At 41.0% G+C, this 144,179-nt stretch overlaps 1 protein-coding gene and 1 long non-coding RNA gene across 8 annotated transcripts; both read left to right on the top strand.

Annotated features, from left to right (window-relative positions):
* Nucleotides 1-24,361: 24,361 nt before the first annotated feature.
* LOC148101206 (uncharacterized) lies at nucleotides 24,362-33,309 on the top strand. Its single transcript, XR_015719602.1, has 3 exons — nucleotides 24,362-24,517; nucleotides 32,435-32,512; nucleotides 32,945-33,309. It is a non-coding gene; the product is annotated as an uncharacterized LOC148101206 (long non-coding RNA).
* A 2,764-nt stretch (nucleotides 33,310-36,073) lies between these two features.
* LOC102798904 (solute carrier family 12 member 7-like) lies at nucleotides 36,074-115,839 on the top strand. 7 transcript variants are annotated; one of them, XM_006809821.3, is made up of 26 exons: nucleotides 36,074-36,413; nucleotides 81,936-82,027; nucleotides 83,077-83,208; nucleotides 84,240-84,386; nucleotides 87,045-87,099; nucleotides 87,241-87,371; nucleotides 88,081-88,322; nucleotides 88,405-88,616; nucleotides 102,413-102,580; nucleotides 102,719-102,817; nucleotides 103,116-103,173; nucleotides 104,200-104,374; nucleotides 104,460-104,578; nucleotides 104,745-104,843; nucleotides 105,231-105,350; nucleotides 105,592-105,696; nucleotides 106,213-106,381; nucleotides 106,970-107,165; nucleotides 107,359-107,528; nucleotides 107,703-107,834; nucleotides 108,045-108,152; nucleotides 108,519-108,635; nucleotides 111,510-111,685; nucleotides 112,472-112,486; nucleotides 113,190-113,323; nucleotides 114,086-115,839. In XM_006809821.3, the coding sequence occupies exons 1-26, from the start codon at nucleotides 36,182-36,184 to the stop codon at nucleotides 114,175-114,177; spliced, it is 3,495 nt and encodes a 1,164-aa protein (XP_006809884.2). In that variant the 5' UTR covers nucleotides 36,074-36,181; the 3' UTR covers nucleotides 114,178-115,839. The 7 variants fall into 7 exon arrangements, with proteins under 7 accessions (XP_006809884.2, XP_006809886.2, XP_006809885.2 ...); XM_006809824.3 differs by lacking the exon at nucleotides 36,074-36,413 and adding an exon at nucleotides 59,665-60,009; XM_006809826.3 differs by lacking the exon at nucleotides 36,074-36,413 and adding an exon at nucleotides 74,341-74,564.
* The last annotated feature ends 28,340 nt before the right edge of the window (nucleotides 115,840-144,179 follow it).

The following is a 144,179-nucleotide window of genomic DNA, read 5'->3' as shown; positions in this document are numbered from 1 at the left end:
CCCTTCATCCTAACGATAAAGAATTTACTTTTTTTTCCGGTGTTCATAGAACAAGTAGTAGAATCGACCTCGTCTTCACCCCCAAACAATCGTTGGGAAACATTTTGAGATGTACAATAGGCGATATTATTATATCAGATCATGCGCCGGTTTTTGTTCAGCTAAGTGATCTAAATCCTGTCCCTCGGTCTCATACCTGGAGATTTAACAATTTTTTGATTCACGACCCAAAATTCGAAATATTTTTAAATGATCAGCTTGAACATTTTTTAAAGGTTAATGCAACCCCTGAAGTTTCTCCAGGCCTGCTTTGGGACACCCTGAAGGCTTACACCCGTGGGCTGATTATATCATATTCAGCAGGCCAGAAGCGGAAAAATCAGATGGAACAACGGAAATTAGAACTGGAATTGCACAAACTGCAAGCTGAACATAATGAATCACCTTCAGAGCAATTAAGGAATGAAATTCAGGTGGTTAAAACAGCTTTGGAGGCACTATTGACAAGAAAGGCTGAGAAATCTCTTTTCTTCATGAGGCAGAGGTTATATGAGTTTGCTAATAAACCTAACCGCTATCTGGCCAATCTTCTTCATAATAAGGGTGCTGGTTGTAATATCCCATGTGTTAGAGACTCATCTGGTTTACCTAAATATGACAATTTAATTATTAATGATACTTTTAAAACTTTTTATAAGCAGTTATATACCTCCCAGTTTAAATCAACATTGGAACAAGGTATGCATCACTTCTTCTTAGGACTAAATTTACCTAAAGTTACTGAAATCCAAAGGGATGATTTATGTAAACCTATAACGCAAAGTGAAATTCTGAAAGTTATTCAGATGCTTCCAAATAACAAAGCCCCGGGTCCAGACGGGTTCACGGGGGAATTTTTTAAGAAATTTAGTAAGATTCTGACTTCCCCACTGTATAAGATGCTTCTGTCCTCTTTTGAGGCAGGCACTCTCCCCCCCTCCTTAATGGAGGCTAATATTTCGCTAATTTTGAAGAAGGGGAAACCTCCTGAAGAATGCGCTTCTTATAGGCCTATATCTGTTTTAAATCTTGATTTGAAGATACTTGCTAAGGTCCTAGCTATACGTCTTGAGCCAATACTACCTTCGATCGTTAAGAATGATCAAACTGGTTTTATACGGGGGCGGTATTCCGCACATAGCGTGAGGCGCCTACTTAACATTATTCAGCACTCATCTTTGTTTAACCCTGAGGCTCTAGTCATCTCACTTGATGCTGAAAAGGCCTTTGACCGTCTGGAATGGCCGTTTCTTCTTTTCACACTTCAAGAATTTGGTTTAGGTGACAACTTTGTTAAATGGATCCAGATCCTTTATACTTCTCCTCTTTCGGCAGTGATTACCAATGGTTATAGGTCGGACAATTTCAGTATTGAACGTGGCAGTCGGCAGGGCTGTCCGCTGAGCCCTTTGTTATTCGCCCTGGCTATGGAACCCCTTGCCACAGCCATTAGGAAGGATGCTGCTATTGAAGGACTCTGTTTGAACAATTCTCAACATAAGATTTCACTTTATGCAGATGACGTCTTAATTTTTCTAAATTCTCCTGCTCACTCAATTCCTAGATTAGTTGCGTTAATTTCCCAATACGGCTCCTTCTCAGGCTACAAGATCAATTTTTCTAAAAGTGAGGCTATGCCCCTCTCTGTTCTGAATGAGGTTGATCCAAACATTTCTCAGCCTTTTCGTTGGTCTCCCTCCGGTTTCACTTATTTAGGAGTAAAGATTTCACCGAATCTAAAAGAAATGTATAGTCTGAACTACACCCCTTTAATTCAGACCATCAATCGCGATTTGGATAGGTGGTGCAGCCTCCCTCTGTCTCTCTTAGGTCGTATTCATCTGGTCAAGATGAATATCCTCCCTCGCCTCTTGTATTTATTCCAGATGTTACCGCTTGCTCTGTCCAAAAAGGTTTTGTCGAAATTAAATGGTTCAATTATTTCTTTTATATGGCGTAAGAAAAGACCTAGGCTGAGATACAGTTTTCTGTGTTTGCCTGTTCAGAGAGGCGGTCTTGCCGCTCCCTCCTTCCTACAATACCTCTTCCGTTGCGGAACCTGCTATATATTTCCTCAGGTAAAGCCACAGTTCTAACACGAGACAATATGGTGCTAAAGAATATGCTCATTATTTGGCGCAAAGTCAGGCGCCTGGAAGGATATTATAATTGTTTCTCCCTTCTTACTCCTATTCATGAAAACCCTGACTTCTTACCTGGTCTTCGGGCTGGTTTTGCGGACTGGTCTCAAAAAGGGATTAATACAGTGGGTGATCTTGTTCATGAGAACTCTCTTCTTACTTTTACTCAACTGAAAAGCAAGTTTGGTCTGACCAATAAGGATTTTTTGAAGTACTTTCAGGTAAAGCACTATATTACTTCTAAATTGAAGGATTTTAATGGAGGGTTTGGTCTTTCTCCTATAGAATCACTCATGGTAAAAACTACCCAACTAAAATGTATCACTAAAAAGATTTATAACATTCTGTCTGATCTTAGAATGGATAACTCTAACAAAATCAAGGGGCCAATGGGAATCAGACGTAGGCGCTATAGATGCTGAAGCTTGGGATGAGTTGTGCTGTCGTCCTTTTAAAGCCTTGGCATCTAAATCTATTTGGGAAAGGCAGTTTAAACTTATAAATAGGCTTTATATTACACCTGAGAAGAGACACAGAATGTTTCCAGCTTTGCCTAATCTCTGTAACAAATGTCAGTCTGCTGTTGGTTCCTTTTTTCATTGTCTGTGGAGCTGCCCTGTTATTCTACAGTTTTGGAGATCACTCATAGATAAGCTATGTACTATATTTAATTGCCGACTGCATCTGGGTCCAAGGACTTGCCTGTTAGGACTAAATGATGAGCTACCTGCCGGCTTTCGCAGCAAAGATCTCCTTCACATACTGCTACACTATGCTCGAAAGTGCATTATGGTACTGTGGATTTCTGATAAGGCTCCATCTGTCAACCAGTGGCTACAGTCTGTGATATGTATTGTGCCAATGGAAGCCTTCTCTACAGCACTTAAGGACAAACCTTTCCTTTTCTATCGCATATGGGACCCTTTTTTGGCCCATCTGGACACTCCCTCTGCTCAGAGGTTGAAATCGGGCTTACGGGATTTAGCCTGGCAACAAAGGGACGATTGTTAACCTTTTTCATTGTTTATTGCTATTGCTGTTGGCTTTTTCTTTCTGCCTCCCACGTCCTGCTATACATGTGGATGCATCTTTGTCCTGTGTATGTATATGCTGGTAACTGCTGTTTTCCTGCTTTGCAATTAAAAGTTCAATTAAAAAAAAAAAAAAAAAAAAAAACCCATATTCCTGCAAAGCCTTCACATCATCAGATTTTATAGGTGGCCATTTACTGACCCTTTCAATGTAGGCAGCAGCAATTTTCAGCGAATTGCCAAAATTCTCTTGGAGCAAAGATTTAGCTTTAGCATAGCCATACTCAGCAGGCATATACTGACAGCTTCTGACCATTTCTTTTGGATGGCCTCTAGTGTATTGCTCGAGAAAATATAAACAATCCTTAGCACTGTGAGCTTGACTCTCCACCATGTGCTCAAAAGCTCTCATAAATGTTTGATATTGCAAAGGATCACCTTCAAATAACTGAATGTCACACCTTGGTAGCAAAAACAGACTGCTGCTCAGCCAATAAAGTTGTAATTAGGGCCCGAGCACTGACAGTGCGAAGGCCCTATTGTATCTGCTCCGTTTATTATTATTATTATTAGGGCCCGAGCACTGAGAGTGCGAAGGCCCTATTGTATCTGCTCTGTTTATTATTATTATTATTATTAGGGCCCGAGCACTGACAGTGCGAAGGCCCTATTGTATCTGCTCCGTTTCTTATTATTAGGGCCCGAGCACTAAAAGTGCGAAGGCCCTATTGTATCTGCTCCGTTTATTATTATTATTATTATTAGGGCCCGAGCACTGACAGTGCGAAGGCCCTATTGTATCTGCTCCGTTTCTTCTTCTTCTTATTATTATTATTATTCAGGCAAAACAAGGGCCTTTTTGAGGGCCTAAACATGGTCAAAAACTCATGAAATTTTGCACACATGCCAGGTCTGGTGAAAAATTTTGTATTTTAATGGTTTTACATATGAGCACTGGGAAATGGCTCTAGAGCGCCACCTATGCCTTGTTAAATGCAGCCCTACGACCACATAGTTTGAGCTACATGTATGAAATTTGGCACACATTTGTACCATGCCAAGACGAACAAAAAAGTCTGTGGGCCCATTGACGCAAACCCAACAGGAAGTCCGCCATTTGGAGGTGAAGGTGACATTTTGGCTCTAATTTTGCCATTTCCATGCCTCGAACTTTTTCGAACTCCTCCTTGGGATTTGGTCGTATAAGCTTCATCTTTGGTCAGTGTCAACTACACACCTGGGCCATGTTAAATTGCGGAGCTTTTGAGTTTTCATAATACAGTGAGGCCGTGGCGCCACGGCGAATTTCGATGACTCGCCATGAAAATCTTATTGCCTCTCATTCTGTCATACATTGTCCGATCTGGACCAAAGAGCACACATATGATAACACTCCACCCCTGAACCTATTTCAACTGCCATATTTGACATCAACGACAGCGCCAACTAGTGGGAACAGGAAATGTCATGTTTTACACTTTGGGGTACAGTATTGTGATGGGTGACATCTGCAGCCTCAAATTTCTCCAGGAAAGCCTTAAGGAGTTGGTCTTGGATTATAGTGAAAACTGTGAGTTTTCGCGAAAGGGTGTGACCCCAGCAGCATGGCGAACATTGATATCTCGCCATGAAGAAAAAAATTAGTGTAACTCAATGAAATCCAATCTGGTCAGTACCAGACTTTACAGGCATGATGTTAGACCCGCCCTGAACAGATTGATGTGCCCATTGTCAGGAATACCCAGAGCGCCACCTAGTGGGAACAGGAAATGTCATGTCTTACACTTTGTTGTACTGATTTTCACAGCTTCATCGTGGACACCTCAAAAGCGGTGAATATCACTGTCAGTCCGTCATGATGCTTCAGTGAGAAAATTGTGACTTTAAACTGAACGGCGCACCCTGGTGGCAACGCGGTTCACCATGTAAAATGAAGTGGCTTTTAAGGGGCTTGGAAAGTTTATAGAGGCTTGAAAATTGGCGCACACCTCCAATGTGATGAAGGCTTTGTTGTTATGTGATCATTTTCCTTGAAGAGCGCAAATTGGCTCAACAGCGCCCCCTACAAAATTTCAAAACATCAGCCCCTGCTCTGTGTTTTATTTATCAGTCTGAAACCTAGTAAGCTTATAAGAGATATCATGATGTACAAAAAAGTCTCTTGGAGCAATATCCCAAATCCAACAGGAAGTCAGCCATTTTAAAATTAATGTGTAATTTTGGCGACATTTTCCCCTCTTTTAAGGTACCGTTCTTTGACGAACTCCTCCAAGGGATTTCGTCACATTGCCACGATCTCCAGTGCATGTAATCTAAATACCTTTGTGATGTTAAATTGCGAAGCTTTTTACATTGAGGGAAACCGGGTGGTCATGGCGGCACGTGGAGTTTGAATCACTCGCCAAAAAGCAGTAATCTGCTGTCACTCAAAAACACAATGTCCAATCTCTTCCAAAGGTCGCAGGTATGATGAGACTCAAGCTCGGAAATGTTTGTTATGCCATTTGTCATTAATGGTTAGAGCGCCACCTAGTGGGACGACTATAATCATGGTTGAATGAGATGAAATGTTAGCTGGTGGTTAAATGCATGAATTGCATCAATGTGATATCAGATCGGACGTGCTGGTTGTAGGTGTTGGGCGTGGCTCGACGTGCCAGGGTGCGAGGGCCCTCATATCGCTGCTTGCAGCTTTAATTATTATTATTATTATTTCGGCAAATGAATCGGCCTTTTGAGGGCCTAAACATGCTCAAAAACTCATGAAATTTTGCACACGCGTCAGGTCTGGTGAAAATTATCGTATTTTAATTTTCTCAGACATAGCCAGGGAAAATTGCCTCAGTAGCGCCACCTAGAAAAATGAAAAACGCGAGCCCCCGGTATGGGTATGACCTACACGTTTGAAAGTCGGTACACATATCTAACGTTCAGAGTCGAACAAAAAAGTCTATTATGGCAATGTCCTAAACCCAACAGGAAGTCCGCCATTTTGGATTGAATGTCACATTTTGGCTCTGATTTTGCCATTTCCATGCCTTGTACTTTCGCGAACTCCTCCTTGGGATTTGGTTGTATAAACTTCATCTTTGGTCAGTTTCAACTACACACCTGGGCCATGTTAAATTGCGGAGCTTTTGAGTTTTCACAATACAGTGAGGCCGTGGCGCCACGGCGAATTTCCATGACTCGCCATGAAAATCTTATTGCCTCTCATTCTGTCATACATTGTCCGATCTGGACCAAAGAGCACACATATGATAAGACTCCACCCCTGAACCTATTTCAACTGCCATATTTGACATAAGGGTGAGCGCCACCTAGTGGGAACAAGAAATGTCATGTTTTACACTTTGGGGTACAGTATTGTGATGGGTGACATCTGCAGCCTCAAATTTCTCCAGGAAAGCTTTAAGGAGTTGGTCTTGGGTTATAGTGAAAACTGTGAGTTTTCGCGAAAGGGTGTGACCCCGAAAGCATGGCGAACTTTGATGTCTCGCCATGAAGAAACAAATTAGTATAACTCAATGAAATCCAGTCTGATCAGTACCAGACTTTACAGGCATGATGTCAGACCCGCCCTGAACAGATTGATGTCCCCATTGTCAGGAATACGAAGAGCGCCACCTAGTGGCAACAGGAAATGTCATATCTTACACTTTGTTGTACTGATTTTCACAAGTTCATCGTGGACACCTCAAAAGCGGTGAATATCACCGTCAGTCCGTCATGATGCTTCAGTGAGAAAATTGTGACTTTAAACTGAACGGCGCACCCTAGTGGCAATGCGGTTCACCATGAAAAATGAAGTCGCTTTTAAGGGGCTTGAAAAGTTTATAAAGTCTTGAAATTTGGCCCACACCTCCAACGTGATCAACGCTTTGTTGTTATCTGATCAATTTCATTGAATAGCGCAAAACGGCTCCACAGCGCCCCCTACAAAATTTCAAAACATCAGCCCCTGCTCTGTGTTTTATCTATGAGTCTGAAACCTGGTAAGTTTATGGAAGTTATCAAGATGTACAAAAAAGTCTCTTGGAGCAATATCCCAAATCCAACAGAAAGTAAGCCATTTTAAAATTAATGTGTACTTTTGGCAACATTTTACCGTCTTTTCAGGCACCGTACTTTGACGAACTCCTCCAAGGGATTTCATCAGATTGACCCGATCTCTAGTGCGTGGCATCTAAAGACCTTTGTGATGTTAAATTGCGAAGCTTTTTACGTTCAATGAAACGGGGTGGTCATGGCGACACGTGGAGTTTCAATCACTCGCCAAAATGCAGTAATCTGCTGTCACTCATAAACACAATGTCCAATCTCTCCCAAACGTCGTAGGTGTGATGAGACTCAAGCTCGGAAATGTTTGTTATGCCATTTGTCAGTAATGGTTAGAGCGCCACCTAGTGGGACGACTATAATCGTGCTAGAATAAGATGAAATGTTAGCTGGTGGTTAAATGCAAGAATTCCATCAACGTGACTTCAGATCGGATGTGCTGGTTGTAGGTGTTGGGCGTGGCTCGAGGCGCCGGGGTGCGAGGGCCCTCATATCGCTGCTTGCAGCTTTAATTAGGGCCCGAGCACTGACAGTGCGAAGGCCCTATTGTATCTGCTCCGTTTCTTATTATTATTATTATTATTATTATTCAGGCAAAACAAGGGCCTTTTTGAGGGCCTAAACATGGTCAAAAACTCATGAAATTTTGCACACATGCCAGGTCTGGTGAAAAATTTTGTATTTTAATGGTTTTACATATGAGCACTGGGAAATGGCTCTAGAGCGCCACCTATGCCTTGTTAAATGCAGCCCTACGACCACATAGTTTGAGCTACATGTATGAAATTTGGCACACATTTGTACCATGCCAAGACGAACAAAAAAGTCTGTGGGCCCATTGACGCAAACCCAACAGGAAGTCCGCCATTTGGAGGTGAAGGTGACATTTTGGCTCTAATTTTGCCATTTCCATGCCTCGAACTTTTTCGAACTCCTCCTTGGGATTTGGTCGTATAAGCTTCATCTTTGGTCAGTGTCAACTACACACCTGGGCCATGTTAAATTGCGGAGCTTTTGAGTTTTCATAATACAGTGAGGTTGTGGCGCCACGGCGAATTTCGATGACTCGCCATGAAAATCTTATTGCCTCTCATTCTGTCATACATTGTCCGATCTGGACCAAAGAGCACACATATGATAAGACTCCACCCCTGAACCTATTTCAACTGCCATATTTGACATCAAGGACAGCGCCACCTAGTGGGAACAGGAAATGTCATGTTTTACACTTTGGGGTACAGTATTGTGATGGGTGACATCTGCAGCCTCAAATTTCTCCAGGAAAGCCTTAAGGAGTTGGTCTTGGATTATAGTGAAAACTGTGAGTTTTCGCGAAAGGGTGTGACCCCAGCAGCATGGCGAACATTGATATCTCGCCATGAAGAAAAAAATTAGTGTAACTCAATGAAATCCAATCTGGTCAGTACCAGACTTTACAGGCATGATGTTAGACCCGCCCTGAACAGATTGATGTGCCCATTGTCAGGAATACCCAGAGCGCCACCTAGTGGGAACAGGAAATGTCATGTCTTACACTTTGTTGTACTGATTTTCACAGCTTCATCGTGGACACCTCAAAAGCGGTGAATATCACCGTCAGTCCATCATGATGCTTCAGTGAGAAAATTGTGACTTTAAACTGAACGGCGCACCCTGGTGGCAACGCGGTTCACCATGAAAAATGAAGTGGCTTTTAAGGGGCTTGGAAAGTTTATAGAGGCTTGAAAATTGGCGCACACCTCCAATGTGATGAAGGCTTTGTTGTTATGTGATCATTTTCCTTGAAGAGCGCAAATTGGCTCAACAGCGCCCCCTACAAAATTTCAAAACATCAGCCCCTGCTCTGTGTTTTATTTATCAGTCTGAAACCTAGTAAGCTTATAAGAGATATCACGATGTACAAAAAAGTCTCTTGGAGCAATATCCCAAATCCAACAGGAAGTCAGCCATTTTAAAATTAATGTGTAATTTTGGCGACATTTTCCCCTCTTTTAAGGCACCGTTCTTTGACGAACTCCTCCAAGGGATTTCGTCACATTGCCACGATCTCCAGTGCATGTAATCTAAATACCTTTGTGATGTTAAATTGCGAAGCTTTTTACATTGAGGGAAACCGGGTGGTCATGGCGGCACGTGGAGTTTGAATCACTCGCCAAAAAGCAGTAATCTGCTGTCACTCAAAAACACAATGTCCAATCTCTTCCAAAGGTCGCAGGTATGATGAGACTCAAGCTCGGAAATGTTTGTTATGCCATTTGTCATTAATGGTTAGAGCGCCACCTAGTGGGACGACTATAATCATGGTTGAATGAGATGAAATGTTAGCTGGTGGTTAAATGCATGAATTGCATCAATGTGATATCAGATCGGACGTGCTGGTTGTAGGTGTTGGGCGTGGCTCGACGTGCCAGGGTGCGAGGGCCCTCATATCGCTGCTTGCAGCTTTAATTATTATTATTATTATTATTCAGGCAAAACAAGGGCCTTTTTGAGGGCCTAAACATGGTCAAAAACTCATGAAATTTTGCACACATGCCAGGTCTGGTGAAAAATTTTGTATTTTAATGGTTTTACATATGAGCACTGGGAAATGGCTCTAGAGCACCACCTATGCCTTGTGAAATGCAGCCCTACGACCACATCGTTTGAGCTACATGTATGAAATCTGGCACACATATGTATCATGCCACGACAAACAAAAAAGTCTGTTGGCCCATTGACGCAAACCCAACAGGAAGTCCGCAATTTAGACGTAAAGGTGACATTTTGGCTCTAATTTTGCCATTTCCATGCCTTGAACTTTTTCGAACTCCTCCTTGGGATTTGGTCGTATAAGCTTCATCTTTGGTCAGTGTCAACTACACACCTGGGCCATGTTAAATTGCGGAGCTTTTGAGTTTTCGTGATACGGTGAGCCCGTGGCGCCACGGCGAATTTCGATGACTCGCCATGAAAATCTTATTGCCTCTCATTCTGTCATACATTGTCCGATCTGGACCAAAGAGCACACATATGATAACACTCCACCCCTGAACCTATTTCAACTGCCATATTTGACATCAAGGACAGCGCCAACTAGTGGGAACAGGAAATGTCATGTTTTACACTTTGGGGTACAGTATTGTGATGGGTGACATCTGCAGCCTCAAATTTCTCCAGGAAAGCCTTAAAGAGTTGGTCTTGGGTTACAGTGAAAACTGTGAGTTTTCGCGAAAGGGTGTAACCCCAGCAGCATGGCGAACATTGATATCTCGCCATGAAGAAACAAATTAGTGTAACTCAATGAAATCCAATCTGGTCAGTACCAGACTTTACAGGCATGATGTCAGACCCGCCCTGAACAGATTGATGTGCCCATTGTCAGGAATACCCAGAGCACCACCTAGTGGGAACAGGAAATGTCATGTCTTACACTTTGTTGTACTGATTTTCACAGCTTCATCGTGGACACCTCAAAAGCGGTGAATATCACCGACAGTCCCTCATGATGCTTCAGTGAGAAAATTGTGACTTTAAACTGAACGGCGCACCCTAGTGGCAACGCGGTTCACCATGAAAAATTAAGTTGCTTTTGAGGGGTTTGGAAAGTTTAGAAAGTCTTGAAATTTGGCGCACACCTCCAATGTGATGAAGGCTTTGTTGTTATGTGATCACTGTCATTAAATAGCGCGAAATGGCTCCACAGCGCCCCCTACAAAATTTCAAAACAACAGCCCCTGTTCTGTGTTTCATCTATGAGTCTGAAACCTGGTAAGCTTTTGGAAGATATCAAGATGTACAAAAAAGTCTCTTGGAGCAACATCCCAAATCCAACAGGAAGTCAGCCATTTTTAAGTTAATGTTTAATTTTGGCAACATTTTCCCCTCCTTTCAGGCCTCATACTTTGACGAACTCCTCCAAGGGATTTCATCATATTGAACCATTCTCCAGTGTGTGGAATCTAAAGACCTTTGTGATGTTAAATTGCGAAGCTTTTTACGTTCAGGGAAACGGGGTGGTCATGGCGGCACATGAATGTCAATCACTCGCCAAAAAGTAGTAATCTGCTGTCACTCAAAAACACAATGTCCAATCTCTCCCAAAGGTCGCAGGCGTGAAGAGACTCGAGCTCGGAAATGTTTGTTATGCCCTTTGTCAATAATGGTCATGGCGCCACCTAGTGGGACGACTATATTCATAATTTAATGAGATGAAATGTTAGCTGGTGGTTAAATGCATGAATTCCATCAATGTGACATCAGATCGGACGTGCTGGTTTTAGGTGTTGAGCGGGGCTCGACACGCTGGGGTGCGAGGGCCCTCATAACGCTGCTTGCAGCTTTAATTAGGGCCCGAGCACTGACAGTGCGAAGGCCCTATTGTATCTGCTCCGTTTCTTCTTATTATTATTAGGGCCCGAGCACTGACAGTGCGAAGGCCCTATTGTATCTGCTCTGTTTCTTATTATTAGGGCCCGAGCACTGACAGTGCGAAGGCCCTATTGTATCTGCTCTGTTTATTATTATTATTATTATTATTATTATTATTATTATTATTATTATTATTTCGGCAAATGAATCGGCCTTTTGAGGGCCTAAACATGCTCAAAAACTCATAAAATTTTACACACGCATCAGGTCTGGTGAAAATTTACGTATTTTAATGTTCTCAGACATGGCCAGGGAAAATTGCCTCAGTAGCGCTACCTAGAAAAATGAAAAACGCGAGCCCCCAGTATGGGTATGATCTACATGTTTGAAAGTCGGTACACATATCTAATGTTCAGAGTCGAACAAAAAAGTCTATTATGGCAATGTCCTAAACCTTACAGGAAGTCCGCCATTTTGGATTGAATGTCACATTTTGGCTCTGATTTTGCCATTTCCATGCCTTGTACTTTCGCGAACTCCTCCTTGGGATTTGGTTGTATAAACTTCATCTTTGGACAGTGCCAACTACACACCTGGGCCATGTTAAATTGCGGAGCTTTTGAGTTTTCACGATACGGTGAGGCCGTGGCGCCGCGGCGAATTTCGATGACTCGCCATGAAAATCTTATTGCCTCTCATTCTGTCATACATTGTCCGATCTGGACCAAAGAGTACACATATGATAAGACTCCACCCCTGAACATATTTCAACTGCCATATTTGATATCAGGGACAGCACCACCTAGTGGGAACAGGAAATGTCATGTTTTACTCTTTGGGGTACAGTATAGTGATGGGTGACATCTGAAACCTCAAATTTCTCCAGGAAAGCCTTAAGGAGTTGGTCTTGGGTTACAGTGAAAACTGTGACTCTTCGCAAAAGGGTGTGACCCCAGCAGAATGGCAAACTTTGATGTCTCGCCATGAAGAAACAAATTAGTATAACTCAATGAAATCCAGTTTGATCAGAACCAAACTTTACAGGTATGATGTCAGACCCGCCCTGAACAGATTGATGTGCCCATTGTCAGGAATATGCAGAGCGCCACCTAGTGGCAACAGGGAATGTCATATCTTCCACTTTGTTGTACTGATTTTCACAGGTTCATTGTGGACACCTCAAAAGCGGTGAATATTGCCATCTGTCCCTCATGATGCTTCAGTGAGAAAATTGTGACTTTAACCTGAACAGCGCACCCTAGTGGCAACGGGGTTAACCATGAAAAATGAAGTGGCTTTTGAGGGGCTTGGAAAGTTTAAAAAGTCTTGAAATTTGGCCCAAAGCTTCAATGTGATGAAGGCTTTTTTGTTATGTGATCACCTTCCTTGAATAGCACAAAATGGCTCCGCAGCGCCCCCTAAAACATTTCAAAACATCAGCCCCTGCTCTGTGTTTTATCTATGAGTCTGAAACCTGGTAAGCTTATGGAGGATATTGAGATGTACAAAAAAGTCTCTTGGAGCAATATCCCAAATCCAACAGGAAGTCAGCCATTTTAAAATTAATGTGTAATTTTGGTGCCATTTCCCCCTCTTTTCAGGCCTCGTACTTTGACGAACTCCTCCTAATGTATTCATCAGATAGACACGATCTCCAGTGCATAGAACCTAAAGACCTTTGTGATGTTAAATTGCGAAACTTTTTACATTCAGGGAAACGGGGTGGTCATGGCGGCATGCGGAGTTTCAATCACTCGCCAAAAAGCAGTAATCTGCTGTCACTCAAAAACACAATGTCCAGTCTCTCCCAAACGTTGCAGGCATGATGAGACTAGAGCTCGGAAATGTTTGTTATGCCATTTGTCAGTAATGGGTTGTGCGCCACCTAGTGGGACGACTATAATCATGATTGAATGAGATGAAATGTTAGCTGATGGTTAAATGCATAAATTCCATCAATGTGACATAAGATCGGACGTGCTGGTTTTAGGTGTTGGGTGTGGCTCGACGCGATGGGGTGTGAGGGCCCTCATAACGCTGCTTGCAGCTTTAATTATTATTATTATTATTATTCAGGCAAAACAAGGGCCTTTTTGAGGGCCTAAACATGGTCAAAAACTCATGAAATTTTGCACACATGCCAGGTCTGGTGAAAAATTTTGTATTTTAATGGTTTTACATATGAGCACTGGGAAATGGCTCTAGAGCGCCACCTATGCCTTGTTAAATGCAGCCCTACGACCACATAGTTTGAGCTACATGTATGAAATTTGGCACACATGTGTACCATGCCAAGACGAACAAAAAAGTCTTTGGGCCCATTGACGCAAACCCAACAGGAAGTCCGCCATTTGGAGGTGAAGGTGACATTTTGGCTCTAATTTTGCCATTTCCATGCCTCGAACTTTTTCGAACTCCTCCTTGGGATTTGGTCGTATAAGCTTCATCTTTGGTCAGTGTCAACTACACACCTGGGCCATGTTAAATTGCGGAGCTTTTGAGTTTTCACAATACGGTGAGGCCGTGGCGCCATGGCGAATTTCGATGACTCGCCATGAAAATCTTATTGCCTCTCATTCTGTCATACATTGTCCGATCTGGACCAAAGAGCACACATATGATAAGACTCCAACCCTGAACATATTTCAACTGTCATATTTGACATCAGGGAGAGCGCCACTTAGTGGGAACAGGAAATGTCATGTGTTACACTTTGGGGTACAGTATTGTGATGGGTGACATCTGAAACCTCAAATTTCTCCAGGAAAGCCTTAAGGAGTTGGTCTTGGGTTACAGTGAAAACTGTAAGTTTTCGCGAAAGGGTGTGACCCCAGCAGCATGGCGAACATTGATGTCTCGCCATGAAGAAACAAATTAGTATAACTCAATGAAATCCAGTCTGATCAGTACCAGACTTTTCAGGCATGATGCCACCCCACCCTGAACAGATTGATGTGCCCATTGTCAGGAATACGCAGAGCGCCACCTAGTGGGAACAGGAAATGTCATGTCTTACACTTTGTTGTACTAATTTTCACAGGTTCATCGTGGCCACCTCAAAAGCGGTGAATATTGCCATCTGTCCCTCATGATGCTTCAGTGCGAAAATTGTGACTTTAACCTGAACGGCGCACCCTGGTGGCAACGGGGTTAACCATGAAAAATGAAGTGGCTTTTGAGGGGCTTGGAAAGTATAAAAAGTCTTGAAATTTGGCGCACACCTCCAATATGATGAAGGCTTTGGTGTTATGTGATCATTTTCATTGAATAGCGCGAAATGGATCCACAGCGCCCCCTACAAAATTTCAAGACAACAGCCCCTGCTCTGTGTTTCATATATGAATCTGAAACCTGGTAAGCTTATGGAAGATATTAAGATGTACAAAAAAGTCTCTTGGAGCAATATCCCAAATCCAACAGGAAGTCAGCCATTTTAAAATTAATGTGTAATTTTGGCAACATTTTCCCCTCCCTTCAGGCCTCATACTTTGACGAACTCCTCCAAGGGATTTCATCACATTGAACCATTCTCCAGTGTGTGGAATCTAAAGACCTTTGTGATGTGAAATTGCGAAGCTTTTTACGTTCAGGGAAACGGAGTGGGCATGGCGGCACGTGGAGTTTCAATCACTCGCCAAAAAGCAGTAATCTGCTGTCACTCAAAAACACAATGTCCAATCTCTCCCAAAGGTCGCAGGCGTGAAGAGACTCGAGCTCGGAAATGTTTGTTATGCCATTTGTCAGTAAAGGTTAGAGCGCCACCTAGTGGGACGACTATAATCATGATTGAATGAGATGAAATGTTAGCTGGTGGTTAAATGCATGAATTCCATCAATGTGACATCAGATTGGACGTGCTGGTTTCAGGTGTTGGGCGTGGCTCGACGCGATGGGGTGCGAGGGCCCTCATAACGCTGCTTGCAGCTTTAATTTCATTTTGTTTTTTCAAAACTGTGACTAGATGATCATGACCCTCACTACCTTGCGCTGTATGTGTAAGAGGTTTTGATTGTGCGTGAGACTGCGACATCATCCGAGTAGTTGAAACTGCACCTGGAAATACTTGATGTAACTTCGCCTCTGACTGTTCCAACGAAACGACCTTAGGCTGAGAAATATTTTTAACCTTGGGCCTCACATCCAATACATGCGCTTGGAGACAAATGCACAGACTGCACAAACAAATAATTGCAACTCACCAATAACTGCACTAACTACTATGCCAAATTACAACTTGGTCCATGGCATCAAATTAGTGCACAAATATACAAAAACCATCAAGTTCCAGTTAAAATACATCAAAATAATTCAAGCTGCGGTCAACAGAAAGTTTTGCCTCATGCTCACCCTACCTTTCTGCTCATCAACATCAGGTGCTATGAACAGGTGAGTGCAACCACATTTATCATCTACCACACCCATGAGACACGCCCCACACCCGTGCACCAATACAGTGAGCCAATTTAAACCAACCCACTTAGTCCAAAAAGGAACAACTCATATGGCTCCTACAATGACTTTAGTCTCATGAACAACATTAGCTAATTGTTATTTACTAGCTAATCTTAAATGACTGTTCAGTACAGAAATGAAGCCCAACAATCATGTTTTACAGTCCTGTGGTCTCAGCCTCAGATACTCATCAAATCACACAAAGCTCATGTAGAAACAAATGTACAAAATATGTTCTCCTTCATTTCTGACAAACAAAGCTGTATGAAACGTTTCCAGCTGTTAGTATCATGATTGCTAGGCAACCTGGGCAGCGCGAAGGAGGCTAGACCGTCCCATCTCACAAGCCTACAAGCCCCGCACTTCCGGCCGCAGCGATCTTTGAGTACGCAGCCCTTGAGGTCCATTAAGGCTGCATACTTTAAGGCTGCAGACCCTGAATTGGGAAACAGTCCCTGAATTGGGATACAGCCATACATACATGTTTTGGTTCGTGCAACTGGTCCGTCCGGTTATTGTCTCCCCAGAAACATTTCCGTTGTCTTTTTTCCTATTTCCTTTGTGTTGTGTGTGCTTTTGCTGCATTTTTCTTTTTGCAGCATTTTTCTTTTTGCAGCATTTTTCTTTTTGCAAGTGTTTTTCTTTTTGCAGCATTTTTCTTTTTGCAAGTGTTTTCTGAAGTTGCTGTTCGTTTGGCCTCTCAGGGCCACCGTACCCTCAACAATAATATTTAACTATTAATCACAGTTTTGCTAAATAAAACGATCTGGCTTGCATCAGTCACATGATCACATTTAACCAATGATCGCCCTTGACGGCAGAACGCGCTGGTTACGAGCCGGGAACGAGCTCACAGAGAGCACGCGCATTTTTTGCGGTCCGGAGCTGTAGAAGTTACAATTTACAAATGTACAAATTAACTCAGAGACACAGACTGATGCGACAAAACCAGGTGTACAGCGTACACTGTATTGTATAGCACACAGGAGTATTGGCTTATTATGTACACGTTGGTAAGCTGTCTTGTTGCAACTGACGAACTGAAACAAACGAGCGTGCTGCGTGTGTAACAGCGCTTACAAACATTACCTGTCCTTTTATTAACTGCACAAGTAGTGCTGGTCATAGCTGCTGGCTACCTGTGTAAGGCTGTCATGGGTCTGTAGCTCTGTCCACCGTTTTAGGGAAAATATTTAGTTTTAAAGTATTTAGAACATATTTAGTTTTAAAGTAAGTTTCCGGGCTTTTCCTGCCTTTCTGGAGGGATTATATTTCACTAAAAAACGATCTAATATGCATGTCCACATAATTATGCATTATTATAATATTTTAAAAAACACACGCTGTATTTTAAAGAAAATACATTAAGAAGCAGATTATATTAGATTTATATTTTAAATAAGACAAAATTTGGATTTTACAGCAGTAAAATGATTGTATCTCTACAGTTTAAAAAATGTAATAAGCTTTCCCCCTGCACAGAGTGGATAGTGAAACAAATGGAATTATCATAATGACATTATTTCATATTTATTACTTCCCCCTCCTCATTGCTTTATTATTGTAGCTCTAGTAATAAATAATAATGTAAGGATTCTGGATCAGCACCATGATGTCCATAGTATACACAGTATTCTGAAGAAGGTCTAAAATGTCACTGTGTGTGCGTGCATGTGTGTGTTTTATGTATATGGATTTTTTAAAATTTTTACTTATGATATAACACTGTCCAGACATGCCTGGTAAGGACATGAGGAAACAGTAGGAGCTGTGTGAGGCTACTAAAGGCAGTGCTATAACATTTTTCTGTCATCATTTTATTATAGATTAAGTGCAAGAGTTGTTAGGTGTGGATAATTAGATTATAGTTTATTGCAATAGCATGTTGTGCCTTGTTGTCAGATAGACAGCAAGTGGAGAGTGATATATGAAAAGATGGGATGGAAGGAAGAAGAGAAGCAAAGAGTGATTCACAGGCAGAGCCTAAATTATTTCTCACAGTTTTTTGTTGCCTTATGGTTCCAAGCGCTGTCACCAATCTTTGCATTTTGTTATTATCTCATGACACTTGTTTAATCAGCTACCAACTCTCCTATGGACTTTTTAATGTCTACAGTCTCAGATCAGCACAGCCCTGTCCTCCAGCACTATCCACAGCAACCCCTCAACAGCAACATTGTACCCATCAGGTAAAACATCGACTACGTTTGCTTTGCCTTGTTGCCCATATTAGATTCTTGATGAATGTGTGTTGTTGTTATTCAGCCTGGTTCAATGTGCCCCTTTTTAACTTTGAGCACCCGCCCCTTTAAACGTCTCTGCACGGCCCTGCTTTGCCTCATAGAATTCAGCTTCTCCGTGCTGGGGAAATAGGTTTTGCAACTGTTTGAGCTAAGATTTTCAAGTTATTCACAAAATGAAAACCTATACTTTGTGTCGGGCGAGAACTCCATTCAAATGCATGTAATAGCGAGAAACGCACTAACGTGGTGAAATAAAGTGTTTTTTGTGCAACTTTGTACAACAAGATAGATGTAACTATTCAAAAAAGACGTCTTGGTGCATGCTTAATCATCCAGATCAGTAAATCTCCAAAAGTTGCTTCTGTTCTTCAGTCTCAGCTGACTTCAGGTTTCCCCAATCTTATAAACAGTACATTTGTATAATCACTGAAACCAGCCAACTGAAGGAACAGTGGGATGGAGGTCAGTTCCTTCATCATAATTATGCCAATTCTCATGACCACTGATCAACAACCACTGATCAAATATCACTGATCAATGGCCATGAGTACCATTCAGAGAGAGTTGGGGAATGGCTGCAATCACAGCATTGTAAGATGGTGAAAGATGTACCCTTAGGCCCCCTCCCTGATTCAGAGATGGTATTTCCCTTTTCACATAAATGGCCTCCTTGACTACACGCTCAAATCAGCATTCCTTCCTGTCCTGAATGTGTACATCCTCGTCATTGAAAGAGCATCCCCTGGCCTGTAGGTGTAAATAGACTGTGCATTTTCCTTTTTTGCATACTGGATTGGTGTAAAGTTAATTTGACACATGGAAAATAACCAGTTAATTTTGTAAGTGTAAGGTAAGGGCAGAGGTCACTTCCTGTTTTTGGAAGTAAGGTCAGAGAAGCTGCTCGTGGTGATGGTCTAGCCGTGTGAATGTCAAAGAAGAAATAAGTCCTAAGTTCCAAATACACCGGTTTGTCTACTTGGAGAACAAAGTGGTATGTCTGTTTATATTTTGTGGATTTTATATTGCAATATGTTTTAATGCTGAAATATAATTTTCTTGTACATTTATATTCACCAGTTCTACGGTGTACCTGTGTACGTTAAGAGAAGCACAGTAAACATCAGCAAAGAAGAACTCTCATGTCTCTCATTTATGTGTACAAGCCGGCATAGACTGCAGAGTCGTAGCCTGAAGAGGTGGCTCTTCTGTGTTGTGCCATCCTCTTCGCCAGAGTTTGTTTGGTGGCCCGATGTATAAATCCTGGCAACCCTCCTGGCGCTTAACAGCGAACACTATGTTACTCTATTTGTGGCAGCAGTTGTCCTTCTCTCCTGGATCGGCTGGAGCTTTCTTCTGGCGCCTTCCCAGCTTTACAAAGGTCAAGCTGGGATAACCACATTTACTCAGGGGCTTCTTGATGTGATGTTCTTCTGCTTCCCTGGCCGCTGTGTCTGTGGGGATGGCGCTCGCTCTGTGTTGTAGCATCCTGATGACACCCAGTTTATGCTCCAGTGAATGATAAGAGTCAAACCTTAAATACTGATCTACTGAACACTACTGAACACTAAAGTAAGAGGGGTGGGGTGCACACAACAGTAGGGAGCAGCCCTTTTGTTTTCTTGAATTAGTGATTGTAAATCAGTGTCACATTTTAAAGAAATATAATCTACTTAGTTTTAAGAGTTTTAATCATTTGTGATTTCTTAAATTTGACTTTGAATGTATAAATAGGATGGCCCCAGAGTGTCTTAATAGATACATCCAGAGATAAGATAGTAATCGTATTACTAGGAGCATGGTGAATGGCAACTGCAAGATATCATATCGCAGATCTACATTTGGTCAGTCAGCTTTTTCCATAAAGGCTTGCCATCTGTGGAACACACTTCCAACCGAAATCAAATTGATTACAGACATCAGATCCTTTACATTGAAGGTTAATGTTTGGTTAAAGGGAAATCAGAGATGTAGTCATTTTAACTGATGATTTTTAATTTAATTTTAATTTATTTTCTATTAATTGTAATTGTATTTATGATGTATTTTGGGTTTTATGAAAATGTATGTTTTATTGTAAAATTTATCTATTTTGATTGCAAGCCCAACAAGGGACAATTGTTGAAAATTAGCAATAGCTATAAACTTATGTGCGCTACATCAGTTTCATGTTTTGTATTTGGACTATGTTAAACTGCACTGTCCCTTTTAAATAAATACATTCAAATTAAATCTCAAAATTTATTATTTTTTTTAGTTTACCTAATTTAATTTTAGCTCATTAGTTTTTATTGCTTATTGTTACTGTTCAAAGAGACTGTACGGTTATCGGTTTTTCCTGTTTTATAGTTTTCACGGTGCTCAACAATGTCCAGAGAATGAGCAGGTGAGGAAATAAAAGGCAGCATCTGTTAGAAACTCTTCTGTCATTCTTGATGCCAAGGGCTGGTACATAATGCATATTACAGAATGTAACACCTGCATATGTGTAAAAAATGGGCTTTGATTTGCCACCCCATTTGATTGCCATGCTGCCCTCATACCACCCTAAGAAAATTTCCCTCAATCTGCCCCTGGTGAATATTATGCTCTGTGCTGCAGGCACAGATAAGTCCACAAGAGGGAGATATGATATCACAGATGATCACGGGAGTTCACTCCAGCTTTCATGTGATTTGCATGAAATATGGCATGCTAAATCTGAAGCCAGTGGTGAAGATCCCTGACATATATACTGGGGAGCTTAACAAATGCACTGGTGAGTGAGTAGACAAAAAAACAACACAAGACAGCAATTACCACACTCAATCTTTAGCTTTAGCAATACATTGCCACAAAATTTATTTTTATTTGTCATAAGGTTCAATAAACACTTCAGTTATACAAAGCAGAATTTTTCTTACTTACTTATTTACTTTGGTGTCAAGGTTTTGTGTGAAAAACCTTGACACCAAACTGTGAAACTAAGGCAACACAATTCCAACAGAGGCTGGTTTTGAAACATTCCCAATAAGAATATTTTCCAGCACTGTCAATCACAAAGCTAAAGAATGTATTTAAAAGTCCCGAAGGTCTCAACTTAACCACTGATGAAGCCAGGTTTCGTCTCAGTGCTGTCATGATACATACGGAGGATCTGACATCTGTCTGGCTGCCAGCTGTGCTTCACATTCACATGCACACTGTGGTATTTTCCACAAGTATAGATGTGATCTGTACTGATGCTCTCTCTGTCTCGCTCAGATGCAGGCACACATACATGCACACATGTGTCCCTTTACATGCAGCCCATGGGATCTCATTACAAACAGTGTGCCATATGCACACACACAAAAACAAGCACTGTTAATGTTTCCTATCTCTCCTTAAAATCATTGTCTTGGGAGCCCTGTTGCCTTCCTTAAGCCATACCCTAAAAGTTGGGACTGTGGTACCCACTGTCCTGCTGGAGGCTGGCTATCTGGGAGTGCCAGCGCAGGAGATGCAGTTACGATCAAAAGTTTAAGACCAGTTAAAAACAAGGTTCCAAGTAGAGCTTCAACATAAAGAAATGGGAGTGACACAAAGCATTTTTTGAGCATGCAATTTATTGAATTGAATTTATTTTAACAACTGAGCTATAGAAAACCTCCATTATTTTGCTTTACATGCAGAAGTATGTCATTTTTTTTTAGGAAACAGCACTCGTTCATCCCTTTTTGTATATTCAGCCTCAGTGGTGGTCTTCTAGTTCAACCTCTTGTTGATAGTGATGCCCAAGTACTTGCACTCTTCAATTCAATTTCAATTCAATTTTATTTGTATAGCGCCAAATCACAACAACAGTCTCCTCAAAGCGCTTTATATTGTACAGTAGATCCTACAATAATAGATATAGAGAAAAACCCAACAATCATATGACCCCCTATGAACAAGCACTTTGGTGATAGTGGGAAACAAAAACTCCCTTTTAACAGAAAGGGGCGGGGCGGCCATCTGCAACCGGTTTGGGTGAGAGAAGGAAAACAGGATAAGGACATGCTGTGGAAGAGAGACAGAGATTAATAACAGGTATGATTCAATGCAGAGAGGTCTATTAACACATAGTGAGTGAGAAAGGTGACTGGAAAGGAAAAACTCAATGAATCATGGGAATCCCCCGGCAGCCTACGTCTATTGCAGCACAACTAAGGGAGGATTCAGGGTCACCTGGTCCAGTCCTAATTATATGCTTTTGTGTTTTATGTTATGGTAAATGGACTGATTCTTATATAGTGTTTTTCTACTCTCCCAGAGTACTCAAAGCGCTGTATACAACATGCCTCATTCACCAATTCACATATGCACTTCTAAACTCAAGTGCAAACTAATAAACATTCACACAGATTCACACTCCGATGAACACATTGGAGAGAAACTTGAGGTTAGTATTGTGCCCAAGGATATTTGGCATGTAGACTGGGGAAGCCAAGGATCGAATCACCAACCTTCCAATCCAGTAGCTGATCTGCTCTACCACCTGAGCCACAGCCACCCCAGTGTTAATATGGTGATTTCTTCACCACATCAACATTCGTGTCTCAGGATACACTGACAGAAGCTGTTCTCCTCCTTCTGGATTCAGTTATTATCTCTCTGATCTTATTCACATTCAGAAACTGATAATTCCTCAAAGACGCCTTCAAAAAATCATCCATTAGCAAGCTATATCCCTCATTCTAGAGTATTTTTGCAGGTGAAACAGTGTTGTACAACAACAACAAGTCTGTACAAGGTAACCAGGGATGACGATCTGAGCCATTTGGCTCTCTGGACATATTCCGCATCAGTCCCTGTGGGGTTGGTTCGAATCTTCCAATTGCTTCTTAAGAAGAGAAGTTTTTTGGGGAGAAATTTGTCAGAGTATTTTTGCTCCAAACAGCACAAACCTGAACAGAAAGAGAAGTGGAGGGAATAGGATCTGAGTGAGAGGACAAACAGAAACAGACACTTCACAGAGCCAACTGAAAGCTTCATTAAGAGCCAGATTTAATGCATGTGTGAAGGGAGTGGTAAATAAAGTATAATAAAGTTAATTTTGAATTTTAAAAAAACAAAGCAATTTGACACTAAACTTTATTCTTTTAAACTTTAAGCACATCTTTTAGGCCATTTTTGGATTGCTATTTTTGTATTCATTTTGTGATTTTTTTCTGTGTCAGTGTCTACACCTTAGCACAGTAAACATAAAATTTAAAAAATCAATTTACTGGGAGTCCGGTGACATAGGCGGTCAAGATGGCAGCTTGAATGGGGAAGCTCCGTCGCAGCGGCAGCTAATATGCATTAGACTTAGAGCATTACGCTACACAACACTTACGAAATATAACCTCAGGACAGTGGGAAGCTTGAAGACTCTTTGTGAAAGCTCAGAAATGCCTAGTCACCAACAAAAACTTACGCTTCGATGGCAAGAAGGCGCTAGCAAGGAAACCTCGGCGAAAGCTAATGATGTGCACCCGCCCACACCTCCAATGTCGGATACTATTCAGACTGCTACAACTGAACAAATGGCCAAAGACATTGCAAGTATTTACGTGCTACTTAAGGAAACCTCCGAGACACAAGTGCGCAAGCTGAATGCTATCCAAACTGCTACGAGGGCAGTGGAGGCTAAGCTAGCGGATATGGTTACTCGAATAAGCAACGCTTAGAGAGTCTCGTCTAGATTTCCTTGAGGATGCTAGCAGAGCGCTAAAGGAAAATCCTCCTGCGACTAGTGACGAGGTGAACGCTCTACGACAGAAATTAGACGACCTCGAGAACAGAGGACGGAGAAACAACCTGCGCTTCGCCGCCTTTCCAGAGGGCTGCGAGGGTTCGGACGCTCTAGCATTCGTGCGCAACACAATCCCACAACTCCTGAAGGTCGACTTCCCGGGCGGGCTGGAGATTGACCCCGCACACCGCAGCCTGGTGAGACGCAAACCTGACGGTCATCCCCCGAGGGTCATCATCGCCCGATTTCTGCGGTTCCAGGACAGGGAACGGATCATGGAAGCTGCGCGGAGGCTGGGACAGCTGAACTGGAACGGCCACCGCATTATGATCTTCCCTGACTACTCCAAACTTGTCACGGACAAACGAGCGGCTTTTAATCCCTGCAAACGGCTGCTGCACGAAAGGAAGATAAAGTTCTCCCTACTGTTCCGAGCGGTGCTGGTGCTGAAAATGACGGAGGGCAGACGTGAGTTTACCGACCCAAAAAAAGCCCAGGACTACATTCTGTCTTTACCTTGAGTTATTTACAGTCAGGGCTTGGATTTAAACACTACCCTTTTTTTCTTTTCGCCCTAGCGTTAATTAACACGCTATACACGATATACTTTGCACCTCTTAACTGTTTAGTTTCAATATTATAGGGCTTCGCAGTTTTATTTGATTTATTCAGTTGTGCTTCTTTTGAAAATACAACACAATCTGCTTGGTAGAGAAGCTCACTAAGACTGTTAAACTCCTCTTTTAGTAATTCAGTTGTCATGAAGCCCTTTTCAGTTTGTCAGGGAACAGTTCTAACCAACCTGCATAGAGGTCTGTTCAGTTAGCTAAGTCCCAGAATGACTGTTTTCCTCATATTACATCGACTTAATGTGCTGCTGCTGCTGGCGACGGGTCCTGTTTATGACTGTTCGACTGGTTAGAGTCACGGACCATAAAGTTTATGTTTTGCTTTCTGGGGCTCATAGCCCACCTGAGGGTAACTAGTGTTCTCGGTTGCCCCAGACGTATCTGTTTAACTGTTTATCAGTTGTTATTTTTATTTACTTCCAAACCCCCCCATTATTATTAGAACTCCTGGTTCTAATAATAAGTTACCCCACTGCTATACGTCTGATACGTATTGCATGATGGCGAATAAGCAACAAAGGGCCCTTACTTTGATGACCTGGAATGTAAAGGGCCTTAACCATCCAATCAAAAAAAAGAAAATCATGACATTTATCAAATCAAAAAACGTTGACATTGTCTTTCTTCAAGAGACTCACTTGTCTCCCCAAGAGTCAGGTAAACTTTTCCGTGATTGGGTGGGTCAGGTATTTTTTTTCATGTGGCAGCAGTCAGAGTAGGGGTGTCGCAATTTTAATTCATAAGCGGTTACAGTTTAAATGCTCCCGGATGGTTAAAGATGATGATGGGCGGACATTGATACTCTTGGCTGAGATTCAAGGCCATAGGATGATTTTAAGCAATATCTATGCACCAAACATCGACGACCCCACCTTTTTTGGAAACTTGGAATGCAAAATTGGTGATATGGGCGACTACCCAATCCTGATAGCAGGGGACTTCAATTTGGTTATGGATGATATACTGGATCGAAGCACTCCCTCACAGCGACACTCTAGATCAGCTTCGGTCGCTATAAAAATGTGTAGGACCTTGGGTTTGGTGGACGTATGGAGAGTATTCAACCTATCCACAAGAGATTACACCTTTTATTCTGCCCCCCACAACACTCTGTCAAGAATAGATTATTTTCTTGTGTCGAATTCTATCATGCCCTCAGCAATGTCTTGCTCTATTGGTAGTATACACGTTTCTGACCACGCCTCGGTGCTCCTGCATCTGAGCTCATTTGGTAGCCTCCTCAAGTCTCCCAGATGGAGGCTAAACTCAAGCCTTTTACATGATCCCAACTTTTTACACTCCTTGAGAGAGCAGATCAATTCTTATATAGAAATTAACCTCTCTACAGCTCCCAGTGCGGGTGTAGCATGGGAAGCTTTGAAAGCTTTTATTAGAGGGTTCATCATCCAGCATGCCTCATATAAGAAAAGAACTGCTCTGACCAAGCAGATAGACCTGGAGAGGAAGATTGCCATAGCTGAAGCCGCTTTTAAGGCAGACATGAGCTCAGCAAATCTGACCCACCTAACTAGACTTAAATATGAGTTTAACTCAATTTTGACTCAGAAAATGGAGTTTTCTCTATTTCGGGCTAGGCAGAAATACTTCGAAGATGGAGATAAACCTGGCAAACTGCTTGCAAGATATATTAAACAAAAAGAAGCTCAGACTATCATAGCAGCAATTAGAGCACAGGATGGCACTATGGTGTCAAAACCCTCTGAAGTGAATGAAGCCTTTAGAGATTTCTTTATGCAACTCTACTCCTCAGAAATACAAGCAAACTCTCAGGAAATTAACAGTTTTCTCTCCCCCCTCAACCTCCCAACTCTCTCTAAGACACAGGTGGACTCCCTGGACGCCCCAATTTCAAAGGAAGAGATCTTAAGGGTAATCAAAAATCTCCCAATTGACAAGGCCCCTGGGTTGGATGGGTTTACAGCAGAGTTTTACAGAAACTTTGCAGAGGAGCTTTCCCCTTTACTCCTGCAAATGTTTGAGGAGTCCCTGGATAAGGGCAGCCTGCCACCAACACTGTCAGAGGTGCTTATTTCCCTTGTCTTAAAGAAAAACAAAGACCCGCTTGACTGTAAGAGTTACAGACCAATAAGCTTGATCAATTGCGATTGCAAAATTTTAGCCAAGGTACTAGCAACCAGATTAGATAAGGTCATGACTTACTTAATACACCCCGACCAAGTTGGTTTTATTCGGGCTCTCAGCTCTGCCGATAATATTAGACGCCTAATTGATATTATGTGGGCAACCCAGAATAAGTCCCCTATGGGGGACTTTTCTCCAGCTATAGCCCTCTCCCTAGATGCAGAGAAAGCATTCGACAGGGTAGAGTGGCGTTTTCTATTTTGTGTAATGGAAGCATTTGGCTTTGGCCCAAAATTCATAAGGTGGGTCAAACTTCTCTACAGCAATCCAAGAGCATCAATACTAACGAACCGTATTATATCACAGTCCTTCGACCTCCACAGAGGTACAAGACAGGGCTGCCCACTGAGTCCTCTGCTTTTTGCTTTAGCTTTAGAGCCTCTGGCAGTGACAATACGTAGAGACCCTGATTTTCCAGGTATCCTGGTCCACAATAATAATCATAAATTGATGCTCTATGCTGATGACGCCCTGGTCCTAATATCGCAGCCAGAACGCTCTCTACCTGCTCTCTTAAGAATTATTAACCGGTTCTCTAATATATCAGGATATAGAGTAAATTGGTCGAAGTCTGAAGCGCTCCCTCTGACAGCCTTCTGCCCCAAAACCCTGTTCCAGCCAGGGGATTTCAGCTGGCCTCAGACTGGTATTAAATACTTGGGCATTACATTCCCCCGTTTGTTATACAACATAGTTCAGGCTAATTTTGAACCTCTATTGGACAAGTTCAGAACCGACATAATTAGATGGTCCCCTTTGTTTCTCACCCTTTGGGGTAAAGTTAACATCATCAAAATGAACTGTGCTCCAAAATTTAATTACCTACTACAAACACTCCCGCTAAAAATCCCATCAAAATATTTTCATCAATTTGACAGATTATGCATCCAATTCATATGGAATAACAGACGCCCGAGAATAAAGCTTAAAAAGCTACAGCAACCAGTGGAGTCGGGTGGCCTGGGGGTCCCAAATCTACTATTTTACTTTGCTTTTGCTTTCAGTCTGAGACACATGGTTCACTGGGCTCTCCCTCCAGAACGAGCCCCCCATGGCTTAGTCTGGAGGGGGGGGGGGGGGGGGGGGGTCGTGGAGTCTCTAAATATTACTCAATGCTTGTTAAGGGCACGAGTAATTTCACCTCCTCACTACGTACGACTCTGGATACTGTAGCTCCAGTGAAAACTAAGGTCTCTAATCAGAAGTACCTGACCCCGTGGTATAATTCTCAAACACGTACCCTAAAGCAGATGACTCGTAATCTGGAGAGGAAATGGCGTGTCACAAATTTAGAGGATCATCATTTAGCCTGGAGAAATAGTTTGTTGCTTTATAAGAAAGCCCTCCGCAAAGCCAGAACAGCTTACTACTCATCACTGATTGAAGAAAATAAGAACAACCCCAAGTTTCTCTTCAGCACTGTAGCCAGGCTGACAAAAAGTCAGAGCTCTTTTGAGCCAACCATCCCTTTAACGTTAACTAGTGATGACTTCATGAACTTCTTCACAAATAAAATTTTTATCATTAGAGAAAAAATTACCAATAATCATCCCACAGATGTAATATTATCTACAGCTACTCTTAGTTCCATTGATGTTAAGTTAGACTCTTTTTCTCCAATCGATCTTTCTGAGTTAACTTCAATAATTACTTCCTCCAAACCATCAACGTGTCTTTTAGACCCCATTCCTACAAAACTGCTCAAAGAGGTCCTGCCATTGATTAATTCTTCGATCTTATATATGATCAACCTATCTCTAATAATCGGCTATGTACCACAGGCCTTCAAGGTGGCTGCAGTTAAACCTTTACTCAAAAAGCCATCTCTAGACCCAGCAGTCTTAGCTAATTATAGGCCAATCTCCAACCTTCCTTTCATATCAAAAACCCTTGAAAGAGTAGTTGTCAAACAGCTAACAGATCATCTGCAGAGGAATGGTTTATTTGAAGAGTTTCAGTCAGGTTTCAGAGTTCATCACAGCACAGAAACAGCTTTAGTGAAGGTTACAAATGATCTTCTTATGGCCTCTGACAGTGGACTCATCTCTGTGCTTGTCCTTCTTGACCTTAGTGCAGCATTTGATACTGTTGACCATAATATCCTGTTAGAGCGATTAGAACATGCTGTAGGTATTACAGGTATTGCACTGCAGTGGTTTGTATCATATCTATCTAATAGACTCCAATTTGTGCATGTAAATGGAGAGTCCTCTTCACACACTGAGGTTAATTATGGAGTTCCACAGGGTTCAGTGCTAGGACCAATTCTGTTTACATTATACATGCTTCCCCTAGGCAGCATCATTAGAAGACATAGCATACATTTTCACTGCTATGCAGATGACACCCAGCTCTATCTGTCCATAAAGCCAGATAACACACACCAATTAGTTAAACTGCAGGAATGTCTTAAAGACATAAAGACTTGGATGGCCACTAACTTTCTGCTTCTTAACTCAGATAAAACTGAGGTCATTGTTCTCGGCGCTGAAAAGCTTAGAAATATGGTATCTAACCAGATTCTTACTCTGGATGGCATTACCTTGGCCTCCAGTAACACTGTGAGGAACCTTGGAGTCATTTTTGACCAGGATATGTCCTTCAACGCACATATTAAACAAATATGTAAGACTGCGTTCTTCCATTTGCGCAACATCTCTAAAATTAGAAATATCCTGTCTCAGAGTGACGCTGAAAAACTAGTTCATGCATTTATTACTTCCAGGCTGGACTACTGCAATTCATTATTATCAGGATGTCCAAAAAACTCACTGAAAAGCCTTCAGCTAATCCAAAATGCTGCAGCAAGAGTACTGACAGGGACTAGAAAGAGAGAGCATATTTCTCCTGTTTTGGCTTCCCTTCATTGGCTTCCTGTTAAATCCAGAATTGAATTCAAAATCCTGCTCCTCACATACAAGGTCTTAAATAATCAGGCCCCATCCTATCTTAATGACCTTGTAGTACCATATTACCCTATTAGAGCACTTCGCTCCCACTCTGCAGGCCTACTTGTTGTTCCTAGAGTATTTAAAAGTAGAATGGGAGGGAGAGCCTTCAGTTTTCAGGCCCCTCTTCTGTGGAACCAGCTTCCAGTTTGGATTCGGGAGACAGACACTATCTCTACTTTTAAGATTAGGCTTAAAACTTTCCTTTTTGCTAAAGCATATAGTTAGGGCTGGACCAGGTGACCCTGAATCCTCCCTTAGTTATGCTGCAATAGATGTAGGCTGCCGGGGGATTCCCATGATGCATTGAGTTTTTCCTTTCCAGTCACCTTTCTCACTCACTATGTGTTAATAGACCTCTCTGTATTGAATCATATCTGTTATTAATCTCTGTCTCTCTTCCACAGCATGTCTTTTATCCTGTCTTCCTTCTCTCACCCCAACCGGTTGCAGCAGATGGCCGCCCCTCCCTGAGCTTGGTTCTGTCGGAGGTTTCTTCCTGTTAAAAGGGAGTTTTTCCTTCCCACTGTCGCCAAAGTGCTTGCTCATAGGGGGTCATATGATTGTTGGGCTTTTCTCTGTATCTATGAAGCGCCTTGAGGCGACATTTGTTGTGATTTGGCGCTATATAAATAAAATTGAATTGAATTGAATTGAGTAAAGGGCTACCCGCCCTCTGGTTAGCTTGGGAATCTGACCTTGGTGTGGCTTTTACAGATCAGGAATGGTCTACAATTATGCAGAATAGTAAAAAGGTGTCCAGGGAACTTAGAACGAGACTAATCCAATTCAAATTACTACACCGAATTTACTGGTCGCCACACAGACTGTATAGGGCGAACCGCATACAGTCCCCTGAATGCTGGAGATGTCAGACTGGGGTAGGCACATTGACCCATATGATTTGGAGCTGTCCTAAAACCCAAATCTTTTGGACTGAGATACATGACTTTATCAAATCAACCATACGATGGGATATTCCTTTTTCACCAAGACTATTTGTTTTGGGGGACCCATCACTCCTTAAATATGCTCCGCCTAAGGCTGCTGAGTGGGTACAAACTGCATTGATGCTGGGGCGTAAACTCATTATCTCCCAATGGAAGGCCCCTTCCGCCCCACTTGTCTCCGTATGGCATATTCAACTAGGGAGACTCGCTGCACTAGAACAACTCATACAGGCTCCTGAATAGGGATGGGTACCGGTATCCGGTTCTGACATAAACGGTAGTAACCAGATCGAAAAGCAGCGCACATTTCGGTGCTTTTTTTTCCTGAGCTGTCATACACTTTAGATTCTAGCCAATCATTTTACGTTTCCGAGGATAGTAGGCGGGTCCAGGTACGTACGTTCTTTTAGAGCAGAGCTACAGATTAAAAATGCCCAAAGCAAAGCGGTCAAAGTCTGGCTGTACTCCACAGCAAAATATGCAAACTCAGCAGCCTGCAACAAGTGCTTTAAGGTGATGCTGTGATACTGTCAAAGAAGGTAACACCTCAAATCCGATGAAACACCTGGCGACGCATAGCGTTTTTTTTAAAGCCGAGAAATGCGCCGTATTTGATAGCTTGCTGCGAGACCTCACACCGAGCACATCTACTGCGGGTGTGGTGCCTGTTATCGGAGTTTGCAACATCCCGCAAAAACCCGAAGAGTACAGTCCTGGCCCCAACCCCATCCAGTGTAGCAGAAATGATGACGGATGATGATAGCAGCAGCAGCCGTTCTTCTCTGCGTGAGTAGCTTAATGTTGTTCGTGTGTAATTTACGTTGAGTAGGCTAACCACGTTATTACATTAATGCGTGTAAGGTAAACTAGCAAACATCATCATAGCTACATGCTGCTGTCTTCTTGTTTGATGGCAGATACTTCCTTCACCCTGGCCAAAAAGGCTAAAATGACCAAAGAAAAAGAGGAAAACAGTTAAACATGAGAGGTTTTTGGACAAAGTTTGTTTTTTCCATTGTTTAAGCGCTGCTTCCAGCCAAGAGTGATGCCATATATGCCCCATAGCTGCAGAAAAGGTTAACATTGTTATCTTTTTACAAAAAACCCCCAAACAGCTGACCATGAGAGGTTTTTGGACCAATTTTGTGTTCTCCATTCTTTAAGCACTGGTTTGAGCACCGTTTAAGCACCGGCACCGTTTCAAAAGTACCGGTTTGGCACCGGTATCGGATAAAACCTAAACGATACCCATCCCTACTCCTGAATAAAGTGGAGAGTTTTCATCTGAAGTGGGATCCATATCTGTCCAGAATAAAATGAACAGACTAGAACTTAGAGTGGAATAGACATTGGAATTCTGACGAAGCACTCTTAGGGATGTCAGAGTGTGGCATGCAGTAAGACCCACATAGTCAAAGGCTGGCTGTTTTTGTTTCTTTTTTGTTTTTTGTTTTTTTTCTTGTTTTTGTTTATCTCTTGCTTTGTTTGCCGCCCCCCCCCCCCCTCATTTTGGTTTGGTATTCTCTACTGTTCTGCTGCTATGCTGATGTTTTTTTTTATGTGATGTTATCTGTCTCTGCAGTGGACTGTAGTGTTCTAAAAGTACAATAAAATATTAATTACAAAAAAAAAAAATCTATTTACTGGTATCTTATCACAACAAAAAAACACTGCTGATTGAAACTGTAATTTCAGGAGGGGCTGTTTCATTCCTGGATGACGAAACACTCTTTGAAACATGCCTAGGCGTGGCAGCTGGGCCTCTGTCCCCCGGTGAGATCTGTTCAGCCTACACAGCCGATGATGCCACATCTATATAACCCACCCACCCCTGTCTGTTGTGATGGTCGACCCATTTCAGAAAAAAACTTATTTTCATGCTATGGCACTGACCCACATACGCACTGTTGGCTCCATCATTGCTAGAGGTTTCTTTAGAGAACTACCGAGCCATACTACCTAACACTTAATGACTGTAATTGTCACTGTGATGAATGAAAGAGGACTCGGTATAAAACTGGGCACTGAGAAAACTACAGCAAATAGCTGAAATATTATTTGCTTTCACTGAAAGTTAAGAGTTTGACACATTAAATCTAAATAGCATTGGTTCCAAATACTGACTTAGAGTTATGAAAGACACAAAAAGGAGACGAATTTGACATTTTTGAGTATTTTTTGTATGCTTTGTTAATTTTTTTCTAGTTTGGGATTACATGGCAGTGACGGTGAGCAGAAATACACTTCTGTGTCATGACCTGAAACCCAGGTCAAGAGGGCTGAATGTATGAGGCACCCTGACAACAGCAGCTTCACCTCAGCAGCCAGTTTGCTCAGCTCCTTCCCTGAGGATAATCTCTATGACAACATGTTTGTGGACTGCTGATCCATATTTCTAATGAGACTATTCATGTGTATAACACTCAGCAGCTCAGACCTGCTCTTTTCACTCAGTTATCTAGAGACAAATTCAAATGTCAAACCAAAATTAAATACTTTTTAAAAAAAATTAAATGTACTCTATGAGTAAAATATCTTTGCTCAGGCACAAAAAAAAGATTTTATCTTGTTTTCCCCAAGAAAGACTGACGAACAGTTTTACAAATAAAACTATCAGCTTGTGTATGACTCAGTAAAATAATCTTCAAAGTAGATTTCCACATTATTATCATTATTATCTTTTTAACTATATTGTATATAGTTACTGTAATATATATTAACTATACTATATATTAACATTATTATCCATTAATTTACATTATTTTTTTAGTTAATTGATCAAAACAGACAAAGTTTTTCATTTCCTGCATAATTTAAGTGTGTTTGTTGTGCCGTGTTTTTTGCACATTGATGACAGAGCAAACATCAGATGTGTGACTTCCCATAGACAACGGGGGACATGTATCACCATGAACACTTGCAGCTGTGATTGTGCTCTAAAAGCCACATCTGTTATCACCCAGCTTTAAAAAGTAATCTGCATTTCATTTGGTTCTGCCTGTAAATCATTCTGAACTGAGCCGATGAGTTTAGCTGCGGATGACTCAAACAACACAGACATGGAGGATTACAAGTTTCTTTGTCAGCCCTGTATTTTAGTCTCACACCCAGTGTGTGTCTGTGTGTGTGCATGTGCTGTATCAAAGCTTCATGCATTCATACAGTCAGCGTCTTTACAAACAAGCATGAACTATACATTGCACATCATTAGTGTGGTTCCTTCCTTTCGTTTCAAGCACACAGTGGCCCGACGTACTTCTGCAAACTCAACACACCCCCACCCCCAACCCAGTCATCCAACTGTTCTGCCAGCTGTCTATTTTAGTCCACGTAACACCCTTCAAGCAATTACTGTCTGAGTGGTCTCCTGGAGTTCATCCAGAATATTCTCTCCTGAGAATCTGTGGATAACCAAAAAGTATATGACAGACTACGAGGCATACGAGAAGCTTGAAGAGGCCATTAGAAAAGGAAACAATCAGGTTTGCAAGTTCAGAAGCCTTTTGTAATGAAGTTAGTACATTAGTCAGGCGACTAATAAGATTCAAGTTTTCTGCTTTAATAAAATTGACTTGATCTGTAGTTATACTCTTAGTGAAGTCAAAATAACTGCTTTAAATAATACCTATGGAGACATAATAATAGACCAGTAGACTCAGACATATAAAAAGCCCTCAACCATGCTACAAAAGAGGAAGACACCCACAGATATAAAATGACAACAATGTCATGTTGTTTGGACTCGGGTCATTTTACATTATCACAGACTTTGCATCTCTTTTTGGCCATTTGGTGTCCCTTTGTATTTTTGTTATACCTCTCCTCTGGTTTTTCTTTCTTTCTCAGCTTCTTTTTTCCAGTTTGTTTTATTTTATTTTTATTTTATTTTTATGCATCCCTTTGATCATTATTTGTTTCGTTACAGTGTGTGTTGTTGTTCTTTTTTGTTGTTCTTTTTAAACACTTTCAGTTTTTGTGTTTTTATAGCTGACTTGCATCTACTTTTGGAGAAAAAAAATCAATTCTATTGGATCTTTTCTATTGTGACCCTCTTTGTTGTTTTGTGCCCATTTATAGTTTTCCTGCATCTTGTTTCTTTCCTCTTCTTCGTTTTTTCTTTTGTTTTGTATTCAGTTGCAGTCATTTTATTACTTGTATTTATTAGAGCTATTTTATTATATTTGGTAACTTTGTAATAAATGTTATCATTTAATTTAGTTTAGTTATTTCAGCACCGTATGAACAGCAACTAACTGACCACATTATTTCCTCTGGGATTAATAAAGTATTCTGATTAGGATTTTTTTAGTCTTCACCTATTTTCATGCCCATCCATTGTAGGGTACATGTCTTTTTGGTCATTTTGCCTCACTTTGTTATCAACTTATAATTCTGTGTGTGTGTGTGTGTGTGTGTGTGTGTGTGTGTGGGGGGGGGGGGGGGGGGGGGTCATCAATTTGCTTGGCATCTTTAATTTTTTTTAAGAATTTGCTGCAGATTTTGTGTTTTTGTCTCAAAAGCCAAACATACTAGAAATGTTAAGGATGCTAGGTGTGAGCTATGCTTAAGCCTGTGGAATTGAGAATACCAAAGCTGAGTCCAAGGGTGTGTTGTTTCCATTCTGATTATGTATCAAAACTGCTGGGAAATATGAGAGTTGATTTTCTCCTGCAGTATTAAGGAACCATTTATTCTAAGCTGGAACATACCAAAGTTATTATGGCAAGGTGTTAACAAATGACTAACCCATCCTTACTTTTTAAATTAGAATGATCTATTGAGTCTCTGTGAAAGGCTATTGATGGGGAGGATGTAAAGAGTGGGTGTTAATTACCCCATCACTTCGAGCTCACTAAAAAAGCCTGTAATGAGTCCAGTGTGATGCCAGTACATGTGGCCCACTGTGACAGCAGGGTTCTAACATGCACTATTTTAAGGATCCTGTTTGCGCCTGCGTTTTTAAATTATATTTTTTGCTGCCTAATGGTCCCTCAGTTTTAAATAAAAACGAATATCTTTTTAGAATATATTTAAAATTAAATATAAGAACTTTTGAAGATTGAAAATGTATTCACTATTGTCATTTTGATTTTATTTGGGGGCTTTGAACAACTAAATCATAATGTAATAACTACAGAACTTCGAGTTTTTGAGGAGAATATCGTTAATTTGATAGAAATATTAGTAACTAACCCTGTTCACAATTAACAGATTTCGACAACTCTGATTTGCTTCTGGGAACGATTGACAGCGCTCCTTGGCATTCTAAACCAATGACCGAGCAGAGAGGGCGGGCACAGCCATACTGTAATCAATCCTCTGATCGAAGGCGTGAGCGGGAACTGCTGGCTGTACTGTGTGCTTGCACGCGCAGAGTGAGGAGCACAAACTAACCGTTGTGCGGTCCTCCACTGAAAAGTTCCACAGGTGAAGAAAAAGGACATGGGGGACAGATTTGTGGTAGTCCCTGTTGGCGGTGGAGGGACGGTCCCCGTACAAGGGGCTCACTTGGACGCGGTTGCCGCTGACCCGGGACTCGACACCGGCTGCGGTAGCAGCAGCAGCGCCGACACGGGGCAGGAAAAAGAACCGCTTGAAGACTCCGTGTTCGAACCCCTGGACCCCGGCGCTGCGGTGCCTATCCTGGAGTACAACAGGGAGCCTAACAAGTACGGTAAGTGTGCTACAGACAGGGGCAGACTCCGTGTCCCACTTCTTATCTCACCTATCCACCTTTTAGAGGATTAGCTGTCGTGTTTCTCCCGGGCAGTGATTTAATAAAACCGAAGCAGACCTGCGGAACCTGTTCACATTAACCACAACAGTCAAAACGTTATTGGGTTGTATCCTGGTACCTCATATAGAGATTTTACCGGCATTAAAAGTTCCGTCAGACAGTTTGGAAGATTAAAACGACATCTCTGCTCACCTAATTGAAGCGCACATGAAGCAGACTGTGTTTGTTTAGGTCCATGCGAATTTCCTCTCAGTCTTTTATCTGGAATTGAGTTTTTGTTAATAAATGTAAAGCAAAATAATATGACAAGGTTTTGGCGCCATTTGTTTTTGAAAATAATGGGCAGAAAATAAAAGGCAGGCTAGTGTACCTTGTTTTGTTCTGTTCTCAACATATGTAGAATATGTAGCAAGGTGCTCCTGTGGTAACCTTTGTCTTTCAAGGTCCAAATATATTTTTAATTTCACATAGTGCCAGCGATTTCCCAAATGTTCTTGGTTCACAGTATGTGTCTCTGAGCTGAACCACAATTTGGCTGCAGGCTTTATTCTCAAGCTTTGTTCATGCAAACAAGGTGCATCTATAGCAACAGGTGGGTGCTTAGAAGGTGCTAGAAGAATTGCCTGGCACTTAATGTACTCTGAGTTTATTTGTGTGCATAAGGGTCATCCTGCTTATGGCTATTTCATATGTAACTGTAAACAATGTTTAGACACCACGAAGGAAAGGTAAATTTTAGTCTTATTAATTAAATATGGATGAAAAAATAAGATAAATCTCACAGTGCTAGTGGTGGTTACTGGGTGTGTACTCATGATGAATCATGGTGACAGAGGAGACTTTTACGATTGACGAAATAAGTTTAAGTTGTGTTAGGTCCAACAAAAGTATCCCACAGGCTCAGAGCCAGTATAAGATGCTGGACAGGTGACAAGTGTCTGGTCCTGTTAAAGCCTCTGTTGATTTAGAGCAGTGATTGACATGAAGCTACAAGTACTCAAGTGATTCATTGTATAGTAACCATAGGATATGTGGAAAGATGGGTTCAACTAGTGTGAAAAAAATAACCTATAAAACAAAACAGATTTTACAAGCAAAAAGTTGCTTGGCTTGATTCCAACCGGAGACACAAATTTGCTTTAGGGTAGTGTCAGAAGGAGCATCTGACATAAAACTGCCAAATCAAACACGCAGAGCAACCTGCTGTGCAGCAAAAAGCAGTGAAAAGTAGCATTCATATGTTTTGAAAAGAAAATCTAATCTTGTAGAAAAAGATGCATAAATTTTGAAACTAAACAAGCAGGGGGCAAAACGGAAAGAACTTGTTGAAATAACTCACTGAAAATATGAAAAATGGTTAAAGTAAGCACAAGCATGTGCATGTGGAAGTAGAGATGTGCCGATTCTCATTTTCAATTGTTTTATTGTATTTATTTATTTATATTTTTTCATTAGTATCAGTTTTTGCTGATTCCAGATTTATTTCTAAGACCTATAACTGACAATGTATACCAGCAAAAACCAGTGCTTCTTCAATGCACTATACTATTTTTGTAATAAAATCAATTTATAAATTATCAATTACAGTTATTAATTACAATTTTACAATTTTCTCCAAACTGTAGGAAGTTAGAGGAGCTGCTTTTCCTTACGTTTTACCTCTCATCCGGTGAAAGAAGCTTCTCAGATGAGAGGTGAAACGTCTTCAAGCAACCTAAAGAAGTCCAGACGCTTTTCTTTCCAAGCTCCTTAGACTGCTTTTGCTTAAACAGCTCAAAATAAAGTGCTCTGCTAGGGAGGTATAACTAATAACTGAATCTGAGTTGGCGTACACCTCACTTTAAGGCTTCTTTTGACTGCTCCCTTATTACCAAGGGTTCACCACCGTGTTTGATTTGGTCCTTCCCGACATAGCCTCAAAGGGATCTCCTTCCCAGGATCCAACAGGGGTCTTAACATGTACGTTTACCTGACATGCAGTGCTGATAAGAAGTATTTTCCCTCTTCCTACGGTCACAGTTAAATGTTTCAGATCATCAAGCTAATTTTAATATTAGACAAAGATAACGCAAGTAAATACAAAATGCAGTTTTTAAATGATGATTTCATTTATCGAGGGGAAAAACGTCCCAAGCCTATGTGCTCCTGTGTAAAAAAGAAATTGACCCATGAACTTAATAACTTGTTGTGCCACTCTTGGCATCAAGAGCTGCAGAAAAGCATTCGTGATAGCTGATGATGAGTCTTTCACATCACTGTGGAGGAATTTTGGCCCACTCGTCTTTGCAGAATTGTTTGAATTCAACTATGTCGTAGGTTGATTCTTTAAGGTCATGCCAAAGAATCTCAATCAAACTGAGTCAGAACTCTGACTAGCCCACTCCAAAACCTTTATATTGATTTATTTTTCATAAGCCATTTAGAGGTGGAACTTTGTCTTCACTCACAATGAGGAGCCTACATGTTAGGCTCACAGCCATGTTTGTGCACGGCTGTGAGTGTGCACATGTTTTTTGTGGGTTTTTTTCTCATGCCTGCAGTCACAGAACCTGCTGAGTCTTTAGCAATGTTGGTAGAAACACTAAAATACTCATTTGTAGCTTGATTTTGAGCATAGAAATATTTTTTTAAATCAAACAGGTTGTAGTTTTGTAGGAAAAAACCTCACCTCACTGGAGCAGTAGGTGTTTTTAACTGATAGCCAGCACTGAGCTGCAAAGCCATGAAAATGTGTTCAACCCGATTACCTCTTCTATAATACGATGACAAGTTGGGACTTGGCTATTCTGCTTTAATGCATAGATGGTATTTCATTCAAATTCAGATTGTGTTGCTAAGTAGAAGATGATGGGTGTGTTTGTGCATGTGAGATATCATGCGAGGGTGCATTATTGGGGCTTGTTGCGCTTTGTGTGTTCTCTCAGCCAAACAGTGATGATGGTAGATTGGGAGCAAGTTTTCAACGGCAAAAATTTTAATCTCCCAAAAATTTGTAACATGACTCCAGAGAACAACCAAAGCATTTGCCGCCTCTGTGGGCACATGCAACTGGGCGGGCAAAGAATGTGGCTGTCAAATGATATCATATGTTACATGTCGCTCCAATGAATATGCTGCTGTAAAATCTGAGGATGTTTTTTGTATGTTTTTTCTTTTTTTGCGGTGGGGGTTGTAAAAATACCTACTTCATTAATATCACTGGCTTGAAATTGTGATGGGAATAGTAATGAAAAAGTCTTGAACTTACATTTTAATTGATTTGAACGCCTTTAGCCCTTCGTTGAAAAAGATCCACACTGGCCGAACAGATTTATTTTGTAATTTTGGCTGCGAAATTCTCTCCAGCCAAATATAGTTGAGGAGTTATGCTAATGTGAAGCGCACATGGAAAAATCTAGGCCCTGTAAATTCTTTGTGCTTGTTTTGTCTCTATCACAAATACTTACGGGGTTGCAGCCATGTGAAGAGTGCTTGCACAATGGGCCCAGTGATGGTTTTAAAAAGAGAAAAAGTGGACAAACCTATGCCAGAAACTTGCTGAGATGGATTATAGATATTAACGACCCTCTGTATAATGAAGTCTCTACTTCAGGAGTTATTTATCACTAAAGCATCTTATTAGGTACTGACTTCAGTTCGATTTCAATTTCCGCACTTCATTCATCTGTGACTCTCGGTTTACTGCAATCAGTGGAAAGTTGTTTGTTTTGGTATAATCTGTTTACAGATCTATAGGGGCCTCTGTTTAATTGAATTCCCTATGATGAAGTTAGCGGTAGCAGATAATAGATTTAATTATGTTTACACGATCAGTGGTTAGCCATTTTCCACTACAGAGGCACTGCACAGATAAACTTGTATCTATCAGCATGCTCAATGGGAAGGTTCCTCTTTTAGTTACATACCACACAGTCAAACAGAGACCAGATGCAGGCTCTGAATAAAGCTGACTGCATATTACAAGTTGTGACTTTTAATTTGTTAATAAAGGAGGCTTTATTTGACGGTGGAATGTACTTTTCCAAAGGTCAAACGCAATTTGAATACATTTGACAGTTTAGTGGAACTGGAGCACTGTGTTTTCCACGACTCAAGGTTGCAAAACAATGTTAAGTAAAGTCTCTCGTAAAGAGGAAGCAGCGGTTATGAAGAAATATAAATGATGGAAAAAAACGTTTTGTTGTGTGAATGATAGTGTCTATGTGTTACACTGCCTTGGGCTCCTCTTAAAACACTTTAGTCTAAAAATGCTCTTGTGACTTGGTCCTTGTTCAGATTTTAGGCCGTGCAAAGAGTGGGAAAAGGCCATAGTGACTGCTAATGACATTAAGCAGTTTGTGGGTGTGACCTCGCGGCTTGCCTCAGATGCTGAGGATGATTAAGATTGTGTTTGGATTTATGAGAGATTAACCAGGCATTGAAATATAAATGAGGTTCTAGAGTCTTCAGAAGGTGTCAGATTCACATCAGGCTGCGAGACTGTTAAGCTCTCATCTCTGTGATTGTTTCTGCTGCCTGAGATTGTTTATGGAGAATCAGCAAAAGTAATCTGCATGAATTTGTTAGCTGGTTATGATTTTTTTTTAAGGTCCAATTTCAGAAGCTACCCCTATAATATCAGATATAAGTAAGTTAATGTCTCATTAAGTGCACCAAATGTTAAATTGAAAAAATAACATTATTTATATAACACTAATAATATTCCTGTTGTGATTTGCTTTTATATTTATTCACCTTTGTAACATTTACCCACTCTGCACTTTACTTTGAGCCAAGTTACACGACACAATATCAAAGTTGGGAAAAAATAAACAGTGAAAGCATTTAAAGGGAAACAAATTATTAAATTTAAAACGAATGACGTTTAAAAAATAAAAAATATCTAGATGTGAGATAGAAATTAAATAGCACTCTAGACACACTTTACATTTGTTTTTAAATCTTTTGTGGTGTATTTAAAAGATGTGAAAATATTTACTACTCAGTTATTTATTTCATTTTTGACAGTTTCAGTCTTACTCATTTTACATGCTGTTTGGATCTCTGCGACACAGCTATCTCCACAGTGTTCATCCAGACTCTTTGCTCACGTTGCCTTTTATCCCGTCGGTGAGTGGACTACATGACTTTCATGGATCAAACCCACAGTTTCTCCATCCCCTGAAATGAGCCGCGTCTGTGGCTGCTCTGTTCTCCACCTCACTAAGCATGACTTTATACAATCCAGAAATCTGGATTTTTTTTTTTATTCCTGACTGAGTCTTGGCAGCAGTCCGCATACCACACATCTCTTATTGAACTTTGTCCGAGGGGGTACTCTTTTATCAGCCAGCCTCGGATGCTGGGTTGTAGAGGTCTTGCTGTTGTGTTTTCAAATCGGTTTTCATGTCGTTTGTCTAAAATTGGATAGTTTTTATCGCTTGAGCTGCGGGGGAAAGGATCCTTTTTATTGTGCTGTAGTGTACCGTCCACCTGGTCCAAACAGCACATTCTTAATGCAATTTAGTAACTGTTTATCATCCACTCTGAAACTGTCTAGACTGGTCGTATTTGGGGATTTTAACGTGCATATTGATGATGACTCTGAGCTCTTTGCTAGGAGCTTTATGAGTGTCATAGAATTTTTAATTTATCCAGCATGTGTCTGGCCCTACTCCCGCCAAAGGGCACACTTTGGACCTCGGTTTTACTTTGGGTCTGAATGTTGATTCTGTTTGTTCTGAGGACATTTTTATTTCTAACCACCACTGTGTTATTTTTCATTGATCTGTAACTGTGACACAGTTTTCAGCCCCCATGAGGTCTGCCTCCTCTGCAGGCATGCTTTCTGAGGCTTTTAATTTTTTTTTCTCCACTTATAATGATGTAGATATCTTAACAGATCCTTTTAATTAACATTACCTTTCTATATTAGACTATATCTGTTGTTTTAAATAGAGATGGGTGCCAGTTTTACAGTCATCACCATAGATAAATTATGATATATGCCATTTTTCTGCATGATAAAACGTTCCTGCAGAAAAATGGAACATCTGTGGAGGAAAACCCATTTAAAAAGGCACTTATTACACCTAAAGGATCTTTTAGTTCCTTTAATAACTCAGTTAAGTAAGCGAGGGGTGAATATTTTTCTAACCTGGTGTTAAATAGCAGTTGTTATTCAACATTGTTAGTGGCATCATTACTCCTGCTCCACCTACTATGTCCTGAAATGAGGACTGTCAGCGTTTTCTTTCCTTTTTTTTGTTAATAAGGTCAGAAATGTAAGAAATAATATCTCTTCTTCAGCATCTGTGTTGATGTTCCCACACCAGCTCGGCCTGTTATCTTACAATAGACAGCTTTGCACCAGTAACTTTACCTGAGCTGGCGAAGCTTATTGGTACAATGAAAGCCTGTTTGTGCTCTTTGGACATTTTTGTACCTTGTACCTTTAAGGACATCTATTATCCCTGCTATGCAGATGATATTCAGCTGTACACCTCGTTTCACGTTTCAGACGCTTGGACATCTTGGTTCTTTGGCAAAATCCTCTGTTAGGAACTCTGGCATAACCTTTGATTCTGGTTTTACTTTGGATGCACATGTCAAGTTTCTCGTTCATCATTTGAGAAGTACTGCCAAACTAAGCTCCGTTGTGTCACGTGCTGAACTGGAAATGATTATTCATGCTTTTGTTTCTTCATGATTGGATTACTGCAATGCACTATAAATTTGTCTTGGAAAAACATCCCAGAACACTTCCAAGTTCTTCAAAATGCTACTTCCAGGCTTCTGACAAAATCCCCCAACTTCTTGCATGTGACTCATATCTTAATGCAGCTACACTGGCTTTCGGTTCATTTCAAAGTACAATTTGAGAGTATTTTGCTGACTTGGACAGCTTTTCAATGACAGGCAACATGCATTATCATCAAGATAAGGAACTTCTTCGATTACGCTGTTAAGTGCCAGGAGGATTGGCGTGATTTATAAATTGAGGAAACCAAACAACCTCTACCTAAGCAGATAGCACTACACAGAAGAGCTACCTCGTCAGGGCAGGACTCCGCAGTCTGTTTACACCTACAGGCCAGTCGACACTCTTTCAATGATGATGATGTACACATCCAGCACAGGGAGGAATGCTGGTTTGAGCGCGGAGTCAAGGAGGCCATTTACGTGAAATCGAGGAGGGGGCCTCAGGCTACATCTTTCACCATCTTACAGTGCTGTGATTGCAGCCATTCCCCAACTCTCTGTGAATGGTACTCATGACTATTGATCAATGGTCCCTTATTAGTGGTCAAGACAATTTGCTTATTAATGATCCAGAAAATTTTTCACCAGTGGTGCTAGTTTCAGTCATTATGCAAATGTACTGTTCATAAGGCTGGAAACCTGCAGTCAGCTGAGACTGAAGAAGTCACTTGCAGATTAGTGACAAAACATTTCTCCCGCTGAAAATGCTACTTCCAGATGATTTAACTTTTTGGGAAAAACATTTATGTATTTTTTTAGGTGGAGGGTTTGTATATTACAGCTACAGCTAATAATTACATTGTGTGTAGAGAATGAGTGGGACAGAACTGGTAAATGAACGTCCTCAGAATGTCATTCCAGAGGCTCACTTGCTCTCTCTCTCTCTCTCTCTCTCTCTGTGTACATGTGTGTGTGTTCATGTTCAAGAAGGCATGCACCTTTGGTATCATGTGCTGCCCTCATCTTTATTTGGAACCCAGCAGTCAGCACCAACTGGGCCCTGGCATCCACTATATCTGCTCCTGCTCTTGTGTGGCCTTGTTCAGTCTCACATATTTGTTCCACTTGCTCCCTATTTACACTGCTGTTTACACGCAACACTCACAGGGCGATGTATGTGTCTGAGGTGGGGGTGGGGGTTACATCGGTCAGACAGAGGGTGTTTCAGAAGACTCTCTCCTTTGGGTCACAGTTTAGCTCAATCTTTACATTTTCATCAGGTAATTTTATTTTGAATTGGGCATTTGTCCTCAGGTCATTATCTACATTATCATAACACTTTACAGTACAGTTACCACCAAAGCAATAATGGAATCTTACTTGTGCAGTTAGTAAATGTGGATGAGTGGTCAATGGGGGTCTATCGGTGTCAGTTTCAGGTGCGAATCTATTTCAAACTACAAGGCACAAAGGGTCTTAGAAACAAAAAAAATGTGACAAACTTAAAAAAATACTATAAATTCCTGCTTTGACATCACTGCAAGTTTGACCGTTTTTACTAACTAGGGTTTCTCTTTTGTTTTTGTTTTTCATCTGTTACAAAATTGAAGTTAAAGATAACTTGACAAAGGTGTTTCTTTTCTATGTCAGTAGGTTGTAGCAATAGTTGTTTTAGCATGGGATGGTATGATATACTATCACACTTTTTTACATGCACAGCTGTGGTTAAAAATTTACATACAGTCATCATAGGCATGAAGAAAACAGTGTATATCTACAGGTTCAGTATATTTTCACCTGTTATTTCAGAGTTTTGATAGACAAAGTATTTACTGTACTTGTATGTAGACACACATAACCACATAAAAAAAAGTCCACCCTGTCCCTTTTTAGAAGCACCCTGTTAAGCAGCAGTGCCAGAAGTGGCGGTAGTGGGGTCATTACCCTTGCCCTGGCAAACCCACACCATAGGACAATGAGTGACGTTACATGTTGCAGTGTCCCTTCAACTTGTGATTTCTTGATTTTTGTAATTCAATTCAATTCAATTTTATTTTTTTAATAGCGCCAAATCACAACAAAAGTCAATCATATGACCCCCTATGAGCAAGCACTTTGGCGACAGTGGGAAGGAAAAACTCCCTTTTAACAGGAAGAAACCTCCGGCAGAACCAGGCTCAGGGAGGGGCGGCCATCTGCTGCGACCGGTTGGGGTGAGAGAAGGAAGACAGGATAAAAGACATGCTGTTTAAAGAGAGACAGAGGTTAATAACAGATATGATTCAATGCAGAGAAGTCTATTAATACATAGTGAGTGAGAAAGATGACTGGAAAGGAAAAACTCAATGCATCATGGGAATCCCCCGGCAGCCTACATCTACTGCAGCATAACTAAGGGAGGATTCAGGGTCACCTGGTCCAGCCCTAACTATATGCTTTAGCAAAAAGGAAAGTTTTAAGCCTAATCTTAAAAGTAGAGATAGTGTCTGTCTCCCGAATCCAAACTGGAAGCTGGTTCCACAGAAGAGGGGCCTGAAAACTGAAGGCTCTCCCTCACATTCTACTTTTAAATACTCTAGGAACAACAAGTAGGCCTGCAGAGCGAGAGCGAAGTGCTCTAATAGGGTGATATGGTACTACAAGGTCATTAAGATAAGATGGGGCCTGATTATTTAAGACCTTGTATGTGAGGAGCAGGATTTTGAATTCAATTCTGGATTTAACAGGAAGCCAATGAAGGGAAGCCAAAACAGGAGAAATATGCTCTCTCTTTCTAGTCCCTGTCAGTACTCTTGCTGCAGCATTTTGGATTAGCTGAAGGCTTTTCAGTGAGTTTTTTGGACATCCTGATAATAATGAATTGCAGTAGTCCAGCCTGGAAGTAATAAATGCATGAACTAGTTTTTCAGCGTCACTCTGAGACAGGATATTTCTAATTTTAGAGATGTTGCGCAAATGGAAGAACGCAGTCTTACATATTTGTTTAATATGTGCGTTGAAGGACATATCCTGGTCAAAAATGACTCCAAGGTTCCTCACAGTGTTACTGGAGGCCAAGGTAATGCCATCCAGTGTAAGAATCTGGTTAGATACCATATTTCTAAGCTTTTCAGCGCCGAGTACAATAACCTCAGTTTTATCTGAATTAAGAAGCAGAAAGTTAGCGGCCATCCAGGTCTTTATGTCTTTAAGACATTCCTGCAGTTTAACTAATTGGTGTGTGTTATCTGGCTTCATGGACAGATAGAGCTGGGTGTCATCTGCATAGCAGTGAAAATGTATGCTATGTCTTCTAATGATGCTGCCTAAGGGAAGCATGTATAATGTAAACAGAATTGGTCCTAGCACTGAACCCTGTGGAACTCCATAATTAACCTCAGTGTGTGAAGAGGACTCTCCATTTACATGCACAAATTGGAGTCTATTAGATAGATATGATACAAACCACTGCAGTGCAGTACCTGTAATACCTACAGCATGTTCTAATCGCTCTAATAGGATATTATGGTCAACAGTATCGAATGCTGCACTAAGGTCTAGCAGGACAAGCACAGAGATGAGTCCACTGTCAGAGGCCTTAAGAAGATCATTTGTAACCTTCACTAAAGCTGTTTCTGTGCTGTGATGAGCTCTGAAACCTGACTGAAACTGTTCAAATAAACCATTCCTCTGCAGATGATCTGTTAGCTGTTTGACAACTACTCTTTCAAGGATTTTTGATATGAAAGGAAGGTTGGAGATTGGCCTATAATTAGCTAAGACTGTTGGGTCTAGAGATGGCTTTTTGAGTAAAGGTTTAACTACAGCCACCTTGAAGGCCTGTGGTACATAGCCGATTATTAGAGATAGGTTGATCATATTTAAGATCGAAGAATTAATTAATGGCAGGACTTCTTTGAGCAGTTTTGTAGGAATGGGGTCTAAAAGACACGTTGATGGTTTGGAGGAAGTAATTATTGAAGTTAACTCAGAAAGATCAATTGGAGAAAAAGAGTCTAACTTAACATCAATGGTACTAAGAGTAGCTGTAGATAATATTACATCTGTGGGATGATTATTGGTAATTTTTTCTCTAATGATAAAAATTTTATTTGTGAAGAAGTTCATGAAGTTAACGTTAAAGGGATGTTTGGCTCAAAAGAGCTCTGACTTTTTGTCAGCCTGGCTACAGTGCTGAAGAGAAACCTGGGGTTGTTCTTATTTTCTTCAATCAGTGACGAATAGTAAGATGTTCTGGCTTTGCGGAGGGCTTTCTTATAAAGCAAAAAACTATTTCTCCAGGCAAAATGATGATCCTCTAAATTTGTGACACGCCATTTCCTCTCCAGATTACGAGTCATCTGCTTTAGGGTACGTGTTTGAGAATTATACCACGGAGTCAGGTACTTCTGATTAGAGACCTTAGTTTTCACTGGAGCTACAGTATCCAGAGTCGTACGTAGTGAGGAGGTGAAATTATTAACAAGATAATCGACCTCTGTTGGGGTAGTGTTCAGATAGCTGCTCTGCTCTGTGTTGGTACAGGGCATTGACGATGATAACAGTGGGTGGATTATATTCTTAAACTTAGTTACAGCGCTTTCAGAAAGACATCTACTTCGATAAAGTCTACTCTCCACTGCTGTGTAATCAATTATTGTAAATGTAAATGTTATCAGGAAATGATCAGACAGGAGAGGGTTTTCAGGAAACACTGTTAAATGTTCAGTTTCTATGCCATATGTTAAAACAAGATCTAGAGTGTGATTAAAGTGGTGGGTGGGTTCTTTTACATTTTTAGAGAAACCAATTGAGTCTAATAACAGATTAAATGCCATATTGAGGCTGTCATTTTTAGCATCTACATGGATGTTAAAATCACCCACAATAATTATTTTATCTGAGTTCAGAACTAAATTAGATATAAAGTCTGAGAAATCAGACAGAAACTCTGTGTAAGGCCCAGGTGGACGATAGATGATAACAAGTAAGACTGGTTTCTGAGTTTCACAGCTGGGGTGGACAATGTTAAGCATCAGGCTTTCAAATGAATTAAAAGTCTGTCTTGGTCTTTCATTAATTAATAGACTGGTGTGAAAAATTGCTGCCACACCGCCCCCTCGGCCTGTGCTTCGAGATTTCTGGTAGTTAGAATGACTCGGGGGTGTTGATTCATTTAAACTAACATAATCATCCTGCTGCAACCAGGTTTCTGTAAGGCAGAGTAAATCGATTTGTTGATCAATTATTAAGTCATGTACTAACAGAGACTTGGAGGAGAGAGACCTAATATTTAATAATCCACATTTCACTGTTTTACTCTTTGGTTCAGATGTGGATACTGTATTGTTTTTTTCTTTGTAATTGTTTATGTTTAAGTTGTTTGTTGCTGGTTTTTAGTTTGTTTTTTTGTCTTTTTGGAAGCTGACACAGTCTCTATGGAGATCGGTTTTTGGGGGGGTAGCAGGAGGAGAGAAGCTGCAGAGAGGCGTGTAAGACTGCAACTCTGCTTCCTGGTCCCAACTCTGGATAGTCATATTTTGAGGGGTTTAATAAATTTGTCCATATTTCTAGAATAGAGAGCTGCTCCATCCAAAGTGGGATGGATGCCATCTCTCCTAACAAGACCAGGTTTCCTCCAGAAGGTTTGCCAATTATCTATGAAGCCCACATCGTTTCTGGGACACCACTCAGACAGCCAGCAATTTAAGGAGAACATGCGGCTAAACATGTCACTCCTGGTCTGATTGGGGAGGGGACCAGATAAAACTACAGAGTCCGACATTGTTTTGGCAAAGTTGCACACCGATTCAATATTGATTTTAGTGACCTCCGATTGGCGTAACCGGGTGTCATTACTGCCGACGTGAATTATGATTTTACTGAATTTACGTTTACCCTTAGCCAGCAGTTTTAAATTTCCTTCAATGTCGCCTGCTCTGGCCCCTGGAAGACAATTGACTATGGTTGCCGGTGTCTCTAGCTTCACATGTCTGAGAACAGAATCACCAATTACCAGAGTTTGACCCCCGGTGGGTGTGTCGCCGAGTGGGGAAAAACGGTTAGACACATGAACGGGTTGGTGGTGTACCTGGGGCTTCTGTTTAGGACTATGCTTCCTCCTCACCGTTACCCAGCCGCCCTCTTTCCCCAGCTGCTTGGGGTCTGCCGGGGAACAGCTAGCGGGGCCTACGCTATCTTCAGCTGCACCAGCTACAGGGGCCTGGCTAGCTACAGGTGAATGAAGGGTGCGAAGCCGAGTCTCCAATTCAGTAATCCTGGCCTCCAGAGCTGCAAATATGCTGCATTTGTTACAGATATCATTACTGCTAAAGGAGGCCGAGGAGTAACTAAACATCTGACACAATGAGCAAGAAAGTGCAGGAGGGACAGGTGAAGTAGCCATGGTGCTAACGAGTCGGCTACGGGCTAAGCTAAGCTAGCGAAACAGTACAGAGACAGTGAGTGAATACTTTGGCTATAAATTAGGTAGTGAGTACACAGAAAGTGTGCTTCGGATGAAGCACGTGAAGATTATACTCTGAAAAAAGAATGTTTTTAAAAGTTGTTAATTAAATTGCTAAGCAAAATAAGCTACTCAGAAACACCACTGTGTTTGAGCAGGAACAGGAAGTGATACTCTACCGCAGAGCGAGCGAACACCAAGTGATAGCGCCAGCACATAGCGTAGCCGAGTCTAAGACACAAGTTAACTATTGTGAAAAAGAAAGTAAGAAACTCAGCAATTTCTTTGCTTCCAGTTTTGACTCCTTCTCCTCCTGTACCAGTGCTGGTGTGGAGGTTCTGTCTGAGTGGGGACACCTATCATTCAGGAGAATATTGCAGGGGCTATCCAAGGCCTAGACACGGGCAGAAATGGTACGGAGCAAAAATGACCAATGTGGGGTCCTAACCAGAGTCCCAATCACTGTAGTATGGAATTCTGACTCATGAGCATTATGTTTGATGTGGTATATGTTTAATGCTGGATGCCCTTCATCAAGCAATCCTCCTTGTTTTAATTTTTTTAATTTATTTTTTGGAGGGGGGGCTTGGGGCCAGCACTAACACTGCATAAATATGAGATACTAGAGGAAAGATAGCTCCTCATATTTTGTGACTTACACCAAAATCTAGATTAAGAAGTCACTAAATGTGCATAGTATCTCTTAGTCAATGCACCAAACTGAAAATGGAAGTAAGCAAGTGAAACTTTACCAGTCACCTCCAAAGCACTGCTCATACCAGTGAAGTTTGTTTTATTTTAACACACGATGAAAGTGGTCTGGTTAATAATGCTAACAGTCTTTCAGCACCAGAAAACCACTGCTGCTGAACAGATGTGATGGGAAAAACTACATCATGTGTTTTCCCATAGACATTCTCTACATTTGGGGTTGATAGTCAGGGGTTTTTCCACCTCTTGTATGTGTAAAACTAAGTAAGGCATTTACTGTGAGTCATTTTGGCCTTTTTGCCTTTCCTATCACGGTAAATATTGTTGTAGAGCAACATAAAGCCAAATGAGGCCCCTAGAAAGCAAAATACATGTTTAAAATTATGTCCGGAGAGAGTGAAGACATAAGGTGATGACACTTAAACATATTAGCATTATCCCATCCAGTGAAATCATCCAAAATAAAGAAAATAACAACTTTTAAAATGACCAAATATGTTTATTCAACAATAATATTAAAACAAACCCAATACAAATACTGCTTTATTTACTGAATAGAGCAGTTGATAAAACTTCAAAACAGAAGAGCTTTGTTTCCATAAGAAGCTGTGTTAAATTTCTGTTTGTGCTGTTGTGTCTACCTTGGGTATATGTAAGGAGAAAATGCAGCTGGGCACAGTCAGTACAGTTACTTGGTTATGGCATCAGTGGATATCAGATGTCAGAAATGTGTAGAGAGAGACATTGTGTGAGTATCATGTTCCGCCTGTCTCTGAATTAGGTGTCCTATTATAACCTCCTTAACCGTCAAAAGAGCTTGCAAAGAAAAGCGTCTGGACTTCTTTAAGTTGCTTGAAGACGTTTCACCTCTCATCCGAGAAGCTTCTTCAGTTCTAAGGTCAAATGGTGGGGTGAGCTCATTGTGAGCAGTCCATCTGCATCTAAAGGATAAAGGACACTCTTTCGAGGATGCCAATGTTCACATTTTGGACAGAGAGGACAGATGGTTTGAAAGAGGAGTGAAAGAAGCCATCTATGTCCACTGTGAGCGACCATCTTTGAACAGAGGCGGTGGTTTAAGACACCAACTGTCTGCCATCTATAATGCAGTTTTGAGTTCCCTCCCCAGACGCCTTAACGCCCACTCACACCCTGGGCCATCTGACCTCAGGAAATCGCATGATAAAGTGGGGCCAGGTTTCACAATGAGCTCACCCGAAACCCTGGCTGATTGGGACCCACACCCGTTTTCACACCTTGGCTCAGGTGATTAGAAGATCATCAGGGGGTCCTTTTGTCCCTCTTTGGGGGGATATTCCCACTGGGTTTAAATCTGGGACTCTCCACCATTTGACCTTAGAACTGAAGAAGCTTCTCAGATGAGAGGTGAAACGTCTTCAAGCAACTTAAAGAAGTCCAGACGCTTTTCTTTGCAAGCTCCTTTGACTACGATGACCTGGATGACTGAGAACCCTCACAGACAACCTCCTTAACCCCACCCCAGCCTAAATGACTACAGTCCTGTAAAACTCCAGGGATGAGACTGATGCAGGGCAAGCTTCAATCCTTCCAAACTCTCTCATGACATGGGCTGAGCTGTCTGCTGAAAAAAGGAACTGAGATAGCAAAAAACTTGAGTCAACTTCTGTTTTTGCTGATCTTACTCATTGCCCCAAGACAGTTTTTTTTTTTCTTTCTTCTTTTTTTTTTTTTGTTATGTTTTCTGTTCTTATTATGTAATGTTGGGGTGGTTGTAGCTCAGGTGGCAGAGCAGGTCAGCTACTAACCAGAAGATTGGTGGTTTGATCCCAGGCTGCTCCAGTCTGCATGCAAAATATCCTTGGGCAAGATACTAACCCCATATTGCTCTCCGATGCACCCATCGAAGTGTGAATGTGCATGAATTTTAGATAGAGTGCTTAGAATAAGTGCTTGTGTGAATGCGTGTGATTGGGTGAATGAATTAGATATATAAAGTACTTTAAGTGCTCAGACAGAGTAGAAAAGCGCTATATAAAAACCTGTCCATGTTGTTTGAATTTTTGTCAGACTCACAAATGCAGACACATACAATCTGATTATTAACACACTTGTATGGAGATGCTTTTGTTGTAAACATGTAAAGTACAGAATTGGATAAAATTAAGCAAAATTTCTCAAAATAAAAACAGTTTTCAGATCACACAGTTACAAAGTCCTTCACAGTTTGAAACGATACATACACATACAATAATATAACCAGGGCTTCACATAAGTGGTCAGCAGGTGCGCATTCGCTGTCAAAATAAAAGACGCGCACTGGATAAGAAGTTGGAACGCGCGTTTGCGTACATAAAATGTTCCTGGAAATTCTGAAAATACGCACTTCTTTTGCACGTAATTGCTTACGGAGCTTGCTTCTTGCTTCTTCGACATCTTTAAGAGTTTTGAACAAATGTCTGTACTCCTCCAGAACACTTATGTGCAGCCCTGAATATAATAGTATCCCTTGAGTTAATAAGTTCATTCAAAACTTTTACAAGTGTAAATTGTTTGCTATTCTGTCCCTTGAAATAAGATTTAAACACTTTTGGTCTGGAGCTGCTGGGAAAAACAGCTTTTTTCCCCCTGCACCTTTGCATTTTAGAAATCAGTCTGGGTTTAAAGCACTGTTGGAGTGAGGTTAGGCTTTTTAATAAAAGGCTGCACTACAGTGTGTTTATGAGAAAGTGTGGATCATTATATATCTGGGATGTCTTGATTGAGTATTCATTTTGAGGTCATGACACCATTTCAGTTGCAGTCCTGTCCAGCGTTAGTGTTGACTATCATTCCCCAAAGCAGTCAAATGAATGGACTGTTAGTGAATGTGGTGAAGGCGAGATACTGACTGCTGCACTGTCATTCTCCTAGCTGCAGTTTTAAATTCAGTGTTTTCTCAACTATTGTAAGGCATTCCTGTCCTGAAGTAGCAAAGCAGCCCCGAACCACGATGCTCCCTCCACTGTGCTTCACAATTGGGATGAGATTTTGACTCTTTCAAGTGTAATGTACATTTAGATATTCACTGACTGCAGTTTTCTTGTGCAATATTTGGCCCATACAAGCACATACAAACAAATATCATCTGTTTTTTAAAAATGCAAAATATTAGTTTAATAATTAAAAGAAATTATTAATTTCCCCCAAATTTGAAGTACATTTCAGGATTTCTTTGCAATTTTTCAATTCAAGTGTTCATTGTGTTATAATATCACCAGATAACAGGATCTTAATCATTTTCACTTTTTTTTTTCTTTTTTCACCCATTTCCATAATCTTCCTTGTAACTGCTTTGATCATTTTTGCTGTTCCATATCTCATACTGATGATGCTGGCTTATGTTTACTATTAGCTTTAGCCCTGTTCTTTTTGTTAGCTTCTTTGAAATCTCATATGTTCAGCTTGATGAAGATGAACATTAGCTTTGTGTGGTGGTCCCTCCATGCTTTACTTTGGGAACTTTGTGTCTTCAATAACAGTGAGAAATTTCACACTAACGACATGTTTGCATGTGGCTATGAGTGTGCGAGTCAGTATTTGCCTGCATCTCTGTGCGCATGTTGTGTGCACATGAAACAGACCGGCCTGTAATCAGATATTTGGGAGAATGACCAGTCACTGGTCCTGGCTGAAAACGCTGGAAATTGGCTGTTCTGTTCCCTGGCTACTGGATCAGTTCATGTCTACTAGTAGAGATGTAGAGGAGACTGTCATTTAGAGGAAAGGTCCGATTCCCAACACATGCTTTAGTGTCATTTAAGTGGAACACTTGACTCCAAGAAACTTTTGGAGAGGCCTACAGGTTCACATCCTGTACACCCTGGACTTTGAGTGATTGCTCAAGGTTCAATAAAGACAGTAAAACAAAACGACTGATTGTGCGACTGTGTGATTGTGTACCGTAACCTTCAACAGTTTATGATGAAGTTAAATAATGCAGAGTGGTCTTTTATTTTTCCTGTAAGGCAGATATTATGTGTCTTTAACTTCTTGTATTATCATTTTATGCAAGTAGACTGAAGTGAAGTAAATTTTTCAGTATTGTTTCCTTGCCACAGATGTGAGTTCACATACAGTACCAGACAAATGTCACTAAAATGTTTCAGAAGGGAACCCAAGTGGTACACTCGCACTTTCATAATTACATTTAGGAACGTAAGACTTTGTATGTTTGGAATTCTCACATTTCTTTTCTCCACCTGCCAGTGTGGACCTGATTGTGCAACTAATACTGCTTCTTGGGTTTTTGGACATGAACACATATTCTTTTCCTTTTTTGTGTCTGTTGGAGGCGATGTTTTCATCAGTAATCATCTGGGGAAACTAGTGAAAATGAACTAGTGAAAACAGAAGGAACTAAAAAACTGGTTTTCCGCTTAACTGGAGGTTAAAAAGTAAATTCCATTTGGCTCTCTGCCATTTTGTCAGGATTTTGTTTTATTAGTATGAATTTACGTACATTAGCAGGTTTTGTCTGTAACCTCTGGACTCTGTAGGTCAAAAGTGATGCACGTTTGAGAGAAGGAAGTAATGGAAGGGGAGATCACATGTGTAAAAGCATGTGATCTGAACTCACATGATATGATAAAGAGATTCCATCTGAGCCTGCAAGACACCACAGTTTCCTTTATTGACTTTATTGAACATCCCTGTATCCGTACAACACTACAAAGTTTTTGCATCTCTGTGTATGGAGTGAAGCTGTTGAACAGATTAAGTGAAGAACTGCAGCAATATCTCAGCATGACTTGGTTTAAAAAGAGGTACAAAAATATGTACAGGGAGGAGGTAGGGCTTTGACCAGGTCTTGTCACACACTATTTTCACACCAGGGATGTGTATATAACTGTGTGTGGGTGCACAAGTATGTTTATGTTTATATATCTGTAAATTTGTATGTCTTTTGACGTGTTACAGTACTAGGGTTATTAAAGCAAATACATGTAACAAATTTCTGAAGTGATAGGGCATAAACAGGAAGAAAAAGTGTTGACTGTTAGTTACCAAATAGTGGAAGGGGTGGGATTATGTATATAGCTTATGCTTCTTCCTACTCTTTTTTTGAACATGTAAGTTAATTATGATTTTTATTATTGTTTTGTTCTCCTGTTGTTTTGATTTGTTTGTTTGTGTCTCTTTATTCTCGGTTGTTGTTCTTATTCTATACACTTATACATGTTCAAAATAAAGATACAATACACAGTTTTACACTGAACTCACTTTTGTCCTTTGCCCACCAGAGGGCAGTGTAATATATTGGTTGGGCAGACGTGAGATAATGTGAGGTGTGTTAGTGTTATTTTTTCATTGTAGCTGAAATAATAACATTTATTCATTTCAAAATACTCTATTTGAATTTAATTGCAGTAAAATTAAATGCAATTTTAATGAAATTGCAGAACCTGAGCTTAACCAAGTTTTAGCAAAGTAAATAATAGTTCAGATTTGTTCTTTGTTGCTTTTGTATCAAATCTATTAAATACATTTCTCTGTATTTTCCATTATATAATGATTTTATAACTTCAGGCTACCAAACATCTCTAGATTCTAATATAAAACAGAGGCCTAAAACTTGACAAAGAAAGAGTGAACTGTTAGATATAATAGCCATGAAAAAGATAAAAACCAGGGAGTCTCAAGTCTGCACAACAGCAGGAATGATCTACACTGCTGAGAAGTTTGTCCTTGTGTCATTGGCCTGCACTTGGTGTATGTGTTGCAAATCCCGCGTCTTCCCATCTTCCCCTGCAGGTTCAATCAATACATCTATTTTGGTAGTGGAAATGCGAGCCGCCAGAGAGAGTTCTGAACTCAGTTTAAGTGCTGTTGTTCTCGGGGCAGAAAAATTCCCCACTGTCTGCAAAACCAGGAGCCTAGGCTGTGTGTATGCTCATGTAAAATGTGGATTACCACACTTTTCAATGTAACAGTAAATCATAAATGGTTTCTCCTGTCATGTTTGGGTTTTGTTTTGGGGTTTTTTGTTTGTTTTTTGTTTTTTGGGTCAAGTGGTTCAGGGGGCCTCACCACTGTACCCTCTGAGCCACAGAAGCAACAAAATCTGACATCACACAGACTTTGTACTGGGGTGCTGACAGGGTAGAGACCAGTCAGTGTACCATCTGACTGCATTTGTGTTGTCAGGGACACCTTTACTAGGCGATGTTTAAAGTTCAGGGTTTGTACAAAAACAGCTGGAGAAATGACTGAATAGGCAAACCCACATGTTGGCCTGGGAAGGCCACACCCAATTAAAAAGTTAATAATCAAGATATAACACGTGGAATTTAATACTTTGATCGTTTAAATAATGCCACTGGGATTAGGGGTGTTTATTTCTCAAACGTCTGTGTAACTATTTAGCCACTAGCCTCCTCCTCAGAAACTTACATACTCAAACCAGTCATGTGTGACAGGTATCTGACTTTGCACACACCCACAACCCCATCTTGTTTTAAAACACGTTCTGAAGTTGGTCTGTATTTCCACTAAAAATCAAACCTTTTCAAAAAAACATGTTCAAAACATTAAAATCAACCCGATTTTACACACACACACAACCCTTGGTTTCGAATATTTTGTGCAGTTGAGTATAAAAGGCACTTAAAAAAAGAGTTAATGCATATAAATGGGTAGATTAAATCCAGTTATTTTGTACACACTGAAGTGACTATCCTCATACTACTTTATTAGTATATTGTGGAGGTCAAATTTAGGTTCAGACTCCCAGTTTCTTATCAACACATTCCAGTAAGGTGATAGATATTTGTGCCTTTGTATGTGTTAATTGAGGGAATGAATCATGAGTTTGTGGCACTCACTGTATACCTATGCGGGAATTACAGTAAAACAAATTCAGTAATAATTCCTGTAAGTGTAAGACTAATAAGTACTGGAAAGTTGTGATGACCAGTAAACAGCTAATGTCTGCTCTTGTTTCTTTTTTCACCACAATTGATCATTTCCCTCCTATGGGAATTTTTTAGCCCTTTTGCTGGAGAAGTTATGTAAGACATTTCCTCCTTCATATTGTGTGTCAAATCAACCGTGAGACAGCCTGAGAACTGCTTATGTCACAGCATTTTAGCCTACTTTCCAACCTCCCTTATTTATTGGTGTAAATGCTCTCACAAAAAGGGACATTGTCTCCCAGGCCTGGATGCATGGACTGTCCCTGAGAAAGCAGTCTGAGTGTCTGGCCACTTAATCAGCAGATGCCGGTTACATCATTGCTCATCCACTGAGCAGCAAGTAAGAGCTGCCTTTGTTACCTTAGAAGCACCATAATACTTACTGCGCATTTAGGAATCAGTTATTGATCCAAGCTTTCCTTTCTTGATGCAGGGAAACAGTAGTAGGAATGCTGGCTGCTTTAGTTTAGCAACCACACCCCCTGACAGAAGTTATTTAATTGAAAAAGGTCTAGTTTCTGAAGACGAGAGTAATAAATGTTTGATAATAAGGATGTTGTGGGGTTTTTTTTTAATGTGACTAACAAATATTTCACTGAAGATGTTTGAGGAGTGAAGGTTTCCCAAGCTTTAAGAATGCTGTAGAAAGTCCTAGAAGGTGCTACGTCCTTCCTCTGGTTCAGTATTGAGAAATGAGCTGTGAGCGAGTCGCATTGCTAACTGGGCATCTCTCTTTCTCTTTGATTCTCTCGCACCGTGCACGCTCCGCCTCCCCCTTCCTGCTTTTGCACACCACACCCTTCCCTTGACTCTATTGATCTCATGTGTCGTCACACTGGGGAAGTTACCGGAGGGGGCGGGTTCTCATTCTGGTTTCCATGTGTTCACAGTCACACTCAGCTAGTGTTATAAAAACTCTGGCCATCTGCACTCAATTCTGTGGACTTCACTGTTTCTATCACATTTCCAATCACATAAGATGTTTGAGACCTGATAGCTAGTGCCATTTTCAGTGTAGTATATATTCAGAGGAAATGAATCATTAGAATTAAGGTCAAATGGATTTGAACATGAGGCACCTAAAGCCATTTTCTCCTCCCTTTTACTATTTTTCAGAAACGCTATGATACTTTATTAGTCTTAGAATACCAGTCGAAAGTTTTAGATCCTATCCATCCTTTATATTCTCGTCACCCCAATAGCACAAATGGAACAGATTAGGGGGAAAATTAAGAGAACAATGGTATTTTAAATGGGTAGAATGGTTCCTTATTAGCTCTGGTGCTTGACAACAAGACTTCTGTTGCTTCACACCTGCTGGTTTAACAGGTTCGACTGTTTGTTTTTGGGTTTTTTTGTACCTCCAAAAATCTTTGATTGCCACAATCACATCTACAATTACTGTCTGTAATTGTGATGTGAGCATGTCTTTCCTGCCCCTTGACTTGTGTTAGCTTGGATAGAGTCTAGCCGCTGTGACTCTATACAAATGAAGCAATGTGCAGAAACTCTCCAATCCTGTACAAGTGCACACAAATGCGCTGCTTTGTTTTTCCATTCACTCGTCTGTCCACTTGATCCCAAACCAGCTGGATGGGGTTTTACATCTAGAGACTTCTGTGCTGATTCTTTTCTTAAAAAAGGCCTGTAATATGAACCTATGACCAAGATGACGGTCTGTGTAAAGATAGTTTAAAGTACTCAGCAAAAGTTGGACAGGTTAGGATCAACTGTGGAGACTGCACAAAGGCTCGATGTTCTCCTGTTTCTTAATCCCTGAAAGAAGTTTCTCTATTATGTCTCAATGACCATTCAGTTTTGGTTAAACCTTGGATGATGTACAGCTCACTCTATACAGATATGAGCATCTTTCAGAAATCTGTGTGTTTCCACACATAAACATATGTGCTAACGCTCTTTAGGGTTATATGTTCACACAGTCTATATACATCTTCAGAACAGCATTACTGCACATTTGCTGCACATGGGGTTTACATTATTGCATAGCAAGTGAGGAAAAATACATGTGTGTCCGTGTGTGTGTGTGTGTGTGTGTGGGGGGGGGGCAGCTTTGCACTTCCTCTTTGAACAAAGGTGATTGTTTCTGGTGGTTGTTGTGCCTGTGTGTGAGAAAAAGGCTGCATTCCTGGTCAGGGGATCTGCCCTCAGGCATAGAAAGAGCTGCTATATGTGCTCTCACTCACAGATGAGCACTAATGCATGTAGTTTTTTTGTGTGTGTGTATATGTGTGTGTGTGTGTGTGTGTGTGTGTGTGTGTGTGTGTGTGTGTGTGTTCGTGTTCATGTTCATGTGCACTGCCCCCCATTGGGCGGGGCAGCAGCACTCTTCCTTATTTGGGTAGTTGGTGCGGTGGGGGTCGGGGTCACATGGGTGGACAGCAGAATCCTAGCGATAGGAACAAAAACTCAGAAGCAAGACACAGCGTCCTGCCCATGAGGGTAAAGTACACCAGGGAAGTTGGTCTGAACAACAGAAAGCAAACAACGGAGAACAGTAGGAAGAAAGAGAACAAGAGTGACAGTTGCTGGACAGAGAAAGGAAAAGATTCAGCAGAACAGAGGGGGAGGAGGAGGGCTGCGGGAGATAAGAGTGTGACAAACAGGAGACACTGAGAGGAAGCACAGGGTATAAAAATGCCCACCAACTTCACCGTGGTGCCGGTGAAGGACGGCACCAGAAAGGCAGAAGAGGGGAACGACCAAAATGATGTGCTGAAAGAGGAGGAGGAGGACGCCACCACAGGTGAGATCACGTTTTATTTCTCTGTGCCAGGTGGGCAACTGGTGCAAATGAGATCAAATTTACAAGCGAGGCTCAGGCGTCGGAATACATCTTTATCCTTCTGTCGAGACGGTACAGAGCAAGCAGCTCTGTAAAATTCCAGTCTTTGTTTACAGTGTCCAGTGGAAGCTGATAATTTTGCTTTATTGCAAGGTTTTTTTTTCTGAAAACCCGTTTACAGCTGTGTGTGGGCAGATAATGTGAAGGGATGATTGGGTTTTGAGCAAATGCATGCTTGTAGCTGTGTGAGACGCCAACTTCCCTCACACGATATTGCCACTCATGGGAGTTTGACATGAATGTGGTTTTTCCTTCTGTCAGAGTCCCTCCTTTTTTCTTTGTTTTTTCATTTTGTTTCACTCCTCAGCTGATGGCTTTTAAGCAGAAGCCCTAAACACAATGAGTTAAATGTTCTTTGATTTAGTTTAACTTTAATTTTTCTGTGTTATGTGATGTAATCCTAGTGTTGGTAACAAATGCAGGAATAGCAGAGCTTCAGTGACTTCAGCATCTGCTGACTTCTCTGTTGGTTACCATTGATGTGCAAACTCCTGCATGAGTCATGACTGAAGACCTCACAGTGAACTCCTTGGTGTTAGAAACAACAGGATAAAAGAACTTTTACACAATGCCCTGACGCCCAGGCATGACACACATTTCCTTGTGGGGCCTGCAGGACCAAGACAGAATAGTCATGAACTTAAATAACACTTTATAATAAATATTTAGTGAAAGCCAATAAATATGTGCCATTTACAGTTGCACATAAAAAAAACAGGAACATACTGTAATATTATAGATCTGGTGTCAGAACAACACAACCTGCCTGTGTGCAACACCTCAGAACAATATGTAGAGGTCATGAAGTGCATATTTAACAAACTCCTCTCTGACACTCCATGGTTTTGTTTTTGGGAGTTTTTTTTTCCAGGCTCTCATTGCCAGTTAAGTTGTTGCTTTTACAGCGCTTCACATGGTGCTGAGCAAATCTGTTCCTGGTGTTTAATTTCTGTTGTGGAGCTACAATTACGGCTGCATGGGGTGAGATTTTACAGACTGTGGGAGAGAGAATGGTGTTTCATTGTGATGCTTATACAGGCTCTTGTATCACTTTAGTTTCTCCTGTGCTGGTCTATGTGTATGCAGATCAGCTGTTACTGACAATGGCTGCAGAGTGACAGAGTCGCTTGGTGAGCAGGGCATAGCATGTCAGAGAGATCTCACGCTTGATCTAAAACCACAAAATTATAACTTGACTTGGGGATGCTTCCACAAGGCCACGCATGTTCCTTTGTTTGCATTGTTTTGAAGTCCAGCCTGCTCAAAGCCACAGGTCCTTTTAAAATAGGCTGAATCATTCCATGAGTCGAACTGTAGACACTTTCTTAGCCGTGAGATTTGTTGAGAACATGATGGTGACGGTATGGTTAAATAACAGCAGCAGGCTCCAGACTTTAAAAGCGAGACATATTGGAGGTGTTTTCTTTCCGTGATTTGTTAGGGATGGGTCTCAATAGTGTAGCTCATGTCAGCTCATAAACATATAATGTGTAAGGAGGACAGAGTGAAATAGCAGTCACTGTTATTGATTATGTTGCTGGCCCGCTTTCCGCTGACTTAGTCAGGGGAGATGAGACCCCACCCCCATGCTGCAATGTCCTGGGCTCAAGTTTTTCTCATTCACTCTGAATTCTCTCTTTGTTCTACTCTCCCTCTCTGTTTCTTGATGTTCGAATCTCCTGTTCCCTCCTGGAATTAAAGTTTTACTCATAAACAAACAAATAAGAGGCATGCTTCTTATACACGCACTGGGCACTGAAAACGTAAAGGAAATACTTACAGACGTGGGTTTAGTCTTGTGTCAGAGTGAAATGGAAACGTTTCATTCCTCCCAGGTAAAGCTAACTAATGTAGCCAAAGTGAACCAGCTCAGCCCCTTAGGCCTTAGTAAGGTGGTACATCCTTTCCATCTTGTATTTGCAATTAAGCTTTCCTTAGAAGACACAAGATTTATTTATTTTTAAAACCGCTTTAGTAGGTCTGGTGTTGATGTGGAGTAAAACTGTCTTGTCTTTTTTTTCAAGAACAGAGCAATGTTATTAAAAAAAAGTAATGACACGACTTGACGTAGCTGTACTACAATAATATTCTGACCTATTCCGTATTAACCGAGTCTCTCATGTGCTTCCACGTGTTGAAGCACAATTGTTATAAGGGCAATTGAGTCTTGCCCTTATAAGATTCTTCCGTTCATTTAATTGTTTTTGCGCAGGAGATGTCAGCATGTGTGATTGGGTTTAACTATAGTCTCTGTTTGGCCCAAGCACCAACCCCTGGACCTGAATAATGAAGCCACTGTGGAGGTGCCAAAAAGTGCATTCACCCTTGTGGCCAGTTAGCCTCCCCAGATTCCCATATTAAAATGTCTGTGGGGGAAAGTTTGCCCCTCCTCCAGCTGCACGGGAGATGAACTTTTTTTGTAAGTCGTGCTTTTGGATACAGGTAATGATTAAAGTTGAGGGCTTGGCTGCTTCAGCTCCAGAATCAAACCATGAAATTCTCCTAGCTGCTGCCCTCTCACGAGAGTATGATAAACCTGAAGTCCATCAGATAAACCTAAGGTCTGTTTGAAGAAGATTTTTCGGAAAAATGTAGCATGTTCGGTGTGTGTATATACAAGTTAAATGACAGAATTTTCCAATAGTTTTTTGTTTGGTGTGTAAATGCCTTTATTCAGATCGCAGACTCCAAAAGTAATTGGTGATGTGATTGTGGCTATATACCGATTCCTGTAGCCAGTTTGTCATAGTTTTCGAAAACAACTGTCTTACTGTAGTCTTTATTTTTCAGTGACAGTATTTTTTTTAATTAAAATGTCATCTGCAACAAGCAAATTAGGTAGATTTTAGGATCTGTTATGAGCTTCAGTTTACAGTGTATCATGCTGAAAAGGTCTTTTAACTTAGATGAATAAATCACAGGTACATGTATGTAACTTTCCCTGCTGAACAGGTTATACAGTATTGAACAGAACACAGCGTTCCAGAAGGAATGAGCTCAGGCTCTGTGGGAGTGGGTGGAGTGGGACTCTGAGTGAGTGTATGTAATAGTCAAGTATTCTGTGGGAGTTGACCGGTGTGGCTTTGTAGTGAAATGCAAACCTCAGTTTTCGTTATGTTAAGTTCGGTTATCAGATTTGGGACAAAGCCCCACCTTGTAATTAAATAACAGGGTGGATGTGGGGTGTAGCTCATGGCTTCAGTAGTAATAGTAGTAGAAGTGCAAGTGGTGGGTGTTTGGACCCAGTCTTAAATCACTTGCTTTCAAAGCTGCTATGGTAAAATCCAGCCTTACTTCTGTTTTGTTCAAGCTAAACAGGTGATTATACCAAATGCCTGGGGTTGCTGCCTCTGTCTGTTGGTCTGCTTGCCCATCTGTCCCAGACATGTGTTTCCTGTTTATTTCCAAGCAGGTCTGGTTCTTTTTAAAGCTGTACGTGGCAGTCTGTATTTTTGTCTCTAATTATATTGTTAACTCTTTAATTTGCCATACTTGCATACTACCTATATTGCTAGCCGCACTGGAAGCAGCACATACAATATGCTTTAAAGAGACTCTCAAACAAGTACATTGTAATAACTGAGTGATGCGGTTGGAATAGTTGTATCTTAAGCTGCTAAGACATGTACCATAGCCGTAAAATCTTTTAGATATTATGTGACACAATATATGAGGACAAAATGTCCAGTGCATGTAATGTCCATTTGCAGTGATTTTGGCACAGCACAAGCAAAATAGTGAGATTTTACTAACAGTTTTACTGTTAGTAAAATTTTACTGTTTTTTACTAACAGAACACATCTGTTGATGTGCTCTAAATTTTTCATCACAGCCTGTTAAATGCAAAGTTGATCTCTGAATATTACAGGGCTGTAGTAAACTCTGCTTCTTGTCAAGTTGTTCTAGATTTATACAAGTTTGATAAATCAAGAATATGATTGAGGTATGTTTAAAGATGTCTGTTGTCGTATTGCCAGCCTTTAGACTTTTCATAAATTAATTTGAGAATAATTGAGATAAATGATTGATGGAGGGAATTTTATTTTGGTCATAGAAATCCTAAATAATGAATTGGATAAGCGGTGCACGTACTGTATAAAGATGGTAAGATTTTTTCATTTTATTGGCTATGGGGCAAGTTAGCATGATGCTGCAATCACAGTGTGATATGCTCTAATTTATACAGCAGGATGCAACCAGTTCATTTCAACAATAATCTGCATTCTACCAGGAGCAGCACAGATTAGCGGCTCAAAACCAGCAAACACGATAAAGGAGCACTAAACAAAATATTACAGTGTAAGCACATGTCTTAAATGTGCTGTTGCTCACAAGTAAAATGTGAAATAATCAGCAGCTTGTTTTGATTTAAATATTTATTTCCCATAATAATTTCAACAGGGCAGATGTACTTAAAATGAGGCTTCAGTTTAGGCAAAATAAAGGCAAATATTACAAACTACACAAAAGGTAGCCGCTAAAGCTAAAAATAAGGCTACGTCCACACGTACACGGGTATTTTTGAAAACGGAGATTTTCCGTTTTCGTTTTAAAAAATAATCCCGTCCACACGTAAAGGCAGAAATGAAGGAAAACGCTGCTAGGAACATGCCAAAGCAGCAGGTGGCGATATATTCCTAACCGTGCAGAAATGTTGGCCAATCAGAAGTCTAGAAGCCTCGGTGGGAAAAAGTAAACAAAGCTGGGGCATAGAAGCAGAACCGAGTCATATGTGTGGAGGGACAGTAACTGTGTGTGTAAGCATTTAAACACTGCAGAGAGTACAATTAACAGTAATAGTATTGTAGAAATTCATTTCACCGAAACAATAACGTGGCGCACAGTGTGACGTCAAAAAATGCGCACACCTTTGATGCTGCGCTTTCTCCGTTTTTCTCGTCTACACGTAAATGCAATTAGCTGCTTGAATCCTTCATTTTCAACCATGTTTATTGGTAGCATGTCTTTAGCAAGACAGTAAGCTATGGCATTCGTTATGTTTCTATGTCTCTTAGCTTTTTTGTCATATGGTAAGATGCTGGAGAAAGCCGACTCAATTGACTGTTGCTGCTTCACAGGGATTCCCCTGGTTGTTTTCGATGACGAATTAGCGCTTTCAGTCAGAGATTGAGCGTGGGTGGCACTGCTTCAGGTGATAAAAAATGTTTGTTGTATTTCCAGACTTTGTGGGAACATGCTTTCGGGACAATTTACAGTGCGCGTTACTGTTTTTTGTCAGACTTCAAATAGCCGAAATACCTCCACACTATGGAACTTCTCTGGCCTTTCCTTTCGACAATCTCTCCGGCATTGGAACCGTCATCTGTGTTCTCTTCGGTAACTTGGTCACCCAAGCTCTCGGTTGATTTTTCTTTAGTTGGCACAGTCATTTCCTCCATTACCCGGCCGGTGTTCCAGATCTACTGGCGTTTAGATCTACTGGCGTTGGTCGAACAGATGTGTGGCAGAATTGCGTTTCAGGAGCTGCTACCGACAAACCAGCAAAAAAACGCCAAATGTGTCATCTGTGACACTTGTGAGGTTATCTCAAACACACTCCGTCAGTCTTGATGCTGTTGAACAACAAAATGTTTAAAAATGTGGCAAGTTTACCTGGTGATTGTCTCATGTGCGACGCAATCGCAAAAACAGCAAACAAGTAACACCACGCCGATGTTGTTCACAGGACAGCAAAAGTAAACGATCGGGAGACTCTTGCTGTCGTTATCGTTCCCCTTGCACGTTTTATTTCTCCGGTTTCAGCGTTTTTCCTTCACAACTAAAGTGAGCAGTTTACTTTGTGCACTAACATGGACTTGAGTCAACCAGCGCCACCTCTGGCCAAGTGCCACAGCCTACAGCCAGATCAACTTGTGACACACATCTGCAGCACGTTTGAATTCGTTTCATGCACAACACATTTGTACCTTTCAATTGTCTCTGTTTGTGCGTCATGCAAATAAACCTTTGAAATGAATGAAATGATATCATATATTTCTTATTGGCCTACATTTGTACAACATTCCAAATTATATACACAAAGTCATAGAAATCACCACCCCTGTTCATCATGATTTTAATATTCTCTTTTTCCATAACAATGAAATACGCTTTGGACAAATATGACACATCAATAGTTCATTAGTGTTGTCACATCACATCCTGTAAGCAGAGTCTGTCTGTGTCTTTTCTCAGGAAATGAATATTTCCAGCCAATATAGACAATCCGTCAACATGGCTGGAGAGTTGGTAGTTATATACAGTCTGTATAAGTGTGGTTAATCTAATGAACATTTGTAAGGAGATGGCAGTTACTGTGAATTCACAGCAGTTACACAGTGATTAGTAATAAACAGCCAGTGAGAGTGAGTGGATTTAAGAAAGTCAGTGACTCAGGTGTGTCGAATGGTTTGTCATCTGTTTTTGAGTCTGGAGGAGACGTAATCTTTTGTTTTAAATCTAAGTTAGGAAGATTCATGTTTTAAAACAAGCATTTTGTGTGAGAAATGCAAGAAGTACATCTGCAGAAAGCACACAGTTACATTCTGTCCATCATGTGGACAAAACTGAAAATGTTGAACATTGAAAAACTGAGAACGTTGGGCAAGTTCAAAAGAAATGTGTTTGTAAGAACAAAAAACCTTTTCCAAATTGTTCCTAAAAATAGTTATGGAAAGTCTAACTGTGTATGTCTGTGTTCTACATGTTGATCTGATGGAAAATAAAGTTGCTATTGTTTTATTGCAGTTTTTTTGACAATTCTGAGTGGATTTACACAGTACGGGTCAAAATGACCCGCAACAAAATCAATGTCACTTTTATGTTTTTCAACATAATACAAGGGTTAATTTCCAAAACTTGCTTATGATCTTCAATTTGTAGCAGATCCACTATCACATAGCAGCTGGAGCAGTCTCCAATGGAGGTCAGTCCACTGCTGCCACCTGTGGCCAAATACCATAGCCTACTACTAGATTAATTTGTGACACATCTACACCTGCTGCTATGATCACATTGAGTAGAGGCTAAGTGGCTGCACTTACCCCTGGTACATTCAGATCTACCCACAAACATGTTGAAAGATGCAATGGCAGCAATGTGGATTGTCAACACTAAAAACAATCAGTAAGTAAAGACAACAGGGATCAATTTTTTCTGTTTATTTAGCAACCACAACATTTGTAGTCGCCTTCTGCACAGGGGAAGTCCACACACACTGTGTGGTACCACTTTCCACAGAAGGTGCAGATTGAATGAGATTGTCAGGGTCATTGTCTGACTGTTTATTACTAATCACCAGCTGTAACTGCCATCTCCTTACAAATGTTTATTAGATTGACCACACTTATACAGACTGTATATAACAACCAAGTCTAAAATGTTTGTTCGCAGAGAAAAGACACAGACAGACTACGCTAACAACATGTGATGTTACAACACTAGTGAATTATTAGTGTCATTTCATTCATTTCAAAGGTTTATTTGCATGACGCACAAACAGAGACAATTGAAAGGTACAAATGTGTTGTGCATGAAACGAATTCAAACGTGCTGCAGATGTGTGTCACAAGTTGATCTGGCTGTAGGTTGTGGCACTTGGCCAGAGGTGGTGCTGGTTGACTCAAGTCCATGTTAGTGCACAAAGTAAACTGCTCGCTTTAGTTGTGAAGGAAAAACGCTGAGACCGGAGAAATAAAACGTGCAAGGGGAACGATAACGACGGCAAGAGTCTCCCGATCTTTTACTTTTGCTGTCCTGTGAACAACATCGGCGTGGTGTTACTTGTTTGCTGTTTTTGCGATTGCGTCGCGCATGAGACAATCACCAGGTAAACTTGCCACATTTTTAAACATTTTGTTGTTCAACAGCATCAAGACTGACGGAGTGTGTTTGAGATAACCTCACAAGTGTCACAGATGACACATTTGGCGTTTTTTTGCTGGTTTGTCGGTAGCAGCTCCTGAAACGCAATTCTGCCACACATCTGTTCGACCAACGCCAGTAGATCTGAAACACCGGCACGGCGGCTGGCTGCTTCCCAAACAAATACACATGTGCGGCTTGGCACTTGTGCTGTACGTAACAAGTTACGTGACTTGACGCTGCGGGTGTGATTGGTTCGGCTCTGCGCTACTTGATTTGTATTGGCTATTCATTTTTTATGAGAGAGGAAGAGAGAGAGATGAGGTCTATCGCAATAGTTTCATTTTTCTATCGAGAAAGTTATTTCGCAATACATATCGTTATCGTTCTATCGCCCAGCTCTAGTGCAAAGTATGTGTACAGCTAAACTACACAATGTTGCTCAACTCCAGCAGTATGTTTGTCTTAGCCCCATGACTTTGTCCTGATGTCCCCATCAAAACAACCAGTCACTGTTTACACACTGTATGCATTTCCACCCTAAATTCGGATGATGAAAAAAAATCGTAAAAACAAATCTCTTGACAATAGAAACTCTTATGATTGTTTTCTTGGAATTATCTCCACCTTAAAGGCGGTTTGGGAATACTTTCTGGAGCATCCATAGACGATCACTCACGAGCAGGTGTTTAATATAAACAACTTTATCCTCAAATTCCCCTTTAATTCCTGGATACAGTCTTTTTTTTCCAGAGTGGACTGTGTTGTGTGCTGAACTCTGTGGTGTGATATTGTAATGGGCGTGTGATGAATTAGAGGAAAAATGGAAGAATTGACATTTATAGATGAAAATGTAAAAACTATATAAAGTTTACTGATTTTTGTACAAATGTGTGGAAGTGAAGGAAACAATAGAATGTTTTCTGTGCGTATACTAAAGACAATGTTGAGATTATCAAACATAACAACTTAAAAGAATCCATTTGGGCCATATATATATATGAAGAAAAATATCCTACATAAAACACACATGCAACATTATGACCAGAGGATCACATTGTCTGTAATAGGAGAGCTTCCATAGCTCTTTTGGGTGTATGAAAGAGTGAACCACTAATATATGTTCATTCTTTTATGTATGTTGAGCACTCGAGCCAAATGGAAAATTTCATTCTGCTGATTGATTATCCAGATAGTCCTACTCTCCGACTACTGCCCTCCATTTCCGTCTCAGATATCTTGTCCTCACCAGTTCTCTACTCTAAATATGGTACCTCAGATAAGTCCTTTACTAATAAGCACGCACAAGTTAGATGCCTATTTTCTCCTCTATCTACTGTTGCTATCAGCTATAGTAGCTTTTATTTGCATAAGCCTGGGTAGGGGAACTCCAGGCCACAAGGGCCAGTGTCCTCCAGTTTTTAGATATCACCCTGGATCAATACACCTGATTCAAACGATTAGTTCATTACCAGGCTTCTGGAGAACTTCAAGATATGTTGAGGACGTAATTTAGCCTTTTAAATCAGCTGTGTTGGATCAAGGACACATCTAAAATCTTCAGGACACCGGCCCTTGATGCCTTGAGTTCCCCATCCCTGGCATAAGCGCTTAGCCTTCACAAACATGGTACATTTTAGAGAATGGAATCACCAGACACCCTACAATAGGATATTATCACAGTACTTAACTCAAATTATGTCCTCAAAGTTGAACTTAATCAGTATCTGTTTTATCCAGAAAGATAAAGCTATCTCACTTCAGTTATGTCAGTTATGAGATTGTCAAGCACACCAATACTGTCACTAAAGCCTGTCATCAATGTTGCCATAAGACAGAGTCAGTCTCCTGTCAGGTTGGGATTGAATAGGGTCAGGTTGGCAATTGCATGCAATCCGTTTCTTATAATACAGCAATTAACTGTAAGAAAAGCACATATCTGTTGTTGTCTACATAAACAGTTTTGCTGGAATATAACCAGAGTACATCCAGTTGAGTTGTGCTCATTAACAATGTCATCACACCGCATGAGTGTATCTGTCTGCATTTATAACATTTATTTGCAAATCTTCAATGTCTTTGAGAGCGACGGCAGTTGGTGCAAGTCGGACTGCAACTGTTTGCAGAACGGTTGCACTAATTTTTTTTCCCATCTTGTTTTCAGTTAGGAGGTAGATTTATCAAGCATAGTGTTGGGTTTTATTTATTTTTGGTTGAGATGATTTAATGTAAGTTTATTCAGCTACTATGACCTCTGCTGTTCATATTCCCATGGTATTTTAATTTATTTAATGAAATAAATAAACACCGTTAATGAATTCCTCCAGCTATGTATCAGTGTGTCATGTTTACAACCGTTACACTGCTCTTACAGTGACATCCAACCAAAAAGTCAACTTTATATGATGTTTAAATCCAGTATTTACTGACTTTTTTGGGTTTATTTTTCCAACCAATCTTGTGAGCTGCGTTACGCTTTGGCACATTTTTACTGGCAAACCATTTTTCATGTGCTTACATTCTGCAGATTATGGGTGTGCACCACTATGACTTTCATGTTCCTAGCACAAACAGACCAATAAACATGAAAGGAATGCTTTGGTAAAGGTCTGGTTAGAGTCCAGCCACATTTGAACAGCTCCCAGAGTGCTCCCTCTTGGGCGTGTGGGTTTCTCACAATTAAGTAATTTTGGGTCACTGCTATTGATTTGACATTGTTTCCATTATCAAATGCGTTAGGCAGCTGCAAACTGCCTGCTTTTCTGTTACTATCAGCGTGGAGTAAATCTCTGCTGACTAATTGTTTCATTACTAACTGTTTACCAGATACATGGTGGAAACAAACAAAGAATTATTTGAAGTGGCAAATTGAAGTCATAAAAGTGGGCTTCCATTTTTTATTTAAAATATTGCAAAGCCTAAAAACATTTGGTAACCTCATAAAAGATGTGTGTGTGTGTTTGTGTTAGACATTACGTGAAAGGTGCCTATTTGTGTACTTTTAAAGATACCGTTTCTCTGTGTTGATGATGTAGCATCACCTTCCTTGCAAGTAATGGATGCTCACCAAACACATTTTGACATAATACATAAAATATCTTTTCATATTAACAGCCTTTTGTTGTAATATCAGTTTAAATATCTACCATTATCCCCCATATTGAACATTCTCATATTCTAGGAACCAGATGCTGGCAGTAGAACAACCATTTAATATTCTTGTAAATCACCTTGGTTACATTTAAAGCGGCCTTAGGAGGATATTAGAGAGGATTTTGTGGTTCAAGATGAAATCCCAGAATGTCTTACCAATTGCATTTACAGTTTCTCATGTAGAAAGGCAGCATGTACACGTCCACCTTCAAGCACATGCCGTTTGCTTCATATTGTGAGACAGTGACACCCTCTGGAGAAGAGTGGACTTGATCATTTGTACCTTTCATCAGGAGAGGATGGTTGGCACAGACTATGTGACTGACTGTGACAGACACTTTACATGTAGTAGCATCTGATTTTTCTAACTGCTGTATTTAATCACCACAAAGTCAGTGTCTGTAAGCTATGTGTGAAATACAGTGTGCATGTAAACCAGCCAACACGTGAACAGTTATCTATTCCAGTAACGGTTTGAAGTGACAGGTTGTGTCTAAGTGCTTCTAACGCTAAAACAGAATACCTGTATTTGGGGAATATGTGATTGAAACATCTTTTAAGCTTGCCCATTATGGTCAGTGTTGACTTTTAAGTCTACTGTTTATTCCAACTGTTTTTATCTATAGTGTGATTTTGTTATTTAATGGCTTCTAAGGTGTCCTTCAGTGTTTTGAAAAGTGACTAAAAAAGGTATTACTACTACATACTGGGGAGAGTATTAACAGAACTTAAAAATTAAAAAAAATAACCAACATGGACAAGATTACGTCAGCCCTCCTACAGTAGTACTATATTTAGATTTTGTTCTTGTCCATAAAAGAACAATAGTTATGAAAGATTTTGCAGATCAAGGATGAAAACAAATGTAAACGCTTGGCTTTTAGAAACATGCAGCTACACGGTTGAAGTCTTTAGCGTTAAGGAGAGCCCTCACAGAAAGGTTTGCACATCATTTGTGTAGCTGTTGGTTGGTTACTAATTGATGTTCCCAGCTCTGTTTGCCTTTGTAACCCTGTGAAGTATTTAATACCCTGTCATTTGTCAACAGGATCATCTGCTGTCATTGGTCGTTGCTTGACAGTTGAGAAAAGTTTAATTCGGGATCTGCTGACTTCACACCACAGAGGGTCATTTAGGCTTTTTTAGCTTAAAGCTTTAAGTTTGGACAGCGCTCTATAGTCTTCTCTGCGTATAATGCGACACGTTCACACATTCTGTCCTTCGTGTCCATGCTTTGTGTTGCCCAGCAGAGCAGTTTGTTTACCTGACAGGTTTAGACGCTTAGAATATCATTAAATATAACACGGAGACACTTAAACGCACGCACACACACACACACACAAAGTAACAGCATCCATCTGATATCAAACCAAGTGGAGCTTGATACGACCAAAATCTTCTTACTGTGTGATTTGATAGCCTCTCTTTAAGCTCTGCTTCGCCAGTTTAATGATGCTGACAGCAGATGTTCAGTTTTGTCTGCTGAAAGATGACTGAACTCTGCTTGTAACAGCGAGGAAGTCTACGTGTTTTTTTTCTGTCCTTTTAAGTTGTTATTCACAAACTGCTCCTTAAACTGGTGTATTGTAGTTGTCCATGGCTGATGACTCTACATTGATCCTCTGCAAGTAATCTGACCAGCAGTTAACGTATACGAGGCTGGCAAGCAACACTGATCTGATTCTTACTGATTCATCTGAATGTGGCTAGACAGCACAAGTAGACCTTCACTTTGCCTGCTGACTTTAAAGCCATATCTTCCTCAACTGACTTCTGTTTTATAAAAAGTTCAGGATTAGCCTAATCTGGTTAAGTGATTAGTGCCCATTTCACATGCTCTTGTACAAAGAGATTAATGGGCAGTCAGTACAAAGGAAGACAGCAGGGTTCTAGGTTGACCGGGGTTCAAGGTAATAGCTGGGGCAGAGCTGTTTCTGCCATTGTCTGTCCGGTTTGTGGGGCTGTAGCACACCTTTGACTCTTTCCAGCTGATGTCTAGCTTAACCTGATCTTAGATTAAGTATGCATGACACTAAAGTGTGGTGCTTTGAAAGCACTCACCTCTGGTTGGCCAATGTTAAAAAAGAGATATCTATATATGTATGTGTATATATATTACATATATTCATTGATGCATGATCATTTTCAGATAATTTTTCTTTCTGAAAAACTGAACAAGTTATTTGCTAATTCAGAAATTAAATACAGGGGGGAATAAAAAATTTAATGGCATCTGTTTTTATGGTAAAGAATTTCTTAGTGTGTATGTGTGTGTGTGTGTGTGTTACATCATAGTCTACAACATAAGGGTTAAAAGGAAGGTGACCCCGCCCAGGTCCCCAAAGCCAATTTACAGATTAAGGTGATTTTATTGCTACATGTTTAGACATCTTTGTGAGGACAGAAAATTATATACCTGTGGGGTACAACAGACACTTATGGGGACAAAGTGCCTGTCCCCATGAGTTCGAAGGTATTTTTGAGGCTCAAAATATGGTTTTAGTGTCAAGGTTACAATTAGGTTATGGTTATGTTTAGACTTAGGGTTAGGTATGAACCTTTTCATGGTTAGGGTAAGTGGCTAGGGAAAGCATTACATCAATTAGATGTCCTGAATAAGATATGAAAATGTGTGTCTCATACTGTGCTGATCAATGCAATGTTTGTGACACCCTGAAGGTCAGGCAGGAGGTCAGCCCTGTACCTGTAGATTAAATCGGTAAACACGAATCGATTCAGAACAATGTACTGCACAGCTCTCATTTCAGAGGGCATGTGGTAATTCTGCTCTGTCAGCACCACAAATGTGCTTTTTATTAACGGGGGGAAAGGATTTTTGTATCTTTCCTCTTTGCTGTGTGTGTGCGAGAGAGGGAGGCTGAGAGCACTTTGACTCATCCATCCTTCCTTCTTCCTCCAGCTCCACTAACCTAAACCAATCTCTCTGTTTTACTCCAGACTGTAAGCTTCTGCATGCTGTGCTTACTTTCTTTGCTCCTCCCCATTTTGTGTGTGTGTTCATACATGCACACACAGTGATCAGTAGCTTAGCAAGGTTGAGTGAGAGAACTTGTGAGTGTGTGTGTGTGTGTGTGTGTGTGTGTGCGCACACTTGGACATGTGTGCTTGCCGGTCTGTCAGCAGGAGGGTGAGGGTGCTTTGTGATGCATGGCTGATGTCGCTGATCGTCGTCGTCACAGGCCACTTTTCACACACACAAGCACCCACACACTGTCACAGAAATAGCTGATCCTCACGTTATCCACACAGCTCTGGGCAGCATTCCTGACTTCAGCACCTCACTGGCAATATCTTTCTACTTTGAGCCCTGTACTACTGGAGTTTCACAGGGACCACTGCTAGGAACCCAGCCCCCTTCCCGCCCTTCTTTTTAGCCCCGCTCCTCAGGATGGAGCACAGGGGAGGGTCTCGACAGAAGGGTAAGTTTATCTTCACTCCTTCTTAAAAGCCGTTTTCTACCTCCACGGTCGCTGCACTGATAAATTGTGATTATATTGTGAAGAATTGGTTCAGTGTGTAACGTGCATATATATCTTCAGAGGTATAAATTTGGGTTCAACAGAGGTCGTAGTGTCTCGCTTTCTCTGTATTCAGTGTGAATTTAAGTGATCAAGATGCTTTACTCCTTTATTGTTGTTGGGTTTTTTTGTTTTGAGACTCACAAAATCAAAAATCTCAATATTTTAAATAAATTCCTGTAAAGTGTGGGAATTGATGGGCGGAGCATGGCACAAACTTTCCCAAGCAGAGTTTAGAAATTTGCCCTAAAAATAAATGCACTGACATCCAGCAAAGGTGCATAAAAATATAAGTTCCTTCTTGTTTCTGCTCTTTCCTAATCTTGGGGTCAGTAATGGAATCTTTTTTATGCATTAACCACAGGCTAAAAAATAGATTTTTGACTTGTAATTTTTGAATATCTGATATTCTCTCTCGGTATTGATTTTTTAAAAACTTTTGTGTCTTTTTCTGCCCACCATAGTACATTGAGCCACGGGCTAACACTGACAGTGTTAGGCAGCTTACAGCGTCATCACAGCGGACGGCTTAGTGGTTATAAATAGGATGCATGGTCATTTATTACCACAGTGAATATAGAGGCTGAGCCTAGCCATTAGCACATCCTCAGTGTACCTGCACATATATTTGGAGTAAGTAGCAGAGTGCTGATGGAGTCTAACTTTAGCCGTGGCTTCTGAACAGAGGGGAGCTGAAAGACGACTGACTGTTTGAGAGAAACATCGAGCTGCCTCTAACCGTCTTCAACTGTGCAGAGCACGGTGGCACAATCAGGGAATCCCACTCTGTTATGTAACAACGCTGACTGTGATGTAAAACAATGAGTTTGGAATTGCAGATGTTGGGGGCAGTCTAGCATGTAACCATCTGGACTGTTTATCCTGCTCTTAACCTCCTGTGTCCTGCAGCTTTCATGAGTATCATCCAAAAAGTAATGGTGGCCACAAGGTTTGCTCTTGCATGCGTAGGTGTGTGCCACTTCAAATTAATTTATGAGCTCTAATCCACTCAAATGTATTTCTCACTAAGTGTTAATGTCTTAAATACAATTTTATTTCGCTGCTGAAACACAAAACAAAGCCAAACATAATTTTTTCCTGAGCTGATTCAAATGTTTCTTGGCAGTTAGTGTGTGTTGTTAGCAAGCTTTAGCTCATGCCAAAGGTTTCTGTCCACCTTGAAAGCATTGGAGATAAGGGGCATGATGGTTTTTGCTACTTGGGCGGTTAATTTAACCTTTCTATATTTCCATTTAGTTAGCCCCAATTATATATGCCCTTCAGCAATGTTGCATTTGCTGAGGTCACATAATGCGCTATAGCACCAGCAGTCTGTCCTCGGCACCTGCAAAAGTGGATCATGCACACAAACACACAAGCTTTAACCATCAAACCCACCTGCATTCATTCATCACACATTACACAAGAGGCTTCAGCCTGCTCGTTCCTTATGTTTTTTTTATTGCTCAAATCCCAATCTTTCTTTCTTACATTTGAATCATTTTGCCATCAGTGTATGAGGGAAAACTGCAGTAATCATCACAAATAATTCTACTACTTAAAGCTCACTTTTTAAAGTGTGCTGCTCAATACTGCAAATTGAACATTTGCAGTATTTGTAGCTTTAGTGTCTCGCTGTAACATGAGCTAATGCAGGGTTAGGGACACGTTCTTGTACCTGGTTGCTCTTACTTAGTCTGTACCAGCTCTGATTGAATATGCAGCTCTTTAACTGCAAGCTGGTCTGCTCCATTCACCGGGACGTACCTTACATGTTCTGTCTGCTGTATCTGCTTTTTTTGGTGCCTTGTAGTATGTTTGGTTGAGACACTGCCTGTTTGGATGAAAACATCTGCTTGTTCTGGATGGAAATGAGGGGGGATTAATGAGTGTGTGAGAGTAAACATTACAGAAGATTTGGATGACCTGTGTGATGAAGGCAGGGTTACACAGTGAACAGATCAGGCAGGAACAGTTTTTAGGCTATGGTTGGCAGGAGACTCTTGCTTTCTTTGCTGTAATTATTTAAATATAGTGAAGGTTGGACACTGATGTTGGTTTTGTTTGGTTTAATCCTCTAATGCTGGGCGAGATGAATGTGTGTTTAGGGGCTACTATGGTTACATAAATGGATAATCATAAGAGGAGCATCCAGACGAGGAATATCAGCTGAGCATAACCGTGTTTGTCCTTTGTTTGACATGCTATAACCTTTGCTTTGACACTTCACTGTAAACTGCTGATCTGGTTATTCATGTGTCCACATTCCTCCTCCTCCTTTTTTTTTTTTACATGTAGCACTGGCTGGCTTTTTCCTCACAGGTGCATATTTGCAAACATTTACATCCTTTGCTCCTTTTGAACTAGATTGCAGTGCACCATCAGCAATCTTGAGCTGACTTGAGAACAGATGATGTAAGGACTTTGCGTCAGCAAAGCAGGATGGGTAATAATGTAAATAATGCTGCCATCTTGGTGGAATGATTACCCAAACAAAGGGGTAGTTTGGGGTAAGGCAGGTTTATTTATAAAGCTCATTTGAAACGCTACAGTCATCATGATGCTTTAGTTTCAAGCAAAAATAAAGAGGAAAGAACCAGAACAAGACTTTTGCTTATTTGTTTCTTTATGATATGGTTGATGATACGATTCACACGAAATTTAGGATTAGACTGCAATCAAATGGGATCTGATCATATTTAAACAAAAACATAAGATAACTGAAAGCAGGGTGAATTAGTCCAAGATAGATGGCAACTTCTGCAATGTGAACAGAGGCCAACATCTGTTCACACCATGACTGTATGCGAATCTCGACCATGTGCCTGTGGACCCCTCCATGCAAGCACACTCACACACATACAGTGACATTTGCGCTAAACCATTCCAGATTATACTTAAGACAGAGGGACATGTGCAGATAATCTTCATCTTCTGTTGAATCCCCTGTATTTGTCCTTGTGATTTCGCCCCACACGGACTGGTTGAGATATTTTTAGAACAAAGGAGCATGAGATTGCAGATTTAATTAACAGATGACATCAGTATTCATGTCAGACACAACAATGTGATCCAGATAAAGAAGCAAAGAAAAATGGATGCATAAATGAACAAAAGTTTATAATAATGCAGAAAGTCTCTCTAGTTTCTGTTGGCTTGTAGTAAAGAAGGGGTAAAGCCCCTTGATAGTTTTTATGTATATTGTTTTTATTAAATAACCTTAAAGACATCACTTCACACGCTGCAGATAACATCGTTCGGAAAGCTACAACCATGCAGTTAAACTGATAAATCAACTCACTGTCTTTATTGTGTATTCAAACATTCATAGCTATTTTACACTTTTCAAATCACAAAAAATCCTGAACATTCTTGACGTTGAAAGTACTTCATAAGACAATCTTGGCTTGATACCTGTATATTAGAGAAATTAGATGCCTTTGAAAAGTCCATGAGGGTGTCTTAAGTGCAGCGTGGGATTGTATTACCAAAGATCCCTCCTTCACTTGAGAACAGGTGAACGGTTCTCTTCACTTCCTGACTGACGTCTTAACCACATTACATATGGACTTAAAACAGAAACCTCACCTGATTTGGAAACATTGACAGTTTTAGCCTGCTGCCTGGTCTCAAAGAGGATTTAGCCAGAGTCATTTAAGACAATGATTACCGGTGGCGTGTAGCACTGCAAAGAATAGCTAAGTGATGACTGGCTAAGGCTGACTCACCTTTACCTTCACTTGCTTCGTGCTTTGCCTTAAATTCATTCATTCCACACTCTGTGAAATATTGTGTCCCTCCCTGATGTTCTCTACGTGCTGTCCCACATAGAACGCTCTTTTACAGAGTGTCACAGTACAAGGACGTAATGACTTTCTCTGTGATTACCAACGGGCTAAGCCACTCTACAAGCCTCTTATTCCCCCAGCAGCTGGATCAAGCAGCAAAAGTTACTTGTGAAATCCCCGCTGCAGTAGGCAGCTCCACTGATGAATGGAAGAGGCCCAGCACTGACTGGTTGCGAACTATCAATCTAAACAGCTGGAGAGATGCAGTGCACTTATTTTTGGGCCAGTGTTTAAACTTCAGCTGTTTTGCTCTGGATAGGCTCATCACAGACAGTTGTGTTATTTTTAAGTAGAATAGATTCATTTTATACTGTGGAGCTTCAAACAGCAACTTTATTTACACATATTTACATTTGAATCCACTCAGTATTAATACTGACCTTTGCATGTTTCAGTTAAAAAAAAAAGCCAAATATAAGCAGATCTTCTGCTTTCCTGCATAATTTAATAACATCAATTCATCTTTTACCTCTGTATTAAAATATAAGCATCTTCTTTTTTAAAAGTGATCAATTTGTGACCCTTTAACTTCTTAAGTTAAAACTAATGAGCTGGAGTGCTTAAAAAGACTCCAGTTGTCACTTGCATAGTCTTCGCCCAGATAGAATTGACCTCAGTTTATGTGTGCATGCATGAAAGCAGCATTTGAAGTGGTGTGGCTTTTTGTGAAAAACATAGTTTGCTGCATTTTTTGTGTCGGGATATAAAGGAGTTGTCCACTTAATTTTTCTGTTTTCTGTCGTGGGTTTGTTCTGCGTGGGTGCGTTGGTATGAACTCTACACATGCCACCTCTGTTTATTTTTCTTGAGTTCCATTTGAAGCTTATATTTATTGCTTCATTTTTTGCCTCATTGGACTTTATTTATAGCGTTTTATTGGTCATAAACACACAACCTATTTTTGACTGTTTTAGTCTCTGCACAGCAGGCTTCAACTGCTTAAACGTCTGTTCACTCCTCCTCACTTTAATATTTCTGACACTATAATGTAATTACCTGCAAATTAAACTAATGGAATGGCATGCACACACTCACACAATCTCTCTCTCTGAGATGATCTTTATTTATCACATTTATCTGGATTTCACACACCATCACACCCTGCGCTCTAAGGTGTCCGTTCATTCAAAAACTTTGGTTCCGTGCATTGCTGTGTAGTTTGTCGGCCCAAGCAGCAAAGACGTGGTTCTCAGCTTGGTGCTAGAATGTCCCTTCTGAAGACGGCTGGGTCGCTGTGGGTAATACAGAACAACTACAAGATTCATCATGCAGTTGACAAAGTAGACACAGAGGAAAGACAGCGTGTTTCAAAAACCTCTGCTACAGACCATAAAATAACCCGTGTTATTAATCTTGATGAGGAAAAACATGGGAACCAATACTTGTGTTGTGTATTTAGTGAGAAAATATCCAACACAACTCTTGGTTGCACTGTTATGTATTTTTTAAGAATACGAAATATGTTTTGTGTGATCTGTAGTAATGTCTTTGATATTAGTCTTTCCATCTATATTCTCACTGTCCTTTGCTAACTTGCACTTACAGAGTAAGACTTCATTTCTAGTTTAGGTATAAATTATTTATGGATGTGGGTTATTAAAAATGCAATGATGTGAGAGTCAGATGCATGACGCCAAAGTGGGTTTAGTGTATGTCCAAAAAAGAAATAAGACTCATTACATCAGGTAACAATTGTTAGCAGGAGCCACTGAATATAACAAGTAATGTATTAATTTTAGATGGAATCACGTCCACCTGTTGGATTGTTTTTTTTCAGTAGGATGAAAATACAAACCTTGCCCCGTCCTCAGGATGGATGGTTACAGGCGTGTTCTAATAGACTGTACTGTCAAACAAAATTCGAGTCTTATTGAACCTGTTCCAAAAAAAAAAAAACCTTCTTGAGAGATCTTCAGGGAGCACCTCAGCAAATAATGAACTTTTTGAATAATGAACTGAATAATGACCTCCGTTTAACAACTTTAGATGTTACATGGACGAGATGTCTTGGAATTAGAGCAGGGCGATATGACCAAAAATATTTATCACGATATACATTTGAAAATTTGAGATAACAATATAACTGACGATATAAGTGACACTAGACAAAATACTTTACAACTCCAAAACTTTATTAGTGCAAAAAAAATAACAAACCCATCAATGTATTTTCACTTAAACAAGCAGCTTTTTTATGTGCATTAAAGTTATATAAAAAATTAACACTGCAAATGCAAATTCCTTGCTGACAGTTTAACCAAAAGGCATCTCCAGTGGAAACTGGCCGACATATCCTCAGCATAACCATGTAGAATACCCACAAAACTTAAAAAGAGGTTATACACACACAATACGGTAATATTATGTTGAAGCACAGTACGTATCACTCCGCGAGGTGCCTGCCTACGATAGCCGTAATGCTCCGACAATCCATCAAGCTGTGCGGGTTCGTAGATTAGCAAAGTTGTACTGAAACATTTGACAGATTTTCCAGCGCTGTGTACCACATAAAACAGTTTTGAGGTCAGTAAACACAACCAGAATTCATACATAAGGCACATGGGATTATAAGGGGCACTGTCGATTTTCAGAAAAATCAAAGGATTGATTTTAAATGCGCCGTATTTTCCAAAAAACTCGCTAATAACGACGCCCCGCTAGCATGCTCTACCAAAAATAGTGCTTTGTTGTGTATCTGATGGACGAAAACTAAACCAGTTCCACACCACTGAAGTTGCAGCATTTTTACAAACCAATTCTGGTTCATCTGTTTCATTCAACGATCCGTTTTTGCCCTTCTCATTCTCCCTCGCCACCATCCTTTTTCCGCCATGTGTGTATGAAAACAAAGGCACTGCGCACGCGTGTTTTACCCATATTCTATCCTGATATTTCATTTTCTTATCATTTCCCAACATTATACCGGTATTACCGTGAACGGTATGATATGGCCCAGCCCTACTTGGTATAAGTACTTGTCCAAGGTAATTTATCATATTTTTTCAGAGATAACACCATCTGCAATGGCTTTACTAGTGGAGAATAGTTTCATTGTCTTCTTAAAAGATCTTTCTGGCTTCTCCCATTCAGTGTTTTTCTGCTACCAGCGTGGTGACATGACATTTGTGGCAGTCCCCTTTATTTTGAATTCACTGAGTCAACCAAACTGTCAGGAAGTTCTTGGATATAAGAAGAGGAACGCCGTACAAATGGAAATATGTGATAATGATTTGCATAAGCAACCAGCTGAAGTTTTCTTTACTTCCACTGAACATTGTCAGGATGAAGATCCATGAACAGCATTATTATGTACTGTGGTTCTTACAGCAATTGTTTTCCAGTCACTGGTTATATTGAGTTTTGTTTACACGATGTGTTAAACCTCCTCTGCATTTCACATAACGAGAAAACTGTGTTTCTACAGGTCATGGAGTCCCAAAGGAAAACAGTCCTTTTATCAACAACACAGACGACAAAGGCAACAGCTACGATGGCACCAACATGGCACTTTTTGAGGTAACTGCCCAACATCATCATGTGGATGTCGCTATCATACACAAGCCAAGGAGTGTGTTCCACTACACAAGGAAATGTGACTATGCTTAGGCTGGAAAGGAGAAAGCCCAAACTCCACAGTAAAAACTATAAATTCACCAGAACCCTGCCTGAACCTTATCTGCAGCCTAAGTTGGAGCTAGTCTGTGAACCTCAAACCATTCATTAATGCCAAGTATGCTGGAACAACGGTCTAAGTTGTGGTGAACTAAATAAATAGAAACTCGCAGAGGTAAAAGCACCAATTTACCCTTAGCTCAACAATGTGTTAGTCAAGAAGTTTATTTGCCATAAAAACTGGTACATTCATTTAACTTAATTCAGCTGAAGCCTGCTGCTTGCCTCTGCCATCTGGCAGACCTTGTTGCTCTGTGGTCACTGGCGCTTGTGTAGAATCAATAAGACAGCCGCAGCTTTTGGTTCTGAAGTTGATCCAGGAATGCTTTTCAAATATGCTTTGAATGGATGAAAATACAAAATTTTGCACAGTTTGTTTTGCAAATGGAAGACTTCATGCGATAACTGACCATCAAAAGGCCAAATTAAACTTGAAGTTGAAGTTTTTCCTTGATGTGATATATATGAACATATAATTCCTGCAAGCCAAAAGTTCAAGCATCAGGCTGCTCTGAAACATACTTTCTGTTTCTACTCTTGGCTCTGTATGAACTTAATGAGAGCAGATTTCCTGAATATGCTTCTCAGGTACACGGCTCTGTCTGTGAGCATGAAAGCCCCACCAGCCTATTCTTTTCTTTTAGTATTCAGCCAGTCAGAAGGTAGATGGCTTAAAATGAAGACAGTAGATGCACTGGCTGCACCAAAGCCCAGTACAAGATCTAAAGGAATGATTTTGAAAAACAAATCATACAAAGCTGCTAGTAAAGTTCAGCTATAACAGTTTTGAGCCTGAAATGAGCATAAAAGGTCCCACTGGATGTAATTTTGAAAAGGTCATTTGTACAAGACTGCTGCTGTTTAGCTGTTAAAGATGAGTTTCTTTATTGCAGGAGGAAATGGACAGCAACCCCATGGTGTCATCCTTCCTCAGTAAACTCGCAAACTACACCAATCTCTCACAGGGTGCACAAGAGCACGAGGAGGCTGATGACGATGAGGGGCCAAAGAAGAAGGCTGTTAAGGTAAAGAAGCACACACTGCAGTGGAGCTTTTAGTTTGTGTTTGCATGCATTACATACATGGTAATGTACAGTTGCATATTAACAGTTGTTCTTTTAAATCTGCTGACCTGTCATTACATAACCAGGTCTTTGATCGATGAAGCCACCGCTGTTTGTTTTTGTTTTCTCACCTTCTCTGTACTTTTCCATCTTTAATACATCTCTTAAAACTTTTTTGTTCCTCAGAAAAAAATGTTATTATTATTAATAAATATATGCGTGTGTGCATTACTGCTTAGAGGAAGTCTGTTTAGTCATTGAGTCAACATTTCGTTTTGTGAAACGGCTACAGTGAAAAACAGATTTTGCCAACTAAACAAGAAGAAGAGGCAGGGTCAGGCTCATTTCAAAGATAAAATTCTGATAAACCCCATCACCAGTCCAGCACAAGCCTTTCCTTCAGCCTCTCCTTCGATGCTTTTGTTTTGTCATTCTTTGAAAAGAGTAGTTTCCACAGTGCTGCCATGCTTTTGTAACCACATCCCAGTTGCCCCATCTCGTCCCAATGTGTAGAAATGGGCCTTGAGCACCTCCCACTGGCTTTTAGGAGCATCTTACTAAAGAAAGAAGTGGATGCCATTCTTGGCATTCTTGCTCCTCTTTGCCTGAAAAAGTAGGACGAGTATCCTACATTTGGAGTTAGATGGTGGGTAGGCCTGTCGTTCTCCCTGTGGTCTTTCTGCTTGTTGTTGTGAAAATACCGTTCCTTGCGAGGAATAAGATGGAAGTCAGTTGTACTTTTGGGGTAGTGGTTTTGACTTATACAGTGTTTAACAATGTGTACTTTCGTTTACACACATTTTTTAATTGTTTTATTTATGGCTGTAAGGGTTTCAGCAGTTTTCAGTTTGCACAGCAGTTTTCACTTCTTTCCTCTGTTGTCATATCCTTAATCACTCCTTCCATGAAACACAAATATTTTTAATGTTTTCTCATCTTCTGCTTTGTCGCTTCTCTCCCAAATCCTCCCCCTGCCCTTCCTGCTTCTACAGAGCCCTCAGTTGGGGACGTTCATGGGTGTCTACCTCCCATGCCTCCAGAATATTCTGGGGGTCATCCTGTTTCTGCGCCTTACCTGGATTGTTGGCACTGCCGGCATCTTGGAGTCCTTGGCTATTGTCGGCTTATGCTGCTCATGTGTGAGTACTTCATCATCACAGTCTATGTGTTTGTTTCTGAGTCTCTCTCTTTTTGCTTTTTACCCCTAAAATGTGGCCAGACATTAATGCTTGTCTCAAGGCCTAAAGAGTTTGTAAATTAGAAGATTATAAAAATGCAAGTTTTAAACAGCCACAGCTGCATGGCTGATGTGATCTGTGACAATCCAAAGTAGAAAACAACTGTGGAAACTTTAGGCTCACATGGATTAGTTACACATATGCTCAGTATACTGACCTTATTATTTGAAATTAGGCCATGTTACCATGATCATTGTGCTAAACATACTCTAGGTCCATGTTGCATTACAGTAAAGGAAGTATGACTGGTTATGTGCAGAGTAAACGTTGATGGGTGTTTTGTGTTCCCTTCTACATCTCACACCAAACCTTTGTCCTTGAATTTACTTCCTGATTATTTTTTATGATGGAAACCATTTCAATGTATTGATAAATGATAAAATAAGAGGAACTGGAAGGAGCTGAATATTATTTGTTCTTTATCAAGGGCTTTAGCTTTTAACTCATTAGAACAGGATTATGTAAGAGTGTGTGCATGTGTGTGTGCACGGCTGAGTGTTTTTGCTGATTTTGGGTCCAGAAGCTGCTTCGGTTGGTTGACAGCCATAATGAATGGCCAGCAAGATGACTTAGTGGCCACTGATCCCTCCTATATTTAGCCACTGTGACTCTCCATTTCTCCTGCTTGTCCAGCTTCTAATGGTACCGGACTTGACGTGTAATCCGTCCATCTGCAAACTGTCAGAAACATGACGCCGTCCACACCCACACAGTAGCTATATTCGCCAATCCCATGGCAGGCAATGGATTATTTCAGCTTAAATCAGGCAAAGTAGAAAGGAGGAAAACCCCAGACCCTAAATGCTTTTTGTCTCATAATTAAATCTTCTAATGGCATACCATCGTCTGTTTGAAGAGTAACACTGCCTAAACAAAGAATCAACCGTGAAGTGCATTTCCATTAATAAACCCATTCTTATCAAAACTTTCAAATTTGATAATCTGTGGATATTAAAAATGTAATCATGTTATTAATGATCTTATTAGGTGTTTTATATTAGATATTTTGGACCCTGCAATTCATAATATTATACTGGGACCCCCAACAGTGAGATCACCCACTGTGAGTAAGCAATTGGCAACATCGGGAAGGGAAAAACTCCTGCTCTCTCTTTTTAGTCCCTGTCAGCATTTTGGATCAACTGAAGGCTTTTCCCACCTGTGCGGCCCTACTTGCTTTATATGTGCAAGTAGGGCCGCACATGATTTTGGCTTCCCACAGTTAAATAAACACGATTAGTTAAAATCCAACACACACACCTGATAATCAAAGCTTCTGTTTGCTAAGCACAGCCAGCAAAAGAAAGTTGGATTAGAAAGATGTCCATGTGAAGTTCAAGTATGAGATAAATAAGAATAAAGAATAATAAAGAATCCTTTTAGGTGACAACACATATGTTCAGTTAACCTCCTAAGACCCGAACTCTTCCACGGCATGCATTTTTAATTTCTCTTTGATATTTGGGCTGATTGGGACCTGATGAATGTAAAACAAAGAATTACCAGATTTTTTTAAACCTAATTTTTGTTTCTAAGAAAAATGAGAGCCACATATGAGGATATTTGTTTAAAATTTCGATAGAACAGTAGCAGTATAATGTCCTCGTAAGTGGATATCAGGCCCTTGTAGAGCAAAATTGAGTATTTTGGTCTAAATAACCCAAAATGTGATGTCCACATATGTGGACACCAGGTCCTAGGAGGTTAAAACTGTGATACCTCAAAGAGCTCAATGTTCAGCTGTAGTTGAGAGTATTTTATAAATCCAAGTACGGCTGCTGATAAATTCCCAACATGTGGCAGGTAGCTTTAGAGTTACAAATTGGTCCATGTGAGACAGGAACAGTGGGAATGATGTCATCAGTAAACAAATGCCTTCCAGTTCTGTACTTCAAGTTCTCGCATCATTCGTTGTCATGTCCAACTTTGTGTATAGCTTCTTAGTGCTTCAGTGGAAGCAGGAGGTAAAACTGTCAGCTAATTGGCTTTACTCCAGCCTGTCTGACACCTTAAACAGAACGCCAACAAAGAGCACAGGGTGTATTTTGGTCATGCCCTTGCCCTTTCTCTACACCTCTTGCTTTCCTCTCTTTCATTTGCCTGCTTTTGTGTCACCTTCACGCTGTCCTCCTTCAGTCTTTACCTAACCCTTTTAAGTTTTAACTCTATTTTCTTTTTTCTTTGTGCATGCCCTTCTCTCCACTCTGTCCGTTCTGTCATCCGGAAGGTCTGTTAGGTAACAGGCTGATGTAAATATCCTCTTCCACAATGACTGATTTCATGGAAAAGCTTGTATCTGTTACCAATCCAAAAGATTTAGAGCATAAGCCCATAAGAAGTATTTTAACAGACTCAATATTAATTTAATCCACAGAGGGTACCATTGTTTGGAAAATCTACAAAATTCTGGGAAATAAAGAACTAGAGGGTGGGCAAGGACGGTGTTTTGTTTTGGGTTTTTTTTTTTACATGACACCATTGCACCATCTTTGTAAGGTCTTCAACACGAAGCATTTTAATTCAGTTCAGCTTTTGTTCATTAATCTTGTCTCTCCACAGACCATGCTGACAGCCATATCCATGAGTGCAATTGCTACTAATGGTGTTGTTCCAGGTAGGATCCTTTTTCTTGGGGTTATTTGAATAACAGTACACACTTGTCTTTTTCAGGCTTATGGGTCGTATAGCAGGTTATAGCTGAAATGATGACCTAAACGATATTAATATCCTCCTCCTTCATTCCCTTTTTTTCCAGCTGGAGGCTCGTACTACATGATTTCCAGGTCTTTGGGTCCAGAGTTTGGTGGAGCTGTGGGTCTCTGTTTTTACCTGGGGACCACATTTGCTGGCTCCATGTACATCCTGGGTACCATTGAAATTCTACTGGTAAGTAGATTATTTTAGATTTGCAGCTGGTAGATCGAGTGATTCCAATGTCCATCAGCTTATGGATTCTCTGATACCTTCTACAATCCAGTTGGTCATCTCATATAGGGTGCACCTTTTAAGCTGCTTCAGCCAGCAGCACCACATTTGCTGCTCCGTCTCCAGGACAGCTTCTGCTTGTAATGTGATTATTTATGCATACTCTGTTCTGCTGTCTTTTATCTTGTCTTCCTTCTCTCACCCCAACCGGTCGCGGCAGATGGCCGCCCCTTCCTGAGCCTGGTTCTGTCGGAGGTTTCTTCCTGTTAAAAGGGAGTTTTTCCTTCCCACTGTCGCCAAAGTGCTTCCTCATAAGGGGTCATATGATTGTTGGGTTTTTCTCTCTACCTTACAATACAAAGAGCCTATAGGCGACTGTTGTTGTGATTTGGTGCTGTATAAATAAAACTGAATTGAATTGCTGTGGTCTTGCTGCTGCTTTCCCCATTTTATGACCTTGAAAGCAGAACGCAGTTGAGCCATAACCACAGACATGGAAATGTCATTGGTCCTGACTAGTGTTTATTTAAGACTAGACTAAGTTTATTTAACACACAAACTGCCACAATATAAAAGTTTTCTTCACATCTTATTAGTGCAATCGAGTGAAACGAGAAGTCGTTTAATGTGACACTTTGTATTTCTTCCTGCATTGTCTTTGTCCATTCAGAACTACATGGTGCCTAAAGCAGCCATCTTTGTGGCAGACAAAAAGGAGGAGGAATTGGATGCCCTGCTGAACAACATGCGTGTTTATGGCACTTGTTGCCTGGCACTAATGTCAGTAGTCGTGTTCGTTGGGGTCAAATATGTCAACAAGCTGGCACTGGTCTTCCTGGCTTGTGTTATTCTCTCCATTCTGGCCATCTATGCGGGAGTCATCAAGACCATCTTTGATCCGCCATACTTTCCGTGAGTCAGTGCTAACATTTATTAAGATTTATTTCAGTTTAATTAGTGCTTCATGTTAAAATTTCTCTCTTCCTTCACACAGTGTCTGCATGTTGGGGAATCGTACCCTAGAGAACCACCAGTTTGACAAGTGTAATAAGACTGAGGTTATAGACAACATAACGGTCACTACCCAGCTGTGGAACCTCTTCTGCGATGGATCTCAGCTCAATGCCACATGCAACGAGTATTTTGTCAGCAACAATGTGACCGAGTTGCAGGGCATTCCTGGACTGATCAGCGGAGTCATTTCAGGTGGGAGCACACCGTTTTTGTTTGTTTTTTTTTCTCTGGAGCCGTGTGCACATGTGGAAGAATTTTTTAAAAAGTTACCAAGATATGTGTATACTTGTTTGAATCATACAGATTTTAATAGCTGTTCATCTATCCTCATCGATCAGGCAACAACAACAACAACAACAACAACAATCTTTATTTATAGAGCACATTTAAAAACCAGCGGTATACCAAAGTGCTTAACATAAGAGACAGAGAAGTAACACGAGTATTATAAGGCCTTAGCAAAGTATCAAATATACTCACAGGTCAATGCCACTAATACACAGGGGTAATATAAAATGCATATCAAATAAAAACATAATAAAAGCACAAGCCATAAAAAATATGTATAAGGAAAAATGGAGTAAGTCTAAGAGTCAGGTGCGAGCATTAACAAGCAGGAAAGGCGAGATTAAACAAATAGGTTTTTTCAGGCACACTGAATACTTGCTACAAACTATAAATGAAAATGATTGAAGAATGCTTAAACTCAACAGGAATGTACACGGTCAGTAGTTTTTTGAATGCATTGCAAAATCTGAGCATACCTCATGTTATGTAACTGCTGGCAGGGACACACTGCTTTTCCTCCCAACATCCAGTGCAGATGCATTCTTGTCATATTTCTGCAACTGGGACAAGCCTGTGCAGGTGCTGAGTGATTCCATGCACAACTGTTTTACTGTCTCCTTAAAAACAGACAGTTATTTTACTGACCTCTCATCCTTTCATCATTTCTGTGAAATATATTTAATTTTCTCTTGATTAATGATTCATTTCTGCTTTGGTGCTGGTACTTATATAGCACTTTTCTACTCTAATTGAACATTCAAAGTGTTTTTAAATTAAGAATTTAACTTTGCCATCCTCACTATCTAACCGCACTAATAATATTATTTCACTAGAAAGCAAAAATTTCAGAAGAAATTTTAAGTGTGCCTATGCCGCTGCTAATCAGATTAGCTTTGTAGCATTACTTTATTGACCACTTTTCACACATGGTTGGTGTACCCACACAGCCGGCTGTAGCTTTTCATCTCACAGCCCGACACACACCAAAAAAAACAGCCGAGAGAGCACAGACTTTACGCCTGAGAGGCGTGATTGCAGATGACGCTCAGGTGGGTCCACCTCCCCTGCAGCGGCACTGCAGACCACGCCCCGCCACACACATCAAACACGTAAAATAAATATTTATGCACTTTTGCATTCACTTTTTGTTTTTTGTTATTTTTACACAGTGTTCTGAATGAATAACAATTGTCTACAGCCAATCTTGTGTATTGTTATACAAACTTTGGTTGTAAGATTCAGATAACTATTTAATAAAAGCTAAATATTTTATATGAGAGTAAGAAAGAAAAGTACAGTGGGGCAAAAAAGTATTTAGTCAGCCACCGATTGTGCAAGTTCCCCCACTTAAAATGATGACAGAGGTCAGTAATTTGCACCAGAGGTACACTTCAACTGTGAGAGACAGAATGTGAAAAAAAAATCCATGAATTCACATGGTAGGATTTGTAAAGAATTTATTCGTAAATCAGGGTGGAAAATAAGTATTTGGTCACCTCAAACAAGGAAAATCCCTGGCTCTCACAGACCTGTAACGTCTTCTGTAAGAAGCTTTTCTGTCTCCCACTCGTTACCTGTATGAATGGCACCTGTTTGACCTCATCATCTGTATAAAAGACACCTGTCCACAGCCTCAACCAGTCAGACTCCAAACTCCGCCATGGCCAAGACCAAAGAGCTTTTGAAGGACACCAGGAAAAGAATTGTAGACCTGCACCAGACTGGGAAGAGTGAATCTACAATAGGCAAGCAGCTTGGTGTGAAAAAATCAACTGTGGGAGCAATCATCAGAAAATGGAAGACATACAAGACCACTGATAATCTCCCTCGATCTGGGGCTCCACGCAAGATCTCATCCCGTGGGGTCAAAATGATCATGAGAACGGTGAGCAAAGATCCCAGAACCACACGGGGGGACCTGGTGAATGACCTGCAGAGAGCTGGGACCAAAGTAACAAAGGTCACCATCAGTAACACACTACAACGGCAGGGAATCAAATCCCGCAGTGCCAGACGTGTTCCGCTGCTGAAGCCAGTGCATGTCCAGGCCCGTCTGAAGTTTGCCAGAGAGCACATGGATGATACAGCAGAGGATTGGGAGAATGTCATGTGGTCAGATGAAACCAAAGTAGAACTTTTTGGTATAAACTCAACTCGTCGTGTTTGGAGGAAGAAGAATACTGAGTTGCATCCCAAGAACACCATACCTACTGTGAAGCATGGGGGTGGAAACATGCTATGGGGCTGTTTTTCTGCCAAGGGGACAGGACGACTGATCCGTGTTAAGGACAGAATGAATGGGGCCAAGTATCGTGAGATTTTGAGCCAAAACCTCCTTCCATCAGTGAGAACTTTGAAGATGAAACGAGGCTGGGTCTTCTAACATGACAATGATCCAAAACACACCGCCCGGGCAACAAAGGAGTGGCTCCGTAAGAAGCATTTGAAAGTCCTGGAGTGGCCTAGCCAGTCTCCAGACCTCAACCCCATAGAAAATCTGTGGCGGGAGTTGAAAGTCCGTGTTGCTCGGCGACAGCCCCAAAACATCACTGCTCTTGAGAAGATCTGCATGGAGGAATGGGCCAAAATACCAGCTACTGTGTGTGCAAACCTGGTAAAGACCTATAGTAAACGTTTGACCTCTGTTATTGCCAACAAAGGTTATGTTACAAAGTATTGAGTTGTATTTTTGTTATTGACCAAATACTTATTTTCCACCCTGATTTACGAATAAATTCTTTACAAATCCTACCATGTGAATTCATGGATTTTTTTTTCACATTCTGTCTCTCACAGTTGAAGTGTACCTCTGGTGCAAATTACTGACCTCTGTCATCATTTTAAGTGGGGAACTTGCACAATCGGTGGCTGACTAAATACTTTTTTGCCCCACTGTATATCTTTGTGCCCCGCTTTCCCGGGAAAGAGCGGGAAAATTTTCACTAAAATATTAATATTTAAAAAACTATAAAAGTTATAAACACCAAAAGTCACAGCACACCATTCCAGATCCAGCTGAACAAAATGATATAACATATGTGAACCTTGTCTCAAAACTGTGGGGCGAGTTTGGCTGCAAAATTTCAGGCGGAAAAAGGAAAATAATAATAAGAATAATAAATCCGACGAATAGTAATAATTGTGCCTCTTGGCATAGGCACACTTAATTAATAATAATAAGAAGAATAATAAATCCGACGAACAGTAATAAGTGTGCCTTATCTCCGCACTTAATAAAATGGTTTCATTGGTACACCGATGAAACTGATAAATCTTTAATTAAGTGTGCCTATGCCAAGAGGCTATTTTGCTATTTCTGCTAATGTGTGCTATGATTTTTGGTATTTTCTGCTATTATACTTTTTAAAATATTACGTTTTTTTCCTTTAATTTGTCCCATTGAAATGAATGAAAAACTTCCAAAATTCTGCTAAAACTTGCTTGTTTTTGAAACTTAACTACTTCCTCATACTTTCACATAGAACAACCATTTAAACTTTAAAATGTTCACAAATTATTGGGCTATTCATGTATGATTCAGCTTTTTCATATCTGTTATCGTTTTAATCTTATCCCTCTTTAAGTTTAGAGTTTCATCTTTTTGAATTTTCAGAAAATACATTCGTTGTTATGGTTGCTATGCAGTTGGCTTTCAGTGAGCCACTGTAGCTTTTGCAATCTTCTCTTCATGTCCAAACAACGTCTTGCTACTTGCTTAATTCTCACTCAACCCACACAAATTATACATCAAAACGTAGGTATTTTTGCTGGCTTTCAGGAAATGTCACTATCATTGTTGTGGTATTGACAGAATTTTGGCAAATCTCCTCAGGCCAACACAAAGTCTCAAAACTCTCCATAGAAAGTCAATGGAGAGTTTGTTCAAAATCACCGTTGGATTTCTCTAATGAGAGGCATTTTTGAATCGTCATATCTCCCTAACGAAGCGAAGTTAAGACATGAGGCTTGTGCCAATATATCTTCAGACACTCCTGACGCTCACAATTCAAGAATTTTTTTTCTCACCTATTACCGTTCTGAGATGAGTTACACTTGTTTGAGGGTAGGAAATTCGTCCTTCGCTCAGATTTCTTCAGATTTCAAACTCTGGAAATGAGGCACTTTTTTCTCTCGTCATATCTTTTTGATGGATTTCCACAGAGACCTGAAAACTTCCATGATTGTTCACCAAAGCCTGCTGTCTCTTACGGTGAAAGAATGATATCGCTGCTCCAAATAGATTTCGAGTTACAAAACGTTGTTTGAGGGGAGGTCAAGGCAGTTTTCTCTTCGCCCCTACTCAGTTAGGGTACATTAGAAGTCAAATATCTTTAATAATTCATATTTTTATGATAAATTGTCAACACTTGAAGATTCCCCCATCTCTTCTGAACAAAACGGTGTAAGAATGACCGTTCTAGCCCCTACGGTTAGGAAATTATAGCCATTTGTTTGAGGGGAATCGTCACTATGTGAAATAAACTGAAAGAAGCAGGTCTGTGTCTCTGTGCTGCATGTGTAAACAGATGCACCGGTTTTGGCGGGAAAACGTAAACAGCCTCTCTGATTGGTGGATTCAAATTTAGCAGACCCTTTTTATGGCAGCATCTCATTGTAGGATTCAAATTGATTATATTTACACTGGTTGACTGGATTACATCCTGTGTGTGTCTCTCTGTGCATTTGTGTTTCCATTTGTGTCCATAATTGTAATTGTGTGTATCTGCTGGCTGTTATTAAGTGTGCCTATGCCAAGAGGCACACTTATTACTATTCGTCGGATTTATTATTAAGTGTGCCTATGCCAAGAGGCACACTTATTACTAGGGGTGCAACGATACTCGTATCGATATTGAACCGTTCGATACAGTGCTTTCGGTTCGGTACGCATATGTATCGAACAATACAACATTTTTAATTTATTTTATCAACTTTCCTTCTGACGGTGCTGTCTGTGTTGAGCGCTCAGTGGATCTGCGCTCGACAGTGCAGCCTAGGCGGAGTAGTCGAACACAGATTCACTGAGCGCAGGGCAAGCTAGCTAGACAGAAGTTAAGCTTGTTGCAACATGGCAAATTGAACCTCCCCCACCCTCATTCAGATCTGGCGTCTGGAACTATTTTGGTCTTCATGTGATGTATGACCCTGAAGGTAAGCGTGTCATGGACTAAAGTAAAACAGTATGTCAGATGTGCCACGCAATGCTCAATTACATGAGTGGGAACTAGTGTGTTAGCGCAGTTAGCTCGTTAACGTGTTGACGCTGTCCAGCCCCACACACGGGGCAATCCGCAGTAGCTCATTAACGGAGATTTGCCGTGTTGTGGCCTTAACCTCACTTCAGATTAAGGCTGACAGCACTAGTGGGAACACAACGAATATGACTGCACATTTACCCGATAGCATCCTAGTGCAAAGACAAGTGGAAGCAGACAAAAACAACAAGCACGCATACAAACTTTACCCGAGTCATTTAGACAGCCGTAAGCACATGATTCTCCTTATGGGGACCTGATATGTTTAATATGCTGCTGAGAATATAGCCCAGAAGAAGCGTATAGTATAGCTTTTATTTTGGAAAGAGCCATTTCTCTGTAATAAACTCTCTTTTCCAAAGATGAGTGATTCCTCAATCAGATACAGGGCTTGCAAAATCGCTAGCCCGACGTCCCGGGGCTAGCGATTTTTCCAGTCGGGCTGCCCTGCTCTGCTCGTCGGCCTATCGTAGGAAAAATATATGTCAATGCTTTTGCATTCTTTCGGAAATGTAGCTGGGTAATTATGTCATTGGCATCGGTGAGCCACTGTCAATATGTGACATATTGAAATCGCGTTTGAATTTGCGCTTGTTTTTTGCTTTCACTTTGCAATCGCGCGAACTGTGTATAGAGAGCGACAGCACTGATTGGTGAGTGATGATAATTTGCGCACCAATTCCTCTGACATCGTCTTATCAATCGTTAGCTTACTATGCAAACATGACAAGTGAAATCTCCCGCAGCAAGCTTAAACATGTGAGAGGTTGATCGCGCAGAGAATCGCTGAGTGTTATGTGAGTGCGTGTGTAAAAGCAGCAGGATATATATTTTAGTTCTGCTGAGCCAAATAAGACAGGTCAGGGTGAAGAAGTGACAGCCAAAGAAAAGCTTACCACAAAACGGAAAAGTTATGACAAATCAGACTATAAGGCAAAAAGAACGTGCAGCTTTATGGTTTCATGGACAAAAGAATTTCTGTGACTGCAATATGACGAGCTAAATAACCAGGTCTACACATTAGTGGTCCGCAGGTGCGCATTCGCTGTCAAAATAAAAAACGCGCACAAGATAAGAAGTTGCAACGCGTGTTTGCATACATAAGATTTTCAGGAGGAGGACAGACATTTGTTTAGAACTCTTAAAGATGTCGAAGAAGCTCCTTTAAGCAATTACTTTGGTGTTCCTCCACCTCCAAAGAAATGTCAGGAGTCCGAACCACAAAAGAAGCGCGTATTCTCGGAAAAGTGGTTGCAGGAGGTGAGCTGGCTTCAAACAAATGATGAACGCACAGAGAGGTGGTGCAGAATGTGCCGTGAAAATTTAATAAATGACAAATTAATAAAAAGGCATGAACATTTTGTGTATCGAACCGTGACACCAAAGTATCGAACCGAACCGAACCGTGAATTTTGTGTATTGTTGCACCCCTACTTATTACTATTCGTCGGATTTATTATTCTTATTATTAAGTGTGCCTATGCCAAGAGGCACACTTATTACTATTCGTCGGATTTATTCTTCTTCTTCTTCTTATTATTATTATTATTATTATTATTATTATTATTATTATTATTTTCCTTTTTCCGCCTAAAATTTTGCAGCGTAACTCACCCGTAGTTTTGAGACAAGGTTCACATATGTTATATCATTTTGTGCGGCTGGATCTGGAATGGTGTGCTATGACTTTTGGTGTTTATGACTTTTATAGTTTTTTAAATATTAATATTTTAGTGCAAATTTTGGCCCATTTCTAGGCCCATGAGAAAGATTCAACTTTTGGCCCCATAGAAACAGATTTCAAACTTCATTTGTGGTGTGTTGGCTCTCTCTAGTGGTATGTCGGGGGTGGTACGGCCTGTCTACCCGTATTTGGATTACCGCTGTGCGCGCCGACAGCGTCACTGCTTTCAGGAACCATTGGAAGTTTTAAGGTTGCGCGAACCATTGAATACTTACGGTAAGCGCAAGGGTGTATGCTTGGTGGAAAACTCCATATTCCATAATTCATAGCACGCCTCTACCGAGTGAAACAATGGCGGCTGCCACCTCGTTTTTATATTCCTCTTATTCGTGTTTCTAGGTCACAAAATAAACTTTTAAGATATTTTCAGGCGAGAATATAGGTGTGTAAACTTCAAATATCTGCTCGTTTTATCAAGAAGTCCCATATTAGAAACAGTTTTCTCACGATGTTGCTGCTAGCCAGCCAGCTAGCTAGCGCGGCTAGTCGGCTAGCTAGCTAGCGCGGTTAGTCGGTAAGTAAGTAAGTAAACTTTATTTATTAAGCGCTTTTCGCAGACAGACAATCACAAAGCGCTGTACACAAATATTAAAATAAACAGTAAAATCAATAAACATTATATACAATGTAAAAGATCAAATATAAATAATGTAAAAATATAAAATATGTAGATCAACGAAAGGCTTGTTTGAACAGAAGGGTTTTTAGCTGTTTTTTGAAAGAACCCACAGAGTCAAGCAAACGTAATTGTAGTGGCAAACTGTTCCACAGCCTTGGTGCAACAGACTGAAAGGCTCTGTCCCCTTTTGTCTTCAGTCGTGTACGGGGAACAACTAAGAGACTCTGAGTCTGTGAGCGGAGATGACGAGCAGCAGTGTATTTTATAAGAAGCTTGGATAAGTAATCTGGAGCCTGGCCATTTAGTGCTCTGTATGTTAAAACAAGAATTTTAAAGTGAATTCTAAACTCTATTGGGAGCCAATGTAAAGAATATAAGATAGGAGTAATGTGAACACGCTTGGTAGAGCGAGTCAGTAATCTGGCTCCTGCGTTTTGTATGGCTTGGAGGCGAGAAAGAGATGATTTATCCAAGCTAGTAAACAGGGAATTACAGTAATCTAATCGTGATGACACAAAGCATGAATGAGTTTTTCCAATTCAGCTGAGGAAACCATGTGTCGCAGTTTAGATATGTTTCTTAAATGATAGAAACAGGAACGAGACAAAGATTTTACATGGGAGTCAAGGCCCAGAGAAGAGTCAAATATTACACCGAGATTTCGAATATTTGACTTGACAGATGGACAGAAAGAGGCAAGAACCTGACTGATTTTAGAATGTAGCTCAGGAGGAGCTATGATCATGGTCTCGGTCTTGCTAGTATTTAGAACGAGGTAGTTGCTTGAAAGCCAATCAGAAACCTGGGTTAAGCACTGGACTAGGGTGGACAGCCTATCCAGCTGATGAGGCTTAAAGGACACATGGAGCTGAATGTCATCAGCATAAAAATGATAGGACAGGTCGCTAAAAGATTGAATGATACCAGCTAAAGGAAGCATATAAAAAGAAAATAGTAATGGACCTAAAACTGAGCCCTGTGGGACACCACAGGTCAGGGCAGCAGTGTTAGAGGAGAACCTATCAGTCCTAACAGAAAAGGTCCTGTCTGATAAATATGAAGAAAACCAGTCTAGGGCAGAGCCAGATATACCAGCCAAAACCTTGAGCCTGTTAAGTAGGATTTTGTGGTCGATGGTGTCAATGGCAGCGCAGAGATCAAGCAAAATGATCACAGAACAGTTCCCTGCGTCAGATGCCATTAACAGATCATTATAGACTCTTAAGAGAGCGGTCTCTGTAGAGTGCTGCTTTTGAAAGCCAGACTGAAAAGGGTCAAGGATGTGTATTTTACATAATAGAGACCTGAACTGATTTTCAACAATTTTTTCAAGTAATTTACTTACAAATGGCAATTTTGAAATAGGTCTGTAATTACTAGCAGAGGTAGGATCAAGATTCTGTTTTTTTAACAGAGGAGTTACCTCAGCATGTTTAAAATAAGATGGAACACAGCCTTGCCTCAGTGAACTGTTGATGATGGATAGTAATGTAGGACCAATGCTGGTGATAGACCCAGACAGGACAGAGGGAGGTAATATATCTAAGGAGCATGATGAGGATTTCATTTTACCTAAAACTATATTTAGGTCATTTAGTGTGATTGGAGAAAAGGAGGTAAATGATCCAAGACAGCAAGGGGTATCTTCATAAGGGGAGGCATTGGAGGAAATTTTGGATTTCAAGTCCATCACCTTATTTACAAAGTAATTAAGGAAAGTATTACAATCTTCATCAGAAAGCAACAGAGCATGCTGGGTTGGAGGAGAAACAATACTGTTGATGGTATCAAATAGAATTCTTGAATTATTTTTGTGACGATTTATAAGCTTATTGAAGTAAGAGGATCTGGCCTCTTTGACTGATTCATTATATAGGTAAAGTAGTTCTTTGAAGTGATCACGATGGACAGTCAGACCGGTGGACTTCCACAGACGCTCTGCTTTTCGATAAGAGCGTCGAAGACCACGAGTCTGATTATCTAACCATGGTGTCCGGGAATTAACAGAGCAATAACTGGTTTTGAGAGGAGCAACCTGATTTAGAATGGCAAGACAGTGTTCATTAAAATAATTAGTTAAAAGCTCAACCTCGTTAGAGGAACTTTTAAAATTAAAAAGAGAAGAAAACTTTAAAATGACAGAGTCATCAATAAAGCGCCTGCGCCTAGTAGAACCTTGAGGATGGGACTCTGAATTAACAGATACAGTAAAAGAAACTGACTTATGGTCACTAAAAACAACTTCATTTAAATTCATGTGGTCAAGGGAAACACCATAGGTGAAGACCAAGTCCAGAGTGTGCCCAGCCGTATGAGTAGGCCCTGCTACATGCTGAACAAAGTTGAAAGAGTCCATAATGCTCAGGAACTCCTTAGTGGTACTGTTTGTTAAGTCATCCACATGAATGTTGAAATCTCCAACAATGATGACCTTGCCCATTTTAATAGTGGAAGTTAAAAAGTCTTGTAGGTCTGACAAAAAAGATGCAGCAGACCCAGGTGGACGATAAATAAGAATGCCGTATATGGGCTGTTCTCTTCCAATTTTTATCATAAGCATCTCAAAGGAGTTGTAGCAGCTTGAAGAAATCATCTGGCATAAAAAAGTATTTTTAAAAATTACAGCTGTTCCACCTCCTCGTCCAGATATCCGAGGTGCACAGAGAAATGAGCAGTCAGCGGGACAAAGCTCTAAGAGATGTGAGACTTCATTCTCACGCTGCCACGTCTCAGAGATAAACATGAAGTCAAGCTTCTCAGAGCAGAACAAGTCATTTAAAATATACAGTGGGGCAAAAAAGTATTTAGTCAGCCACCGATTGTGCAAGTTCCCCCACTTAAAATGATGACAGAGGTCAGTAATTTGCACCAGAGGTACACTTCAACTGTGAGAGACAGAATGTGAAAAAAAAATCCATGAATTCACATGGTAGGATTTGTAAAGAATTTATTCGTAAATCAGGGTGGAAAATAAGTATTTGGTCAATAACAAAAATACAACTCAATACTTTGTAACATAACCTTTGTTGGCAAGAACAGAGGTCAAACGTTTACTATAGGTCTTTACCAGGTTTGCACACACAGTAGCTGGTATTTTGGCCCATTCCTCCATGCAGATCTTCTCAAGAGCAGTGATGTTTTGGGGCTGTTGCCGAGCAACACGGACTTTCAACTCCCGCCACAGATTTTCTATGGGGTTGAGGTCTGGAGACTGGCTAGGCCACTCCAGGACTTTCAAATGCTTCTTACGGAGCCACTCCTTTGTTGCCCGGGCGGTGTGTTTTGGATCATTGTCATGTTGGAAGACCCAGCCTCGTTTCATCTTCAAAGTTCTCACTGATGGAAGGAGGTTTTGGCTCAAAATCTCACAATACTTGGCCCCATTCATTCTGTCCTTAACACGGATCAGTCGTCCTGTCCCCTTGGCAGAAAAACAGCCCCATAGCATGATGTTTCCACCCCCATGCTTCACAGTAGGTATGGTGTTCTTGGGATGCAACTCAGTATTCTTCTTCCTCCAAACACGACGAGTTGAGTTTATACCAAAAAGTTCTACTTTGGTTTCATCTGACCACATGACATTCTCCCAATCCTCTGCTGTATCATCCATGTGCTCTCTGGCAAACTTCAGACGGGCCTGGACATGCACTGGCTTCAGCAGCGGAACACGTCTGGCACTGCGGGATTTGATTCCCTGCCGTTGTAGTGTGTTACTGATGGTGACCTTTGTTACTTTGGTCCCAGCTCTCTGCAGGTCATTCACCAGGTCCCCCCGTGTGGTTCTGGGATCTTTGCTCACCGTTCTCATGATCATTTTGACCCCACGGGATGAGATCTTGCGTGGAGCCCCAGATCGAGGGAGATTATCAGTGGTCTTGTATGTCTTCCATTTTCTGATGATTGCTCCCACAGTTGATTTTTTCACACCAAGCTGCTTGCCTATTGTAGATTCACTCTTCCCAGTCTGGTGCAGGTCTACAATTCTTTTCCTGGTGTCCTTCGAAAGCTCTTTGGTCTTGGCCATGGCAGAGTTTGGAGTCTGACTGGTTGAGGCTGTGGACAGGTGTCTTTTATACAGATGATGAGGTCAAACAGGTGCCATTCATACAGGTAACGAGTGGGGGACAGAAAAGCTTCTTACAGAAGACGTTACAGGTCTGTGAGAGCCAGGGATTTTCCTTGTTTGAGGTGACCAAATACTTATTTTCCACCCTGATTTACGAATAAATTCTTTACAAATCCTACCATGTGAATTTATGGATTTTTTTTTCACATTCTGTCTCTCACAGTTGAAGTGTACCTCTGGTGCAAATTACTGACCTCTGTCATCATTTTAAGTGGGGGAACTTGCACAATCGGTGGCTGACTAAATACTTTTTTGCCCCACTGTAGGACTTATTGGCGATTGAGCGGGCATTAATTAACATCCATTTAAGGCTGCGACTCACCAGGACAGGGGTAGAGTTTCCAAGGACAGAGTCCGCGCTATGCGGTAAGCCGCGCAGCAAAGCAGGGTTCCTGCCGCGATGAGGCTTGGCTTTCCAAGCTTTCAGATGACAGCCTGGGTGGTAAACATAGTGGGCTGTGGGGATTAATCCAGTTTCGACAAGTTCCAACCGAATCTCACCGGTAGCAACCCAGGAATAAAGCCCCCGAAGGTCCATCTCTTTCCGAAGACGACGGAGCAGGACGTGAAAGCCGGCTCGCTTCCCTCGCTTCCCTCGCTTTCTCCGACGAGGCCTCTGAAGCAAAAGTGAGCTGACCGGCAAGAGTGGAGGTAGACCTGGTGCTGCGTCGCGCTCTAACGGCGGTAGGAAAACAGCCTCGTTTCGTTGACTCTGAAGGCTATCCATTGCAGATTTGATCGCTAGCAACGCATGACGATCATAAATCCGAAGGGAGGTGACACCAGAAAAAACTGTAACAAAAACACATGCATAGCATAAAAAATAAACAAACACACGGACGAAGGCAGCGGCACAGCCAAACACAGGCGCCATCTTGACCTTCGACGGCTTAGTCGGCTAGCTAGCTAGCGCGGCTAGTAGCGCCGCTTTGCTCAAAAGGACCCCGGCTTGGCTTTCAGTGAGGCGGCTTACGCTCGTTTCACCCCCGATCGCTCATAAATAGTCTGTGTCTCAGCTGGACTTATTTTTCGTTTATATGGGCCGATAATTCATTTATTCATTTTTAGTAACGGTATAAACAGTGAAAGGTGGTTGTCCAGATGCTGGTCGATGTGGAAAAAATAACTGAGTTGTTTGGTGGTGGCTAACACGGAGCTTCAACAAAGGGCAGCTAGCCCTGACAGAAAGGACATGCGGGGAAAGAGACATACGAGGCGGCGAGGCGGCCGCCGATCGACCGGTGGTGGCTAACGCGGAGCTCAATCGTGGATAAGGGAAAGCGTGTTCATGCAAACATTGTCGGGTCTGCCGCAGTACAATGGGACGTCTGCTCATGAACCTCTGTGCACAGCGGCTGCAAATCGGGGCTGTACGAAGTCACCTCATCTTTACACAAAACTGTAAGCTGCCATCTGTGAGGCGCGAGCAGTGTTTGTTTTTACCATAGTTCATGGTGGAGAATGGCTGCTCTGCTGAGTTTTGCTCTCTGTAGCCATATGAATGGCAAACGACACTGATTAGCAGCAGCATAGGCACACTTAAAATTTCTTCTGAAATTTTTGCTTTCTAGTTGTCTATTAATATTTAGATTCCCTTCACCCTGCAGTAACGGATGTTGTAAATAAGCTACGTGGAAAGTCAGAAATCTAAAAAGGTTCGCTTTGTCCAGTACTAATTTGAGCTAGAAAAGGAACAATTATATATTTGAGTGAAGTGACATATATGCACATTAGTATAGGCATGTAGACAATTTAAACAGATAAAGTCATTTTATCTGCTTTGTGTTGGTGGATTTCTCAGGGTAGCAGGCAAAGGATTTTCCCACAACTTGAAAACACATACTCCTTGCTCGCTGCTCATCATCTCTTCTCGATAACTTGTGTCCTGGAAGTACATGCGTTTCACAACACATTATGCTGTTTGCAGTATGAATAATATTTCTGTCTCTCTTGTAGAAAATATGTGGTCGGCATACGGCCCTCTGGGTATGTTGGTGGAAAAGAGCAACTTGCCATCGGTTGAGGGTGGCGACCCAACCCAGGACATCTACATGCCCTATGTAGTCAACGACATCACCACCTTCTTCACACTGCTGGTCGGCATCTACTTTCCCTCTGTCACCGGTAAGCTGGCGCCATAAGCAACAGACTCATTCTTTGTACACGTGCATGACAGTTTTTAATATCCGTTATGGCTGAGAGAGAGCGGAGTCTCTGAAGATGACCTGTTTGATTTTCGACTGTGACCCTCTCACCTCTCAGGTATTATGGCTGGTTCAAACCGCTCAGGTGACTTGAGAGATGCCCAGAAGTCCATTCCCATTGGGACCATCCTCGCTATCACTACCACTTCCATCATCTGTATCCTTCAACCTCGCACTGTTACCAGATATGATAACAAGTCACACAGAACACTGATAAATTAAAAAAAAATCTTATTACACCTCTGATCCAGAAAAGTGAAAAACTGATTCGACCACAGTTTATTATTAAACTTGCCAGTGGAAGATTATCTAACAGTCACCAGATTTTTTCATCTTTGAGAGTCTTTAATTCAAGAATTAAAGACTAATATTAACCACCAGCCAGGATGTGGTTGATTTCAGTGTGTACAGCTTTGCTGTGAAATCAGTTCATTCTCCTTAGCTCTGCTTCCCAGATATCACCTGCGTGGTTCTGTTTGGCGCCTGTATTGAAGGAGTTTTGCTTCGAGATAAGTAAGAGCTTAACATATTCAACGTTACTATGGACAGTGTGCTGAATGAATGTGTTTTAATAATGGAAATGGAGAGAAAATATGCCTCAAACATGCACGTCTACTTCATTTATAGCATCCAACACAGTTATACAACAAAGGCCAAAGTGTTTTAGAGACAGGCACATTTACCCAGTTTCAAAATACACGAAAAATTGAAAGATGTGTTTTGTTAACTAATTATTGTGGAAAATAAAAGTGATCTAGCGATCATTAAAATGGGTTCACAATTTGCAAGTTGAAGATGATTCATCTCATAAATCATGGCCCAATGTTTTCCTCTATGTAGCTGCCTATATAGGTTAAAACTATTGGTATCTGTAATATTGGCCCTGTATTTACTTGATATCAAAGAATATCAAAATGTCCAGTATTGCACAGTACTAGCTCTACTCAGATGTCAGACGTGTCGAGGCTGGTCTTATTGTTGTGTGCATGACGTCGCTATATGATCAGAATTGTGACATTGCACGTTTCTATCACATAAAAAATTAAATTGATGTTACCATAACAATGTGATTATGGCTCAGCCCTTCTAGCAGCTTCAATAAATGGAAATAAACATTTGTGCACCTAATCCTTGCATGTCACAACTAATACTACACAGCAACTATGGATCTATGAGTTCTGGTTCTGTTCTGGAGTTTCATTGTATGCAGTTTAGAATATTCTTTTAGTGATTTGGTAGATTTTGGTGCCATTTTAGGCCCTGACTCTTGTGATTAGCTTCTCCTTTGAGTAAATTATAGTTCATCGCTGTAACTGTAAATATAACAGATAAAAAAGCTTATGGGTTCTGTTCAGTTCTGTTGTTATTATCAGAGTATATGATGTTGAAGTAAGTGTGACACTTGTTACAGGGATCATATTCCTGCTGGTTTAAACAGGAATAAAAACATCACCACACTGTCCTGTCAGTTTTTGTTAAATCTTCCAATATTTGTGAATAACAGCGTTTGTCATTCACATAATTGTTTTTGCATTGCAGATATGGCGATTCTGTAAAGGGGAATCTTGTTATCGGCACCCTGTCATGGCCCTCTCCCTGGGTTATTGTGATTGGCTCGTTCTTCTCCTGCTGTGGGGCTGGTTTGCAGAGTTTGACCGGTGCCCCTCGCCTGCTGCAGGCTATTGCACGAGATGGCATTGTACCCTTCCTACAGGTTTGACTCAAACAGCAGACACTAATACTTTCAGTTTCTAGTCTTACGTGCCTTAACGTTCACGCTTGGCTGCATCTGCTCGTAGGTGTTTGGTCACGGGAAAGCCAATGGGGAACCAACCTGGGCTCTCCTGCTGACTGCTGGGATCTGTGAGATCGGCATCCTCATCGCTTCCCTGGACGCTGTGGCGCCCATCCTGTCAATGTCAGTATCTGAAAGAAATATTATGCAATCTCATTCCATAAAAGTAGCTCAGCAGATCAAGTCTGTGATCCCCCAAGTATACAGCTACTTACAGTAGATCATAAAGTGGAGATTTTATTTGAAAAGTGACCAGAACGTTTGGATTGCTGTTTTCCCCCCTCAACAGGTTTTTCCTCATGTGCTACCTTTTTGTGAATCTTGCCTGTGCTGTTCAGACCCTGCTGCGAACGCCTAACTGGAGACCACGCTTTAAGTACTACCACTGGTGGGTGATGTAGTAAACATCCTTGCATGTTTACATCATATATCTTGTATTATATGTCGAACTGGTGTCCACAGACTGTTAAAGGTCCTCGTTAACTTGAAGCCATCAAATTAGATTTTTGGACACGTGGCAGGAATCCCGCATACACAGACACCTTCACAGGCACATCCATTTAGCCTTTACTGAAGATTAATTCCACAACACAGGTTAACGACAATGGCAAGCAGCACTATTGTTAGCTGTGGATTTTGATTACTCTATTGAATCCTAAGCCTCTCATCTCTCTAGCCTGAGCTGTTTTCACTTTATAAAGACATTTCCATGAATGCACAGAAAACTAAATGAGCATGTAAATTGTTTTTAAATCTTTTCTTTTCTTGTTTTCAGGGCTCTGTCCTTCCTTGGAATGAGCTTATGTCTTGCCATTATGTTCATCTCCTCCTGGTATTACGCTATTGTTGCTATGGTCATCGCTGGCTGCATCTACAAATACATTGAATACCGAGGGTAAGATTGCGAGATAATGGATGTGACAGAGAAACTCAGTACACCGTAAAGAGAGGAAATAATTTGTCTGGAGAGAAGCTCTTGAGGTTCTTGTTTTATTTTTGCTTGCACTGTGTTAAAAGTAGCTCATGTTGCCGCAATAAACTGCATATGTTCCCTAAAGGAGTTCTCACTGCCCTAAATGGATTGCTACTTTTCTCTTATCACTGAGTGCTTTTCATTCATTTGTTTGCTTTTACAGGGCAGAGAAGGAATGGGGTGATGGTATCAGAGGCCTCTCTCTTAATGCTGCCCGCTATGCCCTCAATCGACTTGAGGATGCTCCACCTCACACCAAGAACTGGAGGTATGGGTGTTTGTGGGTGTGTGTGTTTACAGTTGATATTGTGTTGGGATGGACAATAACAAGACAAGAATAGACACAGAGGATAAATTTCATTAATCTTTTGGTTCCCTTCCTAATCTGTCATGAGCAGCTGATAAGCCTTCATACTGTGAGGCTCACACTGACCTTGAAGTCCTTCTTTCCAAACCAGTGGGTACTCTTCTTAAAGGTCTGCTGTTTCCAGTTACCAACTGTTCTTTTTCACTGTCTACCTTCAACATATGTCCCTGCAAAGCTGAGTGAGAACCAATAGTGCGAGAATAATACTGCCGCACCAACATTTCAACAGTATTTTTCTTTACAAACAGCTGTTATGTCACATGATTACAGGCCTTGCACTCTAATTTGAATTTGTGCACCTGATAATTGTGCAAAAAATCAAAATCCAAAATATTTGTTGGTGTTGTTTTTAATCCTGAAGTTTAAAAGAATGAAGTAAAATTAAGCCAGACTGTTTTCCCCTCTCGATCTGCATAGGCCTCAGCTGTTGGTGCTTCTGAACGTGGACTCAGATCAAGCAGTCAAACACCCTCGCCTGGTCTCCTTCACCACCCAGCTGAAGGCAGGGAAAGGCCTGACAATAGTGGGGAATGTTTTGCAGGGAACCTACCTCACTAAGGAGTCAGAGTCTAAGAAGGCTGAGCAGGTATGGTGGGGAAGCACGCGCACAAGTGTGCAAATAAAAGGCAGGTGGCGTTACTGTCATTAATATTGATCTGCAGTTGCTAATAATTTAATATCAGCTGTAATGCTTGCTATCTTATCTGTGCTTCAAGTGCTTCAGATTCATCACTGGACCCAAAGGCAAATCTGTACTATCAAGCTGCATTTAGAGAATTTTATAGATTCTAACTGCAGATAAACTCTGCCACCTACTGGCCGTAATAAGCAATTCATGTGATTCTTTCAGGCTGGTTTTAACTTTTATCCTCCTTAAAAACAGTTTCTGTTGAAGCAGTCATGCCCAGAGACAACTTTACAGATGTACAAAATTATTTATTGTTCAGATCCATCAGTACAAGTTATCCTGAATGGATGTGAGTAACTAACAAATAGGTTATTTGAAGTGTTAGCATAGCTAAGCAGGGAAACTTTGCTGTAGTGTAGCCATATCTTCTCTGGAAAAAACACATTTTGTTTTTTCAGTTGGTGCAGCTTTAATAGTGAATCAGTTTTAGTCTCTTTTATGATTAACGATGAAATCCCTGTCCTCTTTTTCTCTCTCTCTCTACAGAACATTAAGGCTGCAATGTCTGCAGAGCGTACCAAAGGATTCTGTCATGTTGTAGTGTCTTCCAACCTTAGAGATGGTGTCTCACACCTCATCCAGTCTGCAGGCTTGGGAGGCATGAAGCACAACACAGTCCTGATGGCCTGGCCTGGAGCCTGGAAACAGTCCAATGACCCACAGTCATGGAGGAATTTCATAGGTACCGTGCAGTAGAATTGCAAAAATATGTCGTAATTTATTTTAAAATACAGTGCAGATAAAGATAAGACATCGTATGAGATATTTGCTGAACTGCCTGTGAAATACTCTGTCAAGATGGCAGTGACTTAATGCAGCACAGTGATTTATCTCTCATAGACCCTGTGTCTGTCCTAAACCCTAACCCTATCCAGAGACAATCCGGGAAACCACAGCAGCCCATCAGGCCTTACTTGTGGCTAAGAATGTGGACAGTTTCCCCACCAACCAGGACCGCCTAGGAGAGGGCACTATTGATGTGTGGTGGGTGGTTCACGATGGGGGCTTGCTGATGCTGCTGCCCTTCCTGCTTCGACAGCACAAGGTTAGTTGGACTAGTTTGGATTGTGGAAACCATCTTAAGCTCAGCATTTTCTTCTATTTCTTATTCCACCCAGAGCCTTTCTTTCACACCCATCTGTCCCGCCTGACATTCTTCTCTCCCTTATCCATCCTGTTTACCGTGCTTCCATAATAATGGTGCCTTTCTCCCCTCCAGGTGTGGAGGAAGTGTAAGATGCGCATCTTTACTGTAGCTCAGATGGACGACAACAGCATCCAAATGAAGAAAGATCTCCAGATGTTCCTTTATCACCTGCGACTGGATGCAGAGGTGGAAGTTGTAGAGATGGTGAGCATCAGCCAAGGATAGCCCTGAATGGTATTCATGTCTAAGTGCAATGGGAAGCAGGATGGTTATTGAAGTTTTTCAACAATTCAGTGCCTACTTTTGTGTCTTAATATGATGAATGTTGTGAGGAGTTTGTCAGAGGACCCATGTTGGCATCGTCCCTGAAAAATAATGTGGCTCCTGTAACGCCCGTGTTTATCCCCTTTGCAGCATGACAATGACATCTCAGCCTTCACCTATGAGAAGACACTGATGATGGAGCAGAGGTCGCAGATGCTGAAACAGATGCACCTTTCCAGGACTGAGAGGGAGAGAGAGGTAAAGAAGCGTTGAAAACAAACCTTCACCTGGTCTGTTTGCTGCTGTTCAACAAATGTGGATGCATTTTTTTACACACGGAATAAGAGCTCAGTTAAATGCATTTATTCCTACTGTATGCATTTTTAATACATTGCATGTATATGTGTACATGCAAAATGATTAATAGCACACACAGCATAGCAATCAATTTACTCACTCATACAGATAGTATTTAAAAAAAACAACTAAGAGGTCATTCACATGAATAACAGTCTACGTCTATGACACTGAAGTCACTCATGGCCCAACATCAAGCTAAATGCCTGCTGGCCCCTTTCCCTGTTCATCTGCCACTGCCTTTCTGGGCCTCGCCGCACCATTCAGATTCAGAGTATCACTGACGAATCGCGTAGCTCAATCCGGAGGAAGAACCAGGGCCCTGCCGAGAACGCGAGCCTCAGCCGGCAGTCCTCAACGACGGAGGATGCTCAGGAGGATGAGGTAGCTGATCTTGTCAACCCATTGTTCCCTTACTGGTAACGACACAGGCCCGTCTTCACAAAGCTCCATCTTTGGCTACAGGTGTTGCTCATCATTTGGCTACATTATCGTCATCACATTTTAAAATCACATTTTCTGTTTACATTTGCCAGAAAAATATGCGCAAGTGATCAGCGTTGCATTATTACTGAGTTACTGGAATAGTGTGGACATTGGACGGAATGCATACTGTAATAAATAAAGATAGAAAGAGGGAAGTTTGGAGAAAATGTAGTAAGGAAGGAAATAAAATCCCACAATTTCCATCTTTATGATGAAGACATAGTTCCAAGTTGAGCATTTAACACTCTAATGTTAACTTCTTGTTGGAAATGCAGTTTTGTTCTACTTAACAAGCTTGCCTTAACGCAGATGTCTAATACACATCTTTAGTGTCATGATCAAAGCTCTACACAAAATTGGTGAGCAGGGTTCTCTGGGTAACCCTTTGTGATTTTAACCTTCTAGTCTCGGGTCTGGTCTTATTCTAGGGTACTAGAGTGATAAATAACCGTGATATATCACAGTCTTTGCTGCCAGTTCACCAGTTCTGTCTGGCCAAAGCCAGCAGTAAGACGCACAAATGCATCTCCCACAACTACAAACCTACTGTTACTGGTAATAAGCCAATTCATGTTTGAGTAGCTTCTTTCAGTGCCCCCCCCCCCCTTTTTTAATCCACAAGGGGTAACCATGGCAACACCGTATACTTAACCTGGCAGATTTTTATTTATCATTTTCTTTTTTCCTTTTAGTGCCAGATAACCTCTGTGATGCAACCCCCATGGGATTTGTCTCCTCCCAATTGGATCTTTTGTGTGTTTGATGTTGTTCAGGCTAAAAATTGCCTATAACCTTTGTTTAAATTTATGACTGTCCAGCAAAAGTAGATGCTTTATTATACCAGAACATCTGATCATTAAAGCCACCAGTCCAGATTAGCCCAACAGTAGTGCTACCTGCTACTGTGTAGTCAGCAAGAGCTGCTTTGTGAATACCAGCCCATTGCATCCTAAACTGCTGCCTGGCCCATTACCTCCATCACACCACCTCATCCTCACCCTCTGGCAAGAGTGGGCAGTATTGTCTAAGAAAACTGAAGAGTGTAATTAACATTTCACGTTACTAATACCATCAGACTCATGTGTTTACAGCTGAACAGTTTGATTCTCACATTTAGGGGGTGGGGGGGTGCTGTTTATCTACTATCTTTGAAAATGACAATACTGTCCTCTTTCTGCTCCATTCTAACCATAGTCAGAACCTACACATCATCCCTCCCTCCACCCTCCTACCATTCATTCTTCCCACTGTATCTGTCTGGTTTTACCACAGTGGGTAGTTAAGGTTAAAAATACTATACTGCAGAAAACAAAAATATTTGTATTACACTGATTTATTTGCAGCACCTTCAGTGAATAAAACAAATCTACCTTTAATAAATCTTCTGTGTTATTAGCCTGCTGAAGTACCAGAGAACACTGTTTGTTTTTTTGTTGTTTTTTTAAGATAAACTAAGCATCAGTCAAATGTAAACACGGTACTAGTGAAGAAAGACAGCTCTGTTCACAGCTTTACAGCAGATAATGTATTCTTCTTCTCTGTCAGTGGCATTAGTTCAGATGTAACTGCTGATATTGAACAGTAGTGACCGCCATTGTTGTCAAATCCAACAAAACTCAATGGTATTTAATGTAATAATAACATATGATGTGCTCCACTCCGTGAGACATATCGTGCTGTGCACTATTTCTGTGCTATCCACACACCAAAAGTTTACAAAACATGTGTTAACATTTAAACACCTTTTAGCACCTTTGAGTTTGCACAATACTTTACTATAACCGCTACCTGCACACATAAATGTTTCAGTTGTTGGGACCATCACATCCACTACGTGTGGTGTTGTAAAGGTTTGTATTTCTGTCGCTATTCACTCTTCTTTCTTAAATGTCATCATTCCCTTCAGTCCTGTCATACCATTGATATTCTATCAGCAATTCCCAGACAGGGCTGGGCAGGTTCAGCATCCTGAGAGATTAGTCCAACTCGTATGAAAAAAACTGAAATTGCAGATTACTGTATTTGAAAACTTAACCACACCTGAACAACAGGGGAAATTAACAGTAAAAGAAATGTATGATTGATTGAACTAAATGGCAAAAGAAAGCTGTTGAAATAGCTAGGTGTAAAATGATTGCTAAGAGTATAAAATCTTAGGTTAATTGTTGAATTGTTAGGCGTGTGGAAAAAGTAATAAACTGTTAGCTTAATATTTTGGATAAATGGCTAGCCAGCTACAAAAAAAAACATTTTTCCTCTTTATTTAAAGAATTGTTACATGTAGTATGACATATCAAGCCCAGTAAAACAAGTGATTAGATGTTTTATCAACTGATTAGTTCATTAGCACCCTGTGGAGGACTCCAATACATGTTGGGGAGTGATTTAGCCATTTAAATCAGCAGTGTTGACACAGGATGACATCTAAAACATGCATTGTGGCCTGGAGTTCCCCCACACCGTCGAATGGTTACACCACAACTGTTTGCTAAGTACAATTATCTAAAACTGGTCACTGAATATATAATGGAAAAAGTAGCTGTGACTGTAAGCGCTGAAACTAGTTCAGATCTATTATAAAGTGAGTTCACATGAGAGGTGTTGTTGATGAGAAAAGTCTATCTGACAGGCCTTTGGGGGTATGTTGGATGAGTTCCCACTTCCTTTTCTCTTTTGTTTCCTTTCTCCTGTGCCCTGAAACTTGTCTTGGTAATAATCATATCCACTAATCTTCTGCTCTTGTCCTCATCCTACTCTCTGCATCGCCTCCAGGCCCAGCTCATCCACGACAGAAACACGGCATCTCACGCCACAATAAACGATAAGGTTGATGCTGAACCCGAGCAGGTTCACATGACCTGGACCAAGGACAAGCTCCTCACAGAGCGTAACCGTAACCGCGAGTGCAATGCCAACGTTGCTGTACGTGACCTGTTTAACATGAAGCCGTAAGTACTCACTTGCCTGAACAATATTTAATTAAAAAATAACAAAACTTCTGTGTATTTGTTGCTAGATTTAAAAAAGGAGAACATGTTGATCTGTAGGTTTGAAATTTTAAGATAAAGAGTTTATATTAGTAAAATACACTAAAGTGACATGGTGTTACTGCATGTGCCTTGTGAGGGACGTTTGCACCATTTTGAATCATTTTTCTCAAACGTAATATCTCATAAAAGTTTATTTCAGAGGGACCGGAAGCTCACCCAGTACTGATATTACTAATTCAAGATGGTGCCAAACCTCAGAGGAGGAGCATGAGTAGGAGTAGTGTTAGTACTGACCCCAAGAGGGTGAAATGGGACAACTGTGCATGGCGTGTGCATTCAGGCTGCATTTGGTGTGCGTGCGCGTGTGTGCACTTTCAGCCATTTCAGCTTTAACGTATGGCCAGTCTGCGTGCACACTTAATAGACTAACACCTTCTCTTCCCATACTGTCCACACTGTCAGTGGACTCCATCAGAAATGCCCCAGTTCACTTCCATTGGCTCATTAAGTTAAAACCCCAAAATCCCAAGTCTTGCCGGACCGGAAGAACTTTTCAGATTCCCTCACCCTACACATCAAAGAGCTCCATGTCACTTTCTGGGGTTTACTCGAGTCACCTTTGGGTGTCACTGCGAGTCGTTTGGGACATTTGGAAGCATGCAGTGTGGTGGGGAGAGCTGCCGAGCAGATATAGAAGCATCTAAGCTGGTTTCTGTTGTTTTGTCCCATTTTTCCTCCTTCTAGAGAGTGGGAGAGTCTGTAAGTCGCATTCTCTTTGCCCTAGGCCCTCTGTGTTCTGCTACTGTGGTGACTATGTGCTCCAGCTCGTGTGCTCATACCTCCATGTATATCTGTGTTGTCCTTGTTTGCATGCCCTAATGTGCACCGACTTCATCTTCCTGCTTCAAACAGCATGTTGGTGGCTAAAGCCTCTGCTGGGTTATGTTGCATTTACAGCTTATAACATAAGAATTTGTGCTTTCCATTGACTGTTTCAAAAAATAGTCAAACAGAAAAAACATTAATTCAGAACGGCATTAAACTAAAAGTGTGTATTTATAGTTGAATGGAAAGCATGGATTGGAAATCCTGTGACATCGCCTTGTAATTTGGCTTTTGGCAGTTGACATCGCGTGCTGTATATCATCTCACAAAGGTGAAGATGAAGAGGCAGCATTTAAGGAGACAGCTGATTCTTTACACACTAAAGACGTTATATTTCGGCCTAATCGTAAATAAAGTGTTGACATGATTCAGATTCATCTGTCTTTCTCAAAATGCTGCCTCTACACGTTATGTGAAATTCTTAAATTCTGCTTGTGCCGTTCATTTCTCATGTGTGTTTGAAGCTAATGTCAAATGTGCATGAGTTACTGCGTAAAACGTTGCTGACGTAACATCGTGGTCATTAATGTTTTCTTCATTGTGGCTTCTCTCACTGTGGATGCTCTTGTCAAACTAGGAACCAGACGAATGTCCGTCGCATGCACACTGCTGTCAAGCTGAACGAGGTGGTGGTCAACAAGTCACAGGGAGCTCATCTGGTTTTGCTTAACATGCCTGGACCACCGAGAAACAGAGGCGGAGATGAAAACTGTATCCTTCAAATGGTTGTTTTTATGTTACGACTGTATTAGGAAAAGGTTGCGATCACAAGGAAGTGTTTCTGTTATTTAATCCATCTGCTGATTGTACTTTAGAAAGAAGTGGTTCTCTCTTTTTTAAATTACTGCAGAGTATTTGTACGTTGCAGAATAGTTTGGTCTAAACACAACAGTAGCATGTTTGTAGCCACAATGTTGGGTTTTTTGAACCAGAAATGGCTATATATGGACCCACGTAAGTGCTAATTAGTGTTATGTAATACACGGAGTTGCCACCTGCCACACACCTTGCTGTGGAGCGAACAGCTGACAGACACAAGCAGAGAACAAACTGCTCCGGTGGTGGATATTTAAGCTAACATATATTTTATTTATGCCAAAGCGGGGCAATTCATTTGTTATAACAATTAAAAATTAAATTAAACAACACACATGCAAATAGCTCAAAACAGTTGAATTGTATGCAACTCAATATCCTAATAGAGTCAAAGTAGAATAACGTAAATATACATTAGTCACTGCAGAGCAAGAAAGTGGCTTAGTGTGTGCCAAGGTTTGTGTCAGTGCAGGGTCCAAACAGCTGGGCATAAAACGTGCCATGTCTATGCTAATAATCCCGACCCACCCTCCTCTCACGTGGCTAAAAGCATCACACTGGCCAATGATCACGCACATTCATTGCACATTAATTGGGAGGTGGGGTGTGACACCTGGTGTGCCTGTGTGTGTGCTTTACCTTTACCTGTTTTCTCAGACATGGAGTTCCTGGAGGTTCTTCTCGAGGGTCTGAATCGGGTCCTCCTGGTTCGAGGTGGTGGCCGTGAAGTCATCACCATCTACTCTTAAAAATCCCCCCAAAACTTTCATGGCCTAACCTGCACCCAACACTGGCACATCGCCATGGAAACTGCGCAGTGAGGAAGAAGCCTAATTTTGGTTTTTAATGAAGGGCAGGGGTTGTTGGCAGGCGGGACCACCTTATGACTGATAGTTGACCTAAAATACGTCAGGATGAAGGAAATCGTTCCGAATAAGCCGAGCACAGCGTGCGTCCAGCTGGACCAGAGAACCCTTGCGCACAGAAGATAGAGCATAGAGACACTTTATTTTTTTCATTTACATCTGACAACCGTGTTGTGTTCTGTTACATTTTCACACTCTGTCCTCTTTGTGTCGATGTCGTCAAGTTTATGGCACTCACTGTGTAAAGACGAGTGGAGAAGTGAATGTGTTGATATGAGCTTTATGGTCTTTGTTTTGTTCTGCTGGACCTGAGAAAAACATGCACACAGATTAATGGAAATAAGTTAAGATGCACAAAGTGCAAAAATGACCCTTTTGCTGTTTTCAAAGCTCCATGTGGGGTGATGTTTTCATTGAAATGTTGTCAGTCTGTTGAGAAGCTGCTGAACTGTTCTGTTTTAGACTGGAGAGCTTTGACGTTGTTGAAGAGTGGAGTCATGTCTGCAGCTGAATGAGTTGATGGAAGGACCAGTTGGGAGGATGCTGAACAAGCATCTTATCCCAGTTTAGTGAGTGGAAGCCTTTCAGATCTCGGGTTCTGCATTTTTGATTTCCCACCCTCAAACTGTAGGTTTTATCTTAATAGGGAAAAAGCCATAGCTAGAAGCATGAATGTGGACATTTATGGTGTCTAGAGAAACAACTGGTTGGGAACAAGAAATGTATTCTTTTTTTTAAGAGCTGTATGACGATAGCTTATTAAATAATTAGATTGGTTTGTAGGTTTTTGCACAGTTAATCTATATTTTAGCCTCTCAATTGTTTGATTTTAGAAATGTATACATTTAAGATGTAAAAGCACAAATTGACACATGTAAATTAGTGTAATTGTACCCCCGTACTGACAGTTCCAGCACTGCTGACTTTGCACTACCAGTTTTCGGTCTTCATTGATTGTGTACTTTCCATTTGGTAGCTCTAATATGTTCCTAACAGGAGATACAAGGATGCAGACTGCTTCATACTGTTTAATACCCATGTTTCAATGTTGGTCGTAGAACATTTTACTGATTTAAAATTTTAACGGCTTTGAGTTTCAGACTGAGTAAATTGGGGGGGGGCGGGCTGTAAAAAGTGCCAAAATGACTTTAAAAGAAACTGTGGAAGTATTTTGACTGCAGCTGAGACATGGTCTAGAGTGGCTGATGTTTCTGGCCATCTTTAATCTTTAGAAACTAGCATGAAGGTTTGTTTTTTTTATAATGCAGGTCCCTCATTTCTGCCAGGAATAAAGAAATGAATATGATGAAACTAATGGTGCGCTATCAAGGGCATTTCAAGAGTAAGAAGGAAAAAAGGATCCCGCTCCTTCCTCATGTGTACCTCCACAGTTTCTTTTCAAAATTAGCCGCCGCAGTATTCTGTAAAGCAAAAAGTTCCCCTTTCCTCACTTTTGATTGTTGCTTATGCTACCTGTGTGTTTTTGTTGTGTTCTGTTCAGTTGTTAATGCCTGTGTTACTCTATAAATACAGTCAAATATGGTCTTTGTAGTGTTTGTTACATTATCGCTGATCTTCTGTTACTTTTAACTGTTAATTCGAGACGAGTTTTATGACACGAGGCAGAGGGGAGGAAGTTATTTGTTTTAGGTTTTTTTTTGGGGGGGGGGGTTTATTGTTTGCATTTTGTTTTAACCCACCAGAAACGCTTTATGCTCGTCACACAGGGCAGTTCGTTACAGTGGCACCCCTGGACGGAAAGCGTTAAGAAGAAGGGGTGAAGCCACGGGGTGACAGGAGCAAATGACTTCTGCTGCATGCTACATGAAGTAATGTCACTGTTTCACTTTAGTTTTCAGTTTTAGGAGCCAAGGATGAATGACAAGATGAGTGAGCACCAACTGTCAAGTTTTAGGAAGTCTGAATGGCTGAAAATTGTAAAGATAAATATTGAAGACATTCTTTTTTTGTTTTTCTTGTTTAATCTGGTTACTGAGCTGAGTAGCAGTAACTTAGCATAAAGAAAACAGTCAACCCTTAAACAAAAGATGCTATATAATCAGAGTTGGGAAGGTTACTTGAGGCGTTTGAAAGGCTGCTCCAACGGAACTTATTGTTTCGGAGGAAAACACGAACACGGCGTATTGTCAGAGTCATAACTTACAACTGGGCTCCTCAGGCCCTCTTCTTGGCTGCAGTGGTTATTATTATATTGACATGCTTCCAGCTCCCGTTTTTGCTCGATGACAACTCGTACGTTCCCTTTTTCTCCCTCCCTCGCTCACAGACACATAACGGGTATGGCAGTCCATTCTCCCTGCAGCACGGACTACACTGCCTATGATGCTACATTCTTTAGAGCTATACCTGTAGCATTCTTCCTATTAGCTTAGCACAACAACAACAACAAAAAGGCGCTCTCTCACCCAGGAAACACGCAGAGAGAGTCACACTGTAACCATGGCAACCGTAACGCCGCCTGGAACAACAGAACGTAGCTGTCAAACAAAACCGAAACAGTCCTGACCCGCCACAATATGGAACAGGAAAGCACCGCCATGTAATCCATTTATTTCAACAAAGTAACTGTATTCTAAATACCACCTTTTTAAACGGTAACTGTAACGGAATACAGTTACTCATATTTTGTATTTTAAATACGTAACGCCGTTACGCGGTACATGTATTCCGTTACTCCCCAACACTGTATATAATACAAAGAAAGTTTCTATCAGCGGTGTGTGTGCGTGTGTGTTACACAGCTCTGTTTTGAGGTGACTGCAGAATGTTATCTACCTCAAGCTGTCGCTGAGGCTCGGCTGACTAAAGGAAGTCCAGTCCAAATGAAACTGTTTGAGAAATATTAGGCAAAAATTTGAGAAAGAGTAAAAGACCTCTGGCTGTGTGAGAGGATGAGCAGAATAGGCACGTGTGAGCGTGTTTGTACTGTACAGCTGTGTTTCTGTGGACCAGTCTTTAGACTTACCAGAGTGAGAACACCTTTCACCCCTCTTTAAAGGGCTGTTTGAAGGTTAAGACTTGGGATTAGGCACAGAGCAATGATATTTATTATGTAGGACCAGGGAGTTACACATTTAACTTATTGTCCTCGCAAAGCTAGTACTGCAAAAGTGTGTATTTTCCTGATATGGAGCTGTGTGTTTCTGCTGTTTTCTGGCTCCGCTGGCAGGCCTCACAGACTGGAACAGGAAGTTGCATGTGGGTGCACGTATAGAGGAAGGTAGCCCTATAAATTGTATTTGTGCCTATCTAAATAATAATTAAAAGTGCTGAAACAAACCAGAACTAAAGTTGCCTGGTTATTTATTCTGATCAACAAGCATGTTCATTTTCCCTACAATTAAAGGTGCAGGAGGTATAAATTGTGTTCCAACCTTTGCTTTTTTCCTTTTCACCAGATGAAAATTAGAAAATACACTAAAAATGTTGAAATCACAGCCTCTGGTTTCACACAGGATTCAAACCCCACACTCATCTGAAAGTGTTCTGCTTATGCTATCACACTGCTGCGGTGTGTACTGCCCATTTTCAGGGGTCTGTTTCAGAAAGCGGGTTTAGAAAACTCAGAGTTAAAAATGATACTCAGGGTTGACTAACCCGAACTGTCCAACTCGGAATATTCGGTTTCAGAAAGGCTGATAACAATTAGTTCAATCAAAGCGGAGTTGCTTTAACCCCAAGTTTAGCGCGCGCACGAGGATACATAAAGCCCTGATTAGTGGAGCACAGATTAAGCGAGTCACCATGGAGACGGAGGGAAAGAAGGCGCGGTCAATGTATTTTACAGCGCTTGAGGCCGAAATTCTGATGGCAGCATAAGCCGATAACATGCAAATTTTGCGGGAAAAAAGTAACACAGCCTCAGCTGCAAAAGAAAGGGAGCATGCATGGCAAAACATAGCCGACAGAGTCAATGCGTGAGTGATAATTTAAACATTGATCTAGGGATTTCCACCCATTTAACATTATCAGTTTACAGTAGAACAGCAATGTTGTTAATTTCTTTACTACAGGAAAATAATGAAGAAACATTGACAACTGGTACAGAGGAGGGAGCAACAGAGACACTTCATGAGGTTTACATCTTACATTGGAAAATATAACAATTGAATAAAATGTGGTATTATAATAAAACCATGGACATGTCTCTAACAGAGTGATGATGGAAATGAAGAGGAAGAGGGTCCAGCCACTTCTCCAACAAACCTTTCCTCAGTAAGATGTTCAGCACTGATTTACAACCAACCTAAGTAGGCATGTACTATGAATGTCAATGCAATTTTCTGTGTTTCAATAGCTCCCTGTAAAGCAGCTGTACAAGACCTATTTGATTAAGAAAATAAAAAAATTCGACTTGGAAATGGAACACTTCAAGCAGCAGATCCAAAAGACCAAGATTGAGATTTTACTGCTGGAACATCAGTTAAGGGTGGGTGAAGTGGTCAGAGATGGACGAATTATTTCAGTGTTTGAACAACATAATAATATACTTATTAATACTTTGTGTACAGGAAATACAGGCGACCAATAAAGCCAGTTGAACAAAAAATCTGTTTATTCTTCTTTCAACATGGGTCAAAGGAAATGATTGTGACATATGGTGTCTCTGACTGCTCTTCCATCTTGTATGTCCGTGGGAGGGTCAGGAGGTTCATGGTTTGGATCACTGGGTCAGGGTAAGGGGTAAGCAAATAGGGTAAACATGGATACCCCCTATCACCAAGCAAGTAGCCAGTGAACTCTCCTAAGACAGAAGGATACACTTCAGTTCAAATGTCCCTGTAGCAATTGGTCTTTATATATTTTAAAGTATTTTCAACTCACCATGTCCACATTTTGTGCTCAGTGTACATCCACGAAAAATTCGTGAGTCATGAACAGAGCCTGGCCACTTGGCTTCCACATTTGTGATATTGTGTGATTTGGCAGCATCACATATGATCTTCACAGTGCAGAGAACACAAATTAGCATCGATTACTATAATGAAATAATTTGTTAGTTTGAAATGCTACAGGGAACTATGTACCTGTACATTAATGCTGTGGAAAGACTTCCTGTTCACATAGCCTCCTTCATTTACTGAAGCCATCTATACAGCCAATCACGCCTAGGAACCCTGACAATAAATGTAAAATTTAAGTAGTAGTTCAAGTATCATCACATTATGAATTAAGTTTTGTTCATCCTGATACCTGCAATTTTGTGGAATCCCTCTTTGATAAATCTTGCAATACAAATATGTACAGAACTGAGAGAATGTCCGCGATGTGTCACATGAGCAATATTCGGCCTGAGGATGTTATTCAAATAAATTATAGATTGTGCTGAAAAACGGTAACGTTCACACAGAAAATCATCAGGAAATGATAAAATGTCCAAACGCGCTCTAATCACTCTCTCCCGGCGGAGAGCTCTGCGGAGAATTTGGGCTTCAACATCTACTGGCTCTTCAAGGAAGGGGCACGCCATGTCTGACAATTCCTACAGTCAGGTTTCCGACAAAGAAGCGGAGGAAGTCAGGGTTAGTTGAAGTAAACCTGCTAGGGGGCAGGTTAGCTTCACGGAGTGTGTCGTCATTTGTGAAACCGAAAACCCAGAGTTTTCGTTAACTCAGGGTATACTTACTCAGAGTTTGCACTACACCGGCTTTCTGAAACAGGGGTTGAAGTGGGAGCTGGCAGATCAGGGAACCCTAAACAGTAAAAATATTTAACCTCTCACATCGATCTGCCATTGAGCTCCAGTCGAGTTTCTGTGCATGAGCAAAATTCATGAGCAAAATGCATACTGCATGAGATACCTTTCCACCCCCCACCTAGTATAAAGGTTCGATTTGGTGCATGGAGTAAGTTATCATAAATGAACCTTTTACTTGCAGGCACTAGTAAGGAATAGCTGTTGAGCTGTTTTAACAACTCTGAATTTGCCTGACATTAAAAAAATGATAAGCTAAGGTCTCAGTAGCAGTGAACTCACTTGTGGTGAATGTAGGGCCGTGCAGAGATGTTTAAAGGAGCGGGTGCTCAAAGTTAAAAAGGGGCACATTGAACCAGGCTGAATAACAACAACACACATTCATCAAGAATCTAATATAAGGCAAAGCAAACGTAGCCGATGTTTTACCTGATGGGTACAATGTTGCTGTTGAGGGGTTGCTGTGGATAGTGCTGGAGGACAGGGCTGTGCTGATCTGAGACTGTAGACATTAAAAAGTCCATAGGAGAGATGGTAGCTCTATTACATGCATTTGAATGGATGTATGTTTTCATCTTGTGAATAACTTGAAAAGCTTAGCTCAAACAGCTGCAAAACCTGTTTGCCCAAAACGAAGATATTGAATTCTATAAGATAAAGCCATAAATATGTGTGTCTGAGTCTTCTATCAAAAGTTACAGCTATTTATATGAAGTTGTACAAAAACGCTTCATTTGGTCAAGAGGGTGACTTTCTTACGATTACATGCATTTGAATGGGGAACTCGCCCCAAGCAAAGTATAGGTTTTCATTATGTGAATAACAGCTTAGCGCAAACAGCTGCAAAACCTGTTTGTCCAGCACGGGGATATTGGATTCTATAAGATAAAGCCATAAATACGTGTGTCTGAGTCTTCTATCAAAAGTTATAGGTATGTTTATGAAGTTGTACAAAAAAACTTTGTGTGTTTTTGTGCGTTTCTGACTATTCACATGCATTTGAATGGAGTTCTCGCACGAAACAAAGTATAGGTTTTCATTTTGTGAATAACTTGAAAACATTAGCTCAAACAGCTTTAAAACCTGTTTGCTCAACACGGGGATATTGAATTCTATAAGATAAAGCCATAAAGATGTGTGTCTGAGTCTTCTATCAAAAGTTACAGCTATGTTAAGTTGTACAAAAACGGTTTCTTTCGCCAAGACAGTGCGTTTCTCACTGTTACATGCACCGATATCATGCACACTTCACCAGGGCCAGTGGTGTTAGCTAAGGCCATCCACATTACACCAGGGTGTGTGGTGCTTACCAATACCATTCATATTTGACCAGGGCCAGTGGTGTTAGCTAAGGCCATCCACATTACACCAGGGTGTGTGGTGCTTACCAATACCATTCATATTTCACCAGGGCCAGTGGTGTTAGATGAGGCCATCCACATTACACAGGAACCTGTGCTGCTGGTCATCCACATTACCCCAGGGCCTGTGGTGCTGGCCGAAACCATCCACATTTAACCACGGCCAGTGTTCCCTATGAGGCCATGTTCACCATACCAGGGCCTGCGTTGCTGGCTGAGGACATTCACATTGCACCTGTGCTCCCTGTGAGACCATCCATCCATCCATTCATCTTCATCCGCTTTATCCGAGGCCGGGTCGCGGGGGCAGCAGCCTAAACAAAGAGGCCCAGACCTCCCTCTCCCCAGCCACCTCCTCCAGCTTATCCGGGGGAACTCCAAGGCGTTCCCAGGCCAGCCGAGAGATATAATCTCTCCAGCGTGTCCTGGGTCTGCTCCGGGGCCTCCTCCCGGTGGGACATGCCTGGAACACCTCACCCAGGAGGCGCCCAGGGGGCATCCTTATCAGATGCCCAAACCACCTCAGCTGGCTCCTTTCGATGTGGAGCAGCAGCGGCTCTACTCTGAGCCCCTCCCGGATGGCCGAACTTCTCACCCTATTTCTAAGGGAGATGCCAGCCACCCTTCGGAGGAAGCTCATTTCCGCCGCTTGTATCCGCGATCTCGTCCTTTCGGTCACTACCCACAGCTCGTGGCCATAGGTGAGGGTAGGGACGTAGATCGACCGGTAAATTGAGAGCTTCGCTTTTACACTCAGCTCCCTCTTCACCACGACGGACCGGTGCAGCGTCTGCATTACTGCAGCTGCAGCCCCAATCCGTCTGTCGATCTCCGCCTCCCTTCTCCCATCACTCGCGAACAAGACCCCGAGATACTTGAACTCCTCCACTTGGGGCAGGACCTCATCCCTGACCCGGAGTGGGCACTCCACCCTTTTCCGGCTGAGAACCATGGCCTCAGATTTGGAGGTGCTGATCCTCATTCCCGCTGCTTCACACTCGGCTGCGAACCGCTCCAGTGCGAGCTGGAGGCCCTCACCCGATGAAGCCAACAGAACCACATCATCCGCAAAGATCAGAGATGAGATCCTGAGGCCACCAAAGCGAAAGCCCTCCGCCACTTGGCTGCGCCTAGAAATCCTGTCCATAAAAATTATGAACAGAACCGGTGACAAAGGGCAGCCCTGGCGGAGCCCATCACCCACCGGGAACGAGTCCGACTTATTGCCGGCAATGCGAACCAAGCTCTTGCAACGGTTGTATAGGGATCGAATGGCCCGTAGCAATGGGCCAGACACCCCATACTCCCGCAACACCTCCCACAGGACACCCTGAGGGACACGGTCAAATGCCTTCTCCAAGTCCACAAAACACATGTAGACTGGTTGGGCAAACTCCCATGCACCCTCAAGTATCCTCGAGAGGATAAAGAGCTGGTCCAGTGTTCCGCGACCAGGACGAAAACCGCATTGTTCCTCCTGCATCAGAGGTTCGACTAGCGGACGAACTCTCCTTTCCAGCACCCTGGCATAGACTTTCCCGGGGAGGCTGAGGAGTGTGATCCCCCTGTAGTTGGAACACACCCTCCGGTCCCCCCTTCTTAAAGATGGGGACCACCACCCCGGTCTGCCAATCCACGGGTACTGCCCCTGATCTCCACGCAACATTGCAGAGGCGTGTCAACCAGGACAGCCCTACAACGTCCAGAGCCTTCAGGAACTCGGGGCGGACCTCATCAACACCAGGGGCTCTGCCACCAAGGAGTTGTTTAACTGCCTCAGTGACCTCGCCCCCAGAAATTGGCGGGTCATTCCCCTCATCCCCAGACTCTGCTTCCTCCTTGGAAGACGCGTCAGTGGGATTAAGGAGGTCCTCGAAGTATTCCTTCCACCGCCTGACAATTTTCTCAGTCGACGTCAGCAGCGCTCCGCCAGCACTATACACAGTGCAGGTAGAGCACCGCTTTCCCCTCCTGAGACGCCTGACGGTTTGCCAGAACCTCTTCGAGGCAGTCCGAAAGTCTCTTTCCATGACCTCTCCGAACTCCTACCACACCCGAGTTTTTGCTTCAGCCACTGCCCGAGCCACATTCCGCTTGGCCTGTCGATACCTGTCGGCTGCCTCCGGAGTCCCACAGGCTAACCAAGCCCGATAGGACTCCTTCTTCAGCCTGGTGGCTCCCTTCACCTCTGGTGTCCACCATTTGGTTCGGGAATTACCACCACGGCAGCCACCAACCACCTTGCGGCCGCAGCTCAATGCAGCAGCTTCGGCAATGGAGACGCTGAACATGGTCCATTCGGACTCAATGTCCCCAGTCTCCCTCGGAATGCTGTTGAAGCTCTGCCGGAGGTGTGCATTGAAGATCTCGCGGACTGGGGCCTCTGCTAGTCGTTCCCAGCACACCCTCACTACGCGTTTAGGTGCACCAGGTCTGTCCAGCATCCTCCCCCGCCACCTGATCAAACTCACCACCAGGTGGTGATCAGTTGACAGCTCAGCCCCTCTCTTTACCCGAGTGTCCAGAACATATGGTCGCAGGTCTGGTGATACGATTACAAACTCAAACATCGACCTACGGCCTAGAGCGTCCTGGTGCCACGTGCACTTATGAACACTCTTATGTTCGAACAAGGTGTTCGTTATTGCCAAACTGTGATTAGCACAGAAGTCCAATAACAAAGCACCGCTCGGGTTCAGATCAGGGACGCCGTTCCTCCCAATCATGCCCCTCCAGTTCTCGCTGTCGTTACCCACGTGAGTCCCCCCAGGGACTCTAAGAAGGCTGGGTACTCCGAACTGCCACTCGGCGCATAAGCGCAGATGACAGTCAGGACCCGTTCCCCGACCCTAAGGCGCAGGGAAAAAAACCTCTCATCCACCCGGAAAAACCCCAACGTACCGGCAGCAAGCCGAGGGGATATTAGAATACCCACCCCAGCCCGCCGCCTCTCACCAGGGGCAACTCCAGACTGAGACAGAGTCCAGCCCCTCTCCAGGAGACTGGTTCCAGAGCCCAAGCCATGCGTAGAGGTGAGCCCGACTATATCTAGCCAGTACCTCTCAACCTCATGCACTAACTCAGGCTCCTTCCCCACCAGAGAGGTGACATTCCATGTCCCTATTGCCAGTCTTGGCAGCCGGGGGTCGGTCCGCCAGGGCCTCCGCTCCTGGCCGCCACCCGGTCCCTGTGAGACCATCTTCATGATACCAGGGTCTGTGCTGCTGTCTGAGGCCATCTACGTTTCACCTAGGCGTATGTTGATGGCTGAGGTCATCTACATTTCACCAGGGCCTGTGTTCATGGCTGAGGCCAACTACATTTCACCAGGGCGGATGCCATCCACATTACACCAGGGCCAGTGTTCCCTATGAGGCCATCTTCACCACACCAGGGCCTGTGTTGCTGGCTGAGGACATTCACATTGCACCAGGGCCTGTGCTCCCTGTGAGACCATCTTCTCGATACTACATTTAAATTATTATTAAACATTTTAAAATTTTAAAATTTTAAAATTTACATTTTAATTATTATTAAACAATTATTACTGTTTAAATGTAGTTGGCCTAAGCCAGCAACACAGGCCCTGTTGAAATGTAGATGACCTCAGCCATCAACATACGCCTAGGTGAAATCTAGGTGGCCTCAGCCAGTAGCACAGGCCCTGGTATCGTGAAGATGGTCTCACAGGGAGCACAGGCCCTGGTGCCTGTGTTGCTGGCTAATGCCATCCACATTTCACCACGGCCTGTGAGGCCATCTTCACCAGAAAAGGGCCTGTGGTTTGTGGCTGATACATCCACATTACCCCAGAGCCTGTGGTGATGGCCAATACCGCCCACATTTCACCAGGGCCAGTGGTGTTGGCTGAGGCCATCCACATTACACCACTGCCAGGCCATCATCACGACACCAGGGCCTGTGGTGCTCGCCGAGGCCATCCACATTACACCAGGGCCTGTGATGTTGGCCGATACCAAACACATTTTACCAGGGCCAGTACTCCCTGTGAGGATATCTTCCCCACACAAGGGCCTGTGCTTCTGGCTGAGACCATCTTCACCAGACCAAGGTCTGTGCTACTGGCTGATGCCATCCACAAAAAAAGGGCCTGTGCTACTTGGATAAGGATAAAATGGACTGTAAAGAAGCTACCGATTTTGTCCACAAAATACACCTTGTGGATGAGAGGCCTTTTCGTTTGCAGAGTGCAGTATGAGAAGCTGAGAACTGCTCTGAATTAGATGGAAGATCGAACATAGATGGTCTTGGTGTGGAAGAAGGATGGCAGCCTGCGCATTTGCAGATTTCAGATGGCGCAATGCAAAAACTGCTAAAGACCCGCTGCCACACCAAGCTGGCACCCTGGCTGCTCTCAGTGGAAATGTTTTCTTTTCAACAATGGACCAACAATGTGCCTCTCTATGAGCCTCACAAGAAATACACAGCATTCTCCTCACCCTTTGGTCTCCATGAGTACAACCGGATGCCTCAGGGCCTGTCGAACAGTCCGGCGACCTTCATGCGAATGATGATGTCGATCTTTGGTGACGAGAATTTCTGCAGTTTGCTTTGTTACTTGGACGACTTGATGGTGTTTGCGCCTGACGAGGTGACTGCCCTTCAACGTCTTGAGATGGTCTTCTCTCGGTTGAGGAGTCACAACCTTAAGCTGGCCCCTAAGAAATGCCATCTTCTTAAGAGGTCATTTAAATTTCTTGGACATGTCATTTGTGCAGATGGTGTGAAAACTGATCCAGACAAGGTTAACACCATTACCATTAGGGAGGAACAGCTTATGGAAAGCGATGGTGTGACTCCCTCCCAGAAGAAGATCCGGTCCTTCTTAGGAATGATCCCTTATTACCAACATTTCATTCCTGATTGTTCTGCGAAGGCCAGGTTACTTTCGGGACGACAGGCAATTCCCCATGGAAGGAAAGGAAAGAAGCCCAGGAAGTAAACCTTTGCTAAACCATCTCTGACACCAAGTGACTGGACACTAACGTGTCGCACATCATTTCAAACGCTCAAGATGGAACTGGCTTATGTTATCACCCTGGCTCATCCCAACTTGAATGAGCCTTTTACCCTTGCAGTTGATGCCTCCTTTGATGGTAAATGGTAAATGGACTGGTTCTTATATAGCGCTTTTCTACTCTGTCCGAGCACTCAAAGCGCTTTATACAGCTAATTCATTCACCCAATCACACCCATTCACACAAGCACTTCTAAGTTTAAGTGCTGAGTATCTAACATTCGTACACATTCACACTCCGATGGATGCATCGGAGAGCAACATGGGGTTAGTATCTTGCCCAAGGATATTTGGCATGCAGACTGGAGCAGCCGGGGATCGAACCACCGACCTTCTGGTTAGTGGCTGATCCGCTCTGCCACCTGAGCTACAGCCACCCATGGCATCGGGGCTCTCACAAGTTTCTCCAGGCGAAACAGTGGCTCGACCTGTTGCCTTTGCCAGCAAGGGGTTAAAAATACAGTGGCTGATGCTTTGAGCTGTGAACCATTTGTCGAGTCATGTATTGGTCACCGCTTACAATGGGGTTGTGAGAGGTACTGTGCAGGATGCTTTTCGGCTGACTAACAATTGCCACATTGTTCAGGACACAGAGCCAGACTCACCAGACTGAGTGTGACCATCAGAGCGAGAGGGGTTTCGATCGATGCTGATGAGGTGTCAGCTGTGCTGAGTGCGCAGTGTGACCATGGTTTGACCAATGTCAACCCACCCAACCCACAGCTTCCTGAGGAGGACCCTGTCGTTCCTCTCCCACAAAGCCAGCTCTCGAGTCTTCAACAACAAGATCAGGCAATAAACAGAGTCCTTTTCTATGTGCGAAGAAAAACGAAGGCTACTGGGCGAGAAGCAGCTTCAGAACCAGGTGGCGTTGGTGGGCTTCTGAGGCAGTGGAAGAAGCTTAAAGTACAGAACGGCATCCTTTACAGGGTGATAAAGCATCACATCTTGAGCAAGAAGATTTTCCAGTTTGTTATCCTGATAGCCTGAAGGTTCAAGTCCTCCTCAGCCTCCATGATAACGAACATGTAGCGCGCAGGTTGTGGGATGATTTCTTTTGTGATTATGGCTTTCCTAAGAGGATTCATTCGGATCAGGGGTCAAATTTTGAAAGCAGACTGTTAAAGGACCTTTTAGAGATGGCAGGTGTGCAGAAATTGCATACTACGCCATACCATCCTATGGGCACTGAACGGTTCAACTTGGGAATATGCTGAGGACTCTCCCTCCAACAGCCAAGCCGTTCTGCTACAATTGCACAGTGCATGAGACGACTGGTTTGGCCCCCTTTCATGTCATGTTTGTGCGAGTTCCACGCCTCCAGGTTGACATAATGTTCCAACATGTGCTGCAAAATGATGGTGTGATCAGCCACCATGAGTTTGTCTCACGGTTGCGGAAAGACCTGTTTGATGCCTCACAGATTGCCCAGAACCATGCTTTTTCGTGAGCAAGCGCGCCATGCCAGACTCTACAACCGTAAAGTCAAAGGCTCACCTCTGGCTGTAGGTGATAGAGTGTTGTTGGCCAATCGTGGTGAAAGGGGAAAAAGAAAGTTAGCCGACAAGTGGGATCTCACGCCTTATGATGTTGTGTCAGTTAGGTCTGGGATCAATGTGTACAGGATAAGAGAGAGCCATACAGGCAAGGAAAAAGTTGTACACAGAAACCTCCTTCTCCCTGTTAACTTCCTGGGCTTAGGTGTGGAGGGGAGCCCGGCCTCCCTTGTTGACTTGGGCAGAGGGACTCCGAATAATGGAGATGACCAAGGGTCTGTGAAGTCAACACAGATGGATCATCATGACAGGACACTGGACTGGCTACGGAAAACGCCGGTGATACAGGGTCTCGCTGATGATGAGCCGGTGGAAGTTGAAGGTTGAGAATGGCGTCTCAACGTGAGACGCCATTCTCTCTCTGCGATGTGGACCCGAGCAATGGTTCTATCACAGCAGCTCTATCACTTCACGGGGTGCCCTTAAGTTAACGCTGAAATGTTTGAAAACTCCATTAGTGAGTCCCCCTTGCCTGCTCCCGTGATCAGTGATGCTGCTCTCCATCAACGCTCTGAACCTGTTGCCGTGGCTCCTGTAGCTCCCATAGCTGATGTTGACCTAGATGTTGCTATTTGCACACAGCCTCAGAGTATTCAGGCGGGCTTGGATGGGCTAGCTACCACTAGGTATGGGAGGAGTTTTAGGCCTCCCAAGAGACTGATTTGTGAGATGGCGGCGCAGTTGAGGAAACTTCTTCTGTTTCAGGGTCAGTTTTTGCATTTCTGACTAGTATGTTTTAAATTTAAGTGAATTAACTTGGTTTCATGTATCTTTTGACCTATTTTTTTTGGTGGTCCAGTATGTGATTTTGGGGTATTATTTTGTGTACTCTTATATGTGATGTTAAGGAGGTGTAGATGGCATCTTCTCTAGTCTGTTGAAGGTATTGGGCTTGGTACTACCCAATATCTTGACACTTTTATATAAAAGGATTCTGTATCGACGACGATTAATATTAGTGATTTATTGATTTCACCCTGAAGCACCTGCTGTTCATAGTTTGTTTTGTTTTTGGCCCTTGATACTCCTTTGAACTGGGTTGGAGTTTAACAGAATTTAAGGGGGGTGTATGTAACGATGTAAAATAATGAATATGGTTGGTGGTGGTCAGCCATCACTGCCGCTTTAGCAAGTGACGTCACCTTTTGCTCAATCACAAAAAAGACTACTTGGTCCGGCAAACATTTTTTGAATTCCTCTACAAAAGCCCCTAAAGATCCTTGATTTTGCTGGCCTGCAAACATCGTTCAAACAAGCGACTCTTTTCACGGGCAAACTCCACAAACGTCTTACTGGCAGTTTTTTCACACTTCCTAAATTTTTGACGGTAGGCTTCTGGGAGCTGCAAAACGTATTTCCCCAGCACCGAGATGCTAAATTCTAAAAGGCAAAGACATAAATATGTGTGTCTGAGTCTTCTATCAAAAGTTAGAGGTGACTTCATGAAGTTGATGAAAATCGCTTTATTTTACCACGTTAGTGCGTTTCCTGCTATTACATGCATTTAATGGAGTTCTCGACCGACACAAAGTATAGGTTTTCATTTTGTGAATAACTTGAACATCTTAGCTCAAACAGCTTCAAAACCTGTTTGCCCAGCACGGGGATGGATATTGAATTCTATAACATAACGCCGTAAATATGTGTGTCTGAGTCTTCTATCAAAACTTACAGCTGTACGAAGCTGTATGAAGTTGTACAAAAACGCTTTATTTCGTCAAGACAGTGCGTTTCCTACGATTACATGTATTTGAATGGGGGAATTCGCCCGAAACAAAAGTATAGGTTTTCATTTTGTGAATAACTTGAACATCTTAGCTCAAACAGCTTCAAAACCTGTTTGCCCAGCACGGGGAGCTTGAATTGTATAAGAGAAAGCCACAAATATGTGTGTATGCTTCTTCTATCAAAACTTACAGCTATTTATATGAAGTTGTACAAAAACACTTTATTTCGTCAAGACAGTGCGTTTCCTACGATTACATGCATTTGAATGGGGGAATTCGGCCGAAACAAAGTATACGTTTTCATTATGTGAATAACTTGAAAATCTTAGCTCAAACAGCTTCAAAACCTGTTTGCCCAGCACGGGGATCTTGAATTGTATAAGATAACGCCGTAAATATGTGTGTCTGAGTCTTCTATCAAAACTTACAGCTATTTATATGAAGTTGTACAAAAACGCTTTATTTCGTCAAGACAGTGCGTTTCCTACGATAACATGGATTTGAATGGGGGAATTCGGCCGAAACAAAGTATAGGTTTTCATTATGTGAATAACTTGAAAATCTTAGCTCAAACAGCTTCAAAACCTGTTTGCGCAGCACGGGGATGTTGAATTGTATAAGAGAAAGCCACAAATATGTGTGTATGCTTCTTCTATCAAGACTTACAGCTATTTATATGAAGTTGTATAAAACGCTTTATTTCGTCAAGACAGTGCGTTTCCTACGATTACATGCATTTGAATGGGGGAATTCGCCCAAAACAAAGTATAGGTTTTCATTATGTGAATAACTTGAAAATCTTAGCTCAAACAGCTTCAAAACCTGTTTGCCCAGCACGGGGATGGATATTGAATTCTATAAGATAACGCCGTAAATATGTGTGTCTGAGTCTTCTATAAAAACTTACAGCTATTTATATGAAGTTGTACAAAAACGCTTTATTTAGTCAAGACAGTGCGTTTCCTACAATTACATGCATTTGAATGGGGGAATTCGCCCGAAACAAAGTATAGGTTTTCATTATGTGAATAACTTGAAAATCTTGGCTCAAACAGCTTCAAAACCTGTTTGCCCAGCACGGGGATCTTGAATTGAATAAGATAAAGCCACAAATATGTGTGTATGCTTCTTATATCAAGACTTACAGCTATTTACATGAAGTTGTACAAAAACGCTTTATTTCGTCAAGACAGTGCGTTTCCTACGATTACATGCATCTGTAGGGGCAATTCGCCCAAAACAAAGTATAGGTTTTCATTATGTGAATAACTTGAAAATCTTGGCTCAAACAGCTTCAAAACCTGTTTGCCCAGCACGGGGATCTTGAATTGTATAAGATAACGCCGTAAATATGTGTGTATGCTTCTTCTATCAAGACTTACAGCTATTTTTATGAAGTTGTACAAAAACGCTTTATTTCGTCAAGACAGTGCGTTTCCTACGATTACATGCATTTGAATGGGGGAATTTTGCCGAAACAAAGTATAGGTTTTCATTATGTGAATAACTTGAAAATCTTGGCTCAAACAGCTTCAAAACCTGTTTGCCCAGCACGGGGATCTTGAATTGTATAAGATAACGCAATAAATATGTGTGTCTGACTCTTCTATCAAGACTTACAGCTATTTATATGAAGTTGTACAAAAACGCTTTATTTCGTCAAGACAGTGCGTTTCCTACGATTACATGCTTTTGAATGGGGGAATTTTGCCGAAACAAAGTATAGGTTTTCATTATGTGAATAACTTGAAAATCTTGGCTCAAACAGCTTCAAAACCTGTTTGCCCAGCACGGGGATCTTGAATTGTATAAGAGAAAGCCACAAATATGTGTGTCTGACTCTTCTATCAACACTTACAGCTATTTTTATGAAGTTGTACAAAAACGCTTTATTTCGTCAAGACAGTGCGTTTCCTACGATTACATGCATTTGAATTGGGGAATGCGGCCGAAACAAAGTATAGGTTTTCATTATGTGAATAACTTGAAAATCTTAGCTCAAACAGCTTCAAAACCTGTTTGCCCAGCACGGGGATCTTGAATTGTATAAGATAACGCCGTAAATATGTGTGTATGCTTCTTCTATCAAGACTTACAGCTATTTTTATGAAGTTGTACAAAAACGCTTTATTTCGTCAAGACAGTGCGTTTCCTACGATTACATGCATTTGAATGGGGGAATTCGCCCGAAAAAAAGTATGGGTTTTCATTATGTGAATAACTTGAAAATCTTAGCTCAAACAGCTTCAAAACCTGTTTGCCCAGCACGGGGACCTTGAATTGTATAAGAGAAAGCCACAAATATGTGTGTATGCTTCTTCTATCAAGACTTACAGCTATTTATATGAAGTTGTACAAAAACGCTTTATTTAGTCAAGACAGTGCGTTTCCTACAATTACATGCATTTGAATGGGTGAATTCGGCCGAAACAAAGTATAGGTTTTCATTATGTGAATAACTTGAAAATCTTAGCTCAAACAGCTTCAAAACCTGTTTGCGCAGCACGGGGATGGATATTGAATTCTATAAGATAACGCAGTAAATATGTGTGTATGAGTCTTCTATCAAAACTTGCAGATATTTATATGAAGTTGTACAAAAACGCTTTATTTAGTCAAGACAGTGCGTTTCCTACAATTACATGCATTTGAATGGGGGAATTCGCCCGAAACAAAGTATAGGTTTTCATTATGTGAATAACTTGAAAATCTTGGCTCAAACAGCTTCAAAACCTGTTTGCCCAGCACGGGGATCTTGAATTGAATAAGATAAAGCCACAAATATGTGTGTATGCTTCTTATATCAAGACTTACAGCTATTTACATGAAGTTGTACAAAAACGCTTTATTTCGTCAAGACAGTGCGTTTCCTACGATTACATGCATCTGTAGGGGCAATTCGCCCAAAACAAAGTATAGGTTTTCATTATGTGAATAACTTGAAAATCTTGGCTCAAACAGCTTCAAAACCTGTTTGCCCAGCACGGGGATCTTGAATTGTATAAGATAACGCCGTAAATATGTGTGTATGCTTCTTCTATCAAGACTTACAGCTATTTTTATGAAGTTGTACAAAAACGCTTTATTTCGTCAAGACAGTGCGTTTCCTACGATTACATGCATTTGAATGGGGGAATTTTGCCGAAACAAAGTATAGGTTTTCATTATGTGAATAACTTGAAAATCTTGGCTCAAACAGCTTCAAAACCTGTTTGCCCAGCACGGGGATCTTGAATTGTATAAGATAACGCAATAAATATGTGTGTCTGACTCTTCTATCAAGACTTACAGCTATTTATATGAAGTTGTACAAAAACGCTTTATTTCGTCAAGACAGTGCGTTTCCTACGATTACATGCTTTTGAATGGGGGAATTTTGCCGAAACAAAGTATAGGTTTTCATTATGTGAATAACTTGAAAATCTTGGCTCAAACAGTTTCAAAACCTGTTTGCCCAGCACGGGGATCTTGAATTGTATAAGAGAAAGCCACAAATATGTGTGTCTGACTCTTCTATCAACACTTACAGCTATTTTTATGAAGTTGTACAAAAACGCTTTATTTCGTCAAGACAGTGCGTTTCCTACGATTACATGCATTTGAATTGGGGAATGCGGCCGAAACAAAGTATAGGTTTTCATTATGTGAATAACTTGAAAATCTTAGCTCAAACAGCTTCAAAACCTGTTTGCCCAGCACGGGGATCTTGAATTGTATAAGATAACGCCGTAAATATGTGTGTATGCTTCTTCTATCAAGACTTACAGCTATTTTTATGAAGTTGTACAAAAACGCTTTATTTCGTCAAGACAGTGCGTTTCCTACGATTACATGCATTTGAATGGGGGAATTCGCCCGAAAAAAAGTATGGGTTTTCATTATGTGAATAACTTGAAAATCTTAGCTCAAACAGCTTCAAAACCTGTTTGCCCAGCACGGGGACCTTGAATTGTATAAGAGAAAGCCACAAATATGTGTGTATGCTTCTTCTATCAAGACTTACAGCTATTTATATGAAGTTGTACAAAAACGCTTTATTTAGTCAAGACAGTGCGTTTCCTACAATTACATGCATTTGAATGGGTGAATTCGGCCGAAACAAAGTATAGGTTTTCATTATGTGAATAACTTGAAAATCTTAGCTCAAACAGCTTCAAAACCTGTTTGCGCAGCACGGGGATGGATATTGAATTCTATAAGATAACGCAGTAAATATGTGTGTATGAGTCTTCTATCAAAACTTGCAGATATTTATATGAAGTTGTACAAAAACGCTTTATTTAGTCAAGACAGTGCGTTTCCTACAATTACATGCATTTGAATGGGTGAATTCGGCCGAAACAAAGTATAGGTTTTCATTATGTGAATAACTTGAAAATCTTGGCTCAAACAGCTTCAAAACCTGTTTGCCCAGCACGGGGATCTTGAATTGAATAAGATAAAGCCACAAATATGTGTGTATGCTTCTTATATCAAGACTTACAGCTATTTACATGAAGTTGTACAAAAACGCTTTATTTCGTCAAGACAGTGCGTTTCCTACGATTACATGCATCTGTAGGGGCAATTCGCCCGAAACAAAGTATAGGTTTTCATTATGTGAATAACTTGAAAATCTTAGCTCAAACAGCTTCAAAACCTATTTGCCCACCACGGAGATCTTGAATTGTACAAGAGAAAGCCACAAATATGTGTGTATGCTTCTTCTATCAAGACTTACAGCTATTTACATGAAGTTGTACAAAAACGCTTTATTTCGTCAAGACAGTGCGTTTCCTACGATTACATGCATCTGTAGGGGCAATTCGCCCAAAACAAAGTATAGGTTTTCATTATGTGAATAACTTGAAAATCTTGGCTCAAACAGCTTCAAAACCTGTTTGCCCAGCACGGGGATCTTGAATTGTATAAGATAACGCAATAAATATGTGTGTCTGACTGTTCTATCAACACTTACAGCTATTTATATGAAGTGGTACAAAAACGCTTTATTTCGTCAAGACAGTGCGTTTCCTGCGATTACATGCATTTGAATGGGGGAATGCGACAAAAACAAAGTATAGGTTTTCATTATGTGAATAACTTGAAAATCGTAGCTCAAACAGCTTCAAAACCTGTTTGCCCAGCACGGGTATCTTGAATTGTATAAGATAACGCGGTAAATATGTGTGTCTGACTCTTCTATCAAGACTTACAGCTATTTTTATGAAGTTGTACAAAAACGCTTTATTTCGTCAAGACAGTGCGTTTCCTACGATTACATGCATTTGAATGGGGGAATTTTGCCGAAACAAAGTATAGGTTTTCATTATGTGAATAACTTGAAAATCTTGGCTCAAACAGCTTCAAAACCTGTTTGCCCAGCACGGGGATCTCTAATTGTATAAGATAACGCAATACATATGTGTGTCTGACTCTTCTATCAAGACTTACAGCTATTTATATGAAGTTGTACAAAAACGCTTTATTTCGTCAAGACAGTGCGTTTCCTACGATTACATGCATTTGAATGGGGGAATTTTGCCGAAACAAAGTATAGGTTTTCATTATGTGAATAACTTGAAAATCTTGGCTCAAACAGCTTCAAAACCTGTTTGCCCAGCACGGGGATCTTGAATTGTATAAGAGAAAGCCACAAATATGTGTGTATGCTTTTTCTATCAACACTTACAGCTATTTTTATGAAGTTGTACAAAAACGCTTTATTTCGTCAAGACAGTGCGTGTCCTACGATTACATGCATTTGAATGGGGGAATGCGCCCAAAACAAAGTATAGGTTTTCATTATGTGAATAACTTGAAAATATTGGCTCAAACAGCTTCAAAACCTGTTTGCCCAGCACGGGGATCTTGAATTGTATAAGATAACGCCGTAAATATGTGTGTCTGACTCTTCTATCAAGACTTACAGCTATTTTTATGAAGTTGTACAAAAACGCTTTATTTCGTCAAGACAGTGCGTTTCCTACGATTACATGCATTTGAATGGGGGAATACGCCCAAAACAAAGTATAGGTTTTCATTATGTGAATAACTTGAAAATCTTGGCTCAAACAGCTTCAAAAGCTGTTTGCCCAGCACGGGGATCTTGAATTGTATAAGATAACGCCGTAAATATGTGTGTCTGACTCTTCTCTCAAGACTTACAGCTATTTTTATGAAGTTGTACAAAAACGCTTTATTTCGTCAAGACAGTGCGTTTCCTACGATTACATGCATTTGAATGGGGGAATGCGCCCAAAACAAAGTATAGGTTTTCATTATGTGAATAACTTGAAAATATTGGCTCAAACAGCTTCAAAACCAGTTTTCCCAGCACGGGGATCTTGAATTGTATAAGATACCGCCTTAAATATGTGTGTATGCTTCTTCTATCAACACTTACAGCTATTTATATGAAGTTGTACAAAAACGCTTTATTTCGTCAAGACAGTGCGTTTCCTACGATTACATGCATTTGAATGGGGGAATTTTGCCGAAACAAAGTATAGGTTTTCATTATGTGAATAACTTGAAAATCTTGGCAAAAAAACAGCTTCAAAACCTGTTTGCCCAGCACGGGGATCTTGAATTGTATAAGATAACGCCGTAAATATGTGTGTATGCTTCTTCTATCAAGACTTACAGCTATTTTTATGAAGTTGTACAAAAACGCTTTATTTCGTCAAGACAGTGCGTTTCCTACGATTGCATGCATTTGAATGGGGGAATTTTGCCGAAACAAAGTATAGGTTTTCATTATGTGAATAACTTGAAAATCTTGGCTCAAACAGCTTCAAAACCTGTTTGCCCAGCACGGGGATCTTGAATTGTATAAGAGAAAGCCACAAATATGTGTGTCTGACTGTTCTATCAACACTTACAGCTATTTTTATGAAGTTGTACAAAAACGCTTTATTTCGTCAAGACAGTGCGTTTCCTACGATTACATGCATTTGAATGGGGGAATTTTGCCGAAACAAAGTATAGGTTTTCATTATGTGAATAACTTGAAAATCTTAGCTCAAACAGCTTCAAAACCTGTTTGTCCAGCACGGGGATCTTGAATTGTATAAGATAACGCAATAAATATGTGTGTCTGACTCTTCTATCAAGACTTACAGCTATTTTTATGAAGTTGTAAAAAAACGCTTTATTTCGTCAAGACAGTGCGTTTCCTACGATTACATGCATTTGAATGGGGGAATTTTGCCGAAACAAAGTATAGGTTTTCATTATGTGAATAACTTGAAAATCTTGGCTCAAACAGCTTCAAAACCTGTTTGCCCAGCACGGGGATCTTGAATTGTATAAGAGAAAGCCACAAATATGTGTGTATGCTTCTTCTATCAACACTTACAGCTATTTATATGAAGTTGTACAAAAACGCTTTATTTCGTCAAGACAGTGCGTTTCCTACGATTACATGCATTTCAATGGGGGAATGCGCCCAAAACAAAGTATAGGTTTTCATTATCTGAATAACTTGAAAATCTTGGCTCAAACAGCTTAAAAACCGGTTTGCCCAGCACGGGGATCTTGAATTGTATAAGATAACGCCGTAAATATGTGTGACTGACTCTTCTATCAAGACTTACAGCTATTTTTATGAAGTTGTACAAAAACGGTTTATTTTGTCAAGACAGTGCGTTTCCTACGATTACATGCATTTGAATGGGGGAGTTTTGCCGAAACAAAGTATAGGTTTTCATTATGTGAATAACTTGAAAATCTTAGCTCAAACAGCTTCAAAACCTGTTTGCGCAGCACGGGGATGGATATTGAATTCTATAAGATAACGCAGTAAATATGTGTGTATGAGTCTTCTATCAAAACTTGCAGATATTTATATGAAGTTGTACAAAAACGCTTTATTTAGTCAAGACAGTGCGTTTCCTACAATTACATGCATTTGAATGGGTGAATTCGGCCGAAACAAAGTATAGGTTTTCATTATGTGAATAACTTGAAAATCTTGGCTCAAACAGCTTCAAAACCTGTTTGCCCAGCACGGGGATCTTGAATTGAATAAGATAAAGCCACAAATATGTGTGTATGCTTCTTATATCAAGACTTACAGCTATTTACATGAAGTTGTACAAAAACGCTTTATTTCGTCAAGACAGTGCGTTTCCTACGATTACATGCATCTGTAGGGGCAATTCGCCCGAAACAAAGTATAGGTTTTCATTATGTGAATAACTTGAAAATCTTAGCTCAAACAGCTTCAAAACCTATTTGCCCACCACGGAGATCTTGAATTGTACAAGAGAAAGCCACAAATATGTGTGTATGCTTCTTCTATCAAGACTTACAGCTATTTACATGAAGTTGTACAAAAACGCTTTATTTCGTCAAGACAGTGCGTTTCCTACGATTACATGCATCTGTAGGGGCAATTCGCCCAAAACAAAGTATAGGTTTTCATTATGTGAATAACTTGAAAATCTTGGCTCAAACAGCTTCAAAACCTGTTTGCCCAGCACGGGGATCTTGAATTGTATAAGATAACGCAATAAATATGTGTGTCTGACTGTTCTATCAACACTTACAGCTATTTATATGAAGTTGTACAAAAACGCTTTATTTCGTCAAGACAGTGCGTTTCCTGCGATTACATGCATTTGAATGGGGGAATGCGACAAAAACAAAGTATAGGTTTTCATTATGTGAATAACTTGAAAATCGTAGCTCAAACAGCTTCAAAACCTGTTTGCCCAGCACGGGTATCTTGAATTGTATAAGATAACGCGGTAAATATGTGTGTCTGACTCTTCTATCAAGACTTACAGCTATTTTTATGAAGTTGTACAAAAACGCTTTATTTCGTCAAGACAGTGCGTTTCCTACGATTACATGCATTTGAATGGGGGAATTTTGCCGAAACAAAGTATAGGTTTTCATTATGTGAATAACTTGAAAATCTTGGCTCAAACAGCTTCAAAACCTGTTTGCCCAGCACGGGGATCTCTAATTGTATAAGATAACGCAATAAATATGTGTGTCTGACTCTTCTATCAAGACTTACAGCTATTTATATGAAGTTGTACAAAAACGCTTTATTTCGTCAAGACAGTGCGTTTCCTACGATTACATGCATTTGAATGGGGGAATTTTGCCGAAACAAAGTATAGGTTTTCATTATGTGAATAACTTGAAAATCTTGGCTCAAACAGCTTCAAAACCTGTTTGCCCAGCACGGGGATCTTGAATTGTATAAGAGAAAGCCACAAATATGTGTGTATGCTTTTTCTATCAACACTTACAGCTATTTTTATGAAGTTGTACAAAAACGCTTTATTTCGTCAAGACAGTGCGTGTCCTACGATTACATGCATTTGAATGGGGGAATGCGGCCGAAACAAAGTATAGGTTTTCATTATGTGAATAACTTGAAAATCTTGGCTCAAACAGCTTCAAAACCTGTTTGCCCAGCACGGGGATCTTGAATTGTATAATATAACGCCGTAAACATGTGTGTCTGACTCTTCTATCAAGACTTACAGCTATTTTTATGAAGTTGTACAAAAACGCTTTATTTCGTCAAGACAGTGCGTGTCCTACGATTACATGCATTTGAATGGGGGAATGCGCCCAAAACAAAGTATAGGTTTTCATTATGTGAATAACTTGAAAATATTGGCTCAAACAGCTTCAAAACCTGTTTGCCCAGCACGGGGATCTTGAATTGTATAAGATAACGCCGTAAATATGTGTGTCTGACTCTTCTATCAAGACTTACAGCTATTTTTATGAAGTTGTACAAAAACGCTTTATTTCGTCAAGACAGTGCGTTTCCTACGATTACATGCATTTGAATGGGGGAATACGCCCAAAACAAAGTATAGGTTTTCATTATGTGAATAACTTGAAAATCTTGGCTCAAACAGCTTCAAAAGCTGTTTGCCCAGCACGGGGATCTTGAATTGTATAAGATAACGCCGTAAATATGTGTGTCTGACTCTTCTCTCAAGACTTACAGCTATTTTTATGAAGTTGTACAAAAACGCTTTATTTCGTCAAGACAGTGCGTTTCCTACGATTACATGCATTTGAATGGGGGAATGCGCCCAAAACAAAGTATAGGTTTTCATTATGTGAATAACTTGAAAATATTGGCTCAAACAGCTTCAAAACCAGTTTTCCCAGCACGGGGATCTTGAATTGTATAAGATACCGCCTTAAATATGTGTGTATGCTTCTTCTATCAACACTTACAGCTATTTATATGAAGTTGTACAAAAACGCTTTATTTCGTTAAGACAGTGCGTTTCCTACGATTACATGCATTTGAATGGGGGAATTTTGCCGAAACAAAGTATAGGTTTTCATTATGTGAATAACTTGAAAATCTTGGCAAAAAAACAGCTTCAAAACCTGTTTGCCCAGCACGGGGATCTTGAATTGTATAAGATAACGCCGTAAATATGTGTGTATGCTTCTTCTATCAAGACTTACAGCTATTTTTATGAAGTTGTACAAAAACGCTTTATTTCGTCAAGACAGTGCGTTTCCTACGATTGCATGCATTTGAATGGGGGAATTTTGCCGAAACAAAGTATAGGTTTTCATTATGTGAATAACTTGAAAATCTTGGCTCAAACAGCTTCAAAACCTGTTTGCCCAGCACGGGGATCTTGAATTGTATAAGAGAAAGCCACAAATATGTGTGTCTGACTGTTCTATCAACACTTACAGCTATTTTTATGAAGTTGTACAAAAACGCTTTATTTCGTCAAGACAGTGCGTTTCCTACGATTACATGCATTTGAATGGGGGAATTTTGCCGAAACAAAGTATAGGTTTTCATTATGTGAATAACTTGAAAATCTTAGCTCAAACAGCTTCAAAACCTGTTTGTCCAGCACGGGGATCTTGAATTGTATAAGATAACGCAATAAATATGTGTGTCTGACTCTTCTATCAAGACTTACAGCTATTTTTATGAAGTTGTAAAAAAACGCTTTATTTCGTCAAGACAGTGCGTTTCCTACGATTACATGCATTTGAATGGGGGAATTTTGCCGAAACAAAGTATAGGTTTTCATTATGTGAATAACTTGAAAATCTTGGCTCAAACAGCTTCAAAACCTGTTTGCCCAGCACGGGGATCTTGAATTGTATAAGAGAAAGCCACAAATATGTGTGTATGCTTCTTCTATCAACACTTACAGCTATTTATATGAAGTTGTACAAAAACGCTTTATTTCGTCAAGACAGTGCGTTTCCTACGATTACATGCATTTCAATGGGGGAATGCGCCCAAAACAAAGTATAGGTTTTCATTATCTGAATAACTTGAAAATCTTGGCTCAAACAGCTTAAAAACCGGTTTGCCCAGCACGGGGATCTTGAATTGTATAAGATAACGCCGTAAATATGTGTGACTGACTCTTCTATCAAGACTTACAGCTATTTTTATGAAGTTGTACAAAAACGGTTTATTTTGTCAAGACAGTGCGTTTCCTACGATTACATGCATTTGAATGGGGGAGTTTTGCCGAAACAAAGTATAGGTTTTCATTATGTGAATAACTTGAAAATCTTGGCTCAAACAGCTTCAAAACTTGTTTGCCCAGCACGGGGATGTTGAATTGTATAAGATAACGCAATAAATATGTGTGTCTGACTCTTCTATCAAGATTTACAGCTATTTTTATGAAGTTGTACAAAAACGCTTTATTTCGTCAAGACAGTGCGTTTCCTACGATTACATGCATTTGAATGGGGGAATGCGGCCGAAACAAAGTATAGGTTTTCATTATGTGAATAACTTGAAAATCTTGGCTCAAACAGCTTCAAAACCTGTTTGCCCAGCACGGGGATCTTGAATTGTATAAGATAACGCCGTAAATATGTGTGTATGCTTCTTCTATCAAGACTTACAGCTATTTTTATGAAGTTGTACAAAAACGCTTTATTTCGTCAAGACAGTGCGTTTCCTACGATTACATGCATTTGAATGGGGGAATGCGCCCAAAACAAAGTATAGGTTTTCATTATGTGAATAACTTGAAAATCTTGGCTCAAACAGCTTCAAAACCTGTTTGCCCAGCACGGGGATCTTGAATTGTATAAGATAACGCCGTAAATATGTGTGTCTGACTCTTCTCTCAAGACTTACAGCTATTTTTATGAAGTTGTACAAAAACGCTTTATTTCGTCAAGACAGTGCGTTTCCTACGATTACATGCATTTGAATGGGGGAATGCGCCCAAAACAAAGTATAGGTTTTCATTATGTGAATAACTTGAAAATCTTAGCTCAAACAGCTTCAAAAACAGTTTTCCCAGCACGGGGATCTTGAATTGTATAAGATAACGCCGTAAATATGTGTGTATGCTTCTTCTATCAACACTTACAGCTATTTATATGAAGTTGTACAAAAACGCTTTATTTCGTCAAGACAGTGCGTTTCCTACGATTACATGCATTTGAATGGGGGAATTTTGCCGAAACAAAGTATAGGTTTTCATTATGTGAATAACTTGAAAATCTTGGCTCAAACAGCTTCAAAACCTGTTTGCCCAGCACAGGGATCTTGAATTGTATAAGATAACGCCGTAAATATGTGTGTCTGACTCTTCTATCAAGACTTACAGCTATTTTTATGAAGTTGTACAAAAACGCTTTATTTCGTCAAGACAGTGCGTTTCCTACGATTACATGCATTTGAATGGGGGAATGCGCCCAAAACAAAGTATAGGTTTTCATTATGTGAATAACTTGAAAATCTTGGCTCAAACAGTTTCAAAACCTGTTTGCCCAGCACGGGGATCTTGAATTGTATAAGATAACGCCGTAAATATGTGTGTATGCTTCTTCTATCAACACTTACAGCTATTTATATGAAGTTGTACAAAAACGCTTTATTTCGTCAAGACAGTGCGTTTCCTACGATTACATGCATTTGAATGGGGGGATTTTGCCGAAACAAAGTATAGGTTTTCATTATGTGAATAACTTGAAAATCTTGGCTCAAACAGCTTCAAAACCTGTTTGCCCAGCACGGGGATCTTGAATTGTATAAGAGAAAGCCACAAATATGTGTGTATGCTTCTTCTATCAAGACTTACAGCTATTTATATGAAGTTGTACAAAAACGCTTTATTTCGTCAAGACAGTGCGTTTCCTACGATTACATGCATTTGAATGGGGAACTCGCCCGAAACAAAGTATAGGTTTTCATTATGTGAATAACTTGAAAATCTTAGCTCAAACAGCTTCAAAACCTGTTTGCCCAGCACGGGGATCTTGAACTGTATAAGATAACGCCTTAAATATGTGTGTATGCATCTTCTATCAAGACTTACAGCTATTTATATGAAGTTGTACAAAAACGCTTTATTTCGTCAAGACAGTGCGTTTCCTACGATTACATGCATTTGAATGGGGAACTCGCCCGAAACAAAGTATAGGTTTTCATTATGTGAATAACTTGAAAATCTTAGCTCAAACAGCTTCAAAACCTGTTTGTCCAGCACGGGGATCTTGAACTGTATAAGATAACGCCTTAAATATGTGTGTCTGAGTCGTCTATCAAAACTTACAGCTATTTATATGAAGTTGTACAAAAACGCTTTATTTCGTCAAGACAGTGCGTTTCCTACGATTACATGCATTTGAATGGGGAACTCGCCCGAAACAAAGTATAGGTTTTCATTATGTGAATAACTTGAAAATCTTAGCTCAAACAGCTTCAAAACCTGTTTGTCCAGCACGGGGATCTTGAACTGTATAAGATAACGACTTAAATATGTGTGTCTGAGTCGTCTATCAAAACTTACAGCTATTTATATGAAGTTGTACAAAAACGCTTTATTTCGTCAAGACAGTGCGTTTCCTACGATTACATGCATTTGAATGGGGAACTCGCCCGAAACAAAGTATAGGTTTTCATTATGTGAATAACTTGAAAATCTTAGCTCAAACAGCTTCAAAACCTGTTTGCCCAGCACGGGGATCTTGAACTGTATAAGATAACGCCTTAAATATGTGTGTATGCTTCTTCTATCAAGACTTACAGCTATTTATATGAAGTTGTACAAAAACGCTTTATTTCGTCAAGACAGTGCGTTTCCTACGATTACATGCATTTGAATGGGGAACTCGCCCGAAACAAAGTATAGGTTTTCATTATGTGAATAACTTGAAAATCTTAGCTCAAACAGCTTCAAAACCTGTTTGCCCAGCACGGGGATCTTGAACTGTATAAGATAACGCCTTAAATATGTGTGTATGCTTCTTCTATCAAGACTTACAGCTATTTATATGAAGTTGTACAAAAACGCTTTATTTCGTCAAGACAGTGCGTTTCCTACGATTACATGCATTTGAATGGGGAACTCGCCCGAAACAAAGTATAGGTTTTCATTATGTGAATAACTTGAAAATCTTAGCTCAAACAGCTTCAAAACCTGTTTGTCCAGCACGGGGATCTTGAACTGTATAAGATAACGCCTTAAATATGTGTGTCTGAGTCGTCTATCAAAACTTACAGCTATTTAT

This window comes from Neolamprologus brichardi, chromosome 9, assembly GCF_056152115.1.
Source record: "Neolamprologus brichardi isolate AB-2024 chromosome 9, ASM5615211v1, whole genome shotgun sequence".
Lineage (NCBI taxonomy): Eukaryota > Metazoa > Chordata > Actinopteri > Cichliformes > Cichlidae > Neolamprologus > Neolamprologus brichardi.
Note: the sequence above shows the minus strand (reverse complement) of the source record. Positions and strands in the feature narration are given on the sequence as shown.

Bases quoted from the DNA above. Each gene is read 5' to 3' on its own strand.
- LOC102798904 (XM_006809821.3), top strand. From the start codon at position 36,182: ATGGGGGACAGATTTGTGGTAGTCCCTGTTGGCGGTGGAGGGACGGTC. The intron at 104,579-104,744 runs GTCAGTATCTGA...CCCCCTCAACAG, and splicing joins GTGGCGCCCATCCTGTCAAT to GTTTTTCCTCATGTGCTACC. The intron at 107,166-107,358 runs GTACCGTGCAGT...AACCCTATCCAG, and splicing joins GTCATGGAGGAATTTCATAG to AGACAATCCGGGAAACCACA.